Raw genomic sequence first — 144179 nt, forward strand, 5'->3', positions numbered from 1 at the left:
GCATATATTCTTCAACTCTTTTAGATGTTCTTAACTAATATATATATGTAAAAGTATATAAATGTATTTCAGTAACAAAATATTAAAATGCAATATATGATGCGAAAAAAATTAACGTGAGGTATAATGAATTCTTGCTTACGTAACATACATCATAATAAATCTTTAATTATAGTTTATAAAATTATGGCGATTACTTTTTTCTTTCAGCTTCAACTTATGGTGAAAAAAAAACAAGATGTTATTTAAGATTATCTAAAATTACAACTTTTCTCTACACACAGGCATTTTAAATGATCTTATTCCTAATAAACTCAACTTTTATGGGAATTATAACAATAAAGACTATACTACATTTGTCAAAATTAAATGTTGCATGTAATAAAATAAATGAGATTTTGCAATCTTATTATTCATGATACTATCTTCAATCTCTTCAAGCGCAAGGATTTGGATTTTATGGAAAAAAGAGAAATGCACAGTTATTCCTTATCATTTTGCCCTTTGTCTCATTAGAATGAATGATCGTTATGCAAGTCATAAGCTCTACCTTAAAGGAAAGAAGCAATTTTCAAAGAAGTTCTCTTGATAGTTTAACGCTCATAGGAATTTAGCGGATGAAGCCGTGTGATATGAGATTTTATACGTTTCCGTTTCCTATTCTAGGAAGTGATGGAATTTATAGTTCTGAAGAACTGCTCTTAAATAACTCATTTCGCTTTCTCTGTGATCAACAAAAATATTTTCCATTTTAAAATGCTGAGATCCCATGAATTATCTATTTAAATTGTGTACAATAGCTAAGTTTCTGTGAACAGAATAGCCGATATACTGCCCAAATAGCATTGTAAATTCTTGAGACATACTTTACAGTGCTCAAGAGAGAAGATATGTCTACCATTACAATGAACACATGCCCTTAATGTACACCTGGTATTGTGACTTTAATTTAAATTCTCTCCTTTTTGGATCCAACATCTATCTTAGCTTGAAATATCGATAGTCTAACAATATTTGAAAAAAGATTATGAGCGAAGGATGTCCACAGTTGTCTTGGAAGACTACACAACAAAATCAGAATAATTCAGCAGGAGTTCTTTATATTGGTTGACAATAAGAGTTATCTAGTAAATGTTGAACTTGTTTCAATATTTCAGCCCAATTCTTGTGTTCAGCCTCGCATGTGAAATTGAGGAAACGATTCAAAATTCGGTGTCGACGATCAAATTAACTATTTCAAAACCCGCTGTACTGCTAAACAGGATCGTACGAAAGGAGTGGTCCTGGGGCTCGTACCCTAAGACCAAATTTACAACTTTTCTGTAGTCTAGGTTTACAACCATTTTACAAATTTTAATATAATTCATTCTTTTGGATTCCCCAAAATCTTTGGACCCCGTCCCCGAACTAAATTTCTGTGTACGTCCCTGTTGCTAAGCAGTGGTGTATTATTTCTTCAGTTTTTTACAACAGCTTTTCCATTGTGTAATATGGCTCGGGTTCCTATTAATGAAATTATCTGCGAAGAAACAAGAAGATTGTGGAATTATTACATTTGTAGATTATTGCAACAGTTCGCGATAATTTGCCTTGTTTCAAAGTGTAAAATAGAATTTACACTGAATAGTAATCTTCATTGAAAGAATGTAATTCAATGGATAACTAGAAAACAACTTTCTATCGAAGGATATATATATATATATATATATATATATATATATATATATATATATATATATATATATATATATATATATATATATATATATATATACAGGGTAATAATGAACTATACCGACAAAACTTTAAGAGGTGATTCCTCACATCAAAATTCGACAATTACGTGCTTATGCAACAAACATAAACAGACAAGTTTATGTGATATAATATAATAAAAATCTTTTTTATGAGAAAATAGTTATTCAAGAATTTTAAACGTATTTATTAATTCTGCACTAAGTATAGACTATATATATATATAGTCTATACTGAGTGCAGAATTAATAAATACGTTTAAAATTCTTGAATAACTATTTTCTCATAAAAAAGATTTTCAAATTTGAAAGGTGTCTCGAAATTCGAGAATAGGTAACCGTGATATCTATGAATGATAATGGGACCCTTACATACATTTTACTATAGAATGTAGTAAAGCCTCAAGGAGGACAAAATAAGTAAAAAAGATTGCTAATAAAACTACATATATATTATCATTCATAGATATCACGGTGACCTATTCTCGAATTTCGAGACACCTTTCAAATTTGAAAATTGTTAAAATTAAAATCTGTCAATATTCATTAATGATTCGAGTGCATACCTCTCCAAATTCGAGTGATTCATATGCCCCGTTCCATGGAGAAAACAGTCAAAAATTACATATGAACTATACGTTTCACTGTGTGATTTTTATATGTCCTAATTTATTCTCTAAGATATGGCTTTGTAGAAACATACGGCCACATTGAAGGATGCAGGGGCTTATATATTTTCATATCGCATTTGTATCTTTGTCTACCTCCTAAAATTTGAGTAGTTAAGGGAAAAGTTTATCACACCCTTAGATTTGGAAATTATAAAAAAAAATAAAACATCGGCAATTGTTCTCTTAGAATAAGAGATATCCCTGTAAATTAAGTGGTCCATTTTCTGCTCTTCTACACCTAGGAAAGTTTGAGTTCAAAATCTCGCTGCCACAATGTCAAGGCCCAAAATTTTCGCCCGGCTAAAAGTTCGCGTATCTAATAATTCACTTCCCGAAACCTGGTGCGATAAAATCTCGCTTCCCAAAATATCGTCTGAACGAAATCCTGTGGGACAGAATCCTGCGCGACCAGAATCTCACGGAAAGTAATCTCCCCTTCGCGACCCCAGGTTGAGAAACCTTGCTCTATTTCATATTTACCTTCTTTTCTATATGTATAATGGAATACAATCAATTGGATAAATCTCACTTACTAATAACTGAACTTAATCTTTCATCTGATGGAATAATTAAATCTACAGGAACGAATGACTTTTTTCTCAATCACACGATAATTTTCTTCAAAAAAAGCTTAATTCAACCAGTTTGTTACTTGGTGTTTCAAATGTACCAATTACTTCTGCTGCTTCTTCGTCAGTAACAATATTCTCTTCATGAAGTCCACACCTTGGCCATTTGTAACTTCTTCATCACCTGAAGTATAATAGAAGATGAAGTAGCTGGTATAAAAAACTATCATAAGCAAAGATAATTAAGGAAAATAAAAACTACTTCTATTGGAATTATAGAAAGGTCTTAGACATACAAGATATAATAGAACAGAATCTGTAGTTACGACGAAACTATCAATCTAACTAGAAGTTTTATGTAGTTATTATCTTTGAAAATTTCTGACACTATCACCTTGACGCTAATTATCATCTTGCAATAGAACTTCTTTTCAATTTTTTCTTCTTATCATATGCTATCATATGCCAATAGGGTGAAAGTATAATGCAACGTTTATGAGGAAAATTGAACTTCTCTATAATTACTCTCTTAAAATTTGTAGTGCCGCCTTCATTCCTAGTAGACTAATTAAGATATAAGTGAGAATATTTCTGAAGATAGGAAGTCCATTGTGTTGAGTTTAGAATTACAGTATATTCCTTAGGGTAGAAGTTACAACGCAATAAAACTTAAAAAAACGAAGTTTTCTCTAATCTACATATTTAATTTTTAAATGTCGCTTCTTTCACTGAGCTTCCTAAGACGTAAAACCCTCATGTAGACGGCAATCGAATTTCAACAAGGAACCTCTCTTTCAATAGTTGAATACACACTTAATAATAATGAAGACCATAATTTACGATAGTATCATAATTTTTAACGTACAATACGTTGACCTTCGAAAAGGAAAAGGAAAGAGTCGAGCTTTAAATATTGAAGAGTACGGTATTTTTGTTAACGAAGCATTTTAGAAACGTAACTTATATAAAAAAGAGATGTTTACTGGGTTCCAAAGAGTGTGTTTCTAAGGAGGACACGGACCGATAAACAAAGAGAACAGAAATAAAAAAAATAATAGAGGATCCCAAACGCTTGCTAAAGAAAGAAATAAAAATGAGTAATGAATTGAGGTTTCATATTAAATAAAATAATGGATACAATTTCAAAGACGTGAATAAAACATTCAAAACCACCTTGCACTAAAGTATTAATTCGTGGATTACGAAAAGAAGGTTATAGTACATTTTCCTACTTATTTATAACTTATAATAAGAAAATTAACCGCATACTCTTACTTCCTACCTTCATCTCTATTTATAAACAAATATAATAACTCTAATAGAAATTCTTTATACATTAAGTAGTAATATTTTTCAAAGAAATTCTTTATTTTTATAGTTGAGTTCCCGTTAGTTACTTTAAATATTCCTGGAGTTTCATGTTTTATATCCTTATCAGTTATAATTCTAATAACTTATATGTCTTTAATATCTTTAATTATCATGATTTATTTTTTATTGAAAATATTTATTACACCCTTGACAAACAAGTGTCTTCTTAGAGTTTCAAATAAAAAAACATAAATACTGTAAGTACAGAGAATACTAAGTTATTTTTCCTAAAAAATTAGTTACATTCACATACATCATACAACGATGAGGTAACATGTTCTTCTTGTGGTTCCTTAACATTGTCCTTCTTTCATTTTGAGCATCTTCTACAACATTAAGATATTTACTTTCTTTGTTTGTTTTTCTTCTATTTTCAAAGTGTGAACATTGCATTTATCTTCTTTAAAATCGCTGTCAAAAGATATATGTTCATACTTTAAGAATCTGGTGCTCACCTAATCTTTGCTCATGTCTAAATTCTTCGTCGTTTTCTTACTTCATTTTTCAAAAAGTTACTTCTAAGAAGTAAGTGACATTCGCTGCTCAAGTACCTTATCGTCTAAGAATAAACATCGTTATATTTTATACTGTGACTTCAGCATAAATACGTTTCAGTACAAAACATAGGCTCTATTCCATAACTTACACGGCAGGAGTTTCTTACGCTTAGCTCGGTTCGTTTTTATTTATTTAATGTTGATGTCATTTTGTACTTAATTCCTTCTCAACTTGAATATTTAATCTATTGCATGCAATTTATTTTATAATAAATGATAAGGTACTCCTGAACTTTTTGAACTGTATTATTTATTTTATTTCCTCTAACACTGAAGATTTATTGTGTTTATAATTGAATTCAATATGAAAGAAAAAGGTTTCTACGAATCTACTAAGTAGTGTGCCTTTTTCTCAAAGAACCAAGTTCAATTTCAAGCAAGAATTCCTCTTATTTAAATCTCAACTAGTTTTTTTTCACATAGAGAGAATAAACATTCAGTAGTTAGTGTAATGGAAACTCCTCTTAAAAGAGTCTTTATCTTTTAAAACTAAAAATAAATAAATACAAAATTCTGAAATTCACCAGTTAATTCAATGATACATCATTCCGCTCTTTGGGGTCAATGATTAAATTCCAGCTCACGACAATTTGTTTTGTACTTCACACGTGATGTGTGACTGCGTTTTTCTTTTGACTGTTCGAGCAACACTCTTCACTCACGAGTTCATTTTGTATTTTCCATTTTTAAATATTGGATAAGAAGGCTCAACCTTCAACTGTAAAAACAGAAAGATTTTATTTTAATGCTACACTGTTCACATATGCTTTGTAAAGTCATTCACGTACTCATAACTTACTACAAGTAAAACTTACGGATAACTTAAAAATACTACGTTTGTCTGTGCTTTCAACGGTCACTAATTTTATGCCAATTTCTCTCTATGTGTGTTCTCGGTTTCCTTTACAAAAGTAGCTTTTTTATATAACAAGTTTGTCTACCTTACCTGTCATTTCAATGTAAAAAAGTGTTCACTTCTACTGTGTGAAGTCATTAATTTAATCTAAATCTTGTCAAGTGTATATTTTAATAGGCAAATATCATATACGTGAATATTCATTATGTTTTCCTGATTCAATAAATATGACACTTTCACAAACATATATTTTTATTAGTGTTTACTTTTAAATAAAACATGACACATTACATTTAGCAAATATTTATTTACAATATTTGCATAAAGATATATATCCATTCTATATAAAGTAAATTAATATTCAATTAAAATTATGAAGGCGCATGAGAGGATGTTTCAAATTAACAAAAATGGTTTTTAACAATATTTCTTGTACTGGGAAAACTAAATATTTTTCAGGCGTATAGAAACAAGCTAGCTCCGATTTCAGTGGTAAAATAACAAGGATAAAAACGGACAAGAGAAATGTGGTATTATAATAAGAATACATACCACCAAATAAACGTAACGTAATAAATGGGAACTAAAAAGATCGAGCAGAGTACAATGCTAGAAAGAAAGAGTTGAGTTTGAAAGAAGTGCTGTGTCTATGCTACGTCACTGTTCCCAGAACTAAAATACACATCAAAGATACGTAGCCAATTGCTTTCACTGTTGCCAGAATCTAGATTTAAAGCTGGTTTATATTTATGAATAAAGAATGGCTATTTAATCTCTCGTTGTTGCTTTTTTTTTTTTTTTTTTGTTTGACCTATTACATTAACGTGTTTTATATTATACGTATGTTGCTTTAGGTTTAGCAACAATCCCGACATAATAATAACCCTCATCGATTCCCCCTTCCAAGTCTGTAGTCTTTTGTTTCACTTTTTAATGTTCAGTTTACGTTTTATACTCTTATAACTGTCCCTTCTTTTCCTTTAAATTTGTCTTTTGCTTTCATTTATAAACCACCGTTCATCATTTTAACAACTCTGTATTTTAGTATCAATAACACCAACGGCATTGTCCTTCTTTATTATTTTGAAATTCCATCCAGAATGCTGTTCGTGGCTTATGCCATTTTTTCTGATTTTTCTTATTTTTACAAAACCATATGTATAGAATAAACAATGTTTTACCACTTTTCGTTTGTATCTTTATGTGCTTCCTTTGCTCTGAAAAAGATCGAGAAGTAAATAAGTTTTAAACTTAGTAAACAAATAATAAAAATATTTTATCATGACTTTTAGAAATAAACACTTAATATAAAAGTAAACAAGAAAGTTCTGTCGCTTTTAGTGGAGGTTTGTGTTGAATTGGAACTACCAAACCTATGAGTTGAATGCGAATTGAGATAAGGCAGAGATCAGTTATTGATGTGGGTATATCAATCATACTACCTGGTATGTTACAGCGGGAACTTGCGTAAAGGACAGAGCGAACAAGGGACTTCCACAGTGCGTCATACGGGCATGTATGCTGTACAGTTCTAACTGGAGTCAAACGGCACAGCAGCGGGACGGAAGATATGCCAGGCCTTTGGTGAGGGTGTCATGACTACGCGGACAGTGCAGCGGTGGTTCGACGGAGACGAAACACTCGAAGGCGCAACACGTGCCGGAAGACCGACACATGTACAAAACGAAGATCTTCAGATAGCAATTGAGGCTAACAGTGGCCAGACATGTGAGAAACTGCGACTACAATTCAGTGTGAGTTAATAAACCATTCGGCAGCACGTCCATCAACTTGGGAACTACAAGTTGGGTCGATGGATTTCACACGATTTGATCAGCTTCAGAAAGCAACGCGATCAGACACTTGTGTTTCTTTGCCTTCTCGTCGAGGAAGGGACAATTTCTGGACAGGGTGTTGACATGTGATGAGAAGTGGGTCCTGTACAAAGGTTCACAGCTCAGCCACCAATGGTTAGCATGGTTCCTAAACAGCCGAAACCAGCACTGCATCAGAAGGAGGTTTTCCTGTGTATTTGTTGGACTGCTAGCGGTATCGTGCATCAGAAACTACTACCAGCTAGTCAAAACATTATTGCAACTGTATACTGTCAGCAGTTGAACCGTGTTAAAAAAAATGCAAAAACACTTCTGAATCACAAAGGGGTCCTCCTGTTACAGGACAGTGCTAAACCTCACGTGACTAGGATGATCCGGGACACCATTCTACGCCTTGGATGGTAAACTTTATTACATCCGCCATACTACCCGGACATTGCACCGTCCGATTATCACCTGTTCCTTTCCTTGGAGTATCACCTTAGAGGACACCAGTTCAAATCCCTAATAAAGGTAACAAAATATACTTTATACCTTCTTTGCTTCACGGTCCACCCAGATCTATCGTGATGGAATATATGCTCTTCCTGAACGTACGCAGAAAACCGTGGATGCTGATTTGGACTATTTTTGATCTTGCAGGTACGTCTTACGTGACATATCGGTGTTCGAAAGTGGTTTATGAAAAAGCGAAAGAACTTTCTCTTTGCATTTATACAAAAACACCTAATTATATATATATATATATATATATATATATATATATATATATATATGTATATATATATATATATATATATATATACTTTTTCTGTTAGCGTTATATTTTATTTAAAGTTGCATAACTCAAATAAGGGGTTTCATTTTTCAGTGTGCACCGTGTAACAAATGAAATCATGTTTTAACAGATAAAGTATGTGACCTTTCATTCATATATTCGTTTTGAAGTAAGCGAGTCATTTACGACTTTCCTCTTAGTGCAGGCAATCTCAAGCTCAATACAACTGCCAAATAGTACGAAAGATAATAAAGGATTTTAAAATAAGGTTTTAAACGTTTAATTTATCCTAAATTTTCTACAATAATCACATAAATCAAAACCTTTCCCTCCCCTTAGTATTATGCATCTTTAATGGTAAGTATTCTAACAAGGAGACCTACGCAAGTATCACTCATCGATTTCACTGAAACTTTGCATACTTGAAGAACATCGAAAAATAATCGACACTTACTTTTCTGTTTCGGCAGTGGTGAAGATTTAAAGGTGGAAATCACTCTTTGGACATTAGGGGTGGTATCTAAGCATAGACTGAAAACAACCATTTAATTTAGAAGGAAACTTACTGCTAGGGTGGGTTTAGTACAGCTAATTCTGAATCTGACGACAAAATTATCAAATTCAAAATGGTGGATCTAATATAGTTATTACAAATACAAAATATCATCGGGTTTGAAATTCTCTGCAGTTAGCCAAGAATTATAGTTGGCAGAGATTACTGCGAGGAGGTTTCAGACCAATTTGAAACCCTTTTCTGTAGTCATTTTAATGGTATACTTGATTAAAGTGGATTTCTGAACCTCTCACTGTAGCGTTTACAGACATACAAGCAGTAGAAAGTGTGGCACAGTCAATAAATCTATGACTCACAGCTACATAATACAGCCTTTAATTTCTGTAAATGGTGTTCCGTTATCATCATTGTTAATTATTTTGCAGGAGAAGAATGGAACATTTGCCTCTATAGTTCAAAACAAACCTCTTTTAATCTGAAAATATTATTGTGAAACCACCAAATTCGGGAAAATGAACATCAGGTCTTATGAGATCATGGTTACAAAAGTTTTTCTCTCAACGTCTAATGCAAAATCTATTTTGTTATTGGATTCGTAGAGTGGTCACAATTAATCAACTTTTCAACCTATTTTACGAACAAAAGAGTATCTCAAAATAGAAACCTTTATGCACTAACAACTGGTAGGATTCAGCCTTTTGGTGTGTTCGTCTTTAGGCCGTGGAAAAACTTCTTGAGACCTTTTACTGATATTGCCCTCTACAACTATGACATAAATTTACTCCCCGTAATAATACAATTTAAATCCAAATCGCTGATTCATAATCAGTTTTATTCTCCCAGATTTGCAAATCTTATTAGATATGCGTGACACAGAAACAGTTATTTGGAAGAAGATTGTGCTGCATTTTGCGATTTGTCTCAGTTATTTCTGTAATAAGGTAAGCTTAGCGTAAACAATGTTTATGCATCATACATCAATGTTTTTTTTCTTACGAAATATCATTACTGTGAAGCGTTTCCTATATAAATTAATAATTATAACAATTGAGAATATGTGAAGTTCGGACATCGTTGAGAGGCGAGGGGACTCACTAAACATAAGCACCCCAATATGGAGAGGTGCAGACATTCACTTTAATCAAGCATTCCGTTAAAATAAAGGTGTTTCAAATCAATAGAAAGGGATTTCAAATCGGTCTGCTACCTTCTCGTAGTAACAGCTGCCAACTATAATTATTCTTAGCTAAGTGCAGAGAATTTCAAACCAGAAGACAATTTGTAATTGTCATCAGTATATTTGATCGACCATTTTGAATTTTGTAATTTTGTCGTCAGATTTTGAATCAACTATCCTAAAACCACCCTGGTAGTATGTTTTCTTCTATATTAAATAATTGTTTTCTGTCTATGCTTGGAGACTACCCCTAACGTGCAAAGGGTGGTTTCTACTCTTAAACTTGCACCATTGTCGAAATAAAAAAAAAAATAAAATATCCATATACTACCTAATATACAATCAGAGTCTCCTTTTTCCCTTATCTTCTTCATGAGTATATGGCTAGCAAATGCACCTGTTATTCGGCAGTCTAGGTTTCGATTTTCATTAAAACAGGCTTAAAACAAACACTCATTACAGTGGTTCTGATTTCACGTCTCATGTAGAACCAGTACTCTGAAACATGTTCAACTCATGTCTTTCCTTCCATATTTTTTTTTTTTAACTAAGATATTCTAGAGTAAATTTCTACAGTAAAGACATACTATCTAAGATATCATTCTTTTAAATTAAGCATATTACCAAACTCTCCTGAATTCCTACCCTATGTAATATCCAAGTCCCAACCTTACTTTGCCTCATTATTACTATTTTAACGATATCTATCCTAACCCTAATTTTCCTAACTATTCAAAATAATCTGATAACATACAAGTGAAAAAGCAACTTCTACCTTTACTAGTATCCTAATCGTAATTTTCGAAAATTTCCACATTATTAGGATAAACGTTTAAAACAAAATTCAAACCTTGTTTCAAGAGCAGTATTTTTTAAAGGTACTACCATGAGCAAAATAAATGACGCGTCTCTTTATTTTGAAATTTTTTTGAAAATATCTCCGTTTTCTTTACATGTTCGAAATTTCGGAAGGTTTCCCCAGCAGGACAGGTTAATAAAAAACCCGTTTTTAATATTTGTGTTAGATATTAGCTTAAAATAAAGAAATTAGAAGCAAAAAACATTAAATCGACAGAAATCTCGAGAATTACCAACTCTGCTAAAGTGGGAAATTTTCAAGAACACGAGGGAATTCTGCATTTCAACACGAAGCAGCGACATCTATGTCATTGAGAGAAATGTGGATTAAATCTACAAACTAAACTTTTAACGAATATTTCTAGTATGTCTTATTATATGCATTATCTGCAAACTCCAAATATATGAATCTATGCTAAGTATTAACGTATAGATAGAGCAAATAGTGGAAATTATCTATGGAAAAGGACGAATTGGTAGGACGATCGTAATGAAATATCGTCTTTACCGGAACAGGCCCACTTCACGTAAAAAGCAAATAGCTCAGTGAGTTAAAGCAACGAGTCTGTATGCTGAAGGTAGCGGGTTCGATCCCATGGAAATGTCGTTGGCATTTTTATCACTACACTACGGTTATTTTATTTATTTTTTTATGTGGGAAAGAATCAAATTGTAACGTATGTGTAAAACTCATGACGATACCAAAAAAAGAAAAAATGCCGTTGTCGCACTTGCATTAGCGTCCCTAATTTTGTTTACAAACAGTTTCGTAATTATTTCCCCTGTGCTCACTGCTCACCATATGCTCGCTGGCGCATAACGAATGTTTCCCAGTAAATGTTAATTCTAATTTGGAGAATTTTATAAAGTTTCACAATATTTCTCACTAGATAGTCTTCTATCTACGTGTTTGGATATTTTGATAACAGATGTCCCTATTAAATGTTTAATTTTCCCTAGATCAGGGCTGCCAAATGGCGGCCCGCCAAACCATTTCCTGCGGCCCACAAAGCTTTCATGATTTACGATTGTTATAACTGAAATATTTTAATTTATATTCATTCATTCATTTAATGTTTCCACTCTTCTTTCGGAATAAGGCATCCATTTAGCGCTTCTATACAACAAAAAGGAGCAGGCATCCAAGACAACACTGGAGTCAGTAATGTAACCGTTGCTGAAAGGGACGATTACTTCAATGAACGAATTTATATTTAATCTAGCTTTTTAAATCAGACCCTTTCTTCCTCGAACTTTGCCTAGAAGCCATAGCGCGCAAGAAATACACCACTTCTTGTGATAAACACAATTTAGCATACTATCCAAGCTGCAATCGTCTGACATTAGATTTTGAAAAGGAAGCGTTTAATTTTTCTGAGTTGTGTAGAAACATCGAGAGTATCATGAATGGATTTAATGCGAGATTCTCAGATTTTGACAAATTAAAAAAACGGCATAGCATTATTTACTAATGCATTGACAATAAACATCGAAGAACAAGCTCCAAACTTACAGCTCGAACTTTGTGACTTTCAGTGTGACCCATTGTTTCAGACAAGAACAAAGAAAGGAGTAGATTTTTCAGACTACTTTCTAACAAACGTTTCCCTAGCTTTTGTGTGTTGTGTTGGAAAATAGTGTCACTGTTTGGTAGTACTTATCTGTGCGAAAGTGCATTTTCCACCATGAAAATTGCAAAGAATCGCTCCAGAAGCTGCCTTGGAGATTCTTCTCTCTTACATCTGCGGGTTACATCTTTTACAAGAGGAATGGATGTAGATACCCCAGCCCTTCTAAACGCTGCTAGTCACCCTCATTAGTCACATTGAATAGGAATGTTAAATTTCAAATATATTTTTTATATTTTTTTGTAGTGTAATAATAATAATAATAATAATAATAATAATAATAATAATTATTATTATTATTATTATTATTATTAGCTGCGGCCCTCCGCCTTACTAGTAAAGACAGTTATGGCCCTCAGGCTTATTATAATTGGACACCACTGCCCTAGATGTTTAATTACGGAAAAGTTTTACAATGTATTTGTATTGAATTGAAATTGTTTTGAATTTACTACATAAGGTAAGTAGACCCAAGGAGGAGAACTCAAGTAATTGATATTCTACGTAAAAGCAACCTATTGTAGAATGATGATGCTTCTTACCTTCAGCACATAATCTTTACGTTAGAGAGTCAGAGAGAGAAAAATCCTGTTTTTCCTCCTCTATGACCACCCATCTTAAACCTCTACATATCATTGTTCGTCTCACAAAATTTCGGTGCTCCAAAAACATTCAAATAATAATAATAATAATAATAATAATAATAATAATAATAATAATAATAATAATAATAATAATCCTGAATATGCCATCCTTACATAATGTAAGGATATCTTAGTTTCCTTAGTTTAAAATGCTTTCTTTAGTACTTATTTGAGCAACCATGTAGGAGAGGGTACGACTTTTTATTTTGCCCCTCTCATTTCAGTACCCTTCCAACAGAAAGTAATTTTTGATAAGCAGGACAGACAAAATGAATAAGAAATATATTTACAGCATCCTCTCCCCTTTCATGATTGGAATATCACGTAATATTTTTTATTCTACGAAAGATGGCCCTTTGCGGTTAGGGGTAGGTAACTAAAAAAATACCTAATATATAGCGCCCCTTGATTGTAATATTACCGCTTCTTTATTTGTACGAGGGAGCCCCTACACAATCAAGGGTGACAAAAAGAATAGGAAGAGTGTCTATTGATTCCAGTGGTGGATCCAGCACGAACTCCTGGGGGAGGGGAGGGGAAGTGAAACATTCTTTTGATGATGTGAAGCTGTCACAAATTACCACTTAACTAAACTAAACAATAGTGGGGGGAACCGGAACCCAGTCAGTTTAAATTGATGTAAAAGTTTAATTTTTGGCTTCATATTAAAGTTTTGGTTTCAAATGAGAATTTCAGTCCAAGTGGTCAATGATCAAATCTCGTGGGGCTCTTCAGTGTAGGCTAATACGGCCCCTTTATGAGAAAAGGCAAAATTATTAACATGTTTATAACTTTCGAATTTTTCGTCTATTTTAAAGAAATATTTTGCTTCGTATTAAAGTGTTGGTTCCAAATGACAAATTCAGTCCGAGTGGACAATGATCAAATCTCCGCGGGGGGGGCTCTTCAGTATAGGGGGCTACGGCTCCCTTATGGGAAAAGGCAAAAATATGAAAATGCTTATAACTTCCGAATTTTCCGTCTATGTTAAAGAAATTATTGGCTTCATATTAAAGTCTTGGCTTCAAATGACAATTTCAGTCCGTGTGGGCAATGATCAAATCTCGGAGGGCTCTTCGGTGTAGGGGTTTCGGCTTTTTTATGGGACAAGATTCACGTAGTTGATATTGCAAAATTGTTTTATATATATAAGTGGAAACTTGCACCATTTGGTTAATTTTACCTCTTATGTTTTGCAGATTCATATTCCAAGCAATAGTTACTCCGCAGAGCTAAAAAAGGCACTTACTAGTTTCATTAAAATGAAATGTCTTTTATGAGAGGAACGAACAGGCACCCAAACGTTGGTTGAGTCGTACGGTTGAAACTCGTTAAGCTCGCTTTAATTATTATTATTATTATTATTATTATTATTATTATTATTATTATTATTAAAGCTTTTTGCTCCTAATTTAATTATTTTACTTTATTATTTAACGAATATATTGAAAATTGTCAGAGACACGTATGCAGTAATTTATTTCGGGAGGGGTCCGACTTCAATATTAGGATAAATTATAATAAAATTTTAAAAGATAATCCCCAAAATTAGGCTAAATTTACAGAAAAGTTGGGGTTTCAGAGGGGGTACGGACCCCCTGGACCCACCCCTAAATGCGTCCTTGTTTGTCAGTAAAATTTCCTCATTTTGAAACCCTCAAAAACTTCGGATAGACTATATAAAGGAAAACGAATTATTTTCGATAAAATATCACTTCAAGGAGACGCGACAGTTTTATTGCACATGGTGGTATCCAACGTTCACAAGGGCAAGAATTCCTTCCCTTTTATTCTTTTGCTATTGTGCTGTATCGAAAGGTCAGGTTTGTAACATATTACTCCTACGAACAAGCATGACTGGCAGATAGGAATACTGAACACAACTCCAGAGAAATGCATGCTAAACTTACGTTTATAGCTACGCTTTGGTGATTTGCCCTCAAGGTCAATCGAGTGGTAATTCAGTTCCGTCTCTGTTCTTAAGCCATGTTCGTATTACTTCGAACAGTTTTGATAATGAAAAGCATGCCTCTTAATATAACAGACTTCTTTCGCGTAAGAAATCGAAACTCAGTTGGTCAGAGCAACTAGTCTGTTAGAATTAGGTTGTTAGTTAGTTAGGAGCCCACTACGAGTAAGGGTTTTTATTACTATTGTTTTTATCTTTTTTGTGTGAGGAAAAATCAAATTGTGACATCCCGATATCAAATGTATTTGATTAGGTAGCTTTGTCTTAGCTAAACTTTAAACATCAGTAACTGTCGAAATTATTTCACTAACCGATCACTTACTGAACATTTCAAACACGTCAAACCAGTGGCATAAAATGAAGGTTAACCTCTCCTCCGCAGTCCTTAGTTATGCGTCCGTACTTTCAAGGGCGGACTAAGGGCCGGGCGACTGCCCGGGGCGCCAGAGAAAGAGGGGCACCAAAACGAGCCTCAAAAAGTAAATTTTATAATGTGCTTTCTACTCACGTTTTTGGTTTATATTCTTGTAAAGTAGTGGCAATTATATTATCTTTTTCCATTTCACTATGGAAGAAGAGAGTTTCATAGTACTAAGGGGGCTGTATCGAAAAATTGAGAGATGGCATGTAGAATAAAGAGTGCCGGGAATTAAGTATTGTTTGTTTGTTTGCTTGAGTTTAGCGTTCCACGGTTATGCCTTAATGGGCAAGGAAGATGTGGATACTAATTATAGTGGAATCCGAACCACTTTTATCGTTCAACAGTAATCCACCGGGAATTGGACCCGGTACCACAGAAGGCAGGCGTGCTAGCCACTAGACCAGGGGGGGTGGAGTTGGTATTGTTTATAGCGGGCCATATTCTTTGTGAAGTTTTCCTAGGTAAGGATTTCTTTTTGAAAATGGGTTTAAAACAGGGGCGTCATTTAGGGAGGGCAGGAGGGAGTTTGAGATGTATATAGATTTTATCATTAGAATAGTAGTAAAACGCGAAATTTTACTTATATCAAGAGGTCTTGCCCCCCCCCAAAGCAAAATCTGAAATGACGCTCCTGGTTTAAACTATTAAAAACACTATGATAAAATGTAAAATATAGGCTACTACTAGGGGAAGGGCGCCAAAAAGTCACTTTGCCCGTGTGAAAATTTGGCCTGCTCCGCCCCTGCGTACTTTCTGTATACTTTTTGGCCTTGCAGCTTGTGCGGTCCCCACGCCACATTGTTGCGGGGGCGCTATTTACGCCTACCCTTCGAACGTAATTCAATAACGGTTTAAGAAATTCTACCATCAGCGTGGAAACGGGAATATATTTTTCTAATAGTCCCATAGAACTTTCACTCAGAACGCCAGTTGCAATTTTTCAGAGTGGGCTCTGGCTAAGTAGAAGGAAGATCTGTTTCCTAAGTAAGTTCCTTTAAGAAAGTTTGCTATTTCTTTAACAGTGATGTAAATAAACATACTCATCGTTATTAGCTCGACACCAAACCATCCTGGACAAATCCCTCTAGAACAATGATCGGCAAAAGTTATTCTGCCTAATTTTCTGCCTAATAAGCGACTCAAGGGTGAAACACTTGTTAACGAAAGCAATGTTGTGTATATACTGCCTTGTTTCTGACAAACTATAAAGTCTTTTGTAATCTTTAGACACTTTTCCTATTCTTTTTGTCACCCTTGGTTGTGTAGGGAAGCCTCGAACAAATAAAGAAGAGGTAATATTACAGTTAAGGGGCGCTATAAATATATTAGGTATTTCTTTTGTTACCTAACCATAACGGCCTAGGGTCGTCTTCAGTAGAATAAAAAATGCTACGTGATATTACATTCACGAAGGAGGAAAGGATGCTCTAAATATATTTCTTATTCATTTTGTCTGCCCTGCTTCTCAGAAATTATATACCTTGTGTTGGAGGGTGCTGAAAAGAGAGGAGGGGAAATAAAACGTCGGGCCCTCTCATACATTTTAAATTTTGTGACGTGGTTGCTCAAATTATTACTAAAGAAATCACTATAAACTAAGATGTCTAAAGTTACAACATTATGTAATGGTGGCATATTCAGGAATAATAATAATAATAATAATAATAATAATAATAATAATAATAATAATAATAATAATAATAATAATAATAATAATAATAAATATGAATGTCTTTGGAGAGCCGAAATTATGTGACACGAATCATTATAGGTAGAGCTTTAAGATGAGTGGTCATAGGGGAGGAAAAACAGGATTTTTCTCTCTCTGACTCTCTAACGTTAAGATTATGTGCTGAAGGTAAGAAGCATCATCATTCTACAATAGGTTGCTTTTAGGTAGAATATCTATTACTTGAGCTCTCCTCCTTCGGGCAACTTTGCTTATGTAGTAAATTCAAAACAATTTCAATTTAAGGCAAATATTTATAGAGAAAATTAAACATTTAATAGGGAAATCTGTTATCAAAATATCCAAACACGTAGATAGAAGACTATGTAGTGAGAAATTGTGAAACTATAAAATTCTCCAAATTAGAATTAACATTTACTGGAAAACATTCGTTATGCATCAGTGAGCACAGGGGAAATAATTACGAATCTGTTTGCAAACAAAAATTTGAGACACTAATGCAAATGCGACGATATTTTCTCTCTCTCTTTTTTTTTTGGTATCGTCATGAGTTTTACACATATGTTACAATTTGATTCTTTCCCAAATAAAAAATAAGTAAAATAACCTTAGTGATAAAAATGACAACAGTCCTTCACGGGATTCGAACTGTCTACCTTCGGTATACAAACTCTTTGCTTTATCTAACTGAGCTATTTGCTTTCTTACGTAAGCTGAACCTGTTCTACAGTAAAGACGATTTTTAATTACGATTGGGCTAACAATTCGTCTTTTTCCATAGGTAATTTCCACTATTTGCTCTATCTATACGTTAATACTTAGCATAGATTCATATATTTGGAGTTCGCTGATAATGCATATAATAAGACATACTAGAAATATTTCGTTAAAATTTTCGTTTGTAGATCTAATCCACGCTTCTCTCACTGACATAGATGTCGCTGCTTCGTGTTGAACTGCAGAATTCCCTCGCGTTCTTGAAAATTTCCCACTTTAGCAGAGTTGGTAATTCTCGAGATTTCTGTCGATTTAATGTTTTTTGCTTCTAATTTCTTTATTTTAAGCTAATATCTAACACAAATATTAAAAACGAGTTTGTTATTAACCTGTCCTGCTGGGGAAACCTTCCGAGATTTCGAACATATAAAGAAAACGGAGATATTTTCAAAAAACTTCAAAATAAAGAGACGCGTCATTTATTTTGCTCATGGTAGTACCTTTCACAAATTCATTTTTCATGTGTCCACAGTAAGAAAAATAATAGCTAGTATACAAGTCTGAAATTAAGTTTCTCCCTCCCGTTTATGATCAAAATCTTCATACAAGAAATTATGACCAGTACCATAAATTAAAACTAGCAAATATCCATATGTGTTATGCATCATATAAAATTCCTAACCTTTATTTGAACAGATTTTTATTTTATTAAGGGTTCACTGGAAGTTTCATTAAATGATTAAGCATCATTGCTTGCCTCAGTTTTCTCGGATTATCCCTTTTCTTCTAAAGTTTTAAGTTGCACTTGACGTGAGTTCTTAACGCGAGATACGAGTTCAGTTCTCGTTTTCGTTCATGTGTTCATGTGTTTGAAATCCAAACGCGAAGGCCCGTCTCTCCTAAAATGTAATATATTCACCTCTTGTAAAGTTGTATGTTTCAATCTAAAATTCCCTCTCATGTTCCATCACTCATATCGATGCAAATTAAATAAAAGCTCATTTTCTCTTTTTACGAACTATACCCAACATGAAAGAAACATTAAAATAAACTAATTTGTCTCCTGCATTAAATTTTAATCTAATTTTTGAAATTACCTATTACAAATTTTGGGTAGCATAAATAATTCAGTATAAGTATTTTAATTACCATATTACTTTTATTTTAAAGGTGAATCCTAAATAAATGAATCCTATAATTTGCCTAAATACACAAACCTTATGTAGTCAAGATTTCCGGTTTGTTCCCCTGACAGGAAACTTTTTCCTAAGCTTTATCTATCGTAAAGTTTCTACTTTAACTATGGTTCTTTGTAAGTAAGCTTTTAGATTTTTCCTGTCGTAAAGTCTGTACTTCACTCAGAATTTTCCGAAACTGAGCTTACCTCTTAAGTTTTTATAGGCTATCCCATCATAAAGTCCTCCCTTCAGTCGCGGTTCCCCGAAAGTAAGTTTTTCGTCGCTTCGTTTACTATCATAGTCTCCATCTCAGTCACAATTTCGTACAACTCCGATATTCCCTCATCCTTTAATCACAGTTCTCGGTAAGCTTTTCCCATGAGTTTTTTTCTTCTATATATGAACTACGGCTTTAACCATACTGTTGCTAGGTGCTTTATCTCTATGATTTTCTCATTATAAGGTCTCTGAAATACGAAAATCAATTTTTCTGGGTAAATCTCCACCGTTTTGAACAACTTCACTCAAAACCTTCTGTACATTTCAATTTGTTTCTGGCGTTTGCTCCCATTCCAAGTACATGATCGCCCTTTTCGTTACTTGGACTTCTCTGGCCAGAATTTTACATAGTTAGTTTATACTTTCGCTATTCTTGTATGACAATATTGATTAGATAGATTTAAACAGGGGCTGTTAGTTTAGAAATCAATCAGAGTTGATTCTTTCGAGAACGTAAGTGAAGTTTGTGGTTGCTAAGCCACAGGGAGTAGAGAGAAAGAGATAGAAGACGAGCCAGAGCAAATAAATCTCTGATAACGTGGACATTGTCTGCAACATTCTCTAATAACCAAAGATGTCAGCATCCCAATATAAAGTAACGTTTTCGCAAATGACACTAAAATTAAAAATTTAAAAACGACATATTTAACATAATCGAACAATCTATATTATAAAATTGAAAGTGACTATATTTGTGACCTAGTCTTGTATCATATTTTCAACATTGATGAGGTTCGGCCCTGGGAATGTTTTTATCATTTCACTTTCACGTTAGAATTTAGGGGCAGGGGAGTAGAAGAGTTATAAAAAATAAATAAAACTAAATAACTCTTGAACCAAGTGATTAATCTCGATCAAATTTTCCACATAGATGAGGTTTGTGCCTACGATGTTCTTTATCATTTTACTTTGACGGAGCACCGTAGAGGAGTAAGAGGAGGGGAAGGTATACAAAAATTAATATAAATAAAAATAAAAGTAAGTACATTTGTTACTTAATAACTCTTGAAGCACCCGAAAGATCTCGATCAAATTTTCAACATAAATGAGGTTTGAGCCTGGGATGACTCTTGTTATTTTAAGTTGATGATGCAACTTAGTGAAATTTAACTATATTAGTGGCGAGTTTATAGTTTTCGGGTTCGCCGAAATGAACAGTGTTACTTCCGATGCTGTGTAAATCTAAATTCATCCCCGCAGCTTGGGTAGGAGGAAGGGAATAAATATATACATATATATATATATAAACTTTAAAATGAAATGTAAGTTTAAAGTCAAGTCAAAGGCAGTGTGCATTATTATTTTTATCTGCAGATTTCATTAATGTCGGAATGGATTGAAAGCAGGGGCAACGCAAGAGTGGCCCCCAAAGAAATATAGGATATTTCGAACATCAACAAACATGCGATGAGAAATTAGCAAATGTATTCATTACAGATGTTTCGGATAGTCATGATGCCACTAGCTTAATTATGAGCTGCACACAGCAATATGCTATGAAAGAAAGAGGTGCGTACGTGATGGTGACTGTGCACGTGGGAAAGATGGAGAGGGAGGGAGGACCACCACAAAAGAGGGAATCCGAGGTGAGGAACTACTACTAGCACATGCGACAGTACAGTAATTACACGTTAGAAATCTTAAATAAAGCCATAGAAGGACAGTAGTAAATAGATGATATGAAGTGGGTCAGCAAAAACGTGACCCACGACCCACGAAGACACAACATACCGTGACCCACAATCCACTCTGATCCACCATGCCATATAAACAGACTGACCCGGTCTGATCCAAGAATTTAATATTGCACGTCTGGGACGCTGTCGTGGTGAGTCATGGGTCATTTTAGGTTTCGCCATTTCTTTGGTTAGTGTTAGTCTGTTGTTATTCGTGGGTCATAGAACGAGTTAAGTTTTCGTGGGTCATCGAAATGACTCACAACCCACTGATTTACGCTCAAACTGTCTTACGTGACCAAAGGCCACTGACCTACTCCAACTCTCCGCGCAGACGAACACAAATGATTCTGGTTAGCTGCATATTGATCTACTTGAAATTATGTTCATGCATTACAAAAGTTACAGACGGCAAGACCAAGACCAACGTAGGTAGAGTAAGTAAAAGACCCGTAGACGGCTTGCCAGGCGACACCAACAATAGCACTAATGTACCTAAGCACGCCCTCCCTACTACAGTTGGAAAGATTCTCGCATCTACCGCATCAGATGTCAGTTGCCTCTTAGGTGCTTCGTCAAATGCAGTTCATAAAGCGTTTTTGGAGTTGGTTAGTGTTGATAGACTGGTGTCGTGTTCGTCCGGTTGTAGTTTGTATAAATTATCTTTTCAGTGCAATGAAGTTCGCGTATGATGAGCTCGCAGATATGACTTTTACGTATGGAATGGAGAATGGAAACATTCGTGAAGCGCAGAGGTTATACCATACACGATTTCCGCAAAGGAGACATCGCATGCGTTCCATGTTCTCGCGCGTTTTCCAGCGTTTTCGAGAAACGGGACAGCTGCGTCCACAATTTCACGACTACGGGGGACACAGAACTACCAAGTCTCCTGTCTTCAAAGAAGAGTTGCTTGCACGTGTGGAGGAGCAATTTTCAACAAACACTCGGGCCAAAACACATGATATGGGTGTAGCACACAGTAGAGTGTGGAAGGTACTACATGAATAGGAATTGCTTCCCTACCATCTACAGAGAGTACAAATGTTGTGTGCAGCTGATTTCGACTCCCGTGTCGTATTTTGTGAAAAGCTTCTGCAGCGCTGTGTGGCCGATCCTCAGTTTCATGCCTTGGTATTTTTCATTGATGAAGCCTGTTTTACCAGAGGCGGTGTTTTTGATAGTAGTAATTGTCACGCATGGGCAGCCGAAAACACTCACGCAACAATTGTACGGAGAAATGAAGAGAAATTTGCCGAGAACATGTGAGCAGACAACGTTGGTGACTGCTTACTAGGCCCACATCTCTTTCCTCCACGCTTAACTGAACCAAGGTATGTGGTGTTTCTGCAGCATACGCTTCCGGAACTATTAGAAACTGTCCCGCTTGTTGTCCGACAGCAGATGTTATTCCAGCATGACTTAGCGCCAGCCCACTTTCCTTCTATTGCTCGTGCTTATCTCGATGAAATATTCCCAGAATGGCGGATCGGGCAAAAGGTCCCGTTGAGTGGTCCGCTTGTTCGACGGACCTCACCCGACCTGATTTCTTCTTGTGGGCAGTGGCGAAGGGTGGTAAGAGGCCCTGAGGCCCGGCCTACCCATTTACTTTCAGAAATTACAATTCATAATTTATTCTTATTTCTTTTCACAGAATGTTAGATAATATAAGTTGACGAAAAATATTTTATTGTAAGATAAAGAAATCGTGGTTAGCAACACTGATTTGAGGCTCCGCAAGCAGTGTCTCAGCTGCTGAGGAAAACGCGCGAGAAAACGTGCTGCTGATAACCTGCAAGTGGCAACCGAGGCGAACGCAGCAGAAGCAGAAGATAACCTGCAAAGGAGACCGGCCTCAGCACTTGTCGACTTTCGTTTTACGTATGTGTCCACCAGAGTGCTCTTTCGACTGTCTTCGACTTCGATTCGAGAGCAAGAGCACATGGTGTGTATTACAATTGAGTGGAAGTGTGAGTGTTTTTGTTTTTGTCAGTGGCTTTTTATTGTGTTTATTTATTACATTTGTAAAAGTGAACGAGAAAAATGCCTGAGTGGTCGGAGAATATGAATCTAATAGATTTCTTATTAAAAAATCCCCTATCTCAGTGTTCTTATGAAAATAAGTGTATTATTAAAGAACGAAGACCAACGCCAATATTGAAAATAGAACAAACAGACGGTAAGAAGGTAAGAAAATTCTGCATGCATTGGTATGAAAAATATAAGTGGCTGACTGGATACAACAATAGAATGTATTGTTTTCATTGTCTTATGTTCGGTGGTGAAGCAGAATGGACAAAAGAAGGAATTATCTCCTTGAAAAATTTCGCACGTAAAGCAACGAAACATCAAGGGTCTGAAAAACACATAAAGAACAGTGAAAGCTTTTATTTACTAGGCCGAACGCAAAGAATTGAGTGTACTGTGTCCGAAGCTATTCGCCTTCAGATACTAAAACATAATGAAAAAGTCGCTACTAATAGAAGAATTTTAGGCCGTTTAATTCAAGTTGCTTGTTTTCTCGGTAAGCAGGAATTATCTTTTAGAGGTCATGTTGAGAACGTTGCATCTGATAACAAGGGGATTTATTTGGAGTTGTTGGAATTTTTAGCACAAAAAGAGCAACTTATGAGAGAGCATTTAGAGTCTGACTCTGTTTTTAAAGGAACATCAAGTGATATACAAAATGATTTGATTGAATGTGTGTCGTGTGTTTTGAATGATATAATTAAAGATGAAATTTTACGCGCAGAGTTTGTTTCAGTGCAAGTAGATGAAACAACAGATGTTTCTTGTAGAGCGCAAATGAGTGTGATCATGCGATATTGTTTGAATGATCAAATACAAGAGAGGTTTGTAGGGTTCTTCGATGTGTCACGTAATAAGACTGCACAAGGAATGTCAGAAGTCATTCTCCGTGTTCTGAAGGAACTCAATGCAGAAAAAAAAACTTGTGTGTCAAACGTACGACGGTGCGTCTGTAATGGCTTCTTCGAAAGGAGGTGTGCAGTATTATGTGAAAAAAGAATGTCCGTATGCATTGTTTATACACTGTTACGCTCAAGGTTGAATTTGGTGTTACTACACGGTGCAAAGACCATAAAACGTGTAAAAATGTTTGTTTGTGACTTGACTGCTTTCCATTCGTTTTTCTCAAGATCAACCAAGAGAATTGAGCTATTAAGAGAACAGGGTTTCCATCTTCCCCACCCACAATTCCACACGGTGGAATTATCACTCGCGCGCAGTTGAAACAATTAAATCTCATTACAGCGAATTAAAATGAGCCATGACTCACATTCGCGAATCTGATTACGAAAATTGGGATTCGGATTCAATAAGCGCTGCCAGTGGTCTACAGTTACGCTTAAATTCATGTGAACTTGTCTTTTTGTTGTGTTTGTATAGCAAAATATTTGTGTTTACGGAAAATCTGTTTCTTATTTTGCAAAAAAGGTGTTCTTCCGATATCACACTGTGCTGCAAAGAAGTCATGCAAACATTGTCTGCATTAAAAAAAACTGTGTTCGGAAGAGACTGTGCATTAATGCATTATGGAAAGTGAAGATATCAGTTCGTTGCAGTTCGGCGACAAGGAAAAGCAAACCTTAAAAGTACTCTCGTATGAAATTTTGTGACCCGCTTGCGGTTCAGATGGAAATGCGTTTTCGTGATTTGTCCTCTTTAGAGTTTGTAGAACTGCTTGATTGTGAACAGTTTAAGGCTTACAAAAGTGATTTTCCTCGGAAGAAACTACATAATCTTCTTAAACTCTATCCCTTCTTTGACGCAGAGCAGCTGCGGAATGAGCTGACAGTCATCTACTCCGACGAAAATAAATACCTCAAACCTCTTAATCTACTTCAGTATATTATATCAAATGGCCTGCAAGAAATGTATACGGAATGTCTTCGTTTGTTACATTTGAGCTTGAGCATTCCAGTCACCACAGCATCATGTGAGAGAAGCATGAGTGCCCTCAAGAGAATTAAAACATTCCTGAGGAATACAATGAAAAACGATAGACTTAGTGGGTTGGCTTCCATCGCTATAGAAAAGAAGCTGTTAAGGACATTAGCCAGCTTTTAAGGAGAAAATAATAGACGTGTTTGCCGAGAAGAAAAACAGGCGCTTGGAATTAATTTATAAGAAGATATAAATAATCCAGGTAAGATTATTATTATTATTATTATTATTATTATTATTATTATTATTATTATTATTATTATTACTATTATTATTATTATTATGATTATTATTATTATTATTATTATTATTATTATTATTACGGGCCTACCCTGATGAAATCATCACCCTTCGCCACTGCTTGTGGGGCTACTTGAAAAAAAACTTGTCTACCAAACTCCTATAGATAGCGAGAAGACCTCCTGTCACCCATCCCCGCTGGCAGTGACTTCATCCGAACTGAATCGGAACATTGCAAAAAAAAAAAAAAAAAAAAAAAAAAAGTAAGGCTTGTCATTATTAAAATGTAGTGATATCGCGAGTTTAACTAGTTATTAGTTTCACCACATGATGTCTCCTTCGATAGACTGCTTTGATGAACTTTCAAATACATAGTGCCATCTATCGGTAGGGTAGTGAACTTAATGAAGTAACATTACAAAATGCAACATCTAGTGCGGTGTATTCGGCGATTGGTAATAAGAATGAATGGAGCAAATTTTCTCTTGTCTATGATATACAAAACTGTAACATTCTAGTATATCAATGTGATATTCAACTCTGTCCTTCTTCATTACACCAACAACTATTGTTAAAATCTTGGCTTTAAACATTTGACATAAATTGCAAAAAATACACTGTTAATATAGTATTTGAAAGTAAAAGAACATATTAATGTCAATTGATGGTCGGAAACAAGAAATATTAAATCAGAAATAATTATGTAATTATAACGTCAAAAGAAAAACTATAGTCCCTCAGAGTATAAACACTTCATCCAGTTCCTTGCCAGGTGGTAAGGTGCCCAGGACCGACGAGACGGTACCATATTGGATAGAAACGGATATGCGCTGTATTAGATAAGATGTGGAGCAAATTTGGCCGGAAACACAAGAAATGCGTCTTGCTACCTCCCTAATGAATTCAAAATTCCTTGCACCCCTAGCACCACTTGTTTCAATAGCGATTGGAGTGAAAACAAACTTTTCGAGAAGGTTGTTGTATTTTCTTTGCTTTTCAGCTTCTCTGCGATTAGCATAGCTCCAGCATTCAATACTGACAGAGGGAGACTTGAATGATCGTATGTATCAGCGCATGTGAACTCCCACAATAAACATTTACCTCTCATCCATGGAACCAGTGTCATCCCATCCGGTCGCTTTCCATCCGAACGACAGCAACCAGAAGGTTCCATATTGAAGGAAATCCAGTTGTGTTGAGGGCTCGTAGTATTATATCATTTACAGAGGAATGTCGGGCGAATCTACCAGCGCTCTTCATGCATGAAAGGCCATGCAGCCCACGTTGGTTAGCCTCATCCCCACAAGCTGGACAGCGATGAGGCTTACAAACTGCTAAGCCTAAACGTAAGGCTGCAGCAATTCGAAAGCTTTCATGTGATAAATGAAGGCCTAAAGGCGGAGAAGGTATCGCCATCAACCATGCACCTGCTTCGGGAGACGAGGCAGCAAGAAGCCTGGCTTTATCTTCCGGAACAACAACAGATTATAACAAATGATTATGTACTTGACATGCAATTGGTGTATACCAAGATGACTGATAACACTTTTTGTTAATCTCCGGAAGGCTTGTATCTGCTAAGTTTGCCCATTTATTAGAGCCTTCTTGAACTGAACCATTTGGGTCCAAACAATAACCCTGTGGAAGGAAAGCTTCGATTAAACGCAGAGATCCATGGTATGACGCTAAGAATGTAGGAATCGCCATATCCACAGCTCGTCGAATACCAAGACCGCCCAAACCAACAGGTAAACATGCTTGTGTGAAAGAGTTGTCATTTAAGGAGCAGTTCAGAATTGATTCAAGGCCAGTTTTCAGGACAGTATCATATTTTTCTAGCAAAGAACTCTCATGCCAAGATGGAAAGCATCGTAAAAAATAGGTTAGGCGAGGATATGCTCGTAAAAGGAAAAATGCTGAATGGGCTGAAATTGAGGGAAGTCGAGACAAGAACAATTCTAAAGTAGATATTTTATTCAATAGCACGTTAGTGAGTGCTTTCGACGTGAGAGCAGCACCTAGAAGACAAGCATTCTGGATTGTTAGAGGGCGTATGCCTGGTGCAGCCTCATTAAATCTTCTAAAGATTTCGTCGATGCGGTTTCATCTGTTCCAAGACAACTCACCTCGCATTTAGAAAAGTTAAGATGCAAGCCAAGAAATGATGCCTTCTTATTTATTTCTATTAAAGATGAAAGAACTATCTCGGGTTCACCACCAATTGTTCCATCGTCTAAGAACCAAATGTTTAATTCGGTATCCAGTGATTTAACTAAAGAGTGAATGGTTATAGCGAAAAGTGCTGGGCCCAAGGGATCACCTTGTTGTACACCTCTCTGAGAAGAAATAGTGTTTCCGTTGAAAAACAGATCACTTGGTTGAGCATAACATTGATAAACATATGGATAAATTGAAGGAAAATTATTCATCCCTGCGGCAAGCATAGTATCCCGGCGAAGGTCATTAAATGTGTTACGAAAATCCAATTTTACAATCGCCTTAGTAGCACTGTGAGTAGAAGAGAAATGAACTCGGGCTGCGTGAACAGCTGCCTCGGCACCATTAGGAACACAAACACCAAGCTGATGGGGGGATAAAAAGTTCTTAACTGGCTCACGTATTCTAAAGCATACAATTTTTGCCGATATTCTGCGTCAAACATTCCCAACCTCTATGGGCCGAATACCACCATCCTTTTTTCTTAGCGCTGTAAGTTTGGCACCGAAGAACAGTGATCGAACTTCCGTTGGTACTTTTCCAGAAATTATTAAATTAAATAGGTCACATAAGGATTTTAGGAGTTTTTCCTTCGATTCCAGTATTTGACAAGAAAGAAGTTATTTAAGATTTGAAGGACGAAGCCCATCTAGACCTCCTGCGCTGCCTGACAGAAAGGAGTTAATTGCTTTTTGAACCTCCATAGTGGAAACTCCATGAAAAGTGTGTTGACCATCAGGAAAATCCGGCACAATGAAATTGCCAGGGCGGGCAGGATGTTTTCCAACAGGGTCTCCAATACAGAGGTATCCGGAGCAGCAACCGTATCATCAGAAATTAAAAGACGTGCTGCTCCACGGATGTCACCATCGGCAAGTTTATTCTCTACAACCTTCAAATTAGAAAATTTGTGGTTTAATCGAGATTTGTTCATCTTAGTTGAAGGCCAGGTTAAGGCGTCATGGCCAATATTACTCCAGAGGCGAACTCGCTGCTTCACCCAAGTAGTTAGATTCTTAACTTTATCTGATTGTTTGGGAGCACTTAAAGCAACAAATGGAAATAGGCAAAGGTTGATCCAGTCTTTTGTATCATTTGAAATTGTTATATGGTTTAACACCTCTGCGAGTGCGTCAGCCACCGTTGAACGAGCACCTCTTGGAACACGTCTTAATATATGTGTCGAGCACCTTAGTGACAGTAATATCTTGCCCAGGTTAGAAATCGTCAAATTTTTCGTGTTGATACTGCTGTTAGTGTCGGCAGCATTTGCAGTTTTACTCTGAAGGCAGGCATTAAAGGTGACATCAGAGCGAACATCATCATCACACGCAACCCGATGTTTCTTACCAACATGTATAGCTAAACCTCTGGCACTCACATAATGTTCTCCGCAATGAGGAGAAGGCAATATATTAGCACTTTTAGAAGCATCAAAGAAATAGCTACCATTGCTAGCACTCGACACTGAATCACTGTTTGTAAAAGCTGGCGTCTTTCCAGCTTGCGAAGCACATCCGTCACTTGATGATTCCATTAATTTAGTTTAATACATAAATTTGTTTCAATTATATACATTTTAATTAACTTACGATGGCAATGTTTCAAAAAATCGACCGTTAATTTAGTATTCATTGTTGAATGATGCATGATGCATATGTTTGCTTCTGTTCTAAAAACCAAATCAGTTTTTGGTAATTTTAGCACTATTTTCGAACCGATTTGAAGACGGATTTCATCGCTTTCTTTTCCCAAGCTTCACGTTCACATTGCACACCGATATCTTTCACTATCACAAGTTTATCTATTGCTCCACATCGTAAAACCCTCAGAGCTCGTCAACGGCTTCAACTTTGTTATATGGTGCATTTCGAAAAATAGAAAACGTAGGTTTGTATTAGACCATACATACATTGATTAATGAGCTATCTTTAATCAAAATATATATTTGAACCTTTTTTCTTTTGTTTGTAAGTGCAGTTTGATAGAGTTAGTTAGGTTGAGGGTACCTTATAATTAATGGGCATATGGACTAAGTATTAGTTAGATTATTATATTTCAATTTCCTGATGGATCTTATCCTTAGAAATTATTACGAATATATTTTATAAGCAAACTTGGTGGCTTCATATGACTAATAAAACGTCAGGATATATGAATATAACACCGGCTAAAGACGTTTCTGAGATTTCAGGTTCAGAATTATTGCATCTTGAATGATTGTATATATATTTCGTTAAAGGAAGAATGTTGTTGCTACAATTATATTTAACCATTTTGGAAAGGTTACGAAACCACTCCACAGATATTTGCGCGTGTACGACAAAGCTTTCTCCGATGCTGTTATGCATGTACGACGGCAGGGGACATCATTTTGAACATCTACTGTGAAACTACACATAGTAAGTGCAGTCTGTAGGTTATACGTATAGTACATTTACGATGTTTAACACGGTACAAATTATTTGGCTTTGTCTTACGAGCTGTGTCAAATGGCTTTGTTCTTTGCAGTGTATCAAACGTATTCGCCCTCTTTCTGTACGATACCAAACGGATTTTACAGTCATCTTTCTTTCTTGTGTCGATTTACTTTCCCTGCACACGTATGACGTCCTACACCGAAGCAGGTTCTTAGAATCATTTTTGTTCGTCTGCGCGGGGCGTCCTGCTACGGCTTTCTTTCACACTCCTTCCGTGTTATTATTGTACTGTTTCTCATCTCGGATTCCCTCTTTCATGGTAATTCAAGCTTCCTCTTCATCTTTCCCACGTGTACAGTCACCATTACGTACGCACCTCTTTTTTTCACAACATACTAGTTTGTGCAGCTCATAATTAAGCTAATGAGATCATGCTTATACGAAACTTCTGTAAAGAACACATTAACCAATTTCTTGTGTTACGTTTGTTGCAGATGTTCGAAATATTTTATATTTCTTTGGGGACTACACTGGCGCCGCCACTGCTTTGAATCTATTAGAACATTAATGAAATCTGCAGGTATAAATAATGCACACTGTCTTTGACCAGACTTTAATCCGACATTTCCTTCTCAAGTTATGTCCATTTTTGTACCGTTGGTACAAATTGTCGGCGACGTCTATATCGAAAATGGCGTATTTCTGGTCACACGTTTGTATCCTTAAATTGCTTCTTTTGGCATCATCTTTCATCCCTCTTAGTTTTGCAAAGCATCACGGAAGCATTCTGCATATGTAAATGGTCTAAAATGCGCAATATTAGTGTCGAATCCACAATTTTCGAAGTCGCTGAGTTCAACAGTGACACTTCCGATCCCGTTTACGTCCAAATTCAGCACCTCAACTTGAGATACAGAAGTTATATGAAAATGATCGAAATTTTCAATATCAGTGTTCAATCCACAGTTTTCAGTGTTTCTGAGACAAACAATGACACGTCCAATGCTTTGATCTGCAAAATGAGGGAGTTGAGAAGGGAGAAATAAAAGAATCACCGAAAAGGATCGATATTTGTAAAATCCATAGTTTTCGGGATTCGTATGGTGAACAGTGACAGTGTGATACTCTTTGAATCTACATTCAAACACGCAATATGGGATATGAGGGAAGATATATATAAAAATTATCGCAAATAACCGATATAGAAAGCGCTTTAGTAATAGTAAAAAGTGACTTACTAGCGGAACATGTTACTATTTTCTCTTTCAATTCAACGAACAGGGTAACTGATGATAGTATGAGATATTGTCTAGTATTGCACACTAAAAACGCTGCAGTATAACAAAAATACAAATTTTGGAGGAATCCAAATTAGTAAGAATGTAAATGATGCGGACGGCTAATTATATACTGAAAGTACCTTACTGTATATTACTATGGCTTTAATATGATATATTTCTAATAAATAGAACACGAAATTGCAAGACGTTAAAAAATGACTTATATGAAAAAGTTTCAACTCGGAAGTCTACTTGTGGAAGTACTACATAAATGGTTTTGAATAGAATTAAAAATCATAATTCCTCTACAGAAATATGGTGTCTCAAAGTGGTCCGCAGATATGAAAAACAGTGGCAAAGGTGGAAATACTACATAAAATTATGCAATGACGAGAACTTTTTTGTAATTAGAATTATGTAAAGCTATTTCTATGATGTGGAAGCAAAGGAAAGTTCTCTACAAATACGACATTTTAAGGAGTGTATTCAATTCTACACGTGTTGGTCATGTTTCTGGAACGTTTTGTGGTTTCACATTAATGTAAGAAATATCATTATTTTTATCTCTTTTGAAACCGTCTCTATAATTGTATTTGATGCTTTTCTAAGAACATTTGGAATTAATCCTTTGAAAAAAAATGTCGAATTTTCAATTCGTTGCAATTTTGTTGCTATTTACTCCAAATACATTATATCACGAAAATGGACGTACATTATATTCTCCGTCTCAATTGAGTTATTACTGTTATCGAAGCATCCACGCAGATGCCATATTTCGATATTTTAGACATTGTAGCGTTCTTAGTTTCTATCACTAAATAAGAAGAGGTATTCTACGTTTTCAAATAATGTGTGTATACTAATTTGCTAAGTTGCTAAATTGTTTGTTTCTGTGTGTTAGTATGTGTAGCAACAATGAAATTACTTAATAATGAACTGGGCAACAGGTGGAAAATCAGCATCTAAAAAGTGTTCTTTCTACCTGTGTCTCAACTAAAGTAATTTATTGTTCAATTTAATATCCATGAAGGTTGAATGAACATTTGAAGAAAGATACTTGTACTTGAAGGAATCCAATTTGCTCCAAAAATTCTTATAACTCTTTTCTCTCGTATGATTCTAATGAATTATATATTTAAATTTGCTAAGCAAGCATGTATGAGAATGTGAATTGCTAAAAAGAGGCAAAATTAACACCATGTTTACTATTCAAGGTAAGTAAAAATACTGAAGAAAAATACTGTTTACTGTGATGTAACGGAATAGTAGTGGGTTATCTATGACAATATAAATATGGATAGTCCAAACATGTAGAATTAGGTAAGCTCAAAGTAGTATCTTATGCGTTAAGAACATGCATTAAAGCAATCTAACCATTAATACTTAATTTTCACTCTGCAGTGCTTGTATAACAATGAATATGAGCCCTAAAACTGTCGTCTTCTGTGATAAACGTGAAGAGGGAAGACGCTTTACTTGATTTCGCCAGAAATTTCAGTAACGTTTTCAGTTACAGGAATTAGTATTTGAAAATCGCAATTAAAACGTAAGTGAATGGTTCACTGCAAGGATAAAATCAAAGCGTTGACGGATTTAACGTCAAGATCTACAAACTTACAAAGCATGTTCGCTGCAATAAATAATTAAATTGACTATTTCGTTTACTACAATACTAACCATAAACAAATTGACAACTTTCTCCTAAACGATTCACATCTTTGAGTTCAAAATGGTTTGAGTTTTACATTCATAAATAAATATATAACATCATGAGGAATAAAAGTGAGAATAAACATGATGAACAATGTTTAATAGTTTACTTTCCTGCTCAAAAGTTATTTATTAACATAAAACAAATCTTAATACGAACCCTTCGATATCCTATTCATGTAGCGCCAATCAGTTTATAAATACATCAAGAATGTAGTCATTAAAAAAGGTTGGGAAGTGTTACAGAAATATTTGCTGGACTTTTTTCTTTTAATACAAAAATTATAGTTTTCTTCATAAAATAATACGCGATGTGAAATTCATTGCAGATTACACTAACAACTAACACGTCCAAAAACGTAAAGAAAACAAATCTTCAAGGAAAATATAGAAATCGCACAAAATAAAATATACGTTAAGAACTATAAACTTCACTTTCGATGCCATTTTACTTGAATACTTCGATCACTTTTATGTAGGTGTTCATAAAACAACTCGCGTCTCTCCACCTAAAAAAGAATATTATCTTGCTTTCAAATGCGATTATTTATGTTCTTTTGTATAGCACATTGTTCTTACAGCTTATTTTAAAGGAAACCAAGGGAAAGGAAGAAATAAAATTCCGAAAAATAAAAGTAGTTTTTTCTCAATTCTGTGTTTGTGTGACAGAACTGTTTCCTTTGAGGAAATTTTTACGTACACAAATGTAATGCTGAACTTCGTGTCTTGTAAGTTTCAATATATTATTTATCATTTTCTCGTGCTCTTGTGAGAGATTTTCAACTCAAATTTCACAACTCATTACAAAGCACCACAACACCCAATTCAGCACGTAACTATATTTCAATCACCACATATTCTTTGCTTGGCATGTCGTTATCAATCGAAAATTGGTTGATTCTTCTTATTTCCAGAACAATTGTGTATATATTGTTTGAAATTAGATGGTCATGTACTTTATGTCACTAAAATATTATACCAACATGACTAATAAGAAAATGTGGAAGGTTATATATTTTCTAAGAAATTACTTGAGACTATCAACTGACCATGTTTCTAATAGTAAGCACCTTGATTACATAATTTTTATATTTATACTTGCATTGCAAACAAATAACAATAATAGTTTTGGATAACATAGATTTGGATAACTTGCTAATAAAGAAAACACACACCAGAATGAATTCACATTCAATAAAACACTCATGTCGATTGATCTTTCATTATAACATATTAAAGCATGGTTGAACTTTTATTATTACGTATATATATATTTGAAATCTTTTAAAACAATAAAATAGAGTTAGTGAAAAGAAACAGCGTATATTATGACGCAGCGCTGAAAATATTCTTAATTTCTCCAGAAAAAGGTAGCAGAATGAAGAAATTGAAAGAAAGCAAGAAAATCCCGACAGCACTCAAGTACGCGGTATCCGTCCATCACAAAGCCTCCTTGGCGTGAGTTGTAATCGAACCAGGGGAACCACGCGCTAGAGGTGAATACATTTCCACTGAGAACCTGCACCTTGTTTAATTCAAGTTTAGTAACGAATGGTAATCAGAGAGATCAAGACAAGACGAATAGATTGCAGACAAATTAATATTGCTCCAGGCATAATGAAGTTCTCCTTGTTCAGAACACTTTTTAGGGCGGTAAAATTTGTTACTATTGTGTTAATTAGGTTACATTTGATAGAACCATCTGATAAAGTACTGCCAAACCCTGTGCGTCATTGTCTGTCAGGTGAATGGTTAATGTAAGTTACTCCTACGTATATGGTCCGAGCTTCGAATCAAGAGCATTCTTTTGATAATTTTCTTTGAGCTACGGTCATATTGTGCATTCCACAAGTTCAATTTTGAAGTAATGTAGTCACAGCTAGTTTAATTAGAAATTATTTTCAAATATGATATTTGTTATTACATGAGTTTCTTTAACTTGCGATGTTTCAAACTTGATATTAAATCTTACAACCTTAATGCAACTCATTTCCCTACGGCATATCATCATGAATATTTGCACAACGACGACAGTCAGGCGTTAATACAAAATTCAGTTCTTACTGTAATGTGTATATATATATATATATATATATATATATATATATATATATATATATATATATATATATATATATATATATAGAGAGAGAGAGAGAGAGAGAGAGAGAGAGAGAGAGAGTTTGACTCTGAAAGAAACGTGCAGTGCAACATTGACTCTTGCAGGATTTTTAAACGAATTTACTATACGCATAAATTACCATCACAACAATCTACTGTGGGAGCTAAGACACTGAAACTATCCCAGGGAGAGAAAGGGGTTATAAGTAAAAAAAAATAAAAATATTGGTGTCAAATTCATAGTTTTCTGATTCGAAGAGATGAATAGTATCTACCAGATGCCACTCCTCACTTGTTTGTAGCCTTGCATAAATGGAAAATTGTTATAAAAGCATATTTTACATTCAAGTATGATTGTTTAAAAAAAGCTTGTCCTTCAACATTATGTTTTATAATTATTTTCTACTGCATTTCTTTTTTATAATAACATATTTTCTATAAATATTGTATCCTATGTTATACGTTTCTTAATTACATTTTACGTCTTACATTTGAAGAGGACAATTCAGAGCAGCATGGACATACACAGAATGCAGGCCTTGGAAATCCAGAGCTCCTGCCCCACGAAATCACTACTTTTCTGCAAATTATGCTCTCAAAAAGCCTTGTCTAAGCCCCTGCAAAAGCAGTGAAAGTTTTAGAAAGTGAGCAGTTAGTAATGTTTCCCCAGAAGTTATATCTCCGATAATTCCGAGTGAGATATCAGTATTTGTGCATTGTCACTTTTCACCCGCAGTGTATTGAAACGCATAAAAAGGAACAGTTCTGAAGTCTTCATTGGTTCCCCCTATGACCTCATGCCAATAGGGTCAACCTTGGACATATCCACATCTAAAATATCACGTTTTATTTCAGTGATTCCGAATATAGGATATTTTCGATTCTTTTTCCCTGTCAGTCTCCCATTGTCAACTCTATGCCAACCAAGGCTAAATTTTGAACTTACACAGCATCTACAGTGTCACTATTCATCTTTGCACATGAATTTGACACTAATATCGTTCGTATTTGACGTATTTTATATGTCATCTTCACCTCTTGGTAGGGGTGGTTTCAGTATCGACTATATGCCCCCATAACTATGGAGAAATTTCAACCAACATAAGTATAATTATAAACTACCATTTGAAAAATAAGTGTAGAGGTGATCTTTGTCGGAGAGGAATTCGTTAACTACTTTTTCGATATCAATGTATTGCCTTTTTTAGCTTTCCATGGTAAAAATTGCCAAAGGGCTCAACTTCATCTGCACAATTGTGCTATGAATATAGATTTTAGTGATTTAATTCACTGAATGCTCGCTTAGATGTTGCTCTCGTCACATGAAAAGTGAGATACAGTTATAAAAGAAAAATGAAATGAAATATTTAAGTTTTACATCCCACGTTTATACCGATTACGCTAATGGTGACATTGATGCTGAGAAACGAATGAAATGGCGGAATGAAGAATTGGGAGGAAACGAAAGAAACCCGAGAAAACTCATGCACACAGTGTTTCATAAATCCTGACGGAAAAATTGCTTTACCACTTAATGGTGTCTGCTTTGAAAGTAAGTGCAAAATATGATAATTAAATGTCATATCTGTAGTTTCGTGTGGAGAAGAAACAAACTTGTGAACCAAAGGTTAAAGAACAAGTTATTAATATAAACTTTGACGAAGATTATTCACTTATATTATCATAAAAGAAATACGAAAGTCGTTCTGAAACGAATTATAACATCCAACTTTGCAAGCGGAGGCAAAGAAACCTACCGTAACAAGACTAAAGAGGATTTATTTACTGTATAATGATCCTGGTTGAGTGATCAAGGCACTCTATTAGTAATCCTGAGGTTCGTGGTTCGTCGGGCAGTTTTTTTACTTTAGGATTTTTGATGCCGATTGATCGACGATGACACACGTTTTATTATATTCAGATATTTCAAAACTTGGATGTTTCAATACTTGAACTATCAAATCTTCAGGGATAATAATAGTAATAATATTACTTATTTATCTCGTAGAAGGTTAAAAGCTAGGAGCTAATTAGCGCTCCGGTCATACCGTTACAAGCAGAAACGTGATGTTTGGCAAGACTATTTCTGTTTTGTTTAATGTTGCCCACGAGAAGATAAATTTCTCATCTTGTTTCTAAAACAAACAAAATAACATGAGAATTAACAGTTTACATTCGAGACGGGATAAGTGTAACACAAATTATCATGTCGCTTTAGAGATGAGAATCGAGACGAGATGAAAAGTATCGTATACATTTCTCGTCTTACGATTCTCGAAATAGTGCATGTCCATTGTTTAAGTAACAATTGCTCTGTAGACGGAATCTTATAAGCTTTTTGTTACTTTGTATTTTAGAGCTCATTAAATTATGGTCTGTGTAGGTATTTTTTAGAAAAGCTTTTATACTAACCTCTGCATATCCTACAAATTAGTTTATTATATGCCTTACTGTTGACTGATATTCAATTAGTAATTTTTCTTAAAATATACAGTAGACTACTTTCTACATGAAACGTTAGTGGAAAGTTTTTGTTTAAAATGTGGGTAGTTGCAGAGGTGTATCTTGAAGGTACGGAAACCCTTCTCCGAAATCCAAGGTTTAAGTAACTTTTTCCAAATTTTGGACCTACTTTAAAACTTATAATACTATTATTATTATTATTATTATTATTATTATTATTATTATTATTATTATTATTATTATTATTATTATTATTATTATTATTACTATTATTATTATTATTACTGAATATTTGAGACCTAGATATTACGTCTTACTCCAATGCAAATAAGCATACTGAAGTTAAGAAAAATCAAAAGAAATTTGTTGTACCCTCTATAAGCATGAATTGCCTTATAAGAGATACTTTGGAAGAAAAAGAGGGGAGAGAAAGAAGGTGTCAGCTACTGAACAATATGAAAATCTAACCTTCAATTGCCTTAAGAGAAACTAAGTAGGATTTATCTTCATCACGATACATAGTAACGCCCTTTCTTTAGGTAAAAGACATTGGATTAGGTTTGCGTTATATTGATACTTTAACAAAATATATATACAAAAAAAATAGTTCGTATTTACCAATTTTGGTTGAACGAATGTATGGAACGTGTTTGAGAATGACGAACGGATATATCATTAATGTTATTTTTAGTAAGAGTGGAAGAATGTATAAACAATTTCACAATGTCGTTTCAGACAAATTTATGAACCATACTAGACCTTAAGTGTGAGCGTTTTGTATTCATGAATTATTTGCGAAACACGCCGTTTTCAGACAGTAGGAATCTAGAGTGTAGTCTGTGACGTCATGTTTGTTTTCCCCCTGTGAAGGAAGTCGTTTCAACTCTAACTTGTAAGAACGACAGAAATTGACTATGGATAATGTTATTATACATCAGAAATATCAAGTTTGTAAATTATAAAATATTTCGAAATTTCGTTAGCGGGACTCGAACCGCGGACCCCTGACTCACAAACGACGCTCAAGCTACTACCCTAAGACTGTTCTAAGTAAGAGTCAATAAACACTCGTCTATATAACAAATTGCAAAGTTTACGATTGCAATATTTTATTAACGATGAAACACTGATTTCGGGCATGATTAAAAACTATATATAGTCCAGATAATCTAAGTTTAATTTAAAAAAGAAGACCGAAAGTATTTCCGTAACTTATCTCGTTTATATTTGGTTATTTTCGTTTTACATTTATTTCCAGTAACGTTGAACGACAGGGACACGAACACAAATACATCGAGGACATTTAATATTTCAAAGGTTCTCCCATCGGGAATCAAAACTGGGACCCCGCCAACTGAACTGTCTGATGGGTGGGGTGCATGATTCGTTCCCAAGGCAAGTAAGCTTGAGACGGACAACATCGTGCTCGTCGATCTTGTCGGGACACTCACTTTCTCGTTCTACCATTTTGTCCATCATAGTTCACTTGCTTTAATCATACTCTTCCTCAACCTAACATGCATAATCGTGGGACATTAAAAGTAAAGATTACATTTTCTAGATGTTAACCCAAACCAATCCGAATCAAAAAGCAGTTGCACATTATTGATCATTAAAATGTTTTCACATAAAATATGTAAAAAAAAAACGGGGAATCGTAATAGTGTTTCGTTTAGGTGAAGGTATTATGAGTCTGCTGCTCCACTTTTGAATGGAATTAAGATTACCCTTTCCTTTTCTACATATTTTTTTGTGGAAACACGGTAATGAGCAATAATATGCAACTCTTTCTCGAATCGGATTGGTTTAGGTTAACAGCTAGAAAATATAATCTTTACGTTTAATGGCCCACGATTATGCCTGTTAGGTTGAGGAAGACTATGATTAAAGCAAGTGAATTATGATGGACTAATTGCTGGAATGAAAAAGTGGGAGTGTCCCGAGGAAACCCATGAGCACAATGTTGTTCGTCTCAAGTTTACTTGTCTTGGGAACGAAGGAGGGACCTCACCCATCAGATAGTTCAGTAGGGGGGTCTCAGTTATGATTCCCGATGGGAGATCCTTTGAAATATTAAATGTCCACGATGCATCTGTGTTCGTGTCCCTCTCGTTCAAGGTTACTGGAAATAAATGTAAAACGTAAATAATCGAATATAATAGAGATAAGTTACGGAGATACTTTCCGTCTTTTTTTAAAATTTAAACTTGAATTATCTGGACTATAATATTTTATCATGACCGAAATCAGTGTTTCATCATTAATAAAATATTACAATCGTAAACGTTTGCAATGTGTTATATACACGAGTGTTTTCTGACTCTTACTTAGAGGAGCAGTCTTAGGGTACTGGCCTGAGCAGTCGTTGCGTGAGTCAGGGGTGCGCGGTTCGAGTCCCTCCGACGAAATTCAAAAATATTTCATAATTTACAAAGTTGATATGTCTGATGTACAATAACATAAAATATAGTCAATTTTAGAGTTGAAACGACTTCCTTCACAGGTGGAAAACAAACATGACGTCACAGTCTACACTCTCGATTCGTACTGTCTGAAAACTTGGCGTTTTTCGCAAACATTTCATGAATACAAAACTATCATCCTTAGGGTCTAGTATAAATCATAAATTTGTCTGAAACGACTTTGTGGACTTGTTCCTACGTTCTTCCATTCTTACTGAAAGTAATAATATTTCCGTTCGTCATTTTCAACACGTTCCATATATTCGTTCAACCAAAATTGGTAAATACGAACTATTTTATATATATATATATATATATATATATATATATATATATATATATATATATATATATCTTTATTGCTAAAATATCAATATAACGCAAACAAAATCCAATGTCTTTTACCCAAAGAAAGGGCGTTATTATGTATCGTGATGAAGACAAATCCTACTTAGTTTCTGTTAAGGCAATTGAAGGTTCGATTTTCATATTGTTCAGTAGCTGACACCTTCCTTTTCCCCCTCTTTTCCTTCCAAAGTATCTCTTATAAGGCAATTCATCCTTATAGAGAATCCAAAAAACTTCTTTTGATTTTTCTTAACTTCAGTATCCTTATTTCCATTGGAATAGGACGTAATATTTAGGTCTCAAATATTCACTAATAATACTAATACTAATACAAATACTACTACTACTACTACTACTAATAATAATAATAATAATAATAATAATAATAATAATAATAATAATAATAATAATAATAATAATAATAATAATAATAATGCATTAAAATAGCTTTCAACGTAATTAAAGGAAACGTATGTGCATGAGTACAAAGTCTCCGTAGCAGAGTGGATAAAGTCATGGTTCGATAACTACAAGGCTCGCGCTTCGAAACTCGTATCGGAAGCTTCATACTTTTTAAATTCTTAATTCCTCAGTTCTCAAGATCTTTCTCTCCATTCGTAATCATCTGATGCTCTCAAAAGTTTTCTCCACCTTATTTCGACAACTGCCTAATGTGTTCCTCGCAGTTCGAAACCTTCCCTTCTTCTGTATCGTCACAATTTTCGTCATAATACGAATGCTGTCCGATCATTTTTCCCCACTTCTAAATCTGTGTATATAAATCATCCGTCTCTGTCTCCATATTTCAATATATCTCTCTGTCTGCCTCTCTTAATTTCGCTCAGGAACTCATATGGCTTGAAATCAAACCTTTGACTCTTGAAACCAAATGTAAGTTCTCTACCAATGTGGTATCGTAACTCTATAGGTTTGTTGCTAAAAGCAGTGTCATTTTAGATTTTATTCGGCGGGGGGCGGAGTGAGTCTTCGCCGACATAAATTTTTCACTTTTTTATTAGTGTATTACTATACATTTGCTCAAACAATATGTATTTATGAAGCTCAAGGGAGGGGAAATTACACCCTCCTGTCCTGCCCCAATGACGCTCTTCGAACATTTGCTTGCAATTACTGAAAAGAAATGAAATGAATCATTTAATAACATTCATTTCTCTCAGTAGATATTCTCGTGCTCTGTGCGTGCATTACAGACTTTAGGAAGCACAAAAGTTACTGCCGTTATTGGCTTTTTCCATATATTTCTTAGGGAGCATGTTACTAGCTTGCCGTCTTTAAAGAAGGGAAATAATGAAACTAAAGGTATTAATGAAGCTATGGGAACATTGCGTGACTTTTTTAAAAAATAGGCTCTTTAAAGATATTTGAAAACAAACGAATGAAAAGGCTATTTTAGAGCCAAGGAGGGCCGGAGGAGGGAGGGAGTTGGATTGAAGATACCAAACCACTATTCGATCGAGACATGTATTTCTGGATTCCATAAGAAAACGGGGCAAGAGTTTGTTATTAATTTGGACTTAGAATTTTTCTAACAATTTCTAAGCCTCGGACTGTACCAATGCCCTGTATATCATAATGTTTCATATTCCTGATAGTGATGAAAATTCAAATACATACATAACTGGCTGAAATAGCAATTTGTTAGGCTTAACTTCATGCAATAAACAATTACTAACTTGTATTCACTATAATTACAACTCAATCTTTTACCTATCAAATATTTAATTACTACCAATAATACTCCTACCAACACAGGACTATCTCTAAAATCCAGCGTGAATTATTCCGCCTTCTTACCATAAGTTCCTTAGCTCCTAACATCTCAACTTATTAGCCATTACAATTTCAATCATCCATAAACAATATGTTAACAGAATACTTCTTCTTGAAAACATCACATACTTGTTGTTGAACTGCCCCATGTCATAAACGTCGCCAACACCTAGTGGCCCACTTGACTCGTCGAAGGACTGACTCTAGTGATCCACTGGTGGCAGGGTTTCCTCGAGTCGAAAGAGATATCTAGAGTTGAAGTATTGAATTTACCACCGCTTAGCAGCGAGGACTTCATTTTGATGTTCAAGAATATGGCCACATCAACATCGGCACGAACTTTAAAACATATGTTAAAGATTAGTGCCCAATTAATGCTGACAACCTATAATGTTAAAAAATGTGCCGTTGCACAGACGTCAAAAAACAAAAAAGTTTCTGGGTAGGGCTAGGTTCACACCAGCCCTATCCACTCAACCGATCAAAATGAAACCTATACACAAACTTTGTGTTAAATTAGTGCTGTCGAAACCACATAAAAAGAAAACTAGTGCTATTATTAGAAGGCCAATATATATTCGAAAATGTTCAATGACGGCATTAACAAAGAAAACAAATGATCTCTCACTTTTATGATAAGATATATAGCATTAATCATCTTTCTATGCAGTATTGTCAGCAGAATTTCTTAGCATAGTTTCGAAATTAAGTGCTGCATTATTAGAAGTGGGTGGGACTGTCTTCACGTGAACCTGGCCCCACTCAGACCGGCACTAATTTTGAAATATGTGCCAAAATTTAGTCGTTAATTAGTGCTGACGACCTATAATGTTAAAAAAACCTGTTAGACAAAGGTTAAGACACTAAAAAGATACTGAGTGAGGCTAGATTCACGCTAGCCCCACTCACTTAACCGATTGAGATGAAACCTATACACAAATTAGTGTCAAATTATTGTTGTCGATACCGTACAAAACGATGATTAGTGTCATTATACGAAGTACAAATATATTCGAAAATCTAATATGGCGGCATGATCAAAGAAAACAGTGGATCCCCATTTTTATTATACTATACATAACACTAATTTTCTTTCAATGCTGTATCGTCGGCACTAATTTATGGAGGAGCAGAATTATATGACACGATACTTCCATATGAAATACATGGGGAATTTTTCAAGGTATTAAATTCCCATCACATTCGAAAGCACTAATTACCTCTCCTAGTGCAATCGTTCGTAGAGTGTTAGAGGTTCTTAGCGCAACCAACACCTAACGTTAATGCTTCATTAGTATAGGTGCTACAAATAAAATATCTTTGGACGCTACTGTGGACTTGGTTCTCCCACTTCAAGTACTAACAAAAAGTTAGTGGGATTCGTTAGTGTAATGCTAGTGCTTTACGAAAACACTAACAGTTTCAATACTGTTTCACTACTAGTGTAGTTTTGGCCAACATGAAAGGAAACTCTCAGAAAATTTCTGGGAAATTTTTCGTTGCATCAATTTCCGTCAAATTCTAAAGCACTAAGGATCTCTTCTAAAGCAATCGTTAGTGCATTTTTAGTAGTTCTTAGTGCTCAACACCTAACGTTAGTGCTCCATTATTATAGGTGCTACAAATAAAATACCTTTGGGGCCAGCGTGAACTTGGCACTAACGAAAAAATTAGTAAAATTCCTTAGTACATCGTTAGTGGTTCTAGAAAACACTAACAATTTTGTTAGTGCTTCACTATTAGTGTAATTAAATGTCACGAAATACATAAGGAATGTATGGGGAATTTTTCATTGCGTCAAATTTCCACCAAATTCAAAAACACTAATGATCTCTTCTAGTGCAATCATTAGTGCTTCATTAGAACTTCTTAGTGCATCAACCACTAACGCTAATGCTGCATTCGTGTAGGAGTTAAACGTAAAATATCTTTGGAGGTCTGCTTGAAATTGCCCCGACATCAAGCACTAACGAAAAAAATAGTGATATTCGTTAGCGTATTGATAGTGCTTCCATTAAACATTAACAGCTTGTATGGAATATGATATTTCTGAACTTGGCTCGTCAATAAAATCTTCAATAAATCACAAAATATTGTAGCACAAACATTAATGCTTACTGCGATTAAATGCACTAACGATAATGCTTAGTTCGTTTAATTGCACTAACTATGGACTAACGATTGCCGTTAACTCAGTGTTTCTAGCCAATTTCTATGTAATTTTATATTTCTGAAGTTGGTCCCACAGAAAGGACTTGTATAAATTGTAAGTAATAGTAGCACTAACGCCAGTACATAGTGCGTTTAAGTGCAGTAACGATGCTCTAACGATTGGCGTTAACTCCATGTTTCTACGTCAATTTGTATAGATTTGGATATTTTTGAAGTTGTCCACAACCAAAAACCTCCGATAACTCGTAAACAACGTTAGTGCCTAGTGCGTTTAATCGCACTAACAATGCACTAAAGGTTACCATTAACTCCGAATTTCTAGGTCAATTTTATGAAATTTTATATTTCTGTAGTTGCCCCCCCATCAAAAATTCTAATTAAATCCTAAAATATGGTAGCATTAACGTTGATGTTTAGTGCGTTTTAGTGCACTAATATCGCACTAACAATTGCGGTTGACCCCATATTTCTACATAATTTTGTATGGAACTTGATATTTTTGAAGTTGGCACCTCATCAAAAATCTTGAATAACTCTTGAACTCTGATATGACTGACGTTAGTGCTTAGAAGATCCACGCAGATGCCATATTTCGATATTTTTGATATTTTAGCGTTCTTAGTTTCTATCACTAAATAACTAGTACGGTTTCAATTAATATTTATATACTAATTTGCTAAGTTGCTATATTGTTTGTTTGTGTGTGTGTATGTATAGCAACAATGGAATTACTTAATAATGAACTGGGCAACAGGTGGAAAATCAGCATCTAAAAAGTGTTCTTTCTACCTGTGTCTCAGCTAAAGTAATTTATTGTTCAATTTAATATTCATGAAGGTTGAATGAACATTAGAAGAAAGATACTTGCACTTGAAGGAATTCAATTTGCTCCAAAAATGCTTATAACTCTTTTCTCTCGTATGATTCTAATGAATTATATATTTAAATTTGCTAAGTAAGCATGTACGAGAACGTGAATTGCTAAAAAGAGGCAAAATTAACCCCATCTTTACTAATTAAGCATTCTGAAGATGAACACTGTTTACTGTGATGTAACGGAATAATAGTGGGTTCTATATGACAACATTAATATGGATAGTCCTTACATGTAGAATTAGGTAAGTTCTAAATAGTATCTTATGCGTTAAGAACATGCAATATAGCAATCTAACCATTAACTTAATTTTCACTCTGCTTCGTTACCTTTCTTAGTTACATCATTAGCTATGATTGTTTCTTACAAGCAGTGCTTGTATAACAATGAATATGAGCTCTAAATCTGTCGTCTACTGTGATGAACATGAAGACGGAAGACGCTTTACTTGATTTCGCCAGAAATTTCAGTAACGTTTTCAGTTACAGGAATTAGTATTTGAAAATCGCAATTAAAACGTAAGTGAATGGTTCACTGCAAGGATAAAATCAAAGCGTTGACGGATTTAACTTCAAGATCTACAAACTTACAAAGCATGTTCGCTGCAATAAATAATTAAATTGACTATTTCGTTTACTACAATACTAACCATAAACATATTGACAACTTTCTCCAAAACGATTCGCATCTTTGAGTTCAAAATGGTTTCTAGTTTTACATTCATAAATAAATATTTAACATCATGAGGACTAAAAGTGAGAAAAAACATAATAAACAATGTTCAATAGTTAACTTTCAAAAAGATGGTCATTTTTCCTAACCGTCCCTCACCCTTACCCTCCATTGACGCCCTCACACTCACCCTCCATTAACGCCCTCACACTTACCCTGGATTGACGCCCTCCCCTCACCCTCCCTCACACTCACCCTCCATTGACGCCCTCCCCTCAACCTCCCTCACACTCAACCTCCATTGACATCCTCACACCCACCCTCCATTGACGTCCTCACACTCATCCTCCCTCACACTCACCCTCAATTACTTTTTCGCCCTCACCCTCAACTACTAAAATGAAGGTGAAGTGAGGGTGAGGACGGCCCTCATGAGGGCAAAATGAGGGAGGATGTCCATCTCTGTACTTTCCAGCTCACAAGTTATTTATTAACATAGCACATAAAAATCTTAATACAAACTCTTCGAAATCCTATTCATGTAGCACCAATCAGTTTATAAACACATCAAGAATGTAGTTATTAAAAAAGGTTGGGAAGTGTTACAGAAATATTTGCTGGACTTTTTTTCCTTTTAATACAAAAATTGTAGTTTTCTTCATAAAATAATACGCGATGTGAAATTCATTGCAGATTACACTAACAAATAACACGTCCAAAAACGAAAAGAAAACAAATCTTCACGTAATAATGAAATCGCACAAAATAAAATATACGTTAAGAACCATAAACTTCACCTTCGATGCCATTTTACTTGAATACTTCGATCACTTTTATGTAGGTGTTCATAAAACAACTCGCGTCTTTCCACCTAAAAAAGAATATTATCTTGCTTTCAAATACGATTATTTATGTTCTTTTGTATAGCACATTGTTCTTACAGCTTATTTTAAAGGAAACCAAGGGAAAGGAAGAAATAAAATTCCGAAAAATAAAAGTAGTTTTTTCTCAATTCTGTGTTTGTGTGACAGAACTGATTCCTTTGAGGAAATTTTTACGTGCGCAAATGTAATGCTGAACTTCGTGTCTTGTAAGTTTCAATATATTATTTATCATTTTCTCGTGCTCTTCTGGGATATTTTAAACTCAAATTTCACAACTCATTACAAAGCACCACAGCACCCAATTCAGCACGTAACTATATTTCAATCACCACATATTCTTTGCTTGGCATGTCGTTATCAATCGAAAATTGGTTGATTCTTCTTGTTTTCAGAACAATTGTATATATTGTTTGAAATTAGATGGTTATGTACTTTATGTCACTAAAATATTATACCAACATGACTAATAAGAAAATGTGGAAGGTTATATATTTTCTAAGAAATTACTTGAGACTATCAACTGACTATGTTTCTAATAGTAAGCACCTTGATTACATAATTTTTATAATTATATTTGCACTGCAAACAAATAACAATAATAGTATTGGATGACATACACTTTGAAAACTTGCTAATAAAGAAAACACACACCAGAATGAATTCACATTCAATAAAACACTCATGTCGATTGATCTTTCATTATAACATATTAAAGCATGGTTGAACTTTTATTATTACGTAAATACATATTTGAAGTCTTTTAAAACAAGAAAATAGAATTAGTGAATAGAAACAGCGTATATTATAACGCGGTACTCAAAATATTCTTAATTTCTCCAGAAAAAGATAGCAAAATGAAGAAATTGAAAGAAAGCAAGAAAATCCCGACAGCACTCAAGTACGCGGTATCCGTCCATCACAAAGCCTCCTTGGCGTAAGTTGTAATCGAACCAGGGGAACCACGCGCTAGAGGTGAATACATTTCCACTGAGAACCTGCACCTTGTTTAATTCAACTTTAGGAACGAATGGTAATCAGAGAGATCAAGACAAGACGAATAGATAGATTGCAGACAAATTAAAATTGCTTGGTGTTCAATTTGGAAAGCACAATGCCAGGCGTGTGACCTGGGCAAATTTTGTGCGAAACAGCAATTCTGTTCGGACAATTTTACGCGGCGTTTCGTCTTAGTCTTATACAATAGCTTACAATAATACTCACTGGTGATACTAAGGTTCCAACGTAGTTAATTTATCAACAGAATACCGTTTTTATCTCAGAAAATAGAACTCATGGCATTCGTAGATGACCACTACTGCAGAATTTCTTTCTACTAAGGTTCCAAGATATGCCATTCCATTGAGTGATCCTTAGTCGAAAGTCATAATATGAAGCAAGATTTCATTTTCAATCACTAATCAGGCCAAGTGTACAAACACTATCCTCAAAATGAGCCATGTTAACTTGGATGATAAAGTCGTACTCTTATGCACTAATCAGCTTATCTTCTTTTACATCAATGACAAGAATTTATTTTGTTTAATATAGTAGCTAGCGGTGTCGGTATTGTTCTCCTTGGAAGAACAATATTATGATCGTCGAATAGTTGCACCGCTTCATTATGTGTTGCTCCGTCAAGGGAGGTGTAGCTCCAAAGACTATTAAGTTTCCCTATTACGGTACAAGGAAATTGTACGTCATTATCCACCATAAAATTACCATCACAATAATTTTATATTATTCATACGTTGTTCGCCTTGCAAGTATTATTATTATTATTATTATTATTATTATTATTATTATTATTATTATTATTATTATTATTATTATTATTATTACTTGCTTTTAGACAATTTGTTATAGTTGCTGGCTGCAATTAAGCGCTGTTAATATTTTCTGTGTAAAGTTAGACCGTATTCTTCTGAAAAAGCTTTTATTTTGTGCATCTTTTTTATGTTTTCCACTTTCGATCTAAAAAATACTTCTTACAGCAGTTGGCCAATCACTGAAAATATGTATGATATTCTTGTAAAAGTCGAGAAAGACTGTCACGTAAGTAGTCATGGCAACCTAAAAAATCTAAATATCTATGGCCAAAGAATAGTAAAAACTATTTGAAAAAAGTTGACTGATAGTTGGATTAAATCAGTGAATGTTTGGTATCCGCATCTTATTTTAGGTTGTATTTACATCATCGCTAATCATCTATCACATGATTCACCTTTTAGACTTCCATTACAGTATAATAACAGGTATGATCCATGTATATTTTTTTCAGTTAAGAACCCAAAATTTGCTACCTTCCTAACTTAGGTACCAATGGCCTGTATATCATTATATTTCATATTCCTGATAGTGTTGAAAATTCAAATACATATAAAGGTCGCTGCAATAGCAATTTGTTAGGCTTAACTTCTTGCAATAAACACTATAATTACAACTCAATCTTTTACCGTATCAAACATTTAATTACTACCAATAATACTCCTACCAACACAGGACTATCTCTTAAATCGAGCGTCAATTCTTCCGCCTTCTTATCATAGGTTCCTTAGCTCCTAACATCTTAACTTATTAGCCATTACAATTTCAATTATACATAAACAATATGTTAACAGGATACTTCTTCAAAACATCACATACTCGGTGTTGAACTGCCCCATGTCATAGACGTCGCCAACACCTGGTAGCCCACTTGACTCGTCGAAGGACTGACTCTAGTGATCCACTGGCGGCAGGGTTTCCTCGAGTCGAAAGATATATCTAGAGTTGAAATATTGAAGTTACCACCGCGTAGCAGCGAGGACTCCATTTTGATATCCGTGAACCGGCCACACCAACATCGGCACTAATTTTAAAACATATGCTAAAAATTAGTGCCCAATTAGTGCGAGATAACCTGTAATGTTAAAAAAATTTTGCCGTTACACAGACGTCAAAAAAAAATTCTGGGTAGGGCTAGGTTCACACCAGCCCCATCCACTCAACCGATCGAGATGAAAACTATACACAAACTAAGTGTTAAATTAGTGCTGACGATATCGCATAAAAAGAAAATTAGTGCTATTATTATAAGGCCAAAATATATTCAAAAATGTTCGATGACAGCATCATCAAAGAAAACAAATGATCTCTCACTTTTATGATAAGATATATAGCATTAATCATCTTTCTATCCAGTATCATCAGTAGTAGTCCCTGGCATAGTTTCCAAACTTAGTGCTGGATTATTAAAATGGGTTAGGCTGTCTTCACGTGAACCTAGCTCCACTCAGACCGGCACTAATTTTGAAACATATTCCGAAAGTTAGTCATTAATTAGTGCTGACGACCTATAATGTTAAAAAAATGAGTACTGTTAGACAAAGGTTAAGAAACAAAAAAGATACTGAGTGAGGCTAGATTCACGCTAGCCCAAACCACTTAACGATTGAGATGAAACGTATACACAAATTAGTGTTAAATTATTGTTGTCGATACCGTACAAAACGATGATTAGTGTCATTATACGAAAGACAAATATATTCGAAAGTCTAATATGGCGGCATGATCAAAGAAAACAGTGGATCCCCATTTTTATGATGCTATACATAACACTAATTTTCTTTGAATGCTGTATCGTCGGCACTAATTTATGGAGGTGCAGAATTATATGACATGATACTTCTATATGAAATACATGGGGAATTTTTCATTGCGTCAAATTCCCATCACATTCGAAAGCACTAATTACCTCTCCTAGTGCAATCGTTCGTAGAGTGTTAGAGCTTCTTAGCGCAACCAACACCTAACGTTAATGCTTCATTAGTATAGGTGCTACAAATAAAATACCTTTGGACGCTACTGTGAACTTGGTTCTCCCACTTCAAGTACTAACAAAAAAGTTAGTGGCATTCGTTAGTGTAATGCTAGTGCTTTACGAAAACGCTAACAGTTTCAATACTGTTTCACTACTAGTGTAGTTTTGGCCAACTACATGTCACGAAACTCACATAGAAACTTTATGGAAAATTTTTCGTTGCATCAATTTCCGTCAAATTCTAATGCACTAATGGTCTCTTCTAAAGCAATCGTTAGTGCATTGTTAGTGATTCTTAGTGCTCAACACCTAACGTTAGTGCTTCGTTAGTATAGGTGCTACAAATAAAATACGTTCGGGGGCCAGCGTGAACTTGGCACTAACGAAAATATTAGTACCATTCCTTACTACATCGTTAGTGGTTCTAGAAAACACTAACAATTTCGTTAGTGGTTCACTATTGGTGTAATTACATGTCACAAAACACATAAGAAATTTATGGGGAATTTTTCATTGCGTCAAATTTCCGCCAAATTCAAAAACACTAATGGTCTCTTCTAGTGCAATCGTTAGTACTTCATTAGTACTTCTTAGTGAGCCAACCACTAACGCTAAAGCTTCATTCGTGTAGGTGTTAAACGTAAAATATCTTTTGAGGTCTGCTTGAACTTGCCCCGACATCAAGCAAAAAAATAGTGATATTCGTTAGCGTATTCATAGTGCTTCCATTAAACATTAACAGCTTGTATGGAATATGATATTTCTTCACTTGGCTCGTCAATAAAATCTTCAATAAATCACAAAATATGGTAGCACAAACATTAATGCTTAGTGCGATTAAATGCATGAACGATAATGCTTAGTGCGTTAAATGCACTAACGATGGACTAACGATTGCTGTTAACTCAGTGTTTCTACCCAATTTCTATGTAATTTTATATTTCTGAAGTTGGTCCCACAAAAAGGACTTGAATAAATCTTAAGTAATAGTAGCACTGACGTCAGTACATAGTGCGTTTAAGTGCAGTAACGATGCTCTAACGATTGCCGTTAACCCCATGTTCCTACGTCAGTTTGTATAGACTTGTATATTTTTGAAGTTGTCCACAACCAAAAATCTCCAATAACTCGTAAACAACGTTAGTGCTTAGTGCGTTTAAGCGCATTAACAATGCACTAAGGATTGCCATTAACTCCAAATTTCTACGTCAATTTGTATGAAATTTTATATTTCTGTAGTTGCCCCCCATCAAAAATTTTAATTAAATCCCAAAATTTGGTAGCATTAACGTTGGTGCTTAGAGCGTTTAAGTGCACTAATAGCGCACTAACGATTTCCGTTAACTCCATATTCTACATAAATTTGTATGGAACTTGATATTTTTGAAGTTGGCACCCCACCAAAAATCTTGTATAACTCTTAAACTCTGATATCACTGACGTTAGTGCTTAGTGCCTTTTAGTGCACTAATGATGCGCTAACGATGTGATAAGTTTGGTGAAAATGTGTCAGCTTATCCTCCACCAAAAGTCTTCAATATCTCCTAAACTGTGATAGCACTACCGTTAGTACTTGGTGCGACGGTGGGGGACAAACTTCAGACTGGTCGCGAATATTTTTGCTATGTTTACACGTGCCTGAAGTTCGCCCCACCTCTCCCAAATTACCCCAAAGGTCGCACATCCTTAGTGCATCGAAAGTGCGCATTACTACATCAAGCACTAACGTTAGTGCTACCAGAGTTTACGAGTTATTAAAGATTTTTGGTGAGGAGGAAAACTTCAGAAATAACGAAGAAACATGGATTTAACGGCAAATCGTTCATGAGTCTTTAATTTACTTAAAAGCTGTAGGCATTAACGTTAGTGCTACCATATTCTGGAATTTATCGAAGGGTTTTTGGTGTGGGGCAACTTCAAAAATATCAATATCCCTACAAATTAACGTAGAAACATGGGGTTAACGACAATCGTTAGCGCATCATTAGTGTACTTAAACGCACTAAGCGCTGAAGTTAGTGTTCCCATATTTTGGGATATATTCATTTCTAGTAAGAGCAAACTTCAGAAATATCTAATTCCATACTTATTGACGTAGAAACATGGGATTAACGGCAATCGCTAGTGCATCGTTAGTGCACTTAAACACAATAGGCACTGACGTTAGTCCTACCATATTTTGGGTTTAATCGAGGTTTTTAGTGGGGGCAATTTTCAAAAATGTCAAATTCCATCAATATTGAAATAGTAACATTGAGTTAGCGGCAGTCAATAGTGCATCGTCAGTGCGCGTAAACGCACTAAGCAGTTGACCTACTGACCCACCAGACATCGTGACCCATGACTGACACCCACCGTGACCCACTCTGACACACCATGATCCACCACCCATCGTGACCACTCTGACCCACCACTCACCATGAACCACTCTCATTCACTGTGATCTACTTTGACTCACAAACATCCACCGCCATCAACTCTGACACATGATCCACGGCTCTTCAGTACTGGGTAAAGAGTTTACACTTGTAATAAAACAAGACTGTGAAATTGTCACTAATTGGAGTTTGAATTTTTACGGTCAATCGTTGAAGCACCACTCTGTTACAATAACGGTGGATCTGACCTTTACGATATAAATGGTAAAGTGTTTTTCAGTGAGGAAATTGAAGCACTTCGAGGTGGGGGAAAATTAATGTGTGCCTAAAATATACTTGTACTAAGAGAGTATTCTTGCAAGTGTTAATGTCTCAACACATTCGAAAAGAAACTTCTATTCTCAGGAAAATACCCTTGTATAATATGGAAAAAGATATGATTTCTCAGTTCACAGTATTTTTCTTCAAAAGACTTGAAAAATCAGTCTTTCTTAGCGTATAAAGGTGCTCGGGTAGCATCTCCACAAAGTATGCACATAATTGTAATTTGTATAATCACTAAAACACCACGTTAAATTTAAGTTACAAATATACATAATTACAATTATTATGAATATTTATTCAAAGTAGTTTCATTTTAGTTCATAAAAAGGAGAGAAGAGACTTATTAAATTTCGGTACAAAGTTGATTAACACAAATGAGCCATAAGTAACATGCATTTTCCATAACTCGTAATTTGCAACCTTAAAACAAATCTGAAATCGGGGATATTTCCTGTTGGCCTCCAAGACCATTTCGTGGTAAATCATTCGCAGCGGAATGATGTCTATCCTTCAGCCGAGAAATAAGTAGCTCGTCTACTTTGAACTTGTCTAACGGTGTGCCATTAACATTGATGAACAACAAGTTAGACAATGTTTGAGCACTCATTCTATTTCTAATATCAGTCATCTGTAAATTCATACGGGGAAATCCCCGTTTGCACTCTGTCGTGGAATACTTCTACCCGACATAGAAATTTTTGCATCTTCTCATCGAAAGTCTGCTTGTTAGACTTACGTCTGATAAAGATTTTTCTCGGTCAGTTTTGAAATACTCAGTAATAAGTATCACTTCTCTATCACCATACAGCATCTTTTCCATATCGACCATGTCAGTTGGCAATGTCGACTCATGGAGAACAGAAACGTCATCTATCACACCTTCGATCGAAATCTATCGAAATCTTGTGCATAAATTATGAGATAAAGCCTGATAAGCTGATGATTTCTTATTTGTTTATAAATTTAATTTTTGTAATTACACATGCAGGTTTGATATCATTACCAAGTACCCTCCCCCTTAGAAGGCAAAAGGGAACGAGGTCCCAGGGAAGTGTCCAGAGGTGCCTCGTAATTTCCCCTCTTCTTCTCCTTCAATTACCGAACTGCTCTTTGTCATGGGCCAAATTACGATGAATTTCAATTAAATTATCATAGTATAATTATTTCCTTGATGAATTATCGATAGTTTTCAGTGGAAAAAAGGATGAAATTTGAAAGTCCCAAATCAAGGTAAGTAGACCAACGTAAAGGAAAAAAGTGTAGAAGTTTCCATATAATTATGCATACATCCAAACTTAAAATTTCCGTGTAATTAAGCTTACAGTACAAATTTCATGTCTATTTTTCTCACAACTTAATGAGTCCATTATCCTGCGCTGTAAGCACTCCACATAATAAACATAAGCTTCAGGAATTATTATAGTAGAAAGCAATGGATATATGAAGCGAAGCACTGTATTTTTTGTTTCTGAATTTTTTTCTTAACTAATATCGATCGTTTTTTTTATCATTTTTACAAACCAATTCACTAAAAATTTTCCATACATAGAAAGTGCTCCCCCCATAAAGGAGAATTTTAGCAAATGCAAGGACACATTCTGTTTATTTTCAATAAAGAGTTGATACACTGAATTTTAGCTTCAATAATACTTTCAAAGATATTTTACTTTTAACACCTACATTAATGAAGCACTATCGTTAGGGATTGGTGCACTAACAAGCACTAACACTGCACTAATGGTCTAACGATTGCACTAGAAGATGTCGTGAGTGCTTTTAAATGTGGCGGAAATTCGATGTATTGAGAAATTCCTCATAAATTTCTTATAAACACTAGCGACACCATTTTTCTACAAGCAGTAACGATACACTTACGAATAGCACTAATTTTTTGTTAGTGCTTATAGTGGTGCCTAAGTTCATACTATTTCCCAAAGATTTTTTACTTGTAGCACCTATACTAATGTAGCACTAAGTGTTGTGCCTTAAGAAGACTAACGATGCGCTAACGAATGGCACTAGTTTTTTCGTTAGTGCTTGAAGTGGCTGTAGTAGCGAGAAATTGGCCAGAAAAGGTTTTTCCTTGTAACACCTTCACTATTGAAGCATTAACGCCGTCCCTGAAATTATCCTCCACATAACGCACTAACGATAAATTTAGTGCCAATCGCATCGTTAATGTTTCTTAGTGCATTAATGCCTAACTTTATTGCTTCATTAATATAGGCCTACAAATAAAAACCTTTGGTGTGCGAAGTTTACGCTGCCCCTGAAACTTCAAATACTAAGGAAAAACTTTGTGTCATTCGTTAGTGCTTCCTAGTGCAACGACACCTAACGTAAGTGCTCCATAGTGTAGGCCCTACACTGGAAAAACTTTTGGGAGACAACGTGAACTTGGCTCCCATTTTAAGCACTAACGAAAAGTAAGTGTCATTCGTTCATGCATAGTTAAGGCTTCTAGAAAACATACATAGTTTCGTAATGATAACTATTGACGTAGATATGGCTAATTACATGTCACGAAACTAACATAAGAAATTGATTGGGAAGTTTTCATTGCGTTAAATTTAACCAAAGTCAAAAGCACTTATGATTCCTTCTAGTGCAATTGCTAGTGCATCAGTAGTGCTTCTTAGTGCACCAACACCTAACGTTCGTGCTTTATTAATGTAAGTGCTACAACTAAAAAAAATATTTAGGGACAGCGTTAACTTGTCGCCTTCACTTCAAGCAATAACGGACATATTAGTGCCCTTTTGTCGTTTGTGTAACAGCACTAATTTTCAAAACTATACCAAAAATTAGTGTTGACGATACAGCATAGAAAGAAAATTAGTGCTATATATCATAAAAATGAGGATAGATTGTTTTCTTTGATTATGCCGATATATTAGATTTTCGCGCTTCTTCGATTCGTATCGGAGAATCGCGAAGGGACCAACAGGAACTATCGCCAGTTATGTGCATGGAGTTATTTCTATATATTTTTTCCTGACGAATTGTTCCTAAACTGAGGTACTGGGGTCAAGGATACCCCCTGTCTCTACATCATGAAGTAAGAAATCTTGAGGTGAGTGCGTATAATTGTATGAATTTAGATGACAACTGTAGCCGATCATTTGAAAGTGAATATGGGAGAACCATGAAATAAAGTAAATAGACGCGAGTCATTTTGTCATAAAATTACATGGTGAATGGATTTTATCTCATTTCAAACGGTTATTGTCGAATATACACGGTTACAGAAGAACTCTGATTTGCTAAATTAGAAGTACCTCAACTTATTATGACTCTACAAGCGACGGTTTCTTCATCTCCTCTGTGACACAGTTGAGCTCGTCGTCTCGAGCTGTTCACATCGTGAGTAGTGTTGGTCCCATTGGAGTGCCTGATATCGCTGCTCATAGGTTATTTGAAAAGACACGTGCTTCTTCCACAAGTTTTGTGCTTTAGTGTGTTCGGTGAATCTCACCCTGTTTGTACAGTGTTTTGCTGTGTACTAGCTGGTAGTAGTATGGAATATAAGAAGGACTTACAATTTCAATTATTATTTGACCGAAGATATAGAAATGTAAAACCTAATGCTAGTCAAGTATATCAGTGGTTGGTTTCCTCGTATCTTCGACAACATTTGTGCGCTCCAGTCACATGCGGAATCACATAGCATATATATTAAGTTTAAAGATTTACAATCCTATGAACATTTCGCAGCAACAGCTCCTTCGTCTGTAGAATTCACGCATGTGTCTGGGGAAACAAGCACAGTAAGGATCGTCCTCGCTGATGACCCTATTCGGTTGGTGCGTATATATGACTTTCCTCTTGAATTACCGTTATCATTCCTAGAAGAGCATTTCAAAAGTTATGGTAAAGTGCGCAAAGTGGAACCACAACTATGGAGTGCCCCTTTTCCCCCTGGCATAGACAGTGGCGTACGTATTGTTCATATGGAAATACATAAGCATGTACCGTCCCGTATCATAGTGCACCGTTGTAAGGTGAGTGTGTCTTATGAAGGGCTGCCTATTACTTGTTTTAGATGTCAGAGCAATTTTCACACGAAAGCCACGTGTCCTTTGAAGAACGCAAAACCAACTACGGCCGCTACTGAACAGACGTCTCTACACATGACGGAGATTGGCAAAGTGCATCGCTCTTTTCCCTCTTCTGGCTCGCCTTCGCTCTCTGTCACTGCCCCCCGGGCTCCTGCTCAGAGTTCCTCAGGCTTGCCTTCCTTGACTGATACCAACGGGTTTCCAGTGTTAGTACAAACCCCCCAAGTGAATTCATCTCTAACAAATAATGTCCTAGTTATGGAAGATTCTGAAGTGAAACTTCGACCCCCGCCTTTACAGAATACGCCTGTGGATGTCATGGAACTTGACTCGACTCGTCCGTCGGAGCAGGAAGTGTTAACAGTTCTGTCTGGGTCTTCGTCTGAAGTGCAAGACAATAATGTCCCGTCTTCAGCTGAACATACTGTTACTTCTGTGCCAGCTGATTTTTCTTCACAACAAAAAAGAAGGAAAGTTACTCGAACGTCTACAAGAAAGAGGGAACAGTGTGTCCTCGATGTTACACGAGGGATAGACCAAGTTGAGACACGCCAATTACGATCACAACATCGGGCTATATCTGACTCAGAACTGCCCTCAGACGTGGTGTGTTTACTCTTCGCTACTGACCTTCACACCTGCTTTCCAGGGTTTAGTCCACATTGTATGTTATGATGTATTTGGCAGTGTTAGTTTTTGTGTTCGTACAAGAAAGTTCACTCGGTTAGTTTTATATTCGTATCAAAATGCGTCACTTTACTAGTGTTCATGGGAACGAATCCCTTTCACCTTTGTAAGTACTTTTTTCTTTTTGTTTTAGTTTTCTTTTTGGGTGATTTTATAATGTTAACAGTAAATTCATTTAAGTTAATATCACTCAATATTCATAGAATCAGTTCCGATCATAATAAGGCCCTTCTAAAACAGTTCATCGAAAGCCGCCGACCAGACGTTTGTTTTTTACAAGAAATAAGTTCTCTGTTTACATCTTTGGATTTTCTTACTAATTATCAAGCTATTATTAACCGCGACCAAGAGACTGGGGTCTCGATTTTGATTGGAAAGGGTCTGAGTTATGATCGTGTTGTGTTAGCCCCTGAAGGAAGGGCTATACGTTGTTATATTGAGAACATTTGTTTTATAGCATTATATAGTCATTCTGGCTTTACACGTACAAAAGAGAGGAACGAGTTTTATGCAACTACCATTCCTTCCTTACTTCCTCCGGGAATTCCTCATTGTATAATTGCCGGAGATTTCAATGCAATTGTTGATCCCCGAGATTCTCTGACGCCTTGTCCTACTTTGTCAGAGCTTATTCGTGTCCTAAAGTTAAAACACGCTTTAGTTGTGTGAAACTCTAAGCATGTATTCACCCACTGAACTTACTACGACGAAGAGTAGAATCGACCGCGCATACATTTCAGAGAGTTTATGCACTGCGGTGATACAACAAAATACAATTCCTGTGGCGCTGTCCGATCATGCCGCGATTGAAGTAGCCTTTAAAATGCCTTTCTTGCTACCACCGGCCCGGGGCTCTTCCTATTGGAAGATTAATAATGGCATCATGTGTCGCCCGCAGGTTGTAGAGGAATTCTCCCGTCGCTTACCTTATTGGTGCAGCATGCAGCGGTACTACTCCTGTGATTTCCTGGTGGAATTTATATTGTAAACCTAAATTACGCAGTTTTTTCAATGGCAAGGGCGGGTCGCGAGGGAAGACGACCACATTTATATTAATTTTTATATCAAGCTCTCTGTGAATTTTGGAATGCTCCGCCTTCTCTGGAGAACCTGGCTTGTATTAACGGTATCAAACACCGATTGAAAAATATTTACTCGAACATGTCGATTAGTGCGTATTTGTCGGAAGACTTTTTATCATCGTTTTCCGGAGGAGACTATAACTATTTATCATGTTGATTGGATTTTGCGACAACGGCGTTCCACCGCCATTCATTCTCTCATTCTGGGAGATGGCACTACTACTACTAATTGTTCGCAACTTTTACAAGAGTTCACGCGCTACTATACAGACTTTGCACATGCGCGTCCCATAGACTATTCATATGCCCCGGAGTTTTTGTCCACGTTATCTCACGGATGACGAGTGTCAGACATTGATCAATCCCATTAGTGCGGAGCAAATTTTCGCAGTTCTCAGGCGGATAAAGGGCCGTAGTGCCCCCGGAGAAGACGGATTAAATATCCAGTTTTATAAACAGTATTGGTCTCACCTCAGTCCCTCTCTTACCGCTTTGTTCAATGCTTGGTTATGAGGCGAAGCAGTGGGTCGTAAAACCGCTATCTTAGTCCTCATTCCGAAATCCCGCGCAGCGCATTATGTTCAGGACTATCGATCTATTTATTTATTGTCCGTCGATCTTAAGTTGTTCACTAAAGTGCTTACAGCCCGACTTTTCGACCAATCATCCGTCACTATATTAGTCCTTATCAGGCAGCACTCCACGCTACGCACAACCTTTCATATACTCTTCGCTCTTTGCGCGATATTTTTTGTTATTTTCATTTTCGGCAGGTGCCTGCGGGTGCATTAGCTGTAGATTTAGAAAAAGAGTACGACAGTTTAGATCACAGTTTTTTGTTGCAGGTGCTGGAAGCCTGGAGGTTAACAATTTAAATACCACGGCCAATTTCCGTATACAGATTAACGGATACCTGTCCCCTCTTATTCCGCTGAAACGTGGATTAAGGCAAGGATGTTCTTTGTCAACGATACTTTTTGCACTCACATTAGATCCTCTACTTAGACAGTTGGCCACCCTGCACCCCCCTGGACCCTCCCGTTTCTTGAGTCAAAATATATTCGGGTATGTGGATGACGTCACCATCACCGGAGTGGATCGTGTTCTTATGGCACGGGTTTTTGCAGTGTTGCAACGTTTCGCAATATGTTCCGGATTACAGTATAGTGTACAGAAAACTAACCTATTACAGATCAATGGTTTTCATTTACCTGCTAACGAGCCTGGGGTGCCGTGTGTACCTCACGTCACTTCCTTGAAGATCTTAGGTATTCCGTTTACGTCACAACTCCCTACTCCCCTTTTCGAGGAGATTTGGTCCCCGTTGTTGTTACAAATTCGCCAGCTTTTGTTTTCTCAGCGTTTCCGTCGCCTTCATTTAATTAATCGTATTCACTTTATTAATATTTACATTGCACCCAAGCTGTGGTACCGGGCTCGAATTTTCCCCTTACCAGAATTGTTCGCTAAGCGGTTTGACTCTTTATTCCTATGGAATATATGGCGTGGCTTATATTTTCGTCTTCCACGTGCAGGACTTTATCTTCCCCGTTCACAGGGAGGGTTGGGTCTAGTACATCTCAGATTGAAATGTCAAACTCTGTTTATGCTCGATTTTTATGCTGCAGTTCCTATTAACGACTCCTTCACACAGCAATGGATACGATGTGTTTGTCCTAGTTATGAATTCTCTGTGAGCCCCCCGTTTATTAACTTTGCTGATTGTTGTCCGACGTACATTACTTCACTAATACGTTATTGGACATACAGTGGTGTGGTTCTCTGCCCTACGGAATACAATTCTCACACTTTGTATAACTTCCTTCTCTCGTTGCCTAACGATCAGATTATTCTCCGAATTCCTCACCGATATCCTCAGACTACGTGGTCACAGATATGGGCTAATATCTCTGCCCCGGTATTACCTTCATACCTACAGGTTGAATGGTTTCTAGTGGTGCATCAGTTGGTGCCTACGCGCGCTCGTTTATTTGAGCTGAAACGTGTTCCTGACTCACTGTGTTCTCTATGCGCCAAAAAAGATACACTATCCCACCGGTACGATCAGTGTGTGGGTGCTCCAGCTATCTGGCACTGTTTCACGTCCTTCTTAGGACGAATTTGTCGTCGACCTCGACACCAGTTCACAGTATCCTATGTTTTGTTTCCGGAATTTCGTTATTTTCCACGGACCAAACACCACGCTGTGTTTTTTCTACTGACGTGTACACTTGTGTATATCCATCGCCATGTGCCTTTGCTGGATGCTCGCACCTACTTGCATTTTTTAAAACACACTCGCCGAAAGCTCTTTTCCCACGACTTGGACAGGCAGTATTTTAGTAGGTTTTTAGCAGTGGTGTTGCAGTAATCTCCTCCCTTCTCAAAAAAAAAAAAGCTACAACTCATTATGTAGGTTTATCGTTTCCTTTTTACTTTTATTTTTCGCGATTTTGTTATACTTTATATTTCCTTTTCTTGTATGTGAGAAATATTGTATTGTATTACCCTAGGAGTCATTCTGGTTCTTGTACACTTTTTGTATAAAGACAAGCACAAGAATAATAAAACTATGGCCAAGTCGGAAAAACACGCACCTAGTAATCAAAAGGTTTGTGGTTCGCGCCTACCTTGTGACAAGTATTTTTTAAAAAGTGTTTTTATACTCTCCCTAATGTAACAAATTACGCATGTAGGCGGTTTAAAATATTTTGGGGGAGTAATTTTGTTGTTCATTGGCGTTTCGTCGCGTCCTTGACGCTTGTGGGCCGCTAGTGGTATAATTTTTCAAAACGGAAGTGGGGCCTCCGCGGATCGTCGCTGCGGGGCTGCCAATTTTTGGCGAGATATCTCTAGTTGAGCATGGGTGGTCCTGCGATGCATACAGCATGGGGTTAAGTTCTTCGTTACCAGCCATTTAATTCCCAACAATTCCTAGTAAATTCTTCAAAGTCTATCAATATAACAAATTTGGTCGAGATCATATGAGTTTCGTCGATAGTTTGCAATATTTTAACGAACTCAAAGAGTAAAGGAATTTGCCCTGTATGTGTCTATGTATTTAGGTAGGTAAGTAAGAAGTTAGGTATGTTCGCGAATGTATCGAAAAATATTGGCCATATTTCAATACAGTTTCCACTAATTAAATAAGCTATTTCCAAGGAAATTTCTTGCATATAAACCATTTGAAAATAATTATTAAAACAATTCAAATAATTCCTTCAACGCATGACAAACGTATCATAAAATGTGCAGCAACCTAACATTCAACAAAGTAAGGTGGGTTCTGTAGTAGCTTGCAGTCTCAGCGAAGTTTCTTCTAATAGTTTAGGATGGTTGGTGATCGATATGTAGGTCACTGGCGACGGCATGACTGGTTACTTGGCAGTCTTCCTCAACTTTTACGAGAATACCATACACATTATCTGTGATTGGTCATCCCCTGTGATCTTCCAGATCGAAAGAAAAACACAAAAGTAATAATCTAATAGAAAAGTTACCGATTTCAAAAACGAACTAAAAACGCAGGCAATAAACACTTTTTTTCAGAAGAAAAATCTGGGCAAACTTAAAAAGTATTACAAACAGAAAATATTAAAAGCACTCAAATGCAACCAGTAACTATAACAAAGCGTCTAAAAGCAGAACATAGTGTATTACTGTTATTTATCTATATATCTGATCCAACATATAATTTCCCAGAGAAAATTGATAAAACTAAACATACATTATGTATATTTATCTTGAAGGCTCAAAATTTTTGGTTTAAAAGAATGTTTAATAACATTTCTGAAAACTATCAACGTAATTAATATATATAGGGTGGCTCAAAAGTAGGTATACAATCGTATGACATTTTAGTTTATTAAGATAAATTGTTATTTCCTTATGTTTGCTCCAAGCTTAAGGTATGAGTGAAAATAGAATAAAAACAAATAATAAAAACACTATACGCCAATGCTAGCATGGATGACAAAAAGTAAATTATATAAACTGCCATGAGCCGATCAGTACGGGACTGTATACCTACTTTTGGACCACCCTGTATATATCCTTCTAGCTAATAATGCCATGTTGACATTTAGAGATTCCCTATACTTGGATATTACGTCTCTATCACTGATTCACGGTAGTAGGTTACGTGGTTCGAATCCGCCGCAACGTCACCTCATGTGCATCGTTGCTGGAGAGTGGCACTATCCAAAATAAGCAACACTAAATCTTTGTATTTCACCCATGTCAATCAGTGCAAAGAAACAAACGGAACAATGTGTGCACATAATTTTAACATGTGTCATTTATTATCATGCATCGTCACGAAAGGTGTTAATAAACATGCACATTTACAACGCAGGTGAAAAACTAGATTAAAAGCCAGTATTATGGAATTCTTATGAAAATATGAGTATATGATTTTACGGGTGCATAATTTGAAATAGATATTCAAAGAAAGATGTGTCGTCAACAAGAATTATCTGGGATGTATCTCATTGGTAGATCGGGTCTTGAGACCGGACAACATCCGTCTCGAAATAAGACAAATAAAAGTTTGAACTTTTAGATAATTGGAGAGAGAGAGGATGTGCAGGTGAGCGGTGAGGGTAGGAAGGAATGATTTCTGATGTTACAGTACGTGTTGGTCCATTGACTCAGATGGGCTCCCTGAAGTCCTCTCGATGATCGACCAGTGATTTGTCGTTTTTGTTATAACGAATACTGATTCTCTAGCTACTGAGCTAGATCCTAAAGTTGACCGAATTAAATATTGTTCAACTAGTTTTCTACCTTCTTAGCGTAACTTCTTCAATTAACTAATCTGTCGAATTCCGTAGTGCAGTCAAGTTAACGATTGACCTTGAACAAATTGCAATAGAAATGAAACATGCGAGAAAATTATGCTGAATACATTCTAAGAAAACCTCAAAAAGTCCTCAAGAATATTCCGTCTGTAGGGTCATTAAAAACAATATGGCCGCCGTTGGTAATCATTTACGACAGACATAATAACAAACGGTGTAATTATGAAGCTTCCTAACAAAATTGCAAGCTCAACATCCCTGATAAAAGTTGTTCACCACTACGTGTTCTTTCGAATGAGGCACTGGATATATCTCTAATATACAGGTTGTCTCAAAAGTCCCCCGATAAAAGATATCTCTGATATTATCAGAGTTATAACAAAATGTAAGAGAGTAAACCGTCTCCAAATATGATGTTTCCAACCTAAAGTGAAGGAATTTTTAAAATCGGATTAGCGGTTTTTGCTGTACACCCTTTATGTCCCCAATGTTAAATGAAAATGCAACGTTGCCATTTGCTCGGAAGTGGATAAATTTTGTAAGAGCATGATGAATGGTCCAATGTTTGAAATGGAGGCTGACCATCGACACATTAGCGTAAACGACAGTAACTTCATTCACTTATGTTGTGGGTCACGGTAAATGTCAACGTTGCACTTTCATTTAACATGGGGCATATAAAGACTGTATAGAACAAACGGCTCGTTCGATTTAAAAAAGTTACTTCACTTTATATTGAAAACATATTTGGATATGACTTTTCTCTTTCATTTTGTTGTAACTCTGATAACAAGAGTGTAACCCTATGTCAAGGGAATTTTGAGACAACCTGTAATTTACTCATTATCTACATATAGTAAGCCCTTTATGCAACTGTTTGTGGTTATTGTTTTCAAATAGCTGAATGGTTAATACTAAACTGTAATTGATGATTTCAATTTTATTTATCTCAAAAGAAATGCCAAGGAATTCAAAAACCGAGTGAATTATGTGCAGCTACACTGACAGCCAAACGTGGAGAAAAGTACATCAGGAATACCGAAGGAAGTATATGAATTTCAATCAATTCTAGAAGGATACATAATCTAGAATACTGTCCGATGAAGTTACATGTGCAAGTTTCTGTGTTCAATTCACCAGCATTTCATTTTGCTCTTAACTGTTTGTTTTGTGATGATCCTGATAGATATGATGGTAAGTGGAAGGATCACTGCTAATTCCACTAAAAGCTAATATTTTTCTAGAAACAATAGAACGCAATGATGATTGGGTCATGATTATAAAAAGTTGTATTGAATATGTCAAAGATTTGTTTGCGAAAGACGCAGTGTACTACAATTCTTACACTGTAAATTTTAGACCAGGAAACATGATTTCGCGAAAGATGAGGAAACTGATGTCATCAGGTGAATATGAACCGAAGGAAATGGCAGGCGCATGCGGACTGAAAGAGATAATGCTTTCTTGCGAGTAGTTAAGTATTTGGGGATGAACGATGGTAGTAAGTTATTATAAGTGATTTATTAAAGGTTATGGAACAGGAGCTGTGCTATTCAGGAGAGCAAACGTACTCTGTCAGATACATGAAATCTAAACTGTTGGAGTTATTTGGGGAAAGAATCACTATAACTGAAATAAAAGGTGAAATAGAGTTGTTACTTTCAAAGACATCTGCTAGAATAATTCAAGACTTTTATGAGGAGAATATCAGAAAAAGTGGACCAGCAGTTGAGATTAGTGCAAATTGCACCGAAGTTAATAAAAGTGTGTAATAAAGACATGGAAACATCAAAATAATACTACCTTTACACTGATGGGTACAGTCTTGAAAGTGCTATGTCATTTTTCCTGAGGTGTTAAGAGATTTCTTGAAGAGATCACTACAGTTACACACAGTGAAACCAAAATACCTTCCTTGGGTTAGTGTATAATCCAGTTAGCTCGACCAAAACTCATACAAGCTCCACTAAAGTTGCTTTGGGATTGCAGATGCACGACGGTTTTGGTTCCCGCTTTCTATTGGACACGCTGTACCAACACCGGTACTGCGTTTCATATTCTGAGGTGTAGTATCCTCTCTGATGTTCTTCTCATAGAAGTCTTGAAGGATTCCAGCAGATGTCTCTTTGAAAGTAACAACTCTACTTCACCATTTCTTTCAGATCTAGTGATTCTTCCCCCAAATAATTCCAATAGTTTAGCGTTCATGTATCTGACAGAGTACGTTTGCTCTTCTGAATAGTACAGCTCCTGTTCCATAACCTTTAATAAATCACTTATAATAACTTACTACCATCGTTCATCCCCAAATACTTAACTACTCGCAAGAAAGCATTATCTCTTTCAGTCCGCATGCGCGTGCCAGTTTCTTCGGTTCATATTCACCTGATGACATCAGCTTCCTCATCTTTCGTGAAATCATGTTTCCTGGTCTAAAATTTACAGTGTAAGAAGTGTACTACACTGCGTCTTTCGCAAACAAATTTTTGGCATATTCAATACAACTTTTTACAATCATGACCCAATCATCGTTGCGTTCTATTGTTTCTAGAAAAATATTAGCTTTTAGTGGAATTAGCAGTGATCCTTCCACTTACCATCATATCTATCAGGATCATCACAAAACAAACAGTTAAGAGCAAAATTAAATGCTGGTGAACTGAATGCAGAAACTTGCTCATGTCTCTTCATTGGACGGTATTCTAGATTATGTATCCTTCTAGAATTAACTGAAATTTATATAGTTCCTTCGGTATTCCTGATGTACTTTTCTCCAGGTTTGGCTGTCAGTGTAGCTGCACATAATTCACTCGCTTTTTGAATCCCATGGCATTTCTTTTGAGATAAATAAAATTGAAATCATCAATTACAGTTCAGTATTAAACCATTCAGCTATTTGAAAACAATAACCACAAACAGTTGCATAAAGGGCTTACTATGTTTAGATAATGAGTAAAGTACACGCTGTCTCAAAAGTTACCTAACATAAGGTAACACTCTTGTTATCAGAGTTACCACAAAATGTAAGAGAAAAATCTTCCAATTTAATCTAAAGTGAAGTAACTTTTTAAATCGGACGAGCCGTCTGTTCTATACGCTCTTTATATGCCCCATGTTAAATGAAACTGCAACGTTGACATTTACCGTGACCCACAACATAAGTGAATGAAGTTACTGTCGTTTACGCTAACGTATCGATGGCCAGCCTCCATTTCAAACACGGCCCTATTCATTATACTCTTGCAAAATTTATCAACTTCCCGGTAAATGGCAACGTTGCATTTTCATTTAACATTGGGACCATAAAGGGTGTAAAGCACAAACCGCTAATCCGATTTTAAAAATTCCTTCACTTTAGGTTGGAAACATCATATTTGGAGACGGTTTACTCTCTTACATTCTGTTGTAACTCTGATAATAACAGAGATATCTCTTATCGGGGGACTTTTGAAACAACTTGTATATTCGAGATATATCCAGTGCCTCATTCGAAAGGACACGTAGTGGTAAACAACTTTTATCAGGGATGTTGAGCTTGTAATTTTGTTAGAAAGTCACATAATTACTCCGTTTGTTATTATGTCTGTCGTAAATGACTACCAACAGCGGCCATGTTGAATTTAACGACCTTCCAGACGGAATATTCTTGAGGACTTTTTCAGGTTTGCTCAGAAAGTTTTCAGCATAATTTTGGCGCATGTGTCATTTCTATTGCGATTTGTTCAAGGTAAAGTATCTTTTTTCTTAAGTTGTCTGGACTACTCTGTCTACTGACTAACTCGCTGGTTCGACTGACTGAACGGACTCCGACGTTCCTGAGCCAACTCCAAAGACTGGACTCGACTAACTCCGAAGTCCGGCTCCCGACTGACTCCCCGTTACCGGGCTGAAGAGAGTATTTAAGGATCTAAATCTGCTAATGATCTTGCTGACTTCAAACACGTGTAGATGAGATGTTTTCGTTTCAACAGGCACTTTTGACGCCAGAAATGGTTAGATAAGCAGGAAATGAACTCTTTCAGCTTTATTACATAAAGTACACATTGACATAAAACATTACATTAACGTAAACAAATACTTTTACTATTCAACAATGAAGACAAAACTACGGAAGGATACATTATCTGAATCCCCAAACGCAAATGAATTTCATTAGCTAAGACTTCCGAATGTCTAACGATCTTCATGTGTACAAAACAGCTTTATGTAATTAGAAAAAAATAGCTTCACAACACTGATGACAGATCTTAATGAACATTACGTATCTCAGAAGTCAATAAATGAATAAGTGGGAAATCGATACAAATCAATAATCAATAAATTACTGATCTCTTTACAATAGAAGTGATGATTAATTTTTCAGCTCTTATTTCAGGCTTATCAAAACTTCCAGTCCAAAGAACGAATTATGTATCCAGCAAAACTACTTATGTTAACAGTAACTATGTGTCTGCTCAAAGAACAAGGCAAGTATCTACTTTATTTATGACTATGTGTGTATAATGAAAGTAATACAAATTTATTTGTATAAATTCATACAACCTTGTAGCAAAATAATACTACAAAATAAGAAAGTTTTATCTTAAGTGGTATAGAACGTTTTTGAATTTAGTACGTACGTTCTCCTCTAGAAAGTATTCAGCTCTTTCGAAATGTTTCAATGGAATTTAATACCCTTCATTGTGCACCATCTCTTTGATTGTACTTAAGCCTGATGGGCATGTGTTCATAAGTGTGAGTTACAAGGGATACCAAAATGGATTTATAATATATGTTAACTGAATTTACTCTATTATTCACTTTGAACTTTTTAACTGTAAAAATTGTTTTCTTTTGAAGCTAGCAACATTTATTTCCTTCAGAAAACATTATAGTTGGGTGACATGAAGTATGTTCGTGGCTTTTGGCAGTTACTTTAAAGAAGCAGTTCAAGTTGAAAACAAGTTTCGTGCAATACAAAGAGTTAAAAAAAACTGACAAGGTTTTAAATATTACCCCCAGGGTTATAATATAATTCTATACAGGTGCTTGTGTTTTTCTGGTACAGTAGTTATTAGTAAATTTGTTTTGTTAAAATTATGCATCATTTATATATTTGTAATATTGTATGTTGTAATGTTGTATTTGTAGAATTACTAATTATATTTTTTCAGATTACAATTTTAAAAAAACGAATTTACAGCCTGATATAATAATTAGGAATCAGGCTAAAAAAAATAAGACCCATCCCCACCTTATTGGGAAAATAGAAAACGGAAACAGAGCAGGGATAAATTACATTAATAAGGGAGTTAGGGGCAGATACGTCTATCAGTCAGATCACAAGATATGGCTAAGGCAGGGGTAGTGGAGTAAAAAGACTAAGAGATATGTACTGTATTTTTTTAAAGCTTGATAGACCGTCTCGTCCCCATTGACAATCAGATGGCGGACCAAGAGCGAGCCGCCAAAGCCCAAGTGCGAGGCGCCATCCGCCAACAGCGAACTTGGGCCGGAATCGACAGCGGCCCACCAACGACTTTACACTTTTTCGCTGGTGGCCCACTTAGCTGTAACTTGTTTGCTTCCACTAAAATGTCGCACGCGTGTTGGCCAGTGATTTGTGGTCAAATCCGTACGCAGGGAGCCGGATGAATAAATGCTTGGGTCTCATGGACCAGGTTTCGGAGGAACCAAATAAAAGTACCGGTAAATGTTACCGTTTGTCTAGAATCAAACTGAAAAAAAATCAAAAAATTGCTTTGTAGGAAGAGTAGTGTGCATGAGACAGTTACCACGAGTCAGCTAACCGCTTTCGTTACTGCGATTTCCACAAAAATCTTCTTAACGAAAGCAGGTAGCCGACTCGTGAGAACTGTATCTCATACACACTATTATTCCTACAAAGCATTTTTTGTTTCAGTTTCATTACAGAAAAATGATAAAATTATCGGTACTTTAATTTGGTTTATGAGCCCCCTAACTCACAGTAACACATGTGTTACGCTAACTATAATCATTGGCAAGAAACCAGTGAAGGAAACAATATAACATTTACTTTATTCGTCGTCTTCCCCACCAGAGGCCACTTACACATTATGTTCTTCTCATTTTCGCTTAACCAGCAACTTGATATAGTTGTCAGACTATTGTTCACTTGCAAAAGCACTACGATATAATGTACGCACATTTTTATCACTCACAAAACGTCTTCTCCCACTTGCACGTCTAAACTCTCTTTGTAAACGTTTAAAGGAGTCCGCCCACACTGTATCACCATGTAACAAATTAAGAACGCGCACCAAACATACAGGCAGCTCGAAAAGACAACGATTTCTCCAATCAGGCTCTTTAGCTGCAACGCTAGTATCGTTGCTGGCCAGCCGCCACGCGAAATAACTGCAAAACTGCATCGCGGGTACTTTAGCGGAACAGCTAGTATTCAAAATGGCATAAGCGGGCAACACCCACATCCCGTCTTGGCTAGGCTAGGCGGTCCGCCATCGATGGCGGCAAATTGTCAATGGAAGTTCAACTTGTATAGGCGTTTATTTTGATTAATAACAAATGGTTATGTCACCTGTGGGCTAGCGGAGTCAGCAACCACTCCCTTGTGCGCAGCTGATAAACCATTAATAGTGCAGTGGATTTAATATATTATAGATTGTTTTCGGTTCATTATCAGTATTGCTTTGTGTTGAACTCTTGAGGGGCGTTTTTGTTAGTCCTTTTTCCTTCAATATTAGTATAAAAATATAAGCAGAGAAAGTAGTAATTAGGTAGTGTTATACGAAGTAGAAAACACGTGTTAGTACAGTGTGTGCTGTGTCTGTGAAGTGAGGTAAAAATGACTAACACGTGGTGTGTTTTAGGTTCTAAATCTCGTGCAATTGAAGCTGAGGGACATAAAGTATCTTTCTTTACGTTTTCAAGTCGTGAGAAATCCTTAGAGCGATATAAATTATGACTTAAGAAATTCAATAGGAAAACTTTTGTGGCAAATAAAACACTCGTGTTCTAAACATTTTGAAGAGTCCGACTTTGAGCAGTCATATTTACTGCAAGAAAAATGAAACCCAGGAGAACCATTTACAAGCAAACTGAGAATGACTAGTGTTCCAAGTATGTTATTGAAAGGTTTAGAATCCGAGCCATTGAACAAACACCAATGTATATCCAGTTACTAACGTAAGAAATCGTACGAGGCGCCAATGGCAGTTGTAGTTAAGGCGAGGCATTAGAGCGTAATAGCGACGGTGTCACTCATGATTCAGAAGGTACTGCTGTAGGAATACATGTAAATATAGCTGCTATTCAGTGTTAGTTGGGGAGTGAAATATGTCGGCTTGTAGAGGGAATCAGGGAGTATGGCAGTGTTCCTCAGGACATTGATTCATTGTTTAATTTTTTGTATCAAGTGACAATGATGACAATGATGATGAAACGGGTGACGAGAGTTGTTCCTTGGAGAGCGATGCGAATAAAACAAATTTAACCGGTAAAGTATTTCTCGTATTCTGCCGAACTTTAGAGATGTTATTTCATTTTGGCACATATGACTCCTCCCCGTCCCGTACTTGAAACACAAAATTATTAAAAATTGCAACAAAGCGTGAAAATGAACATACTTATATTTGGGAATCGAAACCAAGACTAAAGAAAAGGTACTTAGATGTTGTAGCAATCTCATCCGCCATATATTTAAATGGTATTGGTTTGGACATTACAGTTTCTTTTTAAAACGCTGAACTTATGCTTTATAGGAAAAATTGTATTTTATAATATTTTTTAAAAAAAAAACTTTTGTGGAGTTCATCATCAATTTATTTTTTACATGTAGATGACATTTCTATGCAATCAGTTCTGGAAAACAAAATCCCACTTTAGAACGTGCCACTGCACTACTTACAAACGAAATTCTTATACTGTGTGTACGGAAGCCTGCTCTCGCAGTTGATCACGGATGACTCTTCACAAAACCTTCTTTCCTCTGTTATTCGCTAGCGACTGAACGTATGGTGATCAAGCAAACAACATTCCTTTTAGAATTTTCAACTTTACAATTGGAAATAATTTGTTAAAAAAATACATTTCTAAGCCGAACTGCTTCCTTAACCACGCAGAACGACATCTAGCAAATCTGATACAAGAAATATTTAATCTCAGTGATACACCAAATTATGATGATTCCATCTCATTTAACTTGTGAAAGTAGGAAATTGCAATTTTCACTTTTTCAAGTTAATCTGACACATCAGCTTGGAATGCAGTGTAAATTGGCGTGAAGAACGATTTAGCTTACTGAATTATATATGACGAGTCATCTGAAGGTACTCTTGTATTCTTTCCGCCATCTCTTTTGTTCTGGTAGTATATCAGTAAGTTAATAAATGAGTTTCTGGCATGAATTCCCACTTTATAAAATGTTCCCTGGAATCTTTTAGGAAGATATTTTTATGCTTTTGTGAACAATTACTTCCATTAGAGGGAGAAACCCTCGATCTCAACCGATCCAGAGATATAGAGGGGTGAGAGAAAAACTACTCCTCTGATATTTTGTGGATTTTCGACTGTGTTCTCAGTGAATATATTTGCATATTGCATTTAAATGCAAATAAAAATACACCAGAGCGATTAAAAGTGGTGTTGAATGAGTGGCGTAGCTTTTACCCGGGACCGGGAAAAGAAAGGGCTATGCGGAATAACAAACTTCATTAATACGAAGAACAAAATTATATGATATTACTGTACTTGCTAATATATCATATCTTTATAGTAAAAGTGATATGAAAATGTATTAATTACATTACCAAAGAACAGAGACGTTATTATAAATATTTGAACCAAAATACAAGGTCATATTCTGTGCATAAGCCTTTAGAGAAATAAATCATATAATATGAAACATAAACACATATTTTTGCAAACGTAAATACGACAGTATGTAGTTGTGACATATATTAAAACGCAAAGTATGAATCAAGAAAAAAAATAGTATCTTCCACTTAAGAAATGAAAACCTGTACGCCTGATATGTTGTATACCACATAAAATTGTTGCATGTAAACAACACTGACGTCACACAGTAAAGTAGTTCCTCATACAGTCGTACGTAAGAACATACATTGTGAAACGATACAAAATTTTAAATGCTAGATCAACGGAAAAGTCGGACGGCCGCAACTTTTTACATTTTTCATCCTTTTTGACCTGATGATGCTCTTATTCGATTCAGCGTACCGAAATACCTATACATAGACACCTTACACGCCTATTTCAGGCAACAATGGAACTCCGTTAATTTCACCTTCCACCTGCGAAACCTTCTTCCCTTAGAATTTTTATGGACTCTTTGGTTTTGTAACCCTCATTTCTATGACAACGTATTACTAAAGTTTCGTGGATGAAGGAATTCTTCATTTTTAAAAGTGTATTTGCCTTGTTCTATTGCTACATATTAAAAAGATTCGCCAAATATCGGAGCACCAGCCTTCTCCTTATTCCTCTATGTCTCCGGAACGACTGAAATCCAGGGTTTTTCCTTCTAATGGGTCTAATTGGACACAGAAACATTTCGTTTGTGCATAAACTCGTCCACAATTTCGTGTCACACTTGAATCGGTTTCCTAGTAAGTGTAAATGGTTGCCATTAACATTAAATAAATAGCAACGCTTTCGACTACTTTACATATTCTTTCCACGAACCATCAAGTTATATTAGCTCAAAAAATTTTAAGAGGTGGATGGAAAACATTGTTAATGGATAAATCATTCAATAATCAAAGGATAAACAGTGCATGGTGGTCATGTTTTAATACTTTCATTATGGAGAATATTTAATTGTTAGAAGTACGTTACTTATGTGTAAAACAAAACGCTGACTTAAATGAATGGTGCAAATGAGTTGTTGCAGATTGTATTTGTATGGAGTTTCAATATCCGTGCACGGACAAAAATGCATAATCCAATCGGCATGTAAATGCTGTTTTTACCAGGTTACGCGCGTCACCACATTAAGTAATGTTGTTTCATCAGTAGTACGATCTACACCACCGTCCAGCGAAAATTTTGTATTGTGGGACCTCCATTTCAAATTTAGAATTAATGCCATACCCATTCCGACGGTGGTAACTTAGGAATATAATGTTGCTACTACCTTCCTACGAGTGTCCCCTCTTGGTTCTTTCTAAATCTGTGACTCCCTACCTTACGAGAGTAATAGTTTTTAAAAAGAAATCAATCATTTGAATAAAATTATCCAATCAGAGCGAGTCTAGTTCGACGCCGAACTCCAGACTTGGCATGGTGTTCCCACCTGCTGTACTTTTATACATGAAATTACATTACATAAGGAGCGCACCCGCGTAAATACGACGTATCCACACGGAAATCCTAGTCCTTTTTTTTTCTCAGTGTGTTTCCTTTCATTATTGTTAAGTATTGTCGCTATGACAAAAAAAAAAAAAGGAAAAAAAGAAAGAAAGAAAGAAAGAAAGAAAGAAAAGATGACTGAAACCTCCTACAGAAGATATTATAAACATAATAAAAAATGTAATAATGCATGTTTGGGTGTGAAAGCGAAACGACACATTATGTGCGCAAATAATTTGCGGTACGGAATTTAGATACCTTACTCTAAATTCTACCTCTTTGTCATACCCATTCAAACACTTACCACAATTTGATACATTCAAATACATTGTCATACCGCCATTACACTCTGTTGATGTCAATGTATTTGACGAACTATGACACGCCTTTGTGTTTATCAGGAATGTAAAAATGTTTCACTGAGAGAACGACTGTCGTACGCAGCATATTCTATCTCGAACTAAGCAGTACTCCGAAATAAGCAGTGAAACGGTGCTGTGGATTTCTTACACGTGAATTGTTGCTACAAATTTGAGAATCCTATCTTCTGTGAGGAAAGGATAGTAACATGTTTTATTTATTTGTTTATTTTTATTTGTTCCGTTTGAGGGGTCGCGGTGGTTTAGTAGTAGAGCGTTCATCTCTGGTGCATGGGGTCACTGGTTTGATTCCAGCTCTCGCGATGTGAACTTTTTGGTGAATAAACATAAAGGTTTCTTGTGTGCGCGGGTTTCTTCAGAGTTCTTCCGTTTCCCCTCACTTTCTTTATTCCACCTTTTCATTCATTTCTCATCATCACCGTCTCTTTTAGCCTAGGCAGCATAAACATGGGACATAAAACTCAAAGATTTCATTTCTTTCGTTCCGTTTGATGAAGGGCTCTATCAGAACAGCATTTTTCTTCTGCTGCGAAACTTAAATGAACTTTAAAATATTGATGGAAACGAAGAACAATGAAGGTATTGAAAAATTGTTATCACGTTATGATAAGTGCTACAATGTATGCGTATATGTCGGAAAGTAGAGTAAGATACAGATATTGAGACACGAATCTTTTGCATGCATTATTTGTCATTTGTGTTTAATATCTAAAGGTTCCTTTTTTGGATAACCACAATACTTTTGACTGCCCCTTCTTCATAGTACCTTTTCGACTTTCAATAATCATGAAATTTGCTCTGAATATTATGATAAATATAATTTACATTTCTATAACATCTTATCAAGATATTGATTCATAAATTTGTCTGTACGCAGATGGGACTCCGATTATACCGTTCTCATTGATGCATGTAAATAACCACCGTACTAATACCCAAAAAATCAAAATTATTCCTTCCCACTAAATCGTGGTAACTAGCAGAGATGGAGTGGGTCAGTGGGTCGGTGGGTCAAGTGGATCAAGTTTTCTCTGTGGGTCAGTGGATCGTGGGTCAACAGCATGTGACCCACTGTGACCACCCACCCACCGTGACCCACTGCGGCCCAACACCTTCCATGACCCACTGTTACCCACCAACCACCGTGACGCACTACGACCCACCACCTACCATGACCCACTGCGAACCACCGACTCAGTCTGACCTACAAACTCACTCTGCTCACTGGATTGTATACAATATCTTCTAAAGACTGGTAAATTTGTCTGCGTTTTACTTTCAAAACTTTCATTTCCCTTCCTTTTCCATTTGTTTCTGTCTACTTACCTGCGGTGAGTATATCTGTGAAAAAAAAAAACAACTTCAAGCACTTTTGGATATTGATATTTGTAATTGTAATAATAGCAAAAGGACTTACACTACTACTTGGCATTCCAGACCTGTGAATTTTCAGAGGAGCAAACTACTTAAAAAACCAGTTTTTAATCACTGATATATATAAATTATTATATAAAAAAATTGAAGTAATTATATGTGCCTGATCATCACGGCCAAATTGCAAAATCAAATGAAATGACTTTTGGTATATAGTTAGGCCTTAATCCAAATTGCGATGTTATATTGCTCTCATTATAATACATATCCTAAAGAAGTAGCGAGGATCCGAATTTTTGAGTATCTCGCAAGCCGTTAAACTTACTGACTGTGAGTAGAAATTCAGTGTATTAACTCTTTATTGAAAACAAACAGAGTGTGTCCTTGCATTTTTTTTTAATTCTCCTTTATGGGGGGAGCACTTTCTATACATGGAAAATTGGTAATTAGCTGGTTTGTAAAAATGATCGAAAATGATCGATATTAGTTAAGAAAAACATTCAGAAACAAAGAACACAGTTGCTGAAGCGTATGTTTATTATATGGAGCGCTTACAGCACAGGGCAATGAACCCATAAAGTTGTGAGAAAAATAGACATAAAATTTGTACTGTAAGCTTAATTACACGGAAAGTTTAAGTTTGGATTGTACCCATAATTATATGGAAATTTTTACACTTTTTTCCCTTTACATTGGTTTACTTACTTTGATTTGGGACTTTCAAATTACATCCTTTTTATCCACTAAAAGTACCGATAATTCAACAAGGAAATAATTATACCATGGCCCATGACAAACAGAGTGTGGTAATTGAAGGGGAAGAAGGAGGGAGATTCACATTCACCTCTAACACTTCCCCAGAACCTTGTTCCCTTCTGCTTTCTAGAAGGCGGAGGGAACTTGGTATGACATCAAACTTTCATGTGTAATTATAAAAATTAAATGTATAAACAAATAAGAAATCATCAGTTTGTCAGGCTTTGATTGATAATTTTTTGCTCAAGATTTCCTATCGAAGGTGTGATATATGAAGTTCCTGTTTTCCAAGATTCGACATTGTCAACTGACATGATCAATATGGAAAAGATGTTGTATGATGATAGAGAAGTGATACTTCTTACTGAGTATTTCAAAACTGACCGAGAAAAATCTTTATCAGATTTAAGTCTAACAAGCAGATTGTTGATGAGGAGTTGCAGAAATTTCTACGTCGGGTAGAAGTATTATCAATTTCCACATCAGAGTGCGAAAGGGATATCCCCTTATGAATTTACAGATGACTGATATTAGAAATAGACTGTGTTCAAACATTGTCTAACTTGTTCATCAATGTTAATGGCCCACCGCTAGACAAGCTCAAAGTAGACGAGCTACTTATTTCTTGGCTGAAGGATGTACATCATTCCGCTGCGGATGATTTACCACGAAAAAGCTCTGGAGGCCAACAGGAAATAAACCCGATTTCAGATTTGTTTTAGTTCGCAAATTAGAGTTATGGAAAATGCATACTTGTATCACTAAGGGCTTGTTTGTGTTGTTTAACGTTGTGCCTAATTTTTAATAAGTCTCTTCTTTGCTTTTTATAAAATAGAAAGTAAACTACTTTGAATAAATATTCATAATAATTGCAATTATGCATATTTGTAACTTAAATTTAACATGGTGTTTTAGTGATTATAGAAATTACAATTATGAGCATACTTTATGGAGATGCTCTCACAGATGGTACCCGAGCACTTTTATACGCTAAGAAAAACTGACTTTTCAAGTTTTTTTTGAGAAAAATACTGTAAACTGAGAAATAGCTTTTTGCATATTGTGTAAGGGTATTTTCCTGCAAAGAGGAGTTCGTTTTGGAATGCGTTGAGGAATTACACTTGCAAGGATACTCTCTTAGTACAAGTATGTTTTAGGGAAACACTAATTTCCCCCACCTCGAAGTGCTTCAATTTTCTCACTGACATACATTTTACCACTTTATATCGTAAAGGTCAGATCCACCGTTATTGTAAGAGAGTGGTGCTTGAGCGATTGACCGTAGAAATTCAAATTCCTTTTAGTGACAATTTCACAGTCTTCTTTTATTAAAAGTGTAAAGTCTGTAGTCAGTAAAGGGCCGCGGTGGCTCAGTGGTAGAGCGTTCACCTCTAGTCCATGGGGAGGCGGGTTCAAATCCTGCTCGCGCCAAGTGAACTTTGTGGTGAATAAACACCCTGTGCGTGGGTTTTCTAGGGGTTCTCCCGTTTTCTCCCACTTTTTATTCCACCATTTCATTCATTTCTCATAATCGCCGCCTCCTTTAGCCTAACCGGAATAAGCGTAGGACGTAAAACTCAAAGATTTCATTTTTTTAGTCAGTAGAGAAGAGGAAGTGGATGATGTGTCAGACTTGATGACGATGGATTTTGGTGAGTCAGAATAGGTCACAGTGGATGAGAGTGGTTCATGGTGGGTGGTGGGTAAGAGTGGGTCACGTGAGTGGCTGGTCATTGTGGGTCGTGGGTCAGAGTGGGTCATGATTGGTGGTGGGTCGTGGGTCTAGTTTTCATTGACCCACGCGAACTCTGCTAACTAGTGCTCCGACAGTAGGTACCTACACCTAAAAATATATGTCTTCTTATGAACATGACTTAAAAGTGAGAAGAGTAAAAACCTTGAGAAAATGTATCAGCTTGGCAGTACATACATTTTATGTTTCATATCCTGTCTTCCTTAGTCATGATGTCTAATCGTACGACGTTAAAACTCAAATAAATTGCATAATCTAGTTTAACCAAAATCAGCAAATACAAAGTAAAAGTAATAAAAGCAAAGAAGATACAGATATACTCATACTAAAGTTGAGGAAGGACTCGAATCTTGAGTATTATGAAACCTAACCCGCAAATTCGTTGTAGTTGTATGTAAGTAATGCCTTTATTGTCTTATAGTAAAACTTTCTCGTATACGTCAGAATATGCATTATCTAGGGATAATTTTGAGCAGATTTGTAGCTAAAGGGGGGCCAGCGGGTCACTGGTCCCGGGCGCTGATACCAAGGGGGCGCCGAACGAGCAAGAAGAAGGAAAAGTGTTGAAAATGAATAAACGACGCGACGCCCCGTAGAAGTTTTGGCGCCCTATTAAATCAATATTGTCGGTAGCAAAGAAATGAATTTGTTAAAAATTTACTTACTCGCTCCGCTCGCAACTCAAACGTGTCAATAACAGTCACAAGTTTTTCACTTATTAAAGAAAGTTATTATATATATGATTTACTAATGACGATGTGATATCAAGGTTCCGAGTAAAGTCCTATAGATTACGCAGGAGCATTTTCAAAGTCAAACGGTCGAAGTCTGAAATGTGTTTTGATTGTAATGAATTTGCTTAATTAACCACGCCTTTCTACCCAATCGGGTTAATCAGTGAGAATGAAGGTATGAAAAATAGAGGAGTGAAGAGAACATGCAAGCTGATGTTTGCGCGGGAATATTAAAAATGAAAGTAAACAAGAATAATAATATTCTCGAACTTGAACAAGTTGTTAAATAGGGTCTTAAGAGGTCATAACTTGACCAACGATTTTGTCTTTTCCAAAGACTGATTATTAGCCGCGATTTTTTAAAATTCAATTTGCATACGAATTGCTTCCAATTTGAATGTTTTTATTGGAATCATTTCTCCATGGATATTTTTTCTGCATATGTATCTAGTTGTGTGATATTTTTACCTATCTACATACACGTAAAGTATACACACATTATATATCCGTATGTATTCCGTTACATTTCACAAAAATATTTTTTAAAGTAAAATATTCGAAAGTAAAATACTATTCAAATAGAGAATAAAATTACGAAAGTTTACAATTATTACTGGAAATCAATGCTGTCACCCATTTTGAACATTTTAAAAGAACATAGTTTCTAATGTATTGAAATTTCGTTTCTTATGGATAGTTTGAAACATTGTAAATAGTTGTAAAGAGCCTGGAGAAAATTCCATTAAAATCCTCCCACAATCCTCCCACAATCCTCCATATTAGACATGGAGTTAGTGAATGCAGGTGGTGGCGTTGGAAAAGTCCGGGTCTCCTGAGCACAGTGGTGATATCAGAAACCAGGCCCCAGTCATGAGGCTCCAGAAAAATAGGGTCCCGAAGTTTTGGATACAGGTTCTTTCTATACGCCTATTAAACATAGAATTGTACGAGGGTGGTTAAGTTGGACAGGTTCGGGACATCTGAGCACAGTGGTAATGTCTCAAAGGAACAAAAATGGTGTCCCGAGATTTTGAACTCGGCTTCATTCTATTTTTCTTTTAAGCATGGAGTTATTGGATACAGATTGTGGTGTTGGAAAGCTCCGAGACCTGAGGTCCCAGAAATAAGGTCCCAAAAGTTTGGGTTCTGATCTCTTTTATTTGCCTATTTAACACGGTGTTGTACTATGGTGTTGGCGTTCGAAAGGTCGGGGTCGATTAACGAAAGCGGTAATATCAGAAATTGGGCCCTGGCCTCAAAGCCCCAGGAATGAGGTTCCGAAATGTTGGGCTCGAGTCCACTCTATTTCTCGTTTAAGCATGGAGTTATTGCATGGAGATGGTCAGGTTGGAAAGATCCGGTTCCCATCAGCACAGTGGTGGTCATGAACCGGGCCCTCACCATGAGGTCCCAGAAAAGGGGTCCCAATGTTTTGGACATGAACCCCTTCTATATGCCTATTTAACATGAATTGTTGTACGAGGGTGATGGCGTTGGAAAGGTTCGGGTCGTCTCTCAGAGGTAATGTCAGAAATCGGGCCCTGGATTCAAGGTACAGAAATATTGCTTTCGGGTCTCTTACATTCGGCTATTAAACAATGTGTTTTTGTACGCAGGTGGTGGCTTGGAAAGATTTTGGTCCCTTGACCAGTGCGGTGATGTAAGAAATCAGGTCCGGCTCCCGAAGTTTGGGATGGCTCAATCTCAATACTTGATTGGGAGAGACAAAATAATCAATTGAGCTATTAATATGTTTTTTTCCTAGCACAATCAGTTATTGAGATCAAATTAGACAAAAGGTTTATGACACAAATAAAACAAAAATGGGGGCCCGGAACCAATTTCTCATCAACGTTGTGTTCAAGGGACAAGGACTTCCAACGCCACCACTTTCATCCTACAACTCCATGTTTAATAGGCAAATAAAAGGAACCCGAGCCAAATACTTCGTTCTCCCATTTCTGAGGCTTCAGGGCCCGATCCCCGGTTTCTGACATCACCGGAGTGCTCAGAAGACCAAGCCCTTTCCTACTTTACCATTTTCGTGCAACACTCCACGTTTAATAGCCAAATAGAATGGACACGAATCCAAAATTTCGGAACCCCACTTCTGAAGCTTTGAGACCAGAGCCCGATTTCTGATGTTAGCTGTACTCAGACGTCTAGGACCTTTCCAATGCCACCACCCGTGTTCAACAACTCCATGTTTAAATTAGGAATAGAAGGAACCTGAGCTCAAAACTTCTAGATCCCATTTCTGAGGCTTCGAGGCCAGGGTCCGATTTCTTACGTCACAACTGTGTTCAACGGACCACAACCTTTCCAACTCTACTACCCCCGTCCAACAACTCCATCTTTAATAGGCAAATAGAATGGACCCGAATCCAAAATTTCGGAACCTCATTTCTCGAGCTTCGGGTTCCATTTCTGACATCACCAGTGTGCTTATGAAATCCAGACTTTCCATCGCCACCACACGCGTCCAAATATCCCACCTTTTTTAGTCGAATAGAATGAACGTGAGCCCAAAAGTTCAGAACCCTATTTTTATGGATTCGGGGTCTTGATTAGATTTCTGATATCACCACTACGCTCAAGGGACCAAGACCTTTCCAATGCTACTAACTTCGTCCAATAACTTCATGTTTAATAGGTGAATAGAAAGAGTCCAAGGCAAAAGCTTCAGGACCCCATTTCTGGGGCCTTGAGTGCCTGATTCCATTTCTGACATAACCGATGTGCTAAGGGGACCAAGATCTTTCCAACGCCAACACCCGCGTCCAAGAACTCTATGTTTAATAGTCGAATAGAAGAAATCCGAGCCCAAAACCTGGCCATTTCTGAGGCCTCCGAGCCTGGGCTCGACTTCTGTCATTGCTGCTATGCTAAGGGATACTGGATATTTCCAATGCCACCACCCGCGTCCACCAACTAAATATCTAACACGGTTTCCCTGGCGTAGGAGAATTGGGTCCATGTTCTTTCCATAACTGTTCTGCAAATGGATGTGTATACAACCAAAAGTAGTTTTGTCAAGTTAAACAGAAAGTACAAAATAAGCATCTTGAAAGCAGCTCTTATTTCTAAAAGGTTACATAATGATAGCTTTTGACTGTTGCAATGGTTTGTCCATGAAGATTGATAAAAATTTAGCATAACAACAAAAGCTGCTTCTCTTACATGTAAAATAAAAAAGCTTGGTAAGGTGAGTGTAAAGGGGCGCCAAATTCTACTTCGCCCCGGGCGCCGAAATCTCTAGCTACGGCTCTGCTTTTGAGTCCAAACCCCGTTACGAGCTCATGTGGTTGGGTTTGCATGTAAACTGTTGTTCCACGTACCATATGACTTAACAATTGGATTTTTTTTGGTTTTAATACCATATGTTTGATAAGTCCAGAAATAAAGCAAATGTTGGATGGTGGCAAATATATTTATTGCTTAAAGTATTTGTAATACACCACAATAATCTCAGCTTCTACTGAACCAACAAATTCGGATTATAAGGACGAAGCTAGGAACCAAGCGAGCTAAGAACACGAGCTAATATTATGTTTCTTTTCTCGACCATTGCAACGTATATCTTTACGTAACAAATTCTTCACATAAATGTATATTTTATATAGCAAGAAGTTCTTAACCTTAATATACAAAATAGAACTATTATATTCTAATTTCAAACTACTACTAATAGCCTTATCTGGGGTTTAACGTAAATGCTCTCTACAAAGTTACAATATTTGTTAATTTATTCAAGTTGAAAATAGTTCACTTCGGTTTCTTTGTCCTCTAGATTGCCGCTATAGGAATTCTCACAAGTCATTGTATTCTAAGAAGCACAAAACTGAGGTTCTTTATGAACCCTTCAATAAGGATGACAAAGATAAAATTCTTAATCCAAATAAAGATGAAGAGGAGGATGTTGAGTCTACTGTACAACCACTTTCTCAGGAAGAAAAAAGTCCTTGTCGAGAAAGTCGACCAGTTCAATTCGAATGCATTGCCCCTGGACTTGCATGGAAAGAGAAGGAATGTCTACATTGTTATTGCACGAAGTCGCACGAAAGTCAATGTTATAAGTCTTCAGCTAGTTGTCCTGACCCAAAAACAGGAAATGTTGGTAAGACAATTTATTTTTATACAATATTTGTTCTTCTTATTAAAGATTTGGATTAACTTGTAAACGTTGAAGTTTGAAGTATTTATATTAAATTATTATCATGAATTTCTTTATATCATATATTATATTATTAGTTTACATTTTCCCCATGCAATTAATATATTCGACAGACATTGATAAGTTAAAATGTTTTCGTTCTGAAAATGTAGTGAAGTACCATGAAATTAAAAAAGGTCATTAAAAATGTTGTAAAGAGTTTGGTCTGTTTATTTATTGTTACTTCTCAGCACATCTACTATATGAGACGTGGTCTTACAGTTCAAGATGAAATGTTAATGGGTTCAAATTCCCATGTTTATCAATAGGGAATCGTACTCAAGTATACTTGGACGCTACTCAAAAATATAACATACGAATAACGCATTACTATATTTGCTCAACATTCTGATAGCTAGATACTACTGAAATCGCTTTAAGTGCATCTCGGTACGGTTAGCTTTCCGAATAGTCCAAAACCTCTTAAATTTCCTTAAGCAAAGAAAGCGCGGATTAGTAACACGGATGTCATAAAATGTTATTCTAAGTAACGTTGATGTGTTTAAAATACGTATGTAAATTTGTGTCCTTGTAATTTGGATAAATGCAGTAATGAATAAATATGGAAAAAAATTAAAGATGTTTTTGTAGATAAATCGTCGCGAAATATTCGAATAGGTGATAGAAGTGTCTTTACTACTACATTCACAATAAGGAATGTATTATAAATAACGTTAAATTATGGAAAATAAATTGTCATATTTCAGCATATGTTTGACTGCTCCTTGTTATTAGCTCAAAATTTACATTACTTCAACGGTCTGATTTTCCTACTAACAGCAGTATGAAAGACGTCTGTAACAAGCTGAACAGTTAAAGTGGGAATTAGCAATAAATTTATCAAATTCTATTTTAAAGTATATGTAGTTAGCTTATGTGGATCGTTACTTGACCCTTGTTCATTTGTTGGTCGTAATTCGGCTTCGGCGTATAAACGTTAGCCATTAAAGTAGCTGTCGCTCATTTTGAACCCGGTAACTAAGTTTTCTACTGAATAAGTATCGTTACTGTTCATGTGTAAAGATTTCGTTAATATCTTTCTTCTGTTTTACATTAAAATTTAAAGATGTTTAATTTATATTTAACACAAGAATTCCTCCAATGAACGGTGGTGAAATAAGAGAAGTATCGACTAAATGTTTCAAGAAACAAAATTGTCCTCCTCTTTATTTCTTACCTATCTCAATCTCATCTAGTAACTTCTATTTATTACTTCCATTTTTTTGCAATTTATTTTAGTGAACTATTTTTCCTTAATCATTTCGTCATTTTGTGTATTCACCTGACAGAAAAATTAAGAAACATATCATTATAAAAGGAAAATATCTCACAAGGGACTATTTTGATTTGGTGAATTCAATTGCTAAAAATGATTGCTAGCACTGGATTCAGCGCCAAAAGAAACAGAAAAAAAGGGTGTGTACTGGCAGACTGTGTACAGGGTGGGAGATAAGTGAGGGCAAAGTGCAAAGATAGAACGTAAAAAATGTCTAGAAATGTCATGTTAATTGTGAAACGAATACAGGGATTGAAGGCATATGTTGGATATAAGAAATTCATGTAGAGCTCCACTGAATCATGGGGGACATCTGAAAAGCCGCGAGGTTGACTTAGCACAAGAAGAATATACTGGAAAAGGGTCATGTGACATATAGCTCTTCACGTACACCTTCTATTGAAATCAATAGTGGTCAATACAATTGGAGACCTCTGTAACAGGAAACGTTCCAAGCTATAGCAATGTATCAATACTGTCGTTAAGGTGACGTGAATAAGGAATTAGAGACCCTGTAGTACGCTCCATGAGCACGTTGTATGCACGAGGGCTAGAAAGAGATAGAATCGATTCCCGGAACTTCAGACAGAAGTTTGCAACGTGTACCGGAATGAGAAGTAGTTCCACTAGATGAATGCTGGTGTGTTATCTTGCAGAAACACCTGTCGCATTGAGGTTTTTGGTACATTAATGACCCCTCCACCAAAATGTGCAGGTTGTAACACTGGTGAAACTTCTTATAACCAGTTACATACAATTGACAGTAAAAACACTGTTTACATTACACCTATTCAGAGGAACTCTACATACATTCCTCATATTCAACATTTGGCTTCAATCTCTCTACTCGTTTCAAAATTAACATGATATTTCTAGACATTTTCTTCGTTCTATTTCACACTTTGTCATCATTTACCTCCCACCCTACATACGGTCTGACACTACACGCTCTCTTTTTCTCTGTTACTTTTAGTGCTGAATCCAGTGCTAGCAATCGTTTTCAGCAATTGAATTCACCAAATCTGAATGATCCCTTGTCAGTCTGTGAGTAACGTTAATTCCTAATACTTAACAGGTGCCGCTCAGATATGTGCTCAGCTTCCTTGTCTGACACCAACAGATGGTACTTGTGTGCAGGCAAGTTGTGCAGTCTGCACACCTAAAACTTTTGTGACGCTTTAATTTCAACTTAAAAACTGACCCCCGTGAAGTTAGCGATCAAAAGTTTAAAAAAATCTATATATTTTTAGAGTTCTGAGCAGCACTTAAAGAGTTCTAGAGTTCCTGCTAGCTTAGACCAATAGTTCTGGGTAAAGAAAGATTTTATAGCGATATTAAAGTTTCGGTGCTAACTTCACGAAAAACCGAAAATCTTAACCCTTTCACTGTGGAAGGCGACGGAAAAAAATTTCCCTAACCTGCGAATGTCGATTATAGTCGACGTGTTAAAATTTGTCTGTATCTTGGTTTTGTCGATTGTAGTCGCCAAAGGTTTTCTGTGTGATTTCTATTGTTTATCGAAAACAATAGAACACAAAAAAATGAACGGTACAACTTTGGCGACTACTCTCGACAAAGCCAAGATACGGACAAACAAATTTTAACACGTCGACTATAGTCGACATTAGCATGTTAAGGAAACTTTGTTTCTGTCGACAAAAGTCGACGTCCTCTCTGACAGGGTTAAAGTGTGTATATTTTGTTAGAGTTCTGAGTACCACTCGAAGAGTTCTAAAGTTCTTCATGAAAATTTAGAAGGGTTCTCGCAAAATAAGGGTGTAAACGGTAAATAAATGTTTCCTCATAATCTACTAACCACACATGCAATCGGTGCAAATCATTAACAAATATATAGTACGTGCCTAATAAAAATCAACAAATGTTACCCAAAACAGTATAGAAATCGACAACTGCTACTCAAAACTCTCATCAGAACTCTATTTCATTACGAAATAAAAGAGTTTATCATCTTGTTCACAGACGGTTCGCGAATAGCGCATAAATTGCTTATTTAAATTGTTATAAATAAATATTTAACCATTCTCCGAACAGAACTTGAAAGAATTTAACGAATATTATTAAAACTTCTGATCAAAACTCTATTTCATTACGAAATAGAAGAGTTCTATCACCTTGTTCACAGTCGGCTTGCAAACGGCCCATAAGTTGTTGATTTAAATTGTTTTAAATAAAAATCTAACCATTCTACGAACGGAACTTTAAAGAACTTGAGGAGTGCTATTAACAACTCTCATCAGAACTCTATTTCATCACGAAATAAAAGAGTTCTATCACATTGTTCACAGTCGGTTACGAATAGCCCATAAATTGTTGATTTAAATTGTTATAAATGACGATTTAATGATTCCAGGAACAGAACTTCAAAGAACATATGATGAGTGTTACCTAGAACTCTCATCAGAACTATATTTCATTGTGAAATAAAAGAGTTCTATCACCTTGTTCACAGTTTGTTCGCGAGTGGCCCATAAATTGTTTTAAATTGTCATAAGTAACGATTTAACTATCCTAGGAACAGAACATCATAGAACTTGACGAGTGCTACTCAAAACTCTCATCAGAACTCTTTTTCATTGCGGAATAAAATAGTTGTATCACCTTGTTCACCGTCGGTTCGCAATTGGCCCGTAAATTGTTAATTAAGTTGTTATAGATAAAGATATAACCATTCTACGAACAGAACTTTATACAACTTGGCGAGTGCTACCCTGAACTCGATTTAATTGCGAAATTAAATAGTTCTCTCACTTCAATTCACAAATTTTCATAAACTGTTAATTTAAATTGTTATAAATAAAGATTTAACAATTCTACGAACAGACTTTTGTAGAACTTGACAGTGCAAGTCACATCTCTCACCAGAACTCTATTTCTTTGCAAAGTAAAACAGTTCTATCATCTTGTTCAGAGTAGGTTCCGGACTGGCCCATTAATTGTTAATTTAAATTGTTACAAATAAAGATTTATCCATTCTACGAACAGAACTCTATAGAACTTGACGAGTGCTACACTGAACTCTCGTCATTACTCTATTTCGTTGCGAAATAAAAGAGCTCTATCACCTCGTTCACAGTCGGTTTACAATCGGCCAATAAATTGTTAATTTAGATTGTAACAGATAAAGATTTAACCATTACACGAACAGAACTTTAAAGAACTTGACGAGTGTTACCTAGAATTCTATTTCATTACGGAATAAAAGAATTCCATCACATTGTTCACAGTCGGTTCGCGAATTACCCATAAATTATTGACTTAAATTGTTATAAATAAAAATATAACCATCCTACGAACAGAACTTTAAAGAACTTGAGGAGTGATATTAACAACTCTCATCAGAACTCTATTTTATTACGAAATAAAAGAGTTCTATCACCTTGTACACAGTCGGTTTTGCGAGCGGCTCATAAATTGTTGATTTAAAATATTATAAATGACGATTTAATGATTTTTCGAACAGAACTTTATACAACTTGAAGAGTGATAACAAGAACTCTCATCACAACTCTATTTCATTACGAAATAAAAGAGCTCCATCACATTGTTCAGAGTCGGTTCGCGAATTACCCATAAATTATTGACTTAAATTGTTATAAATAAAAATATAACCATTCTACGAACAGAACTTTAAAGAACTTGAGGAGTGCTATTAACAACTCTCATCAGAACTCTATTTCATCACGGAATAAAAGAGTTCTATCACATTGTTCACAGTCGGTTACGAATAGCCCATAAATTGTTGATTTAAATTGTTATAAATGACGATTTATTGATTCCAGGACCAGAACTTTAAAGAACATATGATGAGTGTTACCTAGAACTCTCACCAGAACTATATTTCATTGTGAAATAAAAGAGTTCTATCACCTTGTTCACAGTTTGTTCGCGAGTGGCCCATAAATTGTTTTTAATTGTCATAAGTAACGATTTAACTATCCTAGGAACAGAACATCATAGAACTTGACGAGTGCTACTCAAAACTCTCATCAGAACTCTTTTTTATTGCGAAATAAAATAGTTGTATCGCCTTGTTCACCGTCGGTTTGCAATTGGCCCGTAAATTGTTAATTAAGTTGTTATAGATAAAGATATAACCATTCTACGAACAGAACTTTATGCAACTTGGCGAGTGCTACTCTGAACTCCATTTCGTTGCGAAATTAAATAGTTCTCTCAATTTGTTCGCAGTCGGTTCACAAATTTCCATAAATTGTTAATTTAAATTGTTATGAATAAAGATATAACAATTCTACGAATAGAATTTTGTAGAACTTTACGAGTGCTACTCAAAACTCTTATCATAACTCTATTTCATTGTGAAATAAAATAGTTCAATCACCTTGTTCACAGTCGGTTCGCGATTGGCCCATAAATTGTTAATTTAAGTTGGTATAATGGTTAAATGTTCATTTGTAACAATTTAAAATAACAATTAAAGGACCATTTGCGAAACGACATTGAACAAGGTTATAGAATTGTTTTATTCCGTAATGAAATAGATTTCCGATGAGAATGCTGAGTAGCACTCGTCAAGTTCTATAATGTCTGTTCGTAGAATGTTTGAATCTTTATTTATAACACTTTAACAATTCAGAATGGTTAAATATTTATTTGTAACAATTTAAATGTACAATTTATGAGACAATCGCGAACCGACTGTGAACCAGGTGATAGAACTCCTTTATTTCGCCTGAAATAGAGTTCTGATGAGAGTTCTAAGTAGCACTCGTCAAGTTCTTTAAAGTTATGTTCGTAGAGTGGTTAGATTTTTATTTAAAACAATTTAAATCAATAATTTATGGGCCGCTCGCAAGCCGGCTGTGCACAAGGTGATAGAACTTTTTTTTATTTCGTAATGAAATAGAGTTTTGATGAGAATTCTTAATAACACTTGTCAAGTTCTTTCAAGTTCTTTTCACAGAATGATTGAATATTTATTTATAAAAAATTTAAATCAACAATTTATGGGCTATTGGCGAACCGACAGTGAACAATATGATAGAACTCTTTAATTTCGTAATGAAATAAAGTTTTGATTAGAGTTTTGAGTAGCAGTTGTCGATTTTTATACTGTTCTGGGTAACATTGGTTGAGTTTTATTAGGCACGTACTATATATTTGTTAATGATTTGTACCGATTGCATGGGTGGTTAGTAGATAATGAGGAAACATTTATTTCCCGTTTACTTCCTTATTTTGCGAGAACTCTTCTAAATTTCCATGAGAAACTTTAGAAGTCTTCAAGTGGTACTCAGAACTCTAAAAAAATATATACACTTTAAGATTTTCGGTTTCTCGTGAAGTTAGCACCGAAACTTTAATATCGCTATAAAATCTTTCTTTACCCAGAACTATTGGTCTAAGCTAGCAGGAACTCTAGAACTTTTTGAGTGATATTCAGAACTCTAAAACATATCGATTTTTTAAACGTTTGTTCGCTAACTTCACGGGGCTTAAATACTGCATTGACAGAGGCCCTTCGTGGCTATGTCGGTAGCGTACAACGGCGAGACTCGAGTTTTATTTCCAGCAGTAGCTCATGTGGTTCGGATCTCACGGTTAGCTGTGGGTCCACATCTCGTATAGTCTCACTGCTGAATGCGACCTAAATGCAAATTCAAACCAAATAATACTGCATTGTTATACTTGATATACTTCAAAATAGCATAAGGCAATAACCATATTTAGATGTAAGCATTAGTATTTATCTACTTCTAAAGCAGTATATTTTTACTATTTATTGCTACTTAAACTTTCTTTTTATTTTTGATATCGATAGTGATGTTGAAAACCTGAACATTTTTGATAATTATTATTGAAGCATCATCATCATCATCATCATAGGTATTCTGCCTTTATTGCCAGGTCACTTGCCGCAGCTAAGAAGCTTCCATGCTCCACGGTCCTCCGCTAACCTTTTCGTCTTCGCGTATGATCTTTCTGTTTTAATATCATCCATTAATTGTAGTCTCCTTCGCCCCCTCCCTCTCTTTCCCTCCACCATACCCTCTAGGACGTCCCTCATGATACAATCTCTTCTTAGGCAATGTCCCAACCAGTTTCTCTTCCTCTTCCTAATAATATCTAAAAGTGTTCTTTTCTCACCCACCATTTCTAACACTCTCTCATTCGTTTTCCGCTCGACCCAACTAATTCTTTCCATTCTTCTCCACACCAACACTTTGAAGGCTTCCAGTCGATTTTCGTCACCTTTACGTAATGTCCACGTTTCCGCCCCATACAGTACAACACTCCACACGAAGCATTTTATGAGTTCTTTTCTGAACTCTTTGTTTAAGGTCCCGCAAAACAGACTTTTCTTTCTTTTAAAGGCTTCTTTCGCCATTCCTATCCTTGCTTTTATTTCACGTTCGCATTTCATGTCATTACTAATAATACTACCCAGTTATTGAAGCAAGGGCATCTTAAATTTAAATAAAATTTTAATTACTCATATAATACACAAGTACTTTCCTATGTTAAACACATGAAGAACACTACCATTAACTATATTTAGAATCGAACATTAGTATTTGTGTAATCCAAGTTTGAAGGCTTGAAAATTGAAGTGAAGAAGTTAAACGTAAACAATTACGATTTTTAATTAGCTACAATTTTAACCAATAGCTTACAGCGAGCCCAAGGCTTATAGAACGGGAAATTGTAGAGTGATGGGAGCAAAGTTGGACAGTATGCACTCATAGTACTCTGAAAAATAAGCGATTTCAATGCAAAATGAACGAAGAGTCATTGTCATGGGTAGTCATGGGGCCACATCAGAGCCCTCTTTAGGCAAAATGTCGATAACTTATATCGAGAGAACAGGAGGTGATAGTAGGATGGGACCAACGTTGGACACCTTGGACCCATAAGGTGCATGGAAAAAATTAGGAGGGGCGCCTGCCAGCCTTACTTATTTCCACATAATAATATAAAATTATATTGTCGAAATACACACACGAGTTAGCTAGTAATATTTCATATTATTATTATTATAATTATCGACAGCGTCTTTTCATTTCGTGTGCATGTTTGACATGAAGCCAAAGAGAAGATCCATCATTCGTAGAAACAATAAGAATAGTCAGTTACTATAACTGTGAACGACAGCGAAAAATACGAAAAGAGTGACTACCTGTAGCGAAAAGATACTATACTTTCTCTCAAATTGATAAAAAATCAAGCCGAGACAGATTGGAACTTTCATGGACTGAGCGAAAAGCCAATGCTTTGTCCACTTTTTTTAACTGACTCACCGAACGTGTTTCAGTTATTTACTTATTGCTAATTTTACTTGCTTCAATCGTTTAACTTGCTTTTTCTAATAACTTATAACGACAGGGACACGAACACAGAAAAAAACAAGGACAGCTAAAAAATATTGATGCTCTCCCGCCGGGAATGGAACCCGGGACACCCTACACCAAAGGCGCACGTGCTAGACACTAGACCAGCGGGGGGTGGGGCACCGCTCACTCTCTGTGTCATTCGGGATTATGACCACTGTATTGCCAGCTATCACTTCTGTAGGTTGTATACTATGATCACATGTTCCTTCTTTGCTGGAAGAGTTAAAGATACATTACATGTAATACATGATTTATTTACACATATATGCTCTTCATAAAATGTAATAAAAGGGTCATGCTGGGAATAAGAAAAAGAACATTCCTTGGACAAAATGGAAACTATTGGCATCAGAAATATTTATCTACGAGGCATGCGCAGTAATATATTTCACAATAGTTACAGTTTAGTGCAGTAAACGAAGAAAGGGGTACAAAAAAGCAAATACGTCGCGTCACCGAGATCGTCCAGAGTTGACAGAGGCGGAAGCAGATGTGTAGTAATACAACAACTTGGTTAAATTGATAATTGGTTTTTTATTCTGTAGTAGATCGTATCACAACTTTACGGGAGAGCAGAGAAAGACTTACTAACGCTATCATATAGTAAGCTTTAGTAACACGATCATATAGACACAAATGGATGGAACTGTGAGTACTACAACTTTGATTTAACGAAATCCGTTTAGATATTCAGTGGTTTGCAGGGTTGTATAAGACACAAAAAGATAAGACACAATACAATTCTTCATACCCCAGCTTCTAGTAGCTAGATACGTGCAATTTCTGGTTAGATACTGAAACTGCTGTCGGAATTTAATACATGACGTATTACAGGATACAAAATGCTTTGCATTACTTGTTTGCTTAGTGTTCTGAAAGGTTGTGTATAAACTGGGGATAGCCAATTCCGGAATTATTACTTTTCGTACTCCCGAAAGTAAAAGCTGACAAATTCCGGAATTCGGAAAATTCCCATTTTGGAATAATTCCGGAATACGGAAAAATGCGGAATTTAAAAATTTCTGATTTCGTTAACATTCCGGAATTCGGAAAAATCCGGATTTTTTCGAAATCCGGAGTTTCTCTCAATTCCGGAATTTCCTAAATTCCGTATTCTTTCCGAGTTCCGGAATTCTTCTGAATTAGGGAGTTTAACTGAATTCCATAATTTTCCGAAATCCTGAAACTGAAACTTCCGCCTCCGAAAAATGAATTTATTTTGGTTAATATGAATCGTGGCGGAAATAAATCTTTGATCAGGTATGGCGATTACTTTGAAAGAAATGGGGAGTATGAGAATTCAATCTGTCATATTTGTAGTTTGGTGTGGAGTAAAAAAAACTTGTGAACCAACGGGTTAAGAAAAACTCAAGTTATTAATTTAAACTTTGCCGACATCATAAAAGAAATACGAAATACTTTTGGAATCGAAGAAATATAACATACAAGTTTGCAAGCGGAAACAAAGAAACCTAACGTAACCAGACTAAAGACGAATCGTTTACCGCGTAGCGATCGCGGTTCAGTGGTCAAGGTGCTTGTGCGAATGCACGTTGCAATTATTCTTTATTTTTTTACTTTAGGATATTTGATGGCGATTGATCAGCGATAACATACGTTTTATTATGTTCAGATATTTGAATACTCGGATGTTTCAATACTTGAACTATCAAATCTTCAGGAATAATAATAATTATTATTATCTCGTAGAAGATTAAAAGCTAGCAGCTAATTATTGCTCAGGTCATATCATTACAAGCAGAAACATGACATTTGGAAAGAATATTTCGGTTTGGTTTAATGTTGCTCACGAGAAGTGGAGATTCTCATCTCGTTTCTAAAACAAATAAAATAACATGAGAATTAACATTTTACATTCGAGACGGGTCAAGGCTAACTCAAAATTTTCGTCTCTCTTTGGAGATGAGAATCAAAACGAGACGAAAAGTATTGTAAACATTTCCCGGTTTGTATCGATTCTCGAAATAGTATATGTGCATTCTTTAACTAACAATTGCTCTATAGACTGAATCTCATACGCTATTTCGTTACATTGTATTTCTGAGCTCATTGCTCTGTGTAGGTATTTTGTAGCAAAGCTTTTATATTTATCTCTGCATATCCTAAATATTAGTTTATTATATGCCTTACTGTTACGTGATATTCAGTTATATTTATTACAGTTATTTTCCTTAAAACATATAGTAGAATACTTCCTACATGAAACTTCAATGGAACGTTCTAGTTTAAAATGTTGGTAGTTGCAGAGGTGAGTCTTGAAAGTACGGAACCCTTTCCCCGAAATCTCTACTTTTAAGTATGTTTTGCCAAATTTCAGGGCAAGTTTAAAATTTTATTATTATTATTATTATTCTTATTTCAACACCGTGTAATCTTTAAGAGATATATGGTTTGTATCTGAATAGTAAAAGCTAATTGACTGTCGATCTCGGTCGTCGAGAAGTCTTCAGGAGGCAGGGATATCGGTCACGTTCTGGGTTAGAGTTCCGAAGGGGCAAGTAAACTCCCTAATTCAGAAGAATTTCGGAACCCGGAAAGAATCCGGAATTTACCAAATTCCGGAATTGAGAAAAGCTCCGGATTTCGAAAAAATCCGGATTTTACCGAATTCCGAATTGTTAACGAAATCAGAAATTTGTAAATTCCGGATTTTTCCGAATTACGGAATTATTCCAAAAAAGTAATTTTCCTAATTCCGGAATTTGTCCGGTTTTACCTTCGGGAGTACGAAAAGTAATAATTCCGGAATTGGCTATTCCTAGTTTATACACAACTTTCAGAACACTAAGCTAGTAGCTGTCTACAAGCAAAAAAGTAATGCAAAGTATTTCCTATCCTGTAATACGTCATGTGTTAAATTCCGACAGCAGTTTCAGTATCTAACCAGAAATTGCACGTATCTAGCTACTAGAAGCTGAGGTATGAAGAATTGTATTGTGTCTTATCTTTTTGTTTCTTATACAACCCTGCAAACCACTGAATATCTAAACGGCTTTCGTTAAATCCAAGTTGTAGTACTCACAGTTCCATCCATTTGTGTCTATATGATCGTGTTACTAAAGCTTACTATATGATAGCGTTAGTAAGTCTTTCTCTGCTCTCCCGTAAAGTTGTGATACGATCTACTACAGAATAAAGAACCAATTATCAATTTAACCAAGTGGTTGTATTACTACACACCTGCTTCCGCCTCTGTCAACTCTGGTCGATCTCGTTGACGCGACATATTTGCCTTTCTATACCCCTTTCTTCGTTTACTGAACTAAACAGTAACTATTGTGAAATATACTACTGCGCATGCCTCGTAGATAAATATTTCTAATGCCAATAGTTTCCGTTTTGTCCAAGGAATGTTCTTTTTCTTATTCCCAGCATGACCCTTTTATTACATTATATGGAGAGCATGTAGGTCTAAATAAATCATATATTACATAGAATGTAGCATTAACTCTTCCAGCAAAGAAGGAAAATGTGATCATAGTATACAACCTACAGAAGTGATAGCTTTCAATACAGTGGTCGTAATCCCGAATGACACAGAGAGTGAGCGGTGCCCTGCCCGCTGGTCTAGTGTCTAACACGTGCGCGTTTGGTGTAGGGTGTTCCGGGTTCGATTCCCGGCGAGAGAGCATTAATGTTTTTTAACTGTCCTCAATGTTTCTGTGTTCGTGTCCCTGTCGTTATAAGTTATTAGAAAAAGCAAGTTAAACGAGTGAAGTAAGTAAAATTACCAATAAGTAAGTTACTGAAACACTGACAATATAATTTTATATTATTATGTGGAAATAAGTAAGGCTGGCTGGCGTCCGCCCCCCTAATTTTTTCGATGCGCCTTATGGGTCCACGGTGTCCAACGTTGGTCCTATCCCACTATCAGCTCATGTTCTCTCGATATAAGTTATCGATATTTTGCCTAAAGAGGGCTCTGATGTGGCCCCATGACTACCCATGACAATGACTCTTCGTTCATTTAGCATTGAAATCGCTTATTTTTCTGAGTACTATGAGTGCATACTGTCCAACTTTGCTCCCATCACTCTACAATTTCCCGTTCTCTGATCACTAATTGCTAATATTTTGTTTGTAAGGGAGATATGGCGTTACAATCATTACGTTTGAAGAAGAATTGAGGAAGATATTCTCTTGCCACAAACAGCACCTATTATTATTTTTATTATTATTATTTTATTATTATTATTATTATTATTACTAGTATTATTAGTTTACTTACTACTAATGTTGCTTACCTTTATTTGCATTGGAATGTGTTACTAAAAAGCAAATCAAATATCACTCCTCGCCATTCACGCTCTCGAACTCGAAATACATGATTACAGTTCTCTGTTAGAGGAAAACACATTTATTATATTATTCTTTCAAATAACACGTTTCACAAGTTACTTTACTTTGAATGTGTAATTTCATATCATCACTAACAATCGTCTTGTTCCGATACTAAAATAACCGTCCTCCTGCAAAAAAAAAGCCTGACCGTAGCGAAAGGGCGTGAACTTTCTTTAGGCGATTAATCGGGCCCAATATTTCAATAAGTCTCTGCACACAAATTTTTCAGTAAAAGAGGATAAGTTATTCAAACTTTCTTAATACCTATATATGGGCGAAATTTGGTTCCCTTGGAACTTTTTAAGAGTTTGAAGGGCCGCCATTTTGAACATTTTCATCTGATTATTCTGGTTAACCAACTCATCAAGATATTTCAACAATTAATGTTTGGGCCAAGTTTCGTTTCAATCCGCTGAAAATTAGGGGGGATATGGCATTCACAAATAGCGTTATATATATATACAGATAGATAGATAAATAGACACACAGAGGGAGAGAAAAAGTGTTTTGCTCCCTACTCGCACCTGTGATGCGTCAGAGCTAAACCGGGCCCCTTTGTAAAACGTATTGACGAGCCTAACCTAAACACAAGCCTCTTACTTGCTAACGTAGAAACGTGGTCGGGAGGTGTAAGGCATGTAGAAATTGTATTTTTAGTAACCATGAGTATAGTCCATTTCCATGTATTTTTTTTTTATTTTTGCAGCTACTTCGGAAAGTTTAATTTTTATTCTTGACTAATTGCAAATGGCGTTTACATTCAAAATAAGAGGAATTTCTGTGGCGTTTGTTCGGATATTCTTTTCTTTCGAAATGAAGAAAAGAATAAAAGCAATACGCAAGGGTATTATCAGTACTAAACATTACCAATAATAATTGCTACGAAAAACTAAATACGACCTCTTTTACCATCTCTCATGAGCTGTATGTATTATTAACAAACATTTTTAAAAAGGTCCTTCCTAAGGATTCGAACTGGCGATCTTTGCATTTGTAAGCAAGTACCTTAACCACTACACCAAGGTCATGGCGTGGTGAACGCTTAGTTGTCGGCGTATTTGTTATATTTGTGTTTTATGTTCTCACTTCGACAATTTTTACTCTTTTTTCTAAGTTTAACAACTCTTTCTGGCTCTCTTTTCCGTGTCGTCCTTTATTTACACTATGCCCTATTCGTATCCACAGCTTGTGCCCCTCTGCAATGTCTTATTCAGATTAAACTTTTCTTTTTGCTCCTTAGTAAACATTTGATTGATTTAATTCTCATACTCTCCACGGATGGAGCGCAGGAATGCCAGACTCGAAAAATTGGTGTACATTTACTTTCCTAACAGATAATACAGCAAGGACAATTGTACTGCTCATTACAGTGTTGAGCAAGAGCATGTTGGTGTGTCTATTTCAAGCGAATAATTGGCCATACCCGCCCTTCGTTCTCGACTGCTTATTATAAGCAATTCCTGCGCTCCACGTAAGCCTTCCAATTTCACCGTATTATGATGGTGAATAGATATAATTATTCTTTGTACTGACCACCTGCAATAGGTTGGCGGGTGATTTTGGCAAAAATAATCGTTTTTTAAGGAATATCAGTTTTCACGCATGCAGTGGCTCGCAAAATTGATCGTACGCTTGGCGCTGTGAGACAAATGAATAGAAACAACCTCTTTTACATAGCTTACATTACAAGAAACTGTTCATTCTTTTACATAAAATCAGACATTGAACGTAGAAACAAAGCGCTTTTGTACACAAAAGTAAGGGTCTCAAAATTATTCTTACACATTGTCCATTTACAAATTTGGAAAGTAGCGACTTGCAAACTTTTTCTTCTTATCACCTCGGATGGTGTTTGGCATTGATTGTACCAACTTATTTGTAACACTAGGTGTAATCTTGAGCCACTTTTCCTTGAAAAACGTCTTCAGTTCTGTCAGGTTATTCGGTTGGTGCTGTTGCATATTCTTCTCTAATTCCTACTATATTTTCTATGGGATTGAGATCTGGTGATTTAGGAGGGATTCCAAGAGCCTTTGGTGTGTTGTACAGTAGCCATGAGCGCATAATGTAAGCGGCATGCTTGGGGTAATTGTCCTGCTGAAATTTGTAGAACTGTCCAAATCCTAAATTTTCTACACTAGACTTCAAGTTTGTCTTTAATATGTTGAGATATGCAAATGTGTCGATTGTTCAATCAATAAAGTACAGCTTTCCTACGCCAGAAGCTGCCGTGCAGCTCCAAACCATGACTGATGGTCCTCTATGTTTTACTGTTGGCCTAGGGTGTCTCTTCTCAAATAATTCTGCAGTAGTTTTTCGCAAATAATTCTGTGTCCATCGGATCCAAGCAGGTTACATTTGCTCTCGTCACTACATATTACGCTATTCCAAAAGTCTTCGAAGCATTGCTTTTGTTCCAGAGAAAATTCAAGCCTTTTGCGCTGATTTGTCTGGTTAATATAGGGCTTCTTCCTAGCAACTCGGCCATTGAATCTAGCTTTTCTTATAGTTCTTCTGACTCTTTCTGTAGAATGGAGTCTCCCAATGGATGATGCCGTTTCTGTTGACAGTTTGGGTCCACTCTGACAAGGATTTTTTTTTAATTTTTAAAATGATTCTTCGTTCGTTTTTTTTTACTCAATATACGTTTTCTTGGTCGACCAACTATATTTCTTATCCTGTCCTCGTACTTAAATATGCTGACAGCTGGTAGGATGCTTGAATGTGTTCTCCCCTTTACTTTTTCTATAGTTCTTAAAGATTTTCCCTCCACTGTTAGTTTAATAATTAATTTACGTTTAGAGTGTGTCGTTGGACTTGTTGGTGCCAATGTCCTGCACTTTGCCCTCCCTTATGGTGCATCTATTTATAAATCTTTTCACAAATAATGATGATAATATCAGGAAAATAAGAGTGTAGTATGCCTCAAAAAAATAGTTTCAGAAGGAACAGTGAAGCATTTTTGAATTTGACATATTTATTTAAATGTGCAAGTAAAATTATACTTTATTATTATTTATTTAGAAATATAATATATATTATAAAACGTTAACTTGTACCTTTTAGAATCGTTTTCGTTTAAAGTGGCATGCCACGATAATCTGTAGCCATCGTCATCATGCTCTGAGTCTATAAGTTACCACTTCAAGGTTAAATAGAAGATCAAATATAAAAATGTTCATTACCCACTTAAATCAGTTTCATGTAAATGTAACAGCTGTCACCCCAGACGGTGTAGAGTACAACAGAAAAAGATGTTGCCGTTTTTGATGTCGCGGAAATCATGCGCTCACAGAGAGGAAACGAAATAACTCATGTGCCTACAAAGCTCTCGGGAATTAGTCTGACCACCGAACCTTAAATAATACAGGCACGTTGGGCACACTGTAGTCAAAGCCGATGTCGATGAGAAATGAAGGTATTGAAACAGCTTCTTCACATGTTTTTAGTATTATTTTCACGTGGGCCTGTCTCGTAATATACCCGATCTGCCCATCAAATCACTGTATATGTCATGCATTTGAGGAGAATGCCATGAACGAACGCTCCGCCAAGCATTGCTTTCAAAAATTCCGTTCGAGAGATGTGAACCTTTAGGATATAAATCGCAGTGCACGACCACATTATTGGATGACGAGTCCCTGAAGGAGGACAGTGGTTTAAAGTGTGATGAACTTGCAGAAAGGCTTATGTTTCCGCTAAAACCGTCAGACTGAACCTGTTTTGTTCTCGGCATTGTCGGCAGCCAAAACGGAACAACGAGTGACAGCCAGTTTGTCTGTGCTCACTCAGCAGCTGAACATAACCATCTTTGATCGCTTGCTTACTGCTGAGGATTCTTCTATTGCAATCCCAAGCGTAGCAGACATTAGTTATGCAACTGCCAATAGATGATGCATTCGGAGCTTCTTCTATCTGGTCAAATCATCACTTGTGACCTCCACTCTCAGCAGTTGCAAAGAATGCACCGAGCATTGGTCAATCGCAAGAGTGTCCTGTTCCCGTACCACAATGCCAAGCCATATGTGGCAAAGAGGACCCTTCAGTTATTTGACTGGGATATACTATGCTTTCCACCATATTCATGAGACCATACAACAACAGATTACCACCTGTTTCATTCTCTCGAAAACTTCCGGTGTGAGAAATCTTTCGCAAATGAAGGAGGTTTGCAGAATACACTCATGGCCATCATTCCATCCACGATGAATTTTATTACTGGAGTATTGCGCAGCTACAAGAAAATTAGCAAAAGTTTTGGATAATGAAAAAGATAACTTTGCAACTTATAAGTATGTACCATCAACGATATTTCCCTTTTTTTATAATTGCTCCCGACTGCTAAACAGAAACCGAACTTTTTTGTTACTTTGCAGTAAGACGATTTCCTCAACCAGTTAGATTAGTTTACTAGTTTAATTATTTGAAATGAAAGTTGGGGAGAATGTTGAAGTTGTTTATAGTAGCAGGAATAGTTAATGCTTTTTTCCATGCTAAAGAAGATGCAAACTTTAATTATTGAATGTGTTGAGTGGGTTTCTTTCATCGCCGTGAGAATTTCAGTTACTGTCGTTCTTAAAAATATAAAAAAGAAAGAGGTAAACGAGCGTAAGTCCTCCAACTGGGTACAGAGCAAGAGCTTGAGTACGATAGAGCGTGAATACGAATGTAGCTAGTGAACGTGAATAGGAACAACTGCGAATTCCTTTGAGAACTGCAAGCCTAATTCCAAAGGAAAGGATAGATTAACTAGTGCGACACCGGGCTAGCACAAGTCTAATTAAACATAGGGAGCCCCAGCTCGAGCGAATGAAAGTCTGAGCTACTTTGAACCTAATTGAGAGTGGTAGCTGCATAGAGGAGCTACACTACAGAGTCGTATCCAGAAGTAGTGGGACTGATTTTGTTTACATTATTGAACATTTTGGTACATCGACTTCATACTCTTCAAAATAGGCCCCTTGGGCATTCACATACTTTTGGTAGCGAGCCTTCCAGGTCGCGAAGGCCTTCTGGAAGTCGTCCTCTGGGATACCGTTCAGAGCCCTCGTCGTCGCCGCTTGAACCGCTTTCACCGAATCGAAACGATGCCCCTTGAGCTGCCTCTTGATGCGGGAGAAAAAGAAGAAGTCCGGCGGTGCCACATCAGGGCTGTAGGGGGATGAGGCAACGTGGAAACGCCGAATTTGATCAGGAGATCTCTCACAATCCGGCGCGTTGACATGGTGGAGCTTCCATTTTCCCACCAGATCTGGTCGCACACGTGTGATCCGATTTCGCAGCCGTGTGAGCACTTCCACGTAAATTCTTGCATTTACACTCTGTCCAGGAGGTACAAACTCCTTATGGACAATGCCACGACGGTCAAAAAATGCAATCAATATCGATTTCACTTTTGATTTCGACATTGTGGCCTTCTTTTTACGGGGTGATTGTGCGGCTCATGATATCCTCCTTGTAGTCCTGCGTAAGCATGTCCTTGGTTTTGGTCGCTGATTTTTCCAGTTTGACCCAAAACTTGATGACGTACCGCTGCTCCAAATTTTGCTCCATCGCAACTGACGACGAGGCGTCACAACAGAAGGTCACTAACACAGTGGTCCACACTCAACTAACACAAGCAGGCGACTACCGCCGGTCGACACCTGTTCTCAAGGCTCCCCTCCATAACATCCGTCCTTGCAGCCTCCCTACATTGCTTCGCGCGCGCGGGAAAAAATCAGTCGTACTACTTCTGGATTCGACCCTGTATTCTTTAGTTTAGCGTCCGAGAAAACTGTTAGCGCTTAATCAGGAAATTCTTCATTTAGCAATATATATATATATATATATATATATATATATATATATATATATATATATATATATATATATATATATATTGAGTATTCATTCACGCACCTTCAAACTAATTCTTTTTAACTTACCAAGTAATGTGGACTGTCCAGTCTGTACATATTTTGTGCCAAGCACTGTACTACAGCTTTGCACTATATACACTGCGAGAACATCTTCACTTTTGACCTCCAATTTGAGCTTAAAGCAATAAGTTCCCGAAGTGAAGTGTGGCATTATTGGATGAAGCTCATCGAGGTGTGCCATATTATCCAAAAAATAAATCAGAATAAACGTTGCAAATTTATCTACATTATCAACACTGCTACTACTACTGCGAATAATAATAATAATAATAATAATAATAATAATAATAATAATAATAATAATAATAATAATAATAATAACGGGTTTTGAACGTGTACAGATTTGTTGGGGTCCATATGGTTGTGCGTTATCGTTTAGTAAGAAAAAAGCTGACTCATAGTCGTGTAGTCTCTCGCAGTAGCACAATCCCCTTTTTGGTTCTGATTATGGATGGTCAGTAATCCGGAAAGTAAATTATAAAAAATTCTGATGTCGGAATAGTTCCGGAATTCGAAGGTAATCCGGAATTTAAAAATTCTGGAATACATGTGCTGCAACGGCTTCCCGTGCATGTTTGCTGTGTACCTATGTGTGTTGAAAAGCCATGTACGCCTTACGGAAAAATTGAACTGTGTTTAGATTTGTTTGTGAGTTGTTTACACGCCTCCGCCGACTGAGAATTTCGCTGACTGTAAAACACACACTGTGATTCGTTTTCTTGGTGCTAAAATCGTGAAAGCAGCTGAAATTCATTACTAGATGAGAAAGGAAACATTGTGAGATATAAGAGATAAAGAGAATATAATAAAGCGTTTATAATCGTTCACTTTTGATCAACTTTCTACACCAACTCTTCAGTGATGATAGAAGGACTCCCATTTCTTCCATCATGATAAATGTGCTTCCTTTTTCTAAAGCTCTAACCTATTTCTATCACATTCCATCGCTTATAATATTTTCGCCATAACATTCACTAATCTGATGATGCATTTCAGCCGCTTTCACGTATTTAGCACTAAGACAACAAATCACAGCACACATTTCCCATCAGCAGGATTCTCAATTGGCGGAGGCATTTTAACTGGTCACAAACAAACTTATATACAGTCGATTGGTCTCGTAATCGCGTCTATGGCTTGCAACCAGAGGTAGTCACACAACGCATGCTCGGTATGCCGACCGCAGTGCTACAGTGACCGAATTTATAAAACGGTACTTTGTTTAGAATAACCGTAATAATTAATTTATTTCACAATACTTAATTTTAATTGTGTTTTATTAATCAGATTTCAAAACTATATTTACACATAAATTTCAACGTTTGTGTATAACGTCCTTAAAATAGCATATGATTGAGAACAATTTTAATTAGATAAAGTCTTATATTAGAAGTTGTGAGAAATATGTAAATTACACCATTTCTTTACTTGAGATTTCAATAACACATTTTTTGTGAACATGAAATCAAAATAAAATACGATAGGAATATGCATCAATAAACACTAAAGAGAAAAATAACATTGTGAAAAACAATGAACGAATTAGGGTGTAAATAAATAACGTTTAACACAAATGAGAAAAAAATGAAAATGATACTCACAGAGATATCGTCGCATGAGAATCAAAGGAATGTAACTCCAAAAATATGATTTTCGTTTTCTTTATGTTTGGAGATAATTTTCAAGGCCCCACTTGGTGTAAATGGAACGTAACGCCATCTGTTCTCCTTGTCGATCATCTGTTGTAATGTAGCTCATTACCATCTTATTAAAAACACGTCTTTCTAAGAAAATAATATTTTTATTCTCTCGCCTGTAAACCTACGAAAATGGAGTTACGTTCCTGTGGTCATGCCACGACATTATAGACAGAACAAAGCAAATTGTAAGAAGCTTCAATAATAGATATACGTAGAATATATATGCGGAATAATAGTTTTTATCACAATACTTATTTGATTTGGAATTTAAAACCTAGTTAATAACTATTCTATACAAATTGTGCTTATAACACTCGCTATTCATTTATTTTAACAGTTTTAATCAATAAATACCTAAGACATTTACAGAATGATGATGTGTGTTATCAATCGTACTATTCTCTTTCAGTCGAAGATCCACCATCCTTAACAAGTAAGCAGGAAATCTGCTTAAAATGCCAGGAATACAAGTGGGATAAATGCAATCTTTGCTTTTGCAATAAAGACGGAGAAAGACGTTGCATTAGTCTTTGTAGTGAAGGTAACGCTACAGCGGCAGAAGGTATCGCTACAATACCAAGCACTTCTACATTCAAAGGAGACAACGCTACGACGCCAGGCAGTTATGCAACTGTTAGCACTACGGCTTTACCAGAAGATGAACCAGAATTGGAAGGCAAATCACGCATTAAAGCAGGAAAAAAGTATAGTTCCAAATCACCATCAGCCAGAAGAATGAAGAAGGATCGGCATGCTCCTAGGTTCAACTTTGTAAGGCGCTACTGAAACTTTTGTATGTTTCTTTGCAAGAGTAAATGAATTAAATGAATTCCAGTGAAATATTGAAGCTAACGAGGTTATTTATTTCTTTTCAAGTAAAGATTCAGAAATATTTTTAATCGTCTTTTCTGGTATATTGCCCGAAAGACTACCAAGTAATGGAATAGTTAACTTTAAAATCGTTCAGAACAATATTGAATATTTCACTTCCTACTGAAATATGATTATTAACGAAAAATGATGATGTTATAATGTAAATGCTTGCTTTTGCTAATAACTTATGGTACAATGTTTACACTGTACACCCTATTAAGTCTAATATGCAACACCGTACTGGCTCTGGCATTCACTAACTTTAAAATAAGAGAAAAGAGTACGGCGATGTAATTATCCATTGACGTGGATTATGCAAGAAATAAATTGTGGCAAATTGTTTTGCTTGACAATACTACAGAGTAATTATTACCCATTGAAAGACATAACTGGAATATTTAGGACCCCTACCGGCTGATTTCCTCTCGTTCATTCGACCTTATGTGTATAAAAGTTTTGCTCAATATAGGTATTTGTCCCTGTCGAGAGCTGGCTTTATGGCTAGTTTTGATTGCGCCATTTAATGAATAAATAATATTTTAAATTTTTGGGGTCTTAGGTACCCCGCTCTTCACAGGTATGCTACCAAAATTTATAATTCATAATATGAAGGAGTTTGAGACCAAAGGCATTTCAACTTAATGTTTGAACTTCTGGTAAAAATACTTCGTTTTTAAACATGTTTCAATTTATTTTCACAGAATAATAATGCAAGATGTTCTTAAATATCTGCCGAAGCAAATATTGTTCTACTTCTTTTTACCGTTGAAATTACTGTTGCGATGTGTATTGAGGCGATTTGAGTTATATCATTCTTTCAAGATATAGTGAATATTCCATTATATTATGAAACAGTATTACAATTATTGCTGCTTTTTGCATGAGAAACCCAGGTTTGATTCTCGGGAAGAGCTAATGTTTTCTCGGATCCCACGTTAAGCTGTATATCAACATCTCGTATAACCTTGCTGTAATCATCAAATCCAATAAAATACAATTATCGTAGAAAAATAGTACTAAGAGAATTAAAACATCTTGAAGATGATTAACACCCTGAACTTCCTAGCTATGACAGTAAAGATTCTAATTTAGGTCCGTTAACCTGGTGTTGGCATGCAACCGATCCAAACAAAGCTTTTGTTCATATTTTGTGCACCACAATTTGAGTTCTGTGCACTTTAAAAATCTTTTTTTTTTTTTTGTTTTAATTTTTCAAATCTATACAAAGCCTGAGTTCGTTCAACCGCAAAATCGAACAAAAAATATACCTATCTCTAGGGCGAGTTTTTTACACCTCGTATAACAGAGATAACTTCTTAACAATAAGGCGCACACCAGACACTAGAGTTCGTATAACATCGTTCATGGGAATAGTTACATCAATCCTTACCATTGATTGTGCAATTTTATGCACCACTTCTCGAGATTTGTGCACCTCAGATAACATAAATACAGCCCCTTGAAACTAGTACGTCTGCTACGCACTGGAGCTCGCACAACACAGTTTATAGCAAAAGTTACATCAATCGTTAGTATACTATCTTGTTCAGTTTTGTGCATCATCTCCCGAGTTTTGAACACCTTAGATAACAGAGATATAGCTCTTGAACCTAGTACGTCTACCAGGCACTGAAGTTCGCACAACACCGTTTTCCGCAATAGTTACACCAATCATTAGCATTCATTTAGTGCAGTTTTATTCACCAAGGCAATTGCCAAAGTCAGTACAATGCCAACAAAGGCAATTGTTATGTCATATATTAGTACTCAATATTGGTAAATTTCCTGCACTTCCTACTTTTATGCTTCTTATACTACTTATAATGTCCCTTGAAAACAATACGTATGAAAATAGGGCAACTTCGTACATGCCCACCCAGGTAATCGTTTTGTGAACTGTTAATACTCATTTTGTGGACTTCCTGCACCAAAATGAAACTTTTTTTTGCATCTCAGATGACAGAGATATACCAATTGGAACATAGTGCGTTAGCCAGGCATTGAAGTTCTAATCACACCGTTAACGCCAATTGTTACACAGCTAGTTACCATTTATTTAGTGCAATATTGTACATCACATCTATTGTTTTGTGCACATAAGATAATGAAGACACAACAACTTGATTATACTGAGTGGAGTGCGGTCACTTGGTGTAAGATTCGTAACCAGATCTCCGATTTTTTTGTAACCAGATTTAGTAACTTTTTGTAGTCTAAATGACCCTTCCTTGAATGGCGAAAAAAGTGTATGGGATATTTACTCAATCTTTTTCACGACTACCAACACCTATTTTCCCAACTTCCCTATGTAACATAGCAGAGACTATGAAAAAAGATTATATCCCTTAAATAACAGCAGACAATAAACCAGTATCATGGGTGTACTCGTTCACTTTTATCAACGCCTATGTAACATAGCATAGACTACGTAAAACTATAAATACATAGCAGAGAATAACGGGGGTGTATTCGTTCTCTTTTAGGTATACTTTAGAACATTGCAGAAACTACTAACGCAACACCCGTAAGTAACATAAAAGAACATGGCTTATTTTTAAACCCCTATGTAACATAGCAAAGATTACACAACAAAGGTTACAAACATTTTTAACATAGCAGAGATGATAAAAGCGTATGGCCTATTTTAACCACTATTTAACATAGCACAGACTACATAAGAATATTAACTTATGTTACAACACCTATTTAATACAGAAAAGAATACATAAGACTAAGAATAAATAGCAGGAGTGTATTCGTTCCTTTATTAACCACTCTGTAACATGGCTGAAATTACACAAGCATTCATTAATACTTCATGTCAAAAAATTACTGACCCTCGAGGTCAATGTCAAATATCTAAACCAGAATAACTCGTAAACGGAGCCACATATTGAGGTGCTATTTTCACATTTAGTAATAGGTCATATAGTACTACATGTACAGTCAGCGACAGTAATAACTGGAGGTTGGATACATAAGAAATTATAGTTTTTTCGAGTAGCAGAATAGTTTCACTTTATGTCTGATAGTTGGACAACCAACATGACAGCAAATACGTGCCCGAAAACATAACATACCGGGATATACCTCCACTTGGAGGAAAAAGTATTACTATCTGAGAGCATCATTTTCGGAAACAACCACGAGATAAATCTGCAGAAATTCCATTCACATTAAGTTCAAAGAGATAGGAATCAATGCAAAGAAAACGAAAAGAATAATACGCTTCATACAGAAACCAAAAAAGTACGGAAAGCTAAACAAAATGAGAAAAGATGGAAAGAGGGAAAGAAAAGAGCAAAAGACATGGGAATAAATTCAATTTTAACACTTAAGGATAAACAGTGTCCGTCTTTCCCCCTGCCCCAATCTTGGGTTTTCTCCCTTCATAGGATAAATCTATTTCAGTATCAAACGCGAACATCATTTATAGTGTTTAATTCCTTGAAAAATTTTTAACTGAGTCTAAGCCGAGACTCGAACCCCAGACCCTTAGAAGGACAGTATCACGAGGTATCCACTTACCTACACAGGCTCTATGTACAGTGTTCATAAATCAGTTATTACCCGCGCTGCTACCAAACGTGTTAAATCAGCCATTGTCGGTGAGCCACCCCAGTTTTATTTGAAGTTTAAATTTTATTTACCTCACTTAGCCATCTATGGGTAGCAGTCCCCTTGCTTTCATAAAAAGCATTTGTTCTGTAGATTAAAATCAAGAATGAATTAATCCGTACTCTTCGGAGCTTACTGGTGCACCAACATATCTATCTTATATATATATATATATATATATATATATATATATATATATATATATATATATATATATATATATATATATATATATATATATATATATATATATATATTGAGGATTAAAAGAGCAACTTGGTAAATTTACGGAACGCGTGTTAACACAACAGTAAGGACATCTCGTAGCGTTGTTACGTAACACAAGCAGTGTAAATAAAGTTTCAAAACCAGAAGTCGGAAGATATGCCGTGGGTGAGTCGGTAAGACGTCTGCTTGCTGAGTGGAGAAACCCAGATTCAAGTCTGGGGCGGTACGGTTTTTTTTTCTGTTCCGATGAAAATACATTTCTGTGCGTTTGAAATTGCTTTCTTTCATTTTTTTGTAGATTATCTTAAATTAGTGACGGCCAAGTAAGGTCAGATTACATATATGTCTGCTTTATCTGTGTGTACAGTCCAGATATGGAGTGGGTCAATTGGGTCAAGATTTGTGAGTAGGTCAGTGGTTCGTGGGTCAACAGGACGTGACTCACTGGGACACACCACACACCGTGACCTCTCTGACTCACGCTGTCATTACGTTTTAAATTTTAAGGTCTCCCTATTTATTCGGCCTCCCTTCTTCAAGGTCTCCCTCCTTATTACTAATTTAATGTATAGATAATTATTGAGTTGAGTTGATTTTGAGTTTAGCGTCCTTTTTTAGCAGCGAGGCTATATGAGACGGGACCTACTGATTAACATGGAATCCGAAACACATGAGCTCCCGTTGGAATCAAACCAGGGTCTCACACCCCACAGGTATATAAAATTGTGTCTTATATGGCAGTTAATATTCTTGCTATAAAGTATCAAATAACTAAACATTTGATGTATGTAAATGAGAAACCTAAAATATTGCAGATTACTGCAATTGCGATTTAATTCAATTTAAAGCATTATACATTCATATGGATTGTTGAATTTGCTTTATAAAGATACATATTATGAATTATAGTAATTTTTTTTCAATGAAATGAAATGAAATTAAGTTTGACGTCCCATGCTTATGTCGGCTAGGTAAAGGAGACGGTGATGATGAGAAATGAATGAAAATTGTGCAACAATGAGGAAACAGGAGAATCCTGAAGAAACGAACGCAACGGTGTTTCTTCACCACAAATCTGACTTTGTCCAAGCTGGGATTGAACCAAGGACCCCATGCACCAGAGGTAAACGCTCTACCACTACGCCACCGCGGCCCTATGAAAAATACAACCATATTTATTCTCTCTCTCTCCATATATATAGGTATCAGAAGCATGAATAATGTTCATTTTGGGGGGCGCGGTGGCTCAGTGGTAGAGCGTTCACCTCCGGTGCTTGCATTCCCTAATTCGATCCCAACTCGCGCCGTTTGGACTTTGTGGTGGACAAACGCCGTGTAGTGGGTTTTCTCGTTGTTCTCCTGTTACCTCCCACTTTCTTCATTCCACCATTTCATTCATTTCTCATTACCACCTTTCTCCTTTAGCCTAACTGGCATAACTGTGGAACGTAAACCTTAAAAATTTCCATTCAAAACCATTACCCTTACACTTTTCTTATATGGAGAGAAGTGCTGAAACCAGAAATCGTTAATTTGCAGCACTTACAGTATAAATAGAAGGTTAAGGTAAGGAGTAGAGCCAATCCTTGAGACATTAAATCGATCGAAAGAAAACTCTTTGACATCTTTTACAGTTGATGCTCTGTGAAAATCTGAAACCAGATGTATTAGTCAATTCAACCACTCCTACTTTTGATATGGTGCTGCAAGCTGTGATGATATATATAGAATTGAGAGGTTGTGTCCATTGCAAATACCGTTTGTCACTATCTATTACCATTTCTGTTTACCATTAGTGATAACCTTTGAAACCAGAAATGTTTAATTTGAACGTGTTTTGGATTGAATCCTCGTCGCCAAAAGTGCCTTTACATCGCCGTGACGTGTATGTGACCACGCAGTACTCCAAACAAGGGATGGCTGTATAAGAATTTGTGATTAATTTTGAAGAGTTTTTATTTTGACTAGGGAATTAACATAGCTATAGGGAGTAAAGACACAGATTTGAAGCATTAGTGCACTGTCATTGAAGCATCAGTGCCCGTATTCGATTCGTATTCGCGAAGAGATTCGTATTCTCATTTTTTCTATTTATTATTTTATATGTTAAGCTAAACACCACAATATGTATCACTGATATCGCAGATCGTATTATTTCTTAAAAATCGTGTCTGTAACCTATTGTCAAAACATTCATCTCCAGACATGATGTAATGAGAAGAGAAAGAGATACGACATCTGTAATATAGGTATGTGATTCACTAAGTAACTGTAGAAATTAGTTACAAGACACGTAAGCGAGCGAAAAGGACTTCTAGAAGTCTGAACTTTTTAGAAACGTCCTAGATAGGTGAAAATATAGTTAAAAATTGCAAAAAGTATCATGTAATTTATCTTTCTTTTCTTATATTCTAGTATACTTTTTCTTTCACATCCAAACATCTCTATTCAGAATTACGAGATAAAGGTGAAGAGAGAAACATTTCAAGAATTAAATCAGAAAAAATCTGAACTTTAGATTCGAACTCGCAACCCTTGAAACCATAAGTCAGCGCTCTACCGATTAAGCTAGCAACTGCTGTTGCAAAAGCTTGATTTCTACAACTACCGATTGCTGAATGGTGTGTATTAACGAAGTTGGCCGATATAATTGCTTCATATAGCTATAGCAATAATAATAATAATAATAATAATAATAATAATAAGAAGAAGAAGAAGAAGAAGAAGAAGATACTTTAATATGTCGCATTTGTTAAAAGTTTGACGTGCAGAGTAAGTCCTGGGGTGGTACGCGTATGGTACAGTGAAATTGCATCGTCCAACCATGAAGAATGTTTCGGTTTGAACCTATGCGTGTCCTAAGAGGAAGGAGGAGATTGAAAGAAAGAAAAGTGGTTTAGAAATTATGCAAAAGTAGAATATCTCACGAGGTGAGGTGATATAGAGTTCAGCGTGTCTTTCAGCTGCGACTCTATACAAGACGTGCATCTACGACTTAACGTGGAACCCGAACCATACGACTCCTGCCGGAAATTGAAACTCGTATCACCTCTAGTTCTATCATGGGAGACACAGGAACATGTAAAACTAATCGAAAATGAACGATATTAATGTTAAATCCCTAGTTTTTGAGTACATGAATTATGATACCCTCTATATCGTCCACATCAAAGTTTAGCATTATCGGCATGGAAGTTTAATGGGAGGGGTGAAAATTAAAATTTCCTAATTGAAAGTTTTCGGAGTCGCTGAAATGAATAATTACACTCCCGATACCATTAAAGCCCAAAACTTTACTCTTTTGTTAGCAGGAAGTTTATTCATTTACTTAACTCAGGAAACATTAAAGTTAAGGATATCAAACTCGAAGCATATATTTCGAATTTAAAATTATTAGATATGTATTGTAGCTTAGACTTCTAAGGAGGGGAAGGGACAATTTATGCAATGATTTCCATTATATAGCGAAAACTCATTTCGAGTAGTGTCATTGCTAATAGTTTTTCGTATTTGTTTAGACCCCTACTCATTTATAACAGTATCTCACTTTTCCTGTGACGAGACCAACACCTAACAGAGCATTCAGTAAAGTAAATGCCATTAAAATCTATATTTATAGCACAGTGGTGCAAATGAAGTTGAGCTCTTTGGCAATCTTTAGCATGGAAAGCGAAAAAAGCCACCACATTGATATTGGAAAAGTAGCTAATGAATTCCTCTCCGAAAAAGTTCACCCGCACATTTATTTTACAGATGGTGGTTTATAGTTATACTTAAGTTTGTTGAAATTGCTCCATAGTTGTGGGGCCGAAACACTGAAGCCTTTCGTAATAAGCGGGGAAGTGACATGTAAAAGTAGTCAAATATGAACAATATTAGTATCGAAATCAGTTTCCGTGGGCGAAGATGAATAGTAACGCTGTCGATGTTGCTTAAGTTCAAGTTAAGCCTTGGTTGGCATGGAGGTGAGAGTGGGAGGATAACAGACAAAAAATAGTATTAAATAAAATAAAATAAAATAAAATAAAATAAAATAAAATAGAAAACATCCTTTATTTGTGTCGAATATATATTTTTCGGGATCTCTGACATAAATAGTAATATTCCAGATGTGGTATATGACCAAGGTCAGCCCCATTTGCATGCTGTTTCAGAGGAGAGAACCGGTGAAGATTTCAGAACAGTTCCTTTGACTTAAGTTTCAATACACTGAGAGTGAAGAGTGGTAATACACACATACTGGTGTCACATCCGGACCTATCAGAGGTATGATTTCTGGGGAATTGTCTTTACTGCAGAAAGGCATTACCCCCTGATCAGTCCCTAAAATTCTTACTGCTTTACAGTGGCGTAGGCAGGAATTTATTTCAGTGATCGAAAGCATTTTTAGGGGTAAATTGTTCAGATGGTAATGTATACGTATACTAAATTCGTTTGAAATCCCTCCAGGAGCCCTTGTTGCATCGTACGTGCAACTGTGCTTTTATCTGAATCAAAACTTTGTCTCTGTCTCTCTCTCTCTCTCTCTCTCTCTCTCTCTCTATATATATATATATATATATATATATATATATATATATATATATATATATATATATATATATATATATAAAACAGTAACAGGGTCGGTTGTAGACGTTTCGTAAGTGTAAGCAAACAATATTTAGGCGCCCCCGCCTAAATCATAATAAAACAATAGAATGCTGTAATGGACAAAAATTCTTCAGACAATTGTTACAATTACAAATTTCTTCAATATATAATAATTCAGTCTTCCTGTGAGTATTAAACGAAAATGGCGAAATTAAAACTAATTTTCTGTGGATGAATCATGACTAAAGTTCCAGTTTTAATAATTTATATTATTTTTTATTAAATAAGCACAGGAAACAACTAAAATGTATACCTAAGATGTACTTTGACAAATACAGTTAAAACATAAAAGTCGAAATAGAATAAATCTCATGAGCTACAAGCCTAACATTATCACAGATTTGATTTTGACAAAAAGATATCATCTTACACTTCATTAAAACATATTTAAATAGTGTTTTCTAGTGATACAAATATGGTAATTAGCTTAATTTCTCGTTTTCTTTGTTACTGAAAAGTTCATGTTATACTATACTAAATTCGTTTGAAATCCCTCCAGGAGCCCTTGTTGCATCGTACGTGCAACTGTGCTTTTATCTGAATCAAAACTTTCTCTCTCTCTCTCTCTCTCTATATATATATATATATATATATAGATAGATAGATAGATAGATAGATAGATAGATAGATAAAACAGTAAGAGGGTCGGTTGTAGACATTTCGTAAGTGTAAGCAAACAATATTTAGGCGCCCACGCCTAAATCATAATAAAAATAGAATGCTGTAATGGACAAAAATTCTTCAGATAATTTTTACAATTACAAATTTCTTCAATATATAATAATTCAGTCTTCCTGTGAGTATTAAACGAAAATGGCGAAATTAAAACTAATTATCTGTGGATGAATCATGACTAAAGTTCCAGTTTTAATAATTTATATTATTTTTTTATTAAATAAGCACAGGAAACAACTAAAATGTATACCTAAGATGTACTTTGACAAATACAGTTAAAACATAAAAGTCGAAATAGAATATATCTCATGAGCTTCAAGTCTAACATTATCACAGGTTTGATTTTGACAAAGACATATGCTCTTACACTTCATTAAAAGCATATTTAAATAGTGTTTTCTAGTGATACAAATATGGTAATTAGCTTATTTTCTCGTTTTCCTTGTTACTGAAAAGTTTGTCTTATAAAGACACTATTCTGGCTTTCAATTTGGCAAAATCTCTTATTATTGCATCCATATAAATTTCATTCAAAATGTCATTTTCAATGGCCATCAAAGCTAGTCCATTTAATCGTTCTTGTGATATACTTGATTTGAAATAATTCTTTATTAATTTTAGTTAAACTAGTTCCATACACAACAAATGAAAAAAGTGTGTGTCTTAATTGATATTTAATTTGTCCCCGATCCAGTGGCGGAACTTTAAAATCATGTTTCTCCGCAAAAATTCTTTTCAGGGCTCCTTAGGCCCATAGAACAATTCAATTCTTTCATCTTTCTTTCCAACCTAGACGTTCGAAATCAGACAGTAACACAATGTAAACACAAGCAATGATGCACCCAAGATTTTTCTTTGGGGTCCGTGATTTTTCGGAATAGCCTACAAAATGCAAATAATTTTGTGTATTTGCCCCCTGAAATTGTGCTAATTGGGGATTCAGACTCTCAGACTACCTGTGCAGTGTTTCGTCCACACATATTTTTAGGGAGCAACTGCCCCCCCCCCGGGAGGAGATCAAAATAATACGTCTATAATATAATAATAAATAAAAGAGTACCAGCAGTGGCCCTCTGAATACCAAGTGTGCCTCCCTGGAAGATTTTTTCTGAAAGGAACACTGCACTTATTAGGAATGAGCACGAGACAAGATTTGTGGCTGTCTCGTCTCGAAAATGTGCTGTAAAAGTGATGTCTTGACTCGGAAAATGTATATTTCTCTATTGGAAGAGCCGTGTCTCGACTCGAATTTTGTCTGGAAAATCCTGTCTCGACTCGTCTCGTGCGCATCCCTAGCACCTATATCGGTACATCCCAGAACACAAGTAACTAATAATCAGAACTCTACTTTGCATTACAATTATTACTAATTTAAAATATCGCTCCACCTAAATTTAATACCAGAGAATGGATTAATAATTCTGTTATACTGTTATAATAAAACGAGCATCTGTATACGCTACTGTGATTGAAAGTGAGAGTACTAAAAAAAAAATACTTGTCATCCAAAAAACCTTTCGTCGCTTTCGATTATATCATTTCAAGTTATATACTTATATGCCGCGTGAAAACTAATTGTATTCAAACAAATTTTGAAATATATGAAATTTAATTCAGACCAGTAACTGAAATGACCGTATCGTTCCATTTTAATTCAATAATTAAATTACTGCAATCAGGTAAAATTAACTTACAGTCTCAAAAGAATGTCAACCTGCAAATGCGTCGTTAAAAGTTACTGGTATTGACAACTCCCCACCTCAACATTTGTATGATTTTGTCCAGAACTCGATAGAAACTTTTTAGAGCCTTCGGTTGCCTCTTATCTTCTTTCAAGTTTTGTAGCTTTCTTTTCCGGTAAAATACAAACTTGGTTTTATATCGTTGGTCATTATTATTACATGAAAAACAAAGTAATGTTAAAAAGTGAAAGCACACATCATCATAAATTTAAAAAAAAAACATAAACGAAACGACTTAGGATAGAAATGAAAATATTGACGAATGACAAATGGACTAATAGATAATAACAAAGTGAGCATTAAGCAGTGGAAAGAGATTGTGAGCTATTAGGAACTTGTTAAAATTTCCCTCAGAAATGATTCTTTTTAAAAATTCCATTTGTACCGCCCGTCTTTTCTTAGTATTCGCTCCACTCCCTGGACGAATGGACAAAGAAAGCGTACTTGCTTGCATGGGGTCCGAAGAATTTTTTTTGGAGGGGTCGTCTCCTTGGTTGCTATATTACGTTTGGTATTTTTATTTGTATTAAGAAAATCTTTAGAAATTATACATATACATTATACTTGTCATAAGAAAGGTGGGGCCTGGTCCCCTCGTACCCTTTTGGGCGCCCATGCTTGCTTCAACTTCGATAACGTGCATTTTATTCACGCTGATCTTTCTCAACCCTTAACTGTGGTCATTGAACCAAAGCACTATGCGAAGGCACTGTTTAAGATAAGATGGGGAACACCCTTGGAGACATTTCTTTCTACAGTGATAATGCTACCCAATCCATAAACAATACTTGCAGTTGAATTCCTTTTGTTTGTTGATCCATTCGGATTTTAGAGACATATTTGACAATGATATTCTCTAGCAAAGTGTCGAAAGGATTGTTGAGAGAGGAATGAAGAGTCTTTTATATTTGTATTTTGTGTATATGGTGGTATTGTGGAAAGAATACCACTGTCTTTAGCCCTACGGTCATAGTGCTTAATACAACATCTATTGGAAAGCTAAATTTACCTTCATTTTATCTCATATTCGTAAAATATCACTTTTCCTTCTTTAAAAGATCTATCCTGTGCCGTGGAAATTTTCCTCAAACTAACATCACCTGTGATTGTGGCATTGACATCAATTGATGTACAAGTCCATTTCATTTGTAAAGGGGTGTTTTACAGCCAACCCCGCAAAGATTCGACTTTATTGTCCATTTGATGTTTTTATTATCTGTATCTCAGTCTGTACAATATTTATTTGAAGCTATATGAGGCAACTTTTTCATCATAACATTGTATTTATTTATTTATTTATTTGTTTGTTGAACAAATTCCCAGATACAGCAGAATTGTCTCATTTTACGCAGCGGAATGTCAACAAGCGGGGAAAAAAGAAAAAGAAAAATAATATAAAATAAACAACAACAGCAACATCAATAGTATTAACAAAGAGTGCACAAATAATATTATTTGGCCAGCGCGCGTTTTATTGCTCTTTCAAACACCAGGTACCTCGAAAAAATGTCCACCTTACTAGTTAGATAATAGTTGGGTACTCGGTGAAAAAGAGACCTCTGTATAATTGACAACCTAGGGCGTGCAAGATGGAAAAGGTTGGTATTCCGGGTTTTGCGGGAAGAGACATGTAAGAATAGTTGTTGAATTAGGGTTTCTGATCTTACGTTCCCATTAACAATCTTATGAAGAAACTTCAAATCAGAGTTATTTCTGCGTACTTTCGGCGTCTGGATATTAAGATATCTTAAGATTTCCTCCTTAGGTAATATTCGAAGTGCGGGAACACGAAAACGTACTATTGCAATGAAGAAATTGAGAACAGACTCAAGTCTAGAGAGATGTGTAGGTGTAGCCATGGTCCATAGGGGAGAGTAGTATTCGATCTTGGGTGCTATTAGAGTTTTATGGAATGTTGTTAATGATGACACAGTACGTAGTTCAGTGAATAGGTAAAGAAGCCCCAGCATACGCATTGATTTCTTATCTATTGAGGGGATGTGGTCAGAGATCGAGAGTTTCTAATCAAAGATGACACCAAGATCATTCTGACTGGCAGAATGTGTTATAGGGAAATCGTTAATATGGTATTTGGAGGGAACAGGAGACTTTTTCAGAGTAATTGTAATACTGTCACATTTCTTACTGTTAAGTTTCAATTGCCACATTTCACACAAGTCTACAAAGTAATTTTTGTCCTCCTGTAGGGCAATTGTATCATGAAAACATGATATTTCTCTATATAATTTGCAATCGTCAGCAAAAAGCAAAAGGCCACTAGGATTAACTTTAATAAATGTTCACATTTAAAAGAACATTCATTTTCCTTATTTGGCGCCCTGTTCACCTGGCACCACCTGCGAACGCGTAGTTTGCAGGATTCAAGATCCGGCCCTGCAGTAACAATGGAATTCTTTATTACCACCCGACTATCGTTGTTGTGAAAACATTCATCATGATATGACGTAGGGAAATGCGTTACATTAAGGTTCTAAGATCTAATATCAAAGTTGAAACATCGCAAGTAAAACTAAAACATTAATAACAAATAGTTTTGAAAATAATTTCAGTTTAAACTAGCTGCGACTACATATAATTCAAAATTGAACTTCTGGAGCGCAACATATGAGCATAGCTAAAATAAAGAATCAATAAGAACAGTAGGGATTTGAACCTAAGCCATACAAGTAGGAGTCCCTTATACATAAACATTCATCTACTATATTTTGTTTACTAAAAATATTTTCCATGAAGCAAAATGCCATTTCACACTGCAACATTAACAACATAAGAACAAACTTTTCAAGAAAATTAGCCAAAGCTAATGTATTAAAAGTATCCCGGTATTTGCCCAGTTGTACTGCAAAATCATTAGTCAGGATGCCTCGTATCGAAATTTGAACCTGGATACTCCCAATTACGAAGCGTCAACGCTAAGCAGTAACCTATGTTTGTTCAGTAAATGTCATCAAATTACTTTTCTGTAATTATTTTTGAAAAATGTTTATTATTTTCATGAAGCAAAGAGTGCATCTTCTACTTGGGTTGAGAACTATATCTACTATACTTCTAAGAGTCAACTAATAGTTGATGTTCATTATTTCTGTCGATTTTCTACGTCTACTAAGCTATTTCAATTTTTGTAAGTTTTCCCTTCCGGTTATGACAATGCTTAGAAATGAAGGCTCCTCTTTTTATACAAATCTTGATCATTGTAACATTTTTAGTCAAAATTCTGACTTATTGAAAATACAAGTATGTATTTAGAAATATGTATTTAAATTAGTTAGAATGAAGAGGATAATAATAAAAAACGTGATTAGAAAAAATAAACATTGTTGTTTAACGAATTGATAGAATCGAGCTTTTTCAAAACATAAAAAATACTGTATGGTATGGGATGATCATGGAAAAAGTAAAACTAGCCATCGAGGACACACTAACCAAGTACTGTAAGCGGATAAGTCAAGGTTCGTTAACTTGGTAGACGTATATGAAGAAACCACTAACAGAATATAGCTGATAGCTTTACGCCTAACCATCTCAGCGACCTCGAAACTATAAACTCTACATTAACATCGGTTGTCGTTTTCGATCATTTTATATGTTACTCCCTTCCATTCCTCCAAGGTGTGCACGCTGTCTTACCCCTTATCCCAATGTATGAAAAGCAAATAATATTTTCGCAAACACAGCCAGGGGCAGAGGGGGAGTAACAGAACGCACACAGCTCGCTGTATAGCTTTAGGGCAAATACCTAAAGGCATAAGCAATATGCCACTTGACCAAGCGCAATGTTGCCAAACGTAAGACAAGGTAAGCTCTTTGCGTGACATTACCTTCGACACAAAATCACTGACCCTTAGAACAAGATAACCCCGGTTCAGCTCGGTGGTGACTGAACCGTGAGCCGAGTCGCTCGAGCCGTTGACAACACTACAGTCTAACACTTCAGGTTGCTCAACTACACCCACCGGCTTCCACTGGGCCATTACGGTTTTGTAAATGTTATATTTTAGTAATGTTTCATTAAAGTTTAGTCATATGTTAATTGCCGTTCCAAATATTTATGAGTTTCCCCTTTCCGTTAGGATAATGATAAAAAATGAAGTTTCATCTTTTTATAAAATTCTTGATAATGTAATACTTTATTTAAAGAACGTAATTCTGCATTATTTGGAAATATTGAAATAAACTAGAATGAAGACGATAATACTAAGCAACATTATTAGAACAAAACATTGTTGTTTAAGAAACTGACAGAATCAAGCTTTTCTTTACAACGAAAAGAAAGAAAGAAAGAAAAAGAAAGAATGGAAGTACAGTCTATGCGATTCGAGCTGATGATCGTGGAAAAAACAAAATACTCTGAGAGCATGCTCTAACCGTCTAGTCTACGAAGGTATGTTTAGGTCTCTTTTATCTTAGTAAACTCATATTAGAACGCATTTTAGTCACTGCCACAAACTGCCTGATCGTTTTGTATATTTTGTGGCTTATTTCTTTTCACTTGTTTACTTACGTATAAAATGTTTATATCTATTATTATTAGAGCTGTTCAATATGTATAGTAACTAAGATTATGAAAGATTTACGTTGCATTCCTAATAAATCATAAAATTCCCTGTCTCTCTGTAAATTTCGCTGCGCATTTGCCAAGCTTAGGAAAATGGAACTTAGAATTGTGCGATGAGTTTCGGAGATTTCTTTTATTAATTATAGCTTCTTTATTTCTTGATATTTTACAATATATATATATATATATATATATATATATATATATATATATATATATATATATATGTGTGTGTGTGTGTGTGTGTGTGTGTGTATGTATGTATGTATGTATGTATTTGGAAATATGTGGTTTTCTTTTTCTGCATATTTCTAAGAAGACATTTAACATTTTCTCTCATAAAGTTATTTCCATTTATTAGTTAAAGAGAGTTATTTCTATTTATGTAATTTTGAAGACATGCAAAAGAATTCTGGACAGAAGTGTAGTTTCTTCTCTTATTTATTTATACTCCATTTCTAGAAACAGACAAAACAACTTTCCTACATTTTATATATATTTTTAAACATATCAAGTAATGACCCATAACTTTGGTTCAGTCTTACGCATTAGCTCTAAACTTCATGCGTCTCGATTCGTTTGTTTTTTCCATTTTTTTTACTTGTGCTGAAGATATAAAAATGCTTCTGCGTGCGCGGGAATCCATCCGTGGACTAGAAGATCTTCAGACCACTTTGCTGTTCAATACTCTCCGAGGGAGAATGGCCAGAGCAGAGAAACTATTTCTTTGTTCAATAGACATACGCACATTACTCTGGCTTCGTTACCTCAATCTGTGTGCGAATTTATACGACAAACTCGGTCTTCAAATTTTACATGTGATTTCGCCAATAACTTATTATGAGCTTCAACGCTAATGCAACGTTGATAAAGCATTAAAGGAATAACACAAATTACAAATAGTGATCGAACTTATAACTCTAGTCACAAGAAGGATTCTGTTCAAAGGTGACACCTCACCTTCCTATCTAGCAAACGCCCCGGGAGGAGCTCATGTGTTTCGGATTCCACGTTAATCAGTAGGTCCCATCTTTTATAGCCTTGTTGCTTAAAGGGACATTAAACTCAAAATCAACTCAACATATCTAGAAGAAGGGCGAAATGAAATTCATTAATACTATCATCTAACACATATTTATACTGCATTTTTTGTTCTCATAAAATAAAAATTCTATTTGTCAATCTATAAATGGAACAATATTATTACTTTCATGTGTAAAATTAAAAAGAATCTAACATAAAATATATCTCTTCTCTTCCTATCAATGTGTCTTTTTCTTTCCTTGTTTCGTCATTCTAATAATAATAATAATAATAATAATAATAATAGCAGTAGTAGTAGTAGTAGTAGTAGTAGTAAATGGACACTGTTTTCTTCAGAAACTTGCGAATTTAAGGTCTACAGTGTAGAGCTCTGCCGACGACAACACACTCGACATTGTTTATAAAAAGTCCGCAAAACATTATTCGCTAACTTATTGTCTACGGTTTGAACTGCAAATAATGATAATATTTCTTCGCGATAATGTGATTACAAAAGTGAAATGTGTTTCTACATAATTTCCTTTTTTCAAATGACGGGATAGTTTAAAAAACCTTCTATTGTTGTAAAAAATAATAAAATATATGTCTTCAAAGGGAATCGATCTGAGGACCCCATGAACTTAAGCCCACGGTGTAACCGATTACATCATCAAGTCCTGCTTGCAAGGAAAGCGCTACATTGAGTGATATGTCGAAATAGTCCAAGCACTTTACATCGCATTGTATTTTTTTCTTGTTTTGTCTTTATTGTTTTCACTCTGTTTTTTCCTAGAATGCACGAAAAAGCAAATGCATTTTTCGCCACGATGCCCAGGAATACTGTTTTAATTGATGAGCAAATAGAAGCTACTGGCGAAATGATATGGAGGCAATGTGTAGTATTATATTTTCATAGCAGTAAGGTTCAAGATACTATCCCATGGAAATATTCATAAACTTTCTTGACAGAGAATACTTGCAGTTCGAGAAATCGAACCGAATGAAGGTCAAGGAGCAATTGGAATTTGAAGGCTGAGATCGTAGTTTCCTGAAACTAGTTCTGCCAACGACTCGAGTGGCTCGGCTCAAGGCTGTCACCACCGAGCCGATCCAACAGCTCACCCAACCGAACCTGCTCGAGCCCTCGAATCAGTTGGGCCGAAGAGAGCCAAGCCGATGTCTCACCTAAGTCAAGCCGAACCGAGCCCATAGCTCACCTGAGCCAAGCCAAACCGAGCCAATGGATCATGGTAACCAAGCCGGCTCGAACCGAGCGGAGCCGAGCCGGCTGACATCACTAAACAGTACAGCTGTAGATGCATATTTTACCAGAAGATAAAATTGAAATTGAAGATCAAATGTATTCATTTAATACGCACGAACTTGAAGAACAAAATCTTGAATTTATAGCTGAGAAGCTAGCTTTCTAATTTAAAGTCAAATATCTACGGCTTTATGTCAAGGACCTGTTCAGGGACTACAGTGCAACTGGACAAAATTTATCATCTCAAAAAGAGGACTAACGTTTTCATCAAAAGAAACTTCTAGACACAATCAAAATAGCCAACGTATATTTTCTTGAATGTAATGGAGAATTTATTCGCAAAGGAAAGGCCATCATTAGAAAATTAACAGGCATAATAGAAAATGAATTTGTTAGCAACTGTGAACCGGGGGTTTTAATATTTTATTCCATTTAGAACATACATAAGAATAAATTAAAGAAACAAGCAACTGAAAAGTTCTTCCGCCAAAAGAATATTTTACAAGAAAACGAAGAAAGTGGTGAAGGGAGAGAATTAAAAGTTCAGGAAGGAAATCTGATTGACAAACGCAAGTGGATTAGGTCAATTGGGAATACAATTTAAGGAAAAAAAGAAAATGAAATCTTTGAGTTTTACGTCCTACGTTTATGCCGGTTAGGCTAAAGGGGACGGTGATGATGAGTAATAAATGAAATGAAGAAAGTGGGGAGAAACGGGAGAACTCCGAAGAAACCCACGCACACGGTGTTTGTCCATCACAAAATTCACTTGGCGGGGGCTGGGATTGAACTCGGGATCCTAAACACCAGAGATGAACGCTCTACCACTGAGCCACCGCGGCCTTTAATCTAAAGAAAATAAAAGCCCATCACGGGGGAAAACTTGTCCAAATAGACTTTTCTTTTTATTTACATTTAAAAAGAAATACAATATATTTCCATGACGGAATAAAATTCCACTAATACAATATACATCTAAATTAGAAATAGCAAAGACAGCTGAAGTGAGGAGAAAACAGTAATTTCACATCAGGTTCCAAAGAGAATACAGACCAGCAAGCGAGTAAGCAGACAACAGGGTTACTCCTCCTGTCCCGAGCGCGTGTCAAAGGTGACGTCATTGCACAAGTAGGACGGAAACGCGTTCAGCGATGAACTTACCAAGGCAGTAACTACTGTATTTACGCCACGGAGTCCGATATATGCCTTTTATCTATACAGGATTATGCGCGATCAACATTATAACTGTTACATTTTTCATTCTCTGCTGCAAGGAAACAATTGACATAAGGATAGGACCTGTACTTAAACACAAAATTACATAAACGGTCTGTTATTTTTAGTTAGAACGATCCGTTAAGTGGAGGTGGGGTAAGTTCTATAACATTTTGACTGATTTGATTTTTAGTTTAGCGTCCCGTTCAGCAGCGAGGCTATATGAGACGTGGACCTACTGATTAACGTGGAAATCGCTGAACTGTAACTTTCAAGTTAGAATAGAATAATATAGACATGTGAACTACTAAATATATTTTTGGTTCACTATAAGTTTTCAGAAATATCCACTATTACAATGTCAGTAAATGTTAAGTAATTTATTGTAAATCCTTGTACTTTCATTTTTCCTACTTCTTCCCAACTAAGGTTAAAAAATGTAATAATAAGAGGTTAAGAATTCGAAATATTACGTATATTTTAGCGTATTACGAAATTTTATTTAATCGATTCCGACACGAACACAAATAGAAACGTCAAGAAGAGGTAAAACGAAAATTGTAGTCTGGTGAGATTCGAACTACCCTTGAGTGGTGCCTCGAAAATCTACAGTCGAATGTCTTAGTCCACTTCTTTTTATCTACTTATTACTAGTTACTACTTAATTTTATTCACTTTTTACTTGCTTAATTTGCTTTACCAGTAACCTAAAACGACAGGGACATGAGCACAGAAACAACGAGGAAAGTTAAAATTTAAAAGGCTCTCCCACTGGGAATCGAACCCGGGAGCCCGTACACCAAAGTGGCAATTGCAAGCCACTAGATCAGTGGAAAGTTCATTCACTCGACTATTGTAAGCAGTTACGATTCTAGTAAGCGTGTTTCATGTTACACCTTTCATTACAGTATGACATTTACTTTGTATTACCTGAAGTTTAAGCATGTTTTGGCCTGGTGCAATATGTCTATTGAAATTGTTTTGTGTTAACTGTTTCTTCACTTTGACGAATGATATGTATTTTTATATAGGGTCTATTACGTATTAGTTCATAAATATTAAGCAATTATCAGGATTATTTATGAGCTTTCATAAAAATTCACTGGTGCATGTGCAGTAGAAAGAGAAAGATATACTTTACCGACATTATTCATACAAGTCAGAATTCAAATTTCTAACAGGTTGTCAAAATGCTCTAAGGGCTGTGGAGAACTGTCTGTTGCTCTGCGATGAGAAATCATAGACCGAGCAACAGTGGGACAAACTCTGCCTCAGATCGCTAGGAATCTAGGCTGTGACAAGAAAACAGCCAAGAAATGGATTCAAAGACATAAAGAAGGTGGTGAATGGTTCAGGTCTTGGTCAAGAAGTGAAAGGCCTAAAGCGACAACTGCAGCTAAAGGGCAAACGTTAGTTATAGAAGTAATCAACAAACCTCTACGCCACGCGTCGATCCTTTTGGACAAAGCCATGGAATATAATTGTTCTCACGAAACAATAAGAAGATTATTGGGTTCTGATCTCCACTTTTCAAGACCCGCTAGGAAGACTCTTCTGACTGAAACGCGAAAGACCAGACCAATGGAATGGGCACAGGAGAACACAACCCAACCGCTGTCATACTGAGACTTAGTCATCTGGACCGACAACAAAGTTTTCAAGTCTAACCAGCAAGGCAGAGTTATATTGTATAGACCACTCGGAACTAGGGATGCTGAACAAAATATCAGTACTTCTTGTTCAGAACGAATATTAGCACACTTTTGTGGATACATGATGGCTGCTGGTCCTGTAGATTTGGTTGCAGTGCCCGAGATAATGAACAGCACTGTTTACGTTAATATCTTCGAAAATACATTGTTATCGTCCTTAGAAAAAACTTCCCCGAACAGGAAGAATATATATTTATGCATGACAACAGTGTTGTTTGCACTTCCCGGCAAACACGAGAGTGGCTAAGTGAACATCCGGAGTGAATTTGTATAGAGTGGACCCCTCTATCCCCAGACTTGAACCCAATTGAACATTTGTGGGCCTAGATGGTGCAAGAATGGAAAGAGAGAAGTGACGACAGAGGCAAAACGTTTCTTCAAAATCAAGTTACGGAACTGTGGCAACACTTACCTGACACACCGTCATATTGCTCGAGACTTGTATCTAGTATTCCCTTCAGACTTCAAGAAGTTATTGACTCTGGAGGCGAATATATGAAGTACTAATGTGTTATTTTTGTGTAAACATTTATTTGTTTTATTTTTCTCGAGAGCAAGACATTCGTTCTTCATTCATTTCTTTTGTTTGTTTACTCATTAGTTCGTTAAAACGTAAAGGAAGAGTAGTATATCTTCAATAAGTATTTGTAAATTCACTTTGAACGTTTCTAAGAACACATTTATATCTTTTTCTTACTCGTATATCATGCCCAATATTACTTTCATTTCAGTTCATTAATTACTTTATTTCACATCTTGGATAAAAGTATTCTTGTCTTTCTAATGATGTTTTCCCTTTTGGTTGTTTCATTTCTAGATACAAGTATTCTCTTAATTCGAATGAATAAAGCTCAGTTTGTTTATTGTCACTTCTTTAATAGCTGAGTTCGAATTCAAGAACAATGTAGTGTAATTTACATTCTTTATTCTTCGTATAATAAAGTACTGCCAATATTAAGTATCATTTTTCATGAGTCCAGTTGATTAGTGAGAACTTGGACAAACTTTAAACTGATAATTATTTATGCAATAACAACAGTAAATTACATTTAAGCTATTCTTTATACTTCACAGCAATGAAACCAATGTTTTGTATTGGTTAAAAAATAAAGCAACCAGAAGTTTCCTAAGAAGATCTATCCTAAGTGTTTGTAGAATAAATCACATTCAATTTTACGTCTTAATAACATACGTAAATCAGGTTGAATTCGTGAAATGTTTGAGGTTGGAGTGAGCGTAAATGTTTTCGTACTTAGGAGTCTGGATATGCAAACCTGCTTACCGTTGGGATTTTCTTGTGTGAAATTTGGTCCATGAAGTTATAAAAAAACGGTAAAATAAGGAACGTTAACATTCTTACAATGAGAACAAATTTCAATTCCCGGTGGGAGTTAGCGTACGCGCGCCTTTATCGTGCGAGACCCGGGTTCCATTCCCGATGGGAGCTCATGTGTTTCATATTCCATGTTAATCAGTAGGTCCACGTCTCTTATAGCCACGCTGCTGACCGGGCAGTTATCAAAAAATCACAATCACCACCACACGGCAGGAGTTTACATGGTTCGGGTTTTACGTTAATCAATATGTCCACGTCATATATGGTATTGCTCTCTGAAAGAGACGTTAAACTCGAAATCAACTCAATTCATTAAGATCAGAGTTCTGAGTTTAGTACCAACTTGAAACCATACGTTCAAAATAAAAATTGAAATAAAATGAAATCTTTCTTGCTATAAAGTATCAAATAACTAAACATTTGATCAAAATAAATGAGAAACCTAAAATATTGCAGATTACTGCAATTGCGATTTAATTCAATTTAATGCATTATACATCTACATGATTGTTGAAGTTGCTTTATAAAGATGTAGATTATGAATTATAGAAACTTTTTCAATGAAATGAAATTAAATTAAGTTTAACGTACCATGGTTATGCCGGTTAGGCTAAAAGAGACGGTGATAATGAGAAATGAGTGAAATGGTGGAATGAAGAAAGTGGGAGGAAACGGGAGAACCTCGAGAAAACTCACGAGCACGGCGATTGTCCACCACAAAGTCCAAACGACGCGAGTTGGGATCGAATTAGGGACCCCAAGCACCGGAGGTGAACGCTCTACCACTGAGCCACTTCGTCCCCCAAAAGGAACATTATTCATTTTTCTGATACCTATATATATATGGAGAGAGAGAGAATAAATATGGTTTATTTTTCATATGGCCGAAGTGGTTTAGTGGTAGAGCGTTTACTTCTGGTGCATGGGGTCCTTGGTTCGATCCCAGCTTGCACAAAGTCAGATTTGTGGTGGAGAAACACCGTTGGGTTCGTTTCTTCAGGATTCTCATGTTTCCTCATCGTTGCACAATTTTCATTCATTTCTCATCGTCACCGTCTCCTTTACCTAGCCGACATAAGCATGGGACGTCAAACTTAATTTCATTACATTTCATTGAAAAAATTACTATAATACATAATCTGCATCTTTATAAAGCAACTTCAACAATCATATGGATGTATAATGCTTTAAATTGAATTAAATCGCAATTGCAGTAATCTGCAATATTTTAGGTTTCTCATATATTTACATCAAATGTTTAGTTATTTGATACTTTATAGCAAGAATATTAACTGCTATATAAAACACAATTATATACCTGTGGCGTGGGAGACCCTGGTTTGATTCCCAACGGGAGCTCATGTATTTCGGTTTCTATGTTAATCAGTAGGTCCCGTCTCATATAGCCTCGCTGCTGTAAAGGACGCTAAACTCAAAATCAACTCAACTCAATAATTATCTATACATTGAATTTAATAATAAGAAGGGAGACATTGAAGGAGGGAGGCCGAATAAAGAGGGAGACCTGAAAATTTAAAACGTAGGGTCAGTGCGAGTCAGAGAGGTCACGGTGGGTAGTATGTCACAGTGAATCACGTCATGTTGACCCACGACCCACTGAACTACTCACAAATCTTGACCCAATTGACTCACTCCATCTCTGGACTCTACACACAGATAAAGCAGACATATATGTAATCTGACCTTACTTGGCCGTCACTAATTTAAGATAATCTACAAAAAATGAAAGAAAGCAATTTCAAACGCAAAAATATAGAAATGTATTTTCAACGGAACAAACAAAACGTATCAGCCCAGACTTGAATCTGGGTTCCTCCACTCAGCAAGCAGACGTCTTACCGACTTACCCACGGCATATCTTCGACTTCTGGTTTGAAACTTTATTTACACTGCGTGTGTTACGTAACAACGCTACGAGATATCCTTACTGTTGTGTTAACACGCGTTCCGTATATTTACCAAGTCGCTCTTTTAATAATTAATATATATTAGATAGATAGATAGATAGATAGATAGATAGATAGATAGATAGATAGATAGATAGATAGATAGATAGATAGATAGATAGATAGATAGATAGATATGTTGGTGCACCAGTAAGCTCCCAAGAATACAGATTAATTCATTCTTGATTTTAATCTACAGAACAAATGCTTTTTATGAAAGCAAGGGGACTGCTACACATAAATGGCTAAGTGAGGTAAATAAAATTTAAACTTCAAATGGAACTGGGGTGGCTCACCGACAATGGCTGAGTTAACACGTTTGATAACAGCGCGTGTAATAGCTGATTTATAAACGCTGTAGATAGAAACTGTGTAGGTAAGTGAATACCGCGTGAGATTGTCATTCTAAGGGTCTGGGGTTCGAGTCTCGGCCTAGACTGAGTTAATTTTTTTTCAAGGAATTAAACACTATAAATGATGTTCGCTTTTGATACTGAAAGAGATTTATCCTATGAAGGGAGAAAACCCAAGATGGGGGCAGATTGAAAGACGGACACTGTTTATCCTTAAGTGTTAAATTTTAATTTATTCCCATGTCTTTTGCTCTTTCCTTCTTTTCTCATTTTGTTTAGCTTTCCGTACTTTTTCGGTTTCTGCATGAAGCGTATTATTCTTTTCGTTTTCTTTGGATTAATTCCTATCTCTTTGAACTTAATATGAATGGAATTTCTGCATATTTATCTCGTGGTTGTTTCTCTAAATGATGCTCTCAGATAGTAAAATTTTTTCTCCAAGTGGAGGAATATCCTGGCATGTTATGTTTTCGGGCACGTATTTGCTGTCATGTTGGTTGTCCAACTATCAGACATAGGGTGAAACTATTCTGCTACTCGAAAAAGCTATAATTTCTTATGTATCCAACCTCCAGTTATTACTGTCGCTGACTGTACCAATAGTACTGACCCTCAAGGTTAGAGGCCAAATATTTAAACCCGAATAACTCGTAAATGGAGCCACATATTGAGGTACTGTTTTCAAATTTAGTAATACGTCATCTACTACTACACGTCAGAAAGGTGCTGACCACCGAATTCAAAGGTCAAATATTTAACCCAGTATAACTCGTAAACAGAGCAACATATTGACGTAGTGTCCCCACATTTACTAATTTGTCATCAAATGCGAAGTGTCCCAAAATTGCTGATCATAGAAGTCAAAGGTCAAAACTTTAAACCCGAATAACTCGTAAACGGACCAACATATTGAGATGGCGTTTCCACATTTAATAATAGGTCATCTAGTACAACTTGCCTGAAAGTGCTGAACTTCGAGGTCAAGGGTCAAAAATTTAAAATCAAATAAGTCGTAAACGGAGCATATTGACATGGCGTCGTTTCCACATTTAGTAATAGGTTATCAACTACTGCATGTGCCAAAGTACTGACCATCGAGGTCAAGGATCAAAAATTTAAAATCAACTAAATCGAAAACGGACCAACATATTGAGATGGTGTTTCCACATTTAGTAATTGGTCATCTATTACTACTTGCCCGACTGTGCTGACCATCCAGGTCAAGTTCAAAAATGTATACCCGAATAATTCGTAAACGGAGAAACATATTGAAGTGCTTTTTCCATATATAGTAATAGATCACCAACTGCTACATGTCCAAAAAATGCTGACTTTCGAGGTGAAATGTCAAAAATTTAAACCCTATTAACTCGTAAACGTGGCCACATATTAAGGTGGTTTCCACATCTAGTATTAGGTCATCCAGTATTACAATCCCAAAAGTGCTCCCCATTTAGGTGAAAGGTCAAAAATTTAAACCTGAATAACTCCTAAACGGAGTAACATATTGAGATGATGTTTCCACGTTTAGTAATATGTCACCAACTGCTACATGTGCTACAAGTACTGACCACCAGGTCAAAGGTCAGAAATTTAAACCCGACTAAGTGGTAAACGGAGCAACGTATTGAGATGGTGTTTCCATATTTAGTAGTAGGTCATAAACTGCTACATGTCCCACAAGTACTGATCATCGAGGTCAAAGGTCAAAAATTTAAACACTCATAACTCGCAAACGGAGCAACATATTATGATGGTGTTTCGATTTAGTAATACGTCTTCAACTGCTACATGTTCCGTAAGTACTCGCCATCGATATCAAAGGTCAAATATATAACCGCAATAACTCGTAAACGGAGCCACATATTAAGGTGCTCTTTCCACATTTAGTAATTGATCATAAACTACTATATGTGCCGAAAGTACTGACCGTCAAGGTTAAATGTCGAAAATTAAACCCGAATAATTGGTAAACGGAGCAACATATTGAGGTGGTGTTTCCACATTTAGTAACAAGTCATCTAGTACTACATGTACAAAAGTGTTGACCATCGGATCAAAGATTAAATATTTAAACCCGAATAATTCGTAAACGGATCGACGGATAAATTTGTATGACCTATTCAGTTTTGTACCAAGGAGAAAAAAGTTAAGAATGAATAAATTTCGGTGTCCTATTTATTTCTGTATCAAACTGAAAAAAAAAACAAATGGCCTCTTAAATAAGAGAGAAGTTTATAACTTTTGCACTACTCAAACAAACGAAGGAATAAATTTGTACTAAGCAGAAAAAGCAAAGGACAATTTAACTAGCTCAGTATTCTATACCCTTGGTATTAACCAAATAAACGAAAGAATAAATTTGGGATTTCTACTCTTTTTATAAAGAAAGAAAAAGCCATTTTATCTAGTTCAGTGTCTTATATACTTGTAGTCTATTCAAATAGAGTAAGGACTGAATTTGAGTGCCTTATTTACTTTTGTACCAACCAGAAAAAAGAAGTCTATTTTAACAAGCTCAGAATTTCTCTACGGTTTCGTGCTATTCACATAAAGGAAGAAATAAATTTGAGTGGGCTTTGTAAGAACGAGAAAAGTGAGAAGAAATGCCATTTTTAACTGGCTCACATTTTCATACCCTTTGTATTATGTAAACAAACTAAGGGATAAACTTAGGTGGCCTATCCAGTTTTGTATCAACGAGAAAAAATAGGAAGGATATGCCATTTTAACTAACTCGTATTTCTTTATTCTTTTGTATTATTCAAATAAACGAAGAAATACATTTGGATAGAGTATTTAGTTTTGTACCAACCAGAAAAAATGAAGGTCCATTTTAACTAGCTCGGAATTTCTGTACTTTTAGTGCTATTCATATAAACGAAGGAATATAATTTGAGTGGTATAGTTAGTATTGTACTAACTTTAAAATTTGTACAACAGAGAAAAATAGCAAACAAATGCCATTTTAAGTACTTAGAATTTTGTACCGGTTTTGGGTATTCAAGTAAACGAAGGAATAAATTTGAGTGGACTATTTTGGCACAACCAGAAAAGGATCATTTTAACTAACTCAGCATTTATACCTTTTTGTGGGATTCAAATAAACGAAGGAATAAATTTGAGTAGCCTATTTAGTTGTGGTTGTATTATTTTGTATATTTTTGTGTCACCCAGAGAAAGGATTATTTTAAAGTTTTACAGACCAAGTTCTGTGATGCAATTTTATAACTCATAATTTTATAGCAACGAATTTGCAAATTTGCGCTCAATAGACTGTACCTGAGGACCCTCACTATACTAACAATACAAATGTTAGGCAGATTAGTTTTTTCTATAACATTTGTCACCTTAGTGTGGAAGGCAAACGGCTATTAACATTATTCTTTTACTTCTTGGCTTTAGTGTAATTTCATTAGACAAAAGCTGGTAATATAGCGCGTTTTCTTACGTTCAAATATTTAGGTAGTGGAAGGTAAATTTGGACTTTTGCATCCCAGTTTGTCAACCTATAACTAAACGTAAGACTTAATTCGCTTAATTTAATACTTCTCCTTTTAACTTGTTTAGCATTTTTGCATATGTGCACTTGTTTAGCATTTTGACACAACACACGTGGTATCACAACAATGTATTCCTTATTTAAACGGAATGTTGGTACAAAAAATTTGAATTTAAATATGTAGTATCATAACTTAATGACCCTTCTTCGTTTATTTTGAATGGTATACAAAAATGCATGAACATATTAATATGGCTCTCTTTGTACAAAAAACTATAAAATTTTGAATTGTAAATTTGCATAACAAAAATTGCTCTGTAAACTTTAAAATGAACCTTTCTCTTGGGCGACAAATATACAAAATAGTACAAAATCTAGCACCACAACTATATATGCTACTCAAATTTATTCCTTCATTTAGTTGAATCCCAAAAAAAGATGTAAAATACTGAGTTAGGTAAAATGGTCCTTTTTCTGGTTGACAGGAAAAATCAGTCACTTAAACTTATTCCTTCGTTTATTTGAATACCCCAAACCAAATTCTTAGTTACTTAAAATGAGATTTGTTTGTTATTTTTTCCGTTGTACAAAATTGAATGGTCCAGTTAAATTTATTCTTTCGTTTATTAGAGTAGTACAAAATAGTACAGTTCGCGGCATAGAAATTGCGGCATAGAAGTCCAAATTAATAACAAACTCTTGCCCTATTTTCTTATGCATCTAGAAATACGTGTCTCAATCGATTAGTTCCTTCTAGTCATCAATACAACTCCTCCACCTCTCCTTGTCTAAAGCAGTGGGTGGGACGTACTACACTCTTTCCATTCAGCTAAAACGAAACAGGAATCAAGTTTACAACGTTATAACTTTAAAACGTTCTTTTCCATTCGTTTGCTCTGAAACACTTTTAAGAGCCTAAATTAAAAACAAGTCTCACAATGTTCTCAGAGGTTCCTAAAGACCATTAGTTTCATTCTTTCCCTTTATCTGAAGACTGCCAGCTAGTAAGATGCTCCCTAAGAAATCTATGAAAATTGCCAATAACGGCAGTAGGTTTTGTGCTTCCTAAAGTCTGTAATGCACACACAGAGCTCTAAACTACCTACTGACAGAAATGAGTGTTATTCAATAATTCATTTCGTTTCTTATCAGTAATTGCAAACAAATGTTCCAGGGGGTCATTTGGGCAGGACAGGAGGGTGTAATTCCCCATCCCTTGAGCTTCATAAATAAGTAATGTTTGATCAAATGTATACACTAATTAAATGGGAAACTCTTATGTCGGTGGAGAATCCCCCCACGAAAAAATCTAAACGACACTGCTTTTATAAAATACCTATAGAGTCACGATAGCACATTGCTAGCGAGCTTAAATTTGGTTTCAAGAGTCGAAGGTTTGATCTCAAGCTATATGCGTTCCTGGGCAACGTTGAGAGAGAGGGAGAAAGAGACTGGTTCAAGTATAAAGACAGAGAGGGATGATTTATATACACAAATTTAGAATTGGGGAAAAATGATCGGACAGCATTCGTATTATTACGAAAATTGTGATTTTATGAAACAGAAGAAGGGAAGGTATCGAACTGCGAGGTCACATTAGGCAGTTGTCGAATTAAGGTGGAGAACTCTTTTTAGAGCATCAGATGTTTACTTTGCAGAGAAAGATCTTGAGGACTTAGGAATTAAGAATTTAAAGAATCTAAAACTTCCGAGATGGGTTTCGAACCACGAACCTTCTAGTTTTCGAAACATGACTTCATCCATTATGCTACGGGGAACTCTATGTACTCGTTACATACGTTCCCTTTAGCTACATTTAAAAGATAATTTAATGGGATATTCCAAAAGTTGACTTGGTGGATGCTCCGTTCAGATAGGACGTAAACCTCTTGTAACATAGTTACAATGTATCGTGGCGGATATAAACCATTGATCAGGTAATGGCGACTGCTTTCAAAAAAATGCAGAGAATGAGAATTAAATCAGTCATATCTTTGGTTTCGTGTGGAGAAGAAACAAATTTGTGAACCAAAGGTTTAAGAACAACTCAAGTTATTAATATAAAATTTGCCGAAGATTTTTCACTTATATCATCATAAAAGGAATACGAAAGAGGTTCTGAAACGAAGAAATACAACTTTGTAAGCGGAGGCAAAGAAACCTAAAGTAACGAGATTAGAGACGAATCATTTAACGCGTAGTGATCATGGTTCAGTGGTCAATGCGCTGGATCAGTAATCTGGAGGTTCTTGGTTCGTCTTGTCTCAATTCTCGAAATAGTGTATGTCCATTCCTTAAGTAACAATTGCTCTGTAGACTGAATCTTATAGGCATTTTGTTACTTTGTTCTTCAGAGCTCATTGAATTATGGTCTGTGTAGGTATTTCTGTAGCAAAACTTTTTAATTACCTCTGCATATCTTGAACATTAGTTTATTATATGCCTTACTGTTGAGTGATATTCAGTTATTTTTATTAGAGTTATTTTCCTTAAAACATACTACTACATGAATACTTTCTACATGAAACTTTAGTGGAAAGGTTTTGTTTAAAATGTGGGTAGTTGCAGAGGTGTGTTTTGAAGATATGAAACCCCCTCTCCGAAATCCCTACGTTTAAGTAAGTTTTGCCAAATTTTAGGACAACTTTAAAACTTTTAATACCATTATTTATTATTATTATTATTATTATTATTATTATTATTATTATTATTATTATTATTATTATTATTATTATTATTACTGAAGTGTTGTTAATTTAATGGTTTACCCTCTTCCACCGTGCTCCCGCCTAGTGGGCATTAAGCTGCACAAACACCTTTTGTGTAGGTTTTCTCCGGGTTCCGCTTCTTCCCGCTTTCTTTATTCCGAATTTCTTTTATTCTCATCATCAACGTCTTCTGTAGCTTAGCCGCCATAACCATTACTTAAAAAGAAATTTTCTTACGGCTCTTTTGAGGTCTGTATCTCTACTTTCTACATGAAATTTACTTCGAAACATTCCTTTATAACATTTAGCTAGTTGTAGGGACGTATGCACAGGGTATGTCCTGATGGTCCTGACACTTCTCTCCAATCAAGGCTAATTTTTAACTTCTGCCTAACGCTACGGGCGATTTTACAGCTTTTAATACAATGTGTTCTCATACAGAATCTGTCTTCTATATTCTTATTCTTATTCTTATTCTTATTCTTATTCTTATTCTTATTCTTATTCTTATTCTTATTCTTATTCTAATTATTACTGTAAATTTGAGACCTCAATATAACGTCCTATTCCAATCCAAATTAGCATACTCAAGTTAAGAAAGATAAAAAGAAATGTTCTCTATAAGGATGAATTGCCTTATAAGAGAATTCGGAAAGAAAAGAGGGGGGAAAAGAAGGTGTAAGCTACTGGACAATATGAAAATCGAGCCTTCGAATGCCTTAACACAAACTAAGTAGGATTTTTCTTCACCACGATACATAGTAACACCCTTTCGTAGGGTAAAAAACATTGGATTATGTATGCGTTATATTGATATTTTAACAAAATATAGAAATAATTTATAAAAAATAATAGTTCCTATTTACCAATTTTTGTTGAACGAATATATGGAACGTGTTGACAATGGCGAACGAAAATATTATTGTTATTTCTAGTTAGAGTGGAAGAACGTAATAAAAATTCCACAAAGACTTTTCAGACAAATTTATGACTCACAATAGGCCTGAAGGATGACCCGTTTGTACTCATGAATTGTTTGCAAAACACGAGAAGTTTTCAGAAAGTAGGAACCGAAATTGTAGAATGTGACGTCATGTTAGTCTTCCTCTTATGGAGGAAGTCTTTTCAACTCTAACTTGTAAGAACGAAAGAAATTGACTATTTTTCATGTTATTATACTTTACAAATATCTACATTCTAAATTATAAAAATGTTCTGAATATCCACGGAGGGACGCAAACCGCGGACCCCTATCTCACGAAACGAATGTTCGAGCCACTACCCTAAGGTCGCTCTTTTAAGTGAGAGTCAAGAAACACTGGTCTATGTAGCAAATTGCAAATGTTTACGATTCCAATATTTTGTTAACGATGAAAAACTGATTTCGGTCATGATAAAATACTATAGTCCAGAGAATTCGAGTTTAAATTAAAAAACGAAAGTATCTCCGTAACTTATCTCTATTATATTCGGTTATTCTCGTTTAACAGGTATTTGCAGTAACCTTGAACGACAGGGACACAAACACAGATACATCGAGGTCATTTAATATTTCAAAAGGCTCTTCCACCGGCAATCGAAACTGAGACCCCGCCTACCGAACTATCTGATTGATGGGGTGCCTGGTTCGTCTCCAAGGCAAGTAAGTTTGAGACGGACAACATCGTGTTCATGGGTTTTCTCGGGACACTCCCACTTTCTCATTCCACTATTTCGTTCATCATAATTCACTTGCTTCAATCATAGTCTTCCTCAACTTAAGAGGCATTATCGTTGGACAATAAACGTAAAGATTCCATTTTCAAGCTGTTAACCCAAACCAATCCGAATCGAAAAACAGTTGTATTTTCTATTGCTCATTAACGTTTTCTCACAAAAAATATGTAGAAAAAAACGTGGGTAATCGTAATTCCATTCAAAAGTGAAACAGCAGACTCATAATACCTTAACCTAAAACGAAACCATTACATTTCATTTGGAACTTTTCCAAAATATGTACGGATATTGTGAAAAGTGGCAATATAGTGTATTTTTAAAGAAAACTGAACCAAATTAGGTTCGTTTTCTGAAATAAACGGACACATTCTGTCTCAAGTTTAAACCGAACTCAAACCAGTTAACCCAGAGATGGCGTGGGTCAATGAAACCTTGACCCACAATAAACTGACCCAGCACACACCGTGACCCAATCTGACCCATGACCCACCGTGACCCACTATGACTCACTCCGACCCACCATACCCCATGAACCACTGACTCACCAAAACACATCGTTATCAACTCTGACATGATCCCCGGCCTCTTTACCGACTAAAGAGTTTACACTTGTAATACAATTACCAATCAGGTTCTGAAATTCTAAGTAATTGGAGTTTGAATTTCTAGCGTCAATCGCCCAAGCACCGCTCTTACAATAACGATAGATCTGACCTTTACGATATAAAATGGTAAAGTGTTTTTCATGGGTAAAATTGCGCAGAATTTCAATTAAATTATCATGGTCTAATTACACTGGTCAACAAATTTTCACTTTTTATTTTTTACAGAAACGAAAGTAGCCAATCTTTATTGATTTCAAGGCGCTGAACACGAATATCACACTTAAAATTAGCTGGTAGCTCAGGATTCCCAGTAAATGAGGAATTTACCTCAAAAATTCATGTTTTTCACGTTTATTTTGTTAGGTTTTACTCAGGAACTTATAATTACGTCCCTATTTATCGTTGCGGAATTTGTTATACCTCTTTCTATTTGTCGATGACCGTACTTTATGAAAATTTAACAATCATTGGGAAATTATATACCCATATATTCGAAATTATCCCTTTTTTAGAGGAAAATCCGAATTTTAAATTTTTTACTGGCAACCCTGCAATAGTAAAATTATAATTTATATTTGAAACGTAACCTGTCAATATTGGGAATGTTTTCTGCAAATGTCGTCATGATCGAAGCGAGCCGAACTGTGACAAAAAATATTATCCCTTCTACCAAAATGCCGAAAATTTTACATACCTTTACAACATGTGCATTAAAAGTTTAATATTGACTTCCGTATGCTGAACAGAACTATAGGACAATATATTCAGACAATGTAACTATCATTTCGGTAGTATGTACTGGGGTGGGGGATTTTATGTACTGAAATATTGCACGAAAAATTCCCTTCTTGCAAAATTCTGACTTTTTTCTGCCTACAGCTGGCAATCCTGCAATAAATAACTGCACTAACAATCCTCGGATAAATATAATCATAAAATATACGTTGACACCAACAATTTATATTCTATTTACATCCACACAAAAAAAGTTTTTCCCATGGGATGACCGTATTGCCAAGAAATTTCGAAGGTGTAAATGTCACACGTACTTAGGGAACAAATGAATTGCGTTCTTGTTATAATAGCAATATACAAAAAAGTGTAGCTAACAACAGTTTTGCTGCCTTCGTTAAGCAAGTTGTACTTGTTGGATCTGGCAACAATGCGTAGAGCTGACACATGGGCCCACGATTCAATCACCTGATCATTCGACAGGCTGAAACTTGGCGGCGTGCGTGTGTGTGCCCGCGCTCTCTTTTATTGTACTGCAATGTGTCTTTGTTGAGAGGTGGTTGGTGGTGAATGTATATACAGTAAAGTATTTGAATTAAACTGTGAGTGTTTGTGTTCTTTGAATGAGTGTCGGTTTTCATGAAAATGCCCCGCAACTGCAAGAACAATCCTGATAACTTTTGTTACATTTGTACAGACGCTATTTGTGGTAATAAAATGCGACTACTTACTGATACAGTAAGGAAAGCCTATTCATTGTATTTCGGTTACCGAGTGTGAGACGAAGACATATCTTGGGCTTCACACGTGTGTTGTACGTCGTGTTCTTCCGCACTAAATGCTTGGATGAATGGGGAAAACGTCTCCATGAAGTTTGGGGTGCCTGCTATTTGGCGTGAACCCACAAATCATGTTTCTGATTGCTATTTTTGTATGACACCGCCTTTGAAGAAAGTTATCAATACCAAAAGGAAATATCGAAGACCCTGACATCCCATCTGTAATTCGCCCTGTGCCTCATGGACAAGGACTGCCAGTTCCTGTTCCCCCAAATGCAACAGCATCAAGCAGTAATAATGAGAATGCTGATCCTACACATCCAGCCGAAGAAGTGCATCCATCCACCAGTGTTATTGATCCTTCATTTACGCCATCTTCATCCAGCGAAACACACAAAATCACACAACGTGAACTCAGTGATCTGATTAGAGATTTAGATCTCCCGAAGTGTAAAGCTGAAGTGTTAGCCTCACGAGTGCAGCAGTGGAACCTTCTAGCTGAAACAGTGCGATTGTCAGTTTTTCGGGATCGTCAGAAAGAACTTGAGAACCATTTCAGTACTGAAGGTGACATTACATTCTGCAGTGATGTTGAAGGTTTCTTTCATGACCTACATATTTCATTCAAACCGAACGAGTGGAGAATTTTCATAGATGGTTCCAAAACAAGCCTGAAGGGTGTACTGTTACATAATAATTACGAAAGACCGTCCATCCCTGTCGCATATGTTGCTTTGGCGAAAGAAACGTACACTACGTTGAAATCTGTTCTACCCGTCATTAGTTACAATCAGCATGAATGGCTAGTATATGGAAATTTCAAAGTAATTTCAATTTTGTTGGGTTTGCAAGGAGGTTATACTAAGTACTGTTGTTATATATGTGAGTGGGACAGTCGCGCAAGAGATAAACACTATACACAAAAGGAGTGGACTTTAAGAACAGCTCTGATTTCTGGCTAAACAAATATTGTCAATAAACCTCCAGTGAACCCTCAGAAAATTCTTCTCCCACCACTGCATATTAAGTTGAGACTTATGACAACGTTTGTAAAGCCAGTGAACACGAATGAAGCAGTATTCGGATATTTGTGCATGAAGTTTCCACGATTAAGTACAGAGAAGATCAAGTAGGGAAAATTCATTGGTCCACAGATACGCCAGCTCCTAAATGACCCTGACTTTAAGGCCACTCTAACCCCTGATCAGCTGCATGCGTGGCGTTGTTTCCGTAATTTGACCACATTATTCTTGGGAAACAAGAGAGCCGACAATTACAGGGACCTTCTGGATGAATAAATTCATGCTTATCAAAGCTACAGAAGACGTCGATGATCAGAATGAAAGAAATATCGGAATAAAGAAAGTGGGAGGAAGCGGAACCCGGAGAAAACCTACCCACAGGGTGTTTGTTCAACACAATGCCCACTAGGCGGGAGAAGGGTGGAAGAGGGTAAACCATTAAATTAACAACACTTCAGTAATAATAAAATAATAAAATAATAATAATAATAATAATAATAATAATAATAATAATATAAAAGACAGATTCTGTATGAGGACACATTGTATTAAAAGCTGTAAAATCGCCCGTAGCGTTAGGCAGAAGTTAAAAATTAGCCGGGATTGGAGAGAAGTGTCAGGACCATCAGGACATACCCTGTGCATACGTCCCTACAACTAGCTAAATATTATAAAGGAATGTTTCGAAGTAAATTTCATGTAGAAAGTAGAGATACAGACCACAAAAGAGCCGTAAGAAAATTTCTTTTTAAGTAATGGTTATGGCGGCTAAGCTACAGAAGACGTCGATGATGATAATAAAAGACATTTCGAATAAAGAAAGTGGGAGGAAGCGGAATCCGGAGAAAACCTGCACACAAGGTGTTTGTGCAGCTTAATGCCCACTAGGCGGGAGCACGGTGGAAGAGGGTAAACCATTAAATTAACAACACTTCAGTAATAATAATAATAATAATAATAATAATAATAATAATAATAATAATAAATAATGGTATTAAAAGTTTTAAAGTTGCCCTAACATTTGGCAAAACTTACTTAAACGTAGGGATTTCGGAGAGGGGGTTCCATATCTTCAAGTTACACCTCTGCAACTACCCACATTTCAAACAAAAGCTTTCCACTAAAGTTTCATGTGGAAAGTATTCTACTGTATGTTTTAAGGAAAATAACTCTAATAAAAATAACTCAATATCACTTAACAGTAAGGCATATAATAAACTAATGTTTGGGATATGCAGAGGTAATTATAAAAGTTTTGCTACAAAAATACGTACACACACCATAATTCAATGAGCTCTGAACAACAAAGTAACAAAATGCCTATAAGATTCAGTCTACAGAGCAATTGTTACTTAAATAATGGTTTATGCACTATTTCGAGAATCGAGACAAGACGAGAAACGTTTACGATACTTTTCGTCTCGTCTCGATTCTCATCTCCAAAGTGAGAAGATAATTTGGGTCAGCCTTGTCCCGTCTCTAATGTAAAAAGTTAATTCTCATTTTTTTGTTTATTTGTTTTAGAAACGAGATGAAAACGTCCTCTTCTCGTGGGCACCATTAACAAAACCAAAATATTCTTGCCAAATGTCACGTTTCTGCTTGTAGTGGTATGAACTGAGCGATAATTAGCTCCTAGCTTTTAATCCTCTACAAGATAATAATAATAATAGTTATTATTATTACTGTTATTATTCCTGAAGATTTGATAGTTCAAGTATTGAAACATCCGAGTATTCAAATATCTGAATATAATAAAACGTGTGTCATCGTCAATCAATCGCCATCAAAAATCCTAAAGTAAGAAAATGTGCCCGACATGGATTCGAACCAAGAATGTCCAGATTACTGATCCAACGCTTTGACCACTGAACCATGATCCCTACGCGTTAGATGATTCGTCTCTAATCTCGTTACTTTAGGTTTTTTTTGTCTCCGCTTACAAAGTTGTATTTCTTCGTTTCAGAACGTCTTTTGTATTCCTTTTATGATGATATACGTGAATAATTGCCGGCAAAGTTTATATTAATAACTTGAGTTAATCTTAAACCTTTGGTTCATAAGTTTGTTTCTTCTCCACACGACACCACATATATAACAGATTTAATTCTCATGCTCTGCATTTGTTTCAAATCAGTCGCCATTACCTGATTAATGGTTTATATCCGCTACGATACATTGTACCTAAGTTACAAGAGGTTTACGTCCTATCTGAATGGCGCATCCACCTAGTCAAAGTTTGGAATATCCCATTACATTAGCTTTCAACGTAGCTAAAGGAAACATATGTAAACTAATACATAGAGTTCTCCGTAGCTGAATGGATAAGGTAATAGTTCGATAACTACAAGGTATGTGGTTCGAAACTCGTCTCGGAAATTTCAGATTTTTTTAAAATTCTTAATTCCTCAGTTCCCGAGATCTTTCTCTGCCTTCGTAATCATCTGATACTCTAAAAAGAGTTCTCCACCTTAATTCGACAACTGCCTAATGTGATCCTCGAAGTTCGAAACATTCCTTTCTTCTGTTTCACAAAATTCCTCTCTGTCTCAATACTTGAATTTCTCTCTCTCTCTCCCTCTCTCTCAATATCGCTTAGGAACTCATATGGCTTGAGATCAAACTTTCGACTCTTGAAATCAAACGTAAGCTCGCTAGCAATGTGCTATCGTAACTCTATAGGTTTTTATGCTAAAAGCAGTGTCTTTTAGATTTTATTGGGGGGGGGAGATTCTCCGCCGACATAAGATTTTCACTTTTTATTAGTGTATTACTATACATTTGATCAAACAATACGTATTTATGAAGCTCAAGGGAGGGGGAATTACACCCTCCTGTCCTGCCCAAATGACCCCCCTGGAACATTTGCTTGCAATTACTGAAAAGAAATTAAATGAATCATTGAATAACACTCATCTCTGTCAGTAGATATTTTAGAGTTCTGTGCGTGCATTACAGACTTAAGGAAACACAAAACCTACTGCCGTTATTGGCAATTTCCAAAAAATTCTTAGGGAGCACCTTACTAGCTTGTAGTCTTTAAAGAAGGGAAAGAATGAAAGTAAAAGTCTTTATGAAGCCCTGGGAACATTGTGTGACTTTTTTTAATGTAGGCTCCTAAAAATATTTCAGAACAAACGAATGGAAAAGACGGTTTTAAACCTATAATGTTGTAAACTTGATTCCTATTTCTTTTTCAGCTGAATGGAAAGAGTGTACTACGTCACACTCACTGCTTTAGACAAGGAGAGGTGGAGGAGGGGAGGAGTTGTATTGAATACTAGAAGCAAATAATGGATTGATACATGTATTTCTGGATGCATAAGAATAAGGGGCAAAAGTTTGTTATTAATTTGGACATAGAATTTTTGTAACAATTTCTATGCCGCGAACTCTACAGAAATACTGAGCTAGTTAAAATAGACCTTCATTTTCTGGTTGGTACAAAACTAAATACTCCATCCAAATTTCTTCGTTCATTTGAACAGCACAAAATTGCATAGAAATTCCGAAAATTGGTTAAAAAGGCATTTCTTTGCAATTATTTCTCGTTGATACAAAATTGAATAGATCACTCAAATTTATCCCTTCGTTTGTTTAAATAGTACAAAAGGTATAAAATTCTGAGCCAGGTAAAATGGCATTTCTTCTCTTTTCTCTCGTTGATACAAAAGTAAATAACCCACTAAAAATTATTTCTTCGTTTATTTGAATAGTACAAAATGATTCTGAGATAATTCTGAGATAATAGTAAAATTCTGAGATAATTAAAATGGCGTTACTTCGCTTTTTCTGGTTG

The 144179-nt window shown here is 35.9% G+C and overlaps 2 protein-coding genes across 3 annotated transcripts; both read left to right on the forward strand.

Annotated features, from left to right (window-relative positions):
- Positions 1 to 23185: 23185 nt before the first annotated feature.
- Positions 23186 to 24394, forward strand: LOC145661585 (zinc finger MYM-type protein 1-like). Its single transcript, XM_081726904.1, has one exon. It carries the CDS (start codon positions 23186 to 23188, stop codon positions 24392 to 24394), a length of 1209 nt encoding a protein of 402 aa, XP_081583030.1.
- A 9228-nt stretch (positions 24395 to 33622) lies between these two features.
- Positions 33623 to 104955, forward strand: LOC145662059 (uncharacterized). Of its 2 annotated transcripts, none has more exons than XM_081727391.1 (4): positions 33623 to 33703; positions 68265 to 68355; positions 83027 to 83353; positions 104491 to 104955. In XM_081727391.1, the coding sequence occupies exons 2-4, from the start codon at positions 68298 to 68300 to the stop codon at positions 104865 to 104867; spliced, it is 762 nt and encodes a 253-aa protein (XP_081583517.1). In that variant the 5' UTR covers positions 33623 to 33703; positions 68265 to 68297; the 3' UTR covers positions 104868 to 104955. The 2 variants fall into 2 exon arrangements, with proteins under 2 accessions (XP_081583517.1, XP_081583516.1); XM_081727390.1 differs by lacking the exon at positions 33623 to 33703 and adding an exon at positions 46852 to 46968.
- Positions 104956 to 144179: the final 39224 nt, after the last annotated feature.

This window comes from Thermobia domestica, chromosome 10 (assembly GCF_964235325.1).
Source record: "Thermobia domestica chromosome 10, izTheDome1.hap1.1, whole genome shotgun sequence".
Taxonomy (NCBI): Eukaryota; Metazoa; Arthropoda; class Insecta; order Zygentoma; family Lepismatidae; genus Thermobia; species Thermobia domestica.

Bases quoted from the DNA above. Each gene is read 5' to 3' on its own strand.
- LOC145661585 (XM_081726904.1), top strand. From the start codon at position 23,186: ATGCCTGAGTGGTCGGAGAATATGAATCTAATAGATTTCTTATTAAAA.
- LOC145662059 (XM_081727391.1), top strand. From the start codon at position 68,298: ATGTATCCAGCAAAACTACTTATGTTAACAGTAACTATGTGTCTGCTC. The intron at 68,356-83,026 runs GCAAGTATCTAC...TTTGTCCTCTAG, and splicing joins GTGTCTGCTCAAAGAACAAG to ATTGCCGCTATAGGAATTCT. The intron at 83,354-104,490 runs GTAAGACAATTT...ATTCTCTTTCAG, and splicing joins CCCAAAAACAGGAAATGTTG to TCGAAGATCCACCATCCTTA.